The sequence below is a fragment of the Salvia hispanica genome, chromosome 2 (genome assembly GCF_029641045.1).
Source record: "Salvia hispanica isolate PSC_SH4W2 chromosome 2, Shi_PSC_v1, whole genome shotgun sequence".
Classification (NCBI taxonomy): domain Eukaryota; kingdom Viridiplantae; phylum Streptophyta; class Magnoliopsida; order Lamiales; family Lamiaceae; genus Salvia; species Salvia hispanica.
In genome coordinates, this window is record NC_142693.1 from 14,563,887 (window position 1) to 14,678,354 (window position 114,468).

The 114,468-nt window shown below is 34.6% G+C and overlaps 14 protein-coding genes, 1 long non-coding RNA gene and 1 pseudogene across 22 annotated transcripts; 8 read left to right on the plus strand and 8 right to left on the minus strand.

Annotated features, from left to right (window-relative positions):
• Window positions 1–3,714: 3,714 nt before the first annotated feature.
• Window positions 3,715–4,385, minus strand: LOC125202856 (uncharacterized). Its single transcript, XM_048101333.1, has 2 exons — window positions 4,216–4,385; window positions 3,715–4,126 (listed from the first exon to the last, which is right to left on the minus strand). Exons 1-2 carry the CDS (start codon window positions 4,325–4,327, stop codon window positions 3,846–3,848), a joined length of 393 nt encoding a protein of 130 aa, XP_047957290.1. The 5' UTR covers window positions 4,328–4,385; the 3' UTR covers window positions 3,715–3,845.
• A 2,889-nt stretch (window positions 4,386–7,274) lies between these two features.
• Window positions 7,275–9,728, minus strand: LOC125214300 (uncharacterized). Of its 5 annotated transcripts, none has more exons than XM_048115285.2 (8): window positions 9,510–9,728; window positions 8,537–8,775; window positions 8,301–8,372; window positions 8,169–8,236; window positions 7,933–8,083; window positions 7,767–7,847; window positions 7,598–7,687; window positions 7,275–7,434 (listed from the first exon to the last, which is right to left on the minus strand). In XM_048115285.2, exons 2-8 carry the CDS (start codon window positions 8,765–8,767, stop codon window positions 7,393–7,395), a joined length of 735 nt encoding a protein of 244 aa, XP_047971242.1. In that variant the 5' UTR covers window positions 8,768–8,775; window positions 9,510–9,728; the 3' UTR covers window positions 7,275–7,392. The 5 variants fall into 5 exon arrangements, with proteins under 5 accessions (XP_047971242.1, XP_047971260.1, XP_047971251.1 ...); XM_048115303.2 differs by having other exon boundaries at window positions 8,537–8,784; XM_048115294.2 differs by having other exon boundaries at window positions 9,379–9,728.
• A 6,544-nt stretch (window positions 9,729–16,272) lies between these two features.
• Window positions 16,273–18,962, minus strand: LOC125201316 (protein PIN-LIKES 2-like). 2 transcript variants are annotated; one of them, XM_048099376.2, is made up of 2 exons: window positions 17,170–18,962; window positions 16,273–16,693 (listed from the first exon to the last, which is right to left on the minus strand). In XM_048099376.2, exon 1 carries the CDS (start codon window positions 18,527–18,529, stop codon window positions 17,171–17,173), a length of 1,359 nt encoding a protein of 452 aa, XP_047955333.1. In that variant the 5' UTR covers window positions 18,530–18,962; the 3' UTR covers window positions 16,273–16,693; window position 17,170. The 2 variants fall into 2 exon arrangements, with proteins under 2 accessions (XP_047955333.1, XP_047955331.1); XM_048099374.2 differs by having other exon boundaries at window positions 16,273–16,688; window positions 17,170–18,961.
• A 2,721-nt stretch (window positions 18,963–21,683) lies between these two features.
• Window positions 21,684–22,157, minus strand: LOC125187423 (uncharacterized). Its single transcript, XM_048084017.1, has one exon. The coding sequence runs from the start codon at window positions 22,155–22,157 to the stop codon at window positions 21,684–21,686; it is 474 nt and encodes a 157-aa protein (XP_047939974.1).
• A 3,899-nt stretch (window positions 22,158–26,056) lies between these two features.
• On the minus strand, window positions 26,057–29,253 carry CLPP3 (CLP protease proteolytic subunit 3). The gene is made up of 5 exons (XM_048098318.2): window positions 28,879–29,253; window positions 28,467–28,581; window positions 27,526–27,701; window positions 26,607–26,702; window positions 26,057–26,523 (listed from the first exon to the last, which is right to left on the minus strand). Exons 1-5 carry the CDS (start codon window positions 29,188–29,190, stop codon window positions 26,284–26,286), a joined length of 939 nt encoding a protein of 312 aa, XP_047954275.1. The 5' UTR covers window positions 29,191–29,253; the 3' UTR covers window positions 26,057–26,283.
• Window positions 29,254–29,391: 138 nt separating this feature from the next.
• LOC125200631 (uncharacterized) lies at window positions 29,392–31,073 on the plus strand. Its single transcript, XR_016135774.1, has 3 exons — window positions 29,392–29,610; window positions 29,920–30,053; window positions 30,734–31,073. It is a non-coding gene; the product is annotated as an uncharacterized LOC125200631 (long non-coding RNA).
• A 10,321-nt stretch (window positions 31,074–41,394) lies between these two features.
• On the plus strand, window positions 41,395–45,215 carry PDE194 (formyltransferase). 2 transcript variants are annotated; one of them, XM_048100455.2, is made up of 11 exons: window positions 41,395–41,552; window positions 41,633–41,695; window positions 42,035–42,169; window positions 42,793–42,895; window positions 43,351–43,421; window positions 43,499–43,603; window positions 43,699–43,732; window positions 44,114–44,214; window positions 44,333–44,392; window positions 44,452–44,655; window positions 44,877–45,215. In XM_048100455.2, exons 1-11 carry the CDS (start codon window positions 41,454–41,456, stop codon window positions 44,982–44,984), a joined length of 1,083 nt encoding a protein of 360 aa, XP_047956412.2. In that variant the 5' UTR covers window positions 41,395–41,453; the 3' UTR covers window positions 44,985–45,215. The 2 variants fall into 2 exon arrangements, with proteins under 2 accessions (XP_047956412.2, XP_088922178.1); XM_089066052.1 differs by lacking the exon at window positions 44,877–45,215 and having other exon boundaries at window positions 44,468–44,639.
• Window positions 45,216–45,354: 139 nt separating this feature from the next.
• LOC125202111 (heavy metal-associated isoprenylated plant protein 21-like) lies at window positions 45,355–46,966 on the plus strand. Its single transcript, XM_048100456.2, has 3 exons — window positions 45,355–46,330; window positions 46,428–46,503; window positions 46,563–46,966. The coding sequence occupies exons 1-3, from the start codon at window positions 46,259–46,261 to the stop codon at window positions 46,841–46,843; spliced, it is 429 nt and encodes a 142-aa protein (XP_047956413.2). The 5' UTR covers window positions 45,355–46,258; the 3' UTR covers window positions 46,844–46,966.
• Window positions 46,967–47,698: 732 nt separating this feature from the next.
• On the plus strand, window positions 47,699–48,538 carry LOC125207346 (heavy metal-associated isoprenylated plant protein 24-like). Its single transcript, XM_048106644.2, has 3 exons — window positions 47,699–47,749; window positions 47,826–47,901; window positions 48,040–48,538. The coding sequence occupies exons 1-3, from the start codon at window positions 47,699–47,701 to the stop codon at window positions 48,504–48,506; spliced, it is 594 nt and encodes a 197-aa protein (XP_047962601.2). The 3' UTR covers window positions 48,507–48,538.
• A 1,290-nt stretch (window positions 48,539–49,828) lies between these two features.
• Window positions 49,829–56,279, minus strand: LOC125200102 (pyridoxal kinase-like). Of its 2 annotated transcripts, none has more exons than XM_048097925.2 (13): window positions 56,148–56,279; window positions 55,758–55,854; window positions 55,286–55,379; window positions 55,030–55,134; window positions 54,645–54,728; window positions 54,300–54,373; window positions 52,716–52,780; window positions 51,856–51,919; window positions 51,495–51,560; window positions 51,274–51,330; window positions 50,531–50,575; window positions 50,381–50,434; window positions 49,829–50,181 (listed from the first exon to the last, which is right to left on the minus strand). In XM_048097925.2, exons 2-13 carry the CDS (start codon window positions 55,836–55,838, stop codon window positions 50,041–50,043), a joined length of 930 nt encoding a protein of 309 aa, XP_047953882.1. In that variant the 5' UTR covers window positions 55,839–55,854; window positions 56,148–56,279; the 3' UTR covers window positions 49,829–50,040. The 2 variants fall into 2 exon arrangements, with proteins under 2 accessions (XP_047953882.1, XP_047953844.1); XM_048097887.2 differs by having other exon boundaries at window positions 56,083–56,255.
• Window positions 56,280–58,688: 2,409 nt separating this feature from the next.
• On the plus strand, window positions 58,689–60,933 carry LOC125187441 (polygalacturonase-like). The gene is made up of 4 exons (XM_048084039.2): window positions 58,689–59,135; window positions 59,445–59,734; window positions 59,817–60,045; window positions 60,712–60,933. Exons 1-4 carry the CDS (start codon window positions 58,689–58,691, stop codon window positions 60,931–60,933), a joined length of 1,188 nt encoding a protein of 395 aa, XP_047939996.2.
• Window positions 60,934–61,920: 987 nt separating this feature from the next.
• LOC125190902 (uncharacterized) lies at window positions 61,921–63,235 on the plus strand. The gene has a single exon (XM_048088434.2). The coding sequence runs from the start codon at window positions 62,015–62,017 to the stop codon at window positions 63,104–63,106; it is 1,092 nt and encodes a 363-aa protein (XP_047944391.2). The 5' UTR covers window positions 61,921–62,014; the 3' UTR covers window positions 63,107–63,235.
• Window positions 63,236–74,272: 11,037 nt separating this feature from the next.
• Window positions 74,273–75,080, plus strand: LOC125187452 (uncharacterized protein At1g66480 pseudogene; annotated as a pseudogene).
• A 4,849-nt stretch (window positions 75,081–79,929) lies between these two features.
• LOC125202612 (ARM repeat superfamily protein) lies at window positions 79,930–82,667 on the minus strand. Its single transcript, XM_048101052.2, has 2 exons — window positions 82,268–82,667; window positions 79,930–81,138 (listed from the first exon to the last, which is right to left on the minus strand). The coding sequence occupies exons 1-2, from the start codon at window positions 82,558–82,560 to the stop codon at window positions 80,286–80,288; spliced, it is 1,146 nt and encodes a 381-aa protein (XP_047957009.1). The 5' UTR covers window positions 82,561–82,667; the 3' UTR covers window positions 79,930–80,285.
• A 13,963-nt stretch (window positions 82,668–96,630) lies between these two features.
• On the minus strand, window positions 96,631–97,977 carry LOC125202056 (putative transcription factor bHLH086). The gene is made up of 5 exons (XM_048100375.2): window positions 97,449–97,977; window positions 97,264–97,374; window positions 97,105–97,170; window positions 96,958–97,023; window positions 96,631–96,869 (listed from the first exon to the last, which is right to left on the minus strand). The coding sequence occupies exons 1-5, from the start codon at window positions 97,890–97,892 to the stop codon at window positions 96,747–96,749; spliced, it is 810 nt and encodes a 269-aa protein (XP_047956332.1). The 5' UTR covers window positions 97,893–97,977; the 3' UTR covers window positions 96,631–96,746.
• Window positions 97,978–105,050: 7,073 nt separating this feature from the next.
• LOC125187461 (fatty acyl-CoA reductase 2, chloroplastic-like) lies at window positions 105,051–109,273 on the plus strand. The gene is made up of 9 exons (XM_089064365.1): window positions 105,051–105,369; window positions 105,805–105,905; window positions 105,989–106,188; window positions 107,418–107,518; window positions 107,611–107,809; window positions 108,154–108,315; window positions 108,385–108,466; window positions 108,564–108,928; window positions 109,010–109,273. Exons 1-9 carry the CDS (start codon window positions 105,069–105,071, stop codon window positions 109,164–109,166), a joined length of 1,668 nt encoding a protein of 555 aa, XP_088920491.1. The 5' UTR covers window positions 105,051–105,068; the 3' UTR covers window positions 109,167–109,273.
• The last annotated feature ends 5,195 nt before the right edge of the window (window positions 109,274–114,468 follow it).

A 114,468-nucleotide genomic window follows, 5' to 3' on the forward strand; every position in this document is an offset into this window, starting at 1 on the left:
TTTAATTATTTTCAAAATATTTTAAAAATTCTAATTAAAAAGCTTAATTTGTTCAAATTCTAATTAAACAACCTGACCGTTAATTTTAGACGGCGCCGTCCAAAATGGACTGATTCTGGCCCGAGTTTAAATGTTTAGAGTGCAATAATTCAAAACTTAATGTTCAAGACCAAAATCGTAAAAATATCATTTGTTTATGGCCACATTTGATCCTGCCTCTTAATTTAATATAGAGAAATGACGCATTTATATTCATAAGCAAGATATTAAAATCATTTAGAGAATTTCATTATCTTAATTGGATTGTAAGTAGTTAGGACATACTCTAGTTAATTAAGCATTTATTTTAAGAAGTAACCATTTTCCACCTCAAATAAAAAGTAACCATTTTTACTGTAAAGCGGCTTCCTACGATAGACATGCACAAACCGAATCAAACTGACGATTAATCGTTGGTTTGAAATCCAGAACCAGAACTGGCATGGTGGTTCGAACCGCCGGACAGTACGTATCAGATTCAAGAATTTGAGAAACCGAAACTGACGGTTCAACGGTTCAAGTAAGTTTTTCGACTAGGTCCTAGGCCTTTCAGGTGTAGTGTTGCAGAAAAGTGGACTGAAACCGCCGGTTTTCAGTAAAAAATCGGTTGTTTTGGTTCAAAACCGTGGACTGAACCGTCAGTTCCAACGGTAAACCCGCTGAAATTTCAAATTTAATTTTTTTTTTAAATCTGATTTTCCCAATTTTTCTCCTATAAATACAACCTTCTCTAACATTTCAACTCACCTCATTCTTATGTTGACAAAGATTTCTCTTCTTAATTTCTATTTTCTACTTCCATTCTCATAATTCAATTTCAATATGTTTTTTTTTGTGATGAGGACATGCACTCCCCTCCTCCACCAGTACCACAAAACAGTAAAAAGTCTAAATTATCATCAACAATGTCTATATTTGTTAAATATTACAAGAAGGCCTCAATAGTGCTAGTAGTGTTGATCCGCTATTTCAAGAGATGACATTGCAGTTTAATGTATGTTGTAACTATTGCAACAAAATCTACAAATTTAATGATGGTGGGGGATATTGTACTCTCATCCCTCATATGAAGACAATTCATCCGATCGAATATGGTCATACTTCTACCGCCAACTAGGTAAGTCAGGTAAAAGAACTACGTGAATTTTGATTTCTCAATGCAATTGAGCATTAAGGATACATAGGCACCTCAAGTCATTTTTTCTTTATGTTTTTTTTTCATTTGTTTCAACTTTAAAAATATGCAAATACAAATAAATAATTGTATTTGTATATACTCTAGTTGAAGAAGGAGACTTCTCTATATGATTAAATTCGAGGAACTTTCTAACATAATTTTTTATTGTTAGACCAAACTCAACATATAAGGTTGAATTGGTAAATGTGTCCTCAATTTAGTTATTTAGAAACATCTCCTTCGCCGACTAAGAGTATATACTTATAAATTTATTGTTAAAGATTTCAAGTCTATTTTGTAATTTGTCAATAGCTTCGTTGTATTCTGGTTGAAATTTACAAGTCTATTGTTTAAGACTTCAAGTCTTTTGTAAATTGTAGTCGTTTATAAGTTGTAACTTGTAACTTGTGGTCTCGTTGAAATTTATATCAATAAAATTGTAATTTTCATCCTTATAATTTGAATTTTATTAAGCAATTTTATAGATAAATAGAGACTAAAAAGATTTTTTTTAAAAAAAACCGAACCAGCGGTTTTGGGCCGTAAACCAGAACCACCAAATACCTATTCGGGCTGGTTCAGGTTCACTGATTTGATGAACCGTGAATCGCAAGTTTCAAACCGAAATAGACAGTTTTTTAACCGTGTGCACCTTTATAGACTGTATCTTTTTGTCACATAAAAATAGCGGACTAAAATGACGAAAATAGTACTCCCTCCGTCCCCTATTACTTGACACAGTTTGCCATTTTGGTCCGTCTCCCATTACTTGACACACTTCACTTTTTCCATTTTTGGTAGTGGACCTCATATTCCACTAACTGATTCCTACTCACATTTATTATAAAATTAATACTTTAAAAGTAGGACCCACATCCCACCAACTTTTTCAACACACTTTTTATTACATTTCTTAAAACTCGTGCCGGGTCAAACCGTGTCAAGTAATGGGGGACGGAGGGAGTAGTACTTAGTATAGTGCTAGGAGGAGGGTATATATAAAATACTACAGATTAACGCGATGAAATTGATACTACGAGAACTAGAAAACTCAATCATCGGAAATTATATAATAAATTGCATACTGAATGAGATAATATTTCCTATTTAATCGACCATACATATATATACAATACTTGATCCAGTCTCTTTGAATCTTGACCGCCTGCTTCTAATTAAGATTGATATGCATAGTTCTTTCCAATTAAACAAAATACGACAAAGTTCCCTTTTGGTCAAATTAAATTACGTCGTCAAATTATGACAATTTAGGCTCGGCTGCAGAAGTGGTTTGTTTTATAATGATATGATAATAAATTTTATATTCTTAAATTAATATTCAAATTTATCACCTATGTACCTTGTCGTATCAACATAATCATACTACTCCCCACGTCCCAGATAATTCGTCCCAATATTCTATTTCGGTCCGTCCTAAATAATTTGTTCCACTTCACTTTTACCATTTTTGGTAGTGGACCCCATATTCCACTAACTCATTCCTACTCACATTTTATTATAAAACTAATACTTTAAAAGTAGGATCCACATCTCACCAACTTTTTCAACTCACTCTCCATTAGATTTCTTAAAACTCGTGTCGGGTCAAAGTGTCCCAAATTATCTGGGACGGAAGGAGTATTATATATCAGGTCTTTTTTGACAAACAGTACAACATATACACACGAGTACCATGTCACCTCAAAATCTATCCTTTCCAATCCATTTATTTTTATCTCCCTTTAACTTATAAGATGAAAAGTAGTGTTGTGGGCAAGGCATCCTTGTTTAAAATGGAGTACTACTAGTAATAAGAACAAGAAAAGTCAGGGTTGTGTAACCGCACGTACATAACTAAGAGCAGGGGCGGACGTAAAAAACAATTTGATAAGGTCTTTTTTCTAAAATTTATTTCAGATTTTACATATTTAAGATGATTTAATTTAGAGCATTGCAATGTAATATAGACTTTTATATAAAAGAATTTAAATTCAAAGACTAGAGAAAGTTGAGAAATTGCTAAAACCTACTCCATTTCTATCCACATATAAGTTATAACTAAAGAGGCTACTGCTTGGAATTAAAGATTCATGAATGTTAGAATTAGACAAGTACGTTAAGTTAATGCTTATTCATTGGTTGTCATCGAATTCTCACTAAACCCTCCTATGCTAATACTTAATTACGTGGACTAAGAGCTTAATAAGCTTTTATAATTTTATTAGTAACAATTTCGGCCGTCTACGATTCCTAGTTATGCATCGGGTTATTGACCTCTAGCTCCTTCATCAAACATTCTAACAAAAACACTACATAATGATTTATACTATAACTGCTACCAAATGATTAATAAAAAGGGAAATCAGGAAACCCATTAACCAGTGTGAAGCTGTTACAGACCAGATAGGAAAATTCATCCCGAAATACTAGCCTTTAATTAGGAGAGGAAGAGTACATTTGATCTTCAATCTCACAGCCGGTGGGGGACATTAAATCCGTAACAGAAACCCAAAGACAATACAAATAAATAAAATCTTGAATAATAGATGTAGAGGTTCTTCAGTTTTCAAAAGATCAAAAGGGAAAACTAGCTATACATATTCATTGGTTTATTCTACAAGAAGACAAGTCATTGGTTGAAATGAAGCAAAATGGAGAAGAGGCAGATGCATAAGGTGCAACCAGATATTGTGATGCCAAAAGTGGCACCAACCACTCCCAAAAGCTCAACAAATTCTTGATAAAAATGAGTATAATTAGTATCTGTTTTAGTTTTGAAGCTATCATAAGCTGCATAGTTCCATCCTTGCTCAGCCACACAGCATCTCTCTAGCCTCTCCTTGCTCCTCACTTCCTCCACTCTCACCTTCAGTAGGTGTAAATTCGCATCCACAATATTCCCAGATCTCCCTAATAGTAATAAATAAATGTACTATAACTAAATATGCAAATATTTCAAGAAATTGTAAATTTTGTGGAAGAATACAAATGATACATACCTTCATGATCTCTGTGGATTTGGGCTCTGATTTGAAGGGGCTGAAAAAATCTGGTTTTGTTACATTTAAGAAGAGGAGTGTTGCATAGTTTAGGAGAAATCAAGGAAGACATCTTCTCTCTCAACAGTTAGAATCATGTGTGTAGAGTGAAAGCTTAGGAAATAGTCAGGTATATTTTGAGGGTTTGACTTAATTATTCTTTAATTACCCCATCTTCACTATTTATTTTACATTTGGTCTTGGTATAATTGTTTTTACTTTTGAAAGAGGACAACTTTCTTGGTTCAATCAATTTGAATGTCGTCACAAAACTTATCTATATATAGAGACGTATATACAATTAAAGTTGATGGCCTCAATTTTGAATTTTGGAGGTATAACCGTATAATTAAATTCTCCATATCTTATCACAATTTTCGGTTAAAGCTACATTGTTATGTTTGCTTTAACGACAAAAATGAAAATGATACTACTATCTATTTGGAACTTTATTGGCTTAAAATTGGAAGGCAACATTCACGCCAAAGCAATTTAATTAAGTTATCCACGTGGTATAGTGTGTGAATAGTTGTTCATGTTTTTGGATTTAGTCAAATTTATTTGGTACAAGTATTAGTCAATTCATGTGTTATGACTTATGTGTATCTTGTAGTATCTAAAAAAACAAAAAAAGTGAATATAACTGTTATTATAATGTGAACCGTCTTAATACGGACCCCTTAGAATATATATGCACTCGACAAATCACAGCTTTTTCAAAATAATAATTATTTTAATTTTGACAAAAAGCCATTATATTTTCTTTAAAATATTTGTCGATAAAAGACAAGGTTGTTACTTGATTTCTATTCGGCAACTTTATCGTTTTAAAAATAAACATTATCATATTGTAGCTATATACATGAATTCTCCAAATTTGCGTTTATCTAATTAAACTATTAAGATATATAATTACAAGAATCCATTATTCATCTCGACTTTTTACAACACTTGTCTAATAAATTAGAATTTAAGCTTTGATTAAAATTGACCATTCTAATATTTAATTCGACAAGCCAAAATAATAAGCCACGAAAACCCGACCAGCCAATAGCCATACATAATTGGTCAAATATGGCAGAGATCATAACTTATATTCTAATCTTGTCAATCTTATACAACACAAAACAAATAAATTTGTGGGGAAAAATCCATTTGAATAAGAAGTGTTGTCGGACTTGATGGATTAATTCCGCCGTTGCATTATGCAATAAATTTTAACCATTATAAATGTTTTAAAAGTGTGTGTAGAAAGAGTCCAAACATATGTTAAAAGGGATGGGAAAACCTATGTTGTTAAGTGTCATGAAAGAGTCCATTGCTAGCTATTATATTTCCAATTGATGACTAGAGGATAGGACATAGCAAAATAAGAAATAATGTTTGACCTAATTCTTAATTTAGTCATTTAGAGTTAGACATAGCATAGATGTAATCGACTACGTAGGATTATTTTTAGAAAATTAATAAACAGAAAAATATATTGTCGAGTATCGACAGAAATAGAATTAGAAGGATTTGATTTATGCGAAGAAACAATTTTCTACAAATAATTTCATTTAAGCTATATAGTCTTTCTAATTTTTGTTTATACATAATTTGAAGGCTTTCTGTAACTACATCTGGAAATTTTGACTTAGTTCTATGTAGATAGTCTATACTCTATACATGATTTTTTTATAAGATTGAATTTTGAGTTCGAGTAAGAGGTCACCAGCTCCATCAAGTATACTTTTAAATGAATCAAGCATGCTTCTAGCTATGTCTTTTCCAAATGTTTTTTCACAAATAGTGCATCTCTTATATTGAAATAACTAATAAAATTATAAGTTTCTAATTTTATTACTATCATCTCAATCCGTCTAGCGCAATCTAGCAGTAGTTACACAAAATAACACAATCAGAGACAAGAGTAAGGACATAAGAGCGTTCTTTCCAAGATAAGGAACTTGAAGATGAATGCTTTAAGTGCTTTAAGAGTTTTCATGTTTCATAGTAGCTGCACACTTCCTAATGTCGTTCAACTCATCGTGTATGTGTTCACGGCGAGAAGGGAACAATCGGAAACCATTATATTCATTTGTTTATCAAAACATTCAACAATGTGTTCTTCTTAATATCCTAGATCAACCATGTAGAAAATGTTACGTTCAAATATTCTTTTCCATATGTCAGGCCAAGCTTCCCATCCACGACAGTAGACACATTGTTGGATGTTTGGGTAGACATATGGTGATATGAATAGGTTCCACAACAATAATACCAGAGAATGTTGGATGGATAGTTTGTACAACTCCATCCGTCCCTTAAAAATAGATCATATTTATCATTTTGAGATGTCTGTTAAAAATAGACCAATTCTATTTTAGAAAATCTTTTTCTCACTAGCAATACTCTAATCATTTTTTCTTTCTATCTCACTTACGTTACCAATTATGTATTAACATTGTCTATTTTTTAGGAACATGAGGAGTATAAAATAATATTATGCTTAACGATTTTCAATTCTTCCTTGCAAAACATACATTGATTATCATAAACTCCAGTGATCAATTCTCCACAACATGTCTTTTGTATTTAATTTTCCTTAGAGGATAAACCACAATGGGGTCTTCCTTATTCTAGCTATGAGCAACCTCAAGCAAAAATTAAAAACAAAGGTAGCATTCGGTTGTCATGACTAGTATCATGAGACTATCCATCTAGGATTAAGTTGTGGAATTATTTTAATTGAAGAAGGGAGGCTATGACTAATTATCATGAAACTATCCATTTAGGATTAAGTTGTGGGGTCAATCTTATGAACCAAACATAATACATATTTAATTATGAGATTTAGTCTTGCCAACCGAACACCCCCTTGGAGATTGAGTTATCAAATAACCACACCTACGATTCACACATAGAAAGAGTTATTCTACCAATTCCTCTTTTCCAGCCCTCATCTGAAGCTCCATTGCATCATATACTCATTTTTATTGAATTGAACACATTTGATGAAGTTTTGCACAAAATTGGTGTGGGACTGGAATTTTATTATTTTATTTATAAAAATAGAGGATTAATTAGGGTTGAATTTCTATTTACAAGTCCAACATGAAAAGAGAGCAAACTACTCTACGATGAAAGCCTCCACCATCACGGTATTTGGAGGAATTGAGCTTGTGCTTGTTGTGAAGGCTGTTGTCATAAATAATGCTCTTCATTAGATGTAGAAATACAAAAAAATGGAATATCAAATTAATTACCAAATAATTTCCTAAAATTAATATTGTTAGTACAATATGATAAGCAATACAATTTTACCTTAATGTAGCAATGAGGCTAGAATCTGGGAATATACCTGTCGATTTCGTCTGCGTTGTATGGTTGATAATGATTTTACCATAATGTAGATAGGCAAGAAAACTCCGATTGTACGCAACATCAACAACTGCAAGAGAACAACCATGATGTCTACAACTGCTCATACTTATTCTAAGATAAAAACATTAAGCTGAGAAGCTTCTTACCATCGCCACAGAAATCGAATATTCACCCGGACCATAGACGATGAATGGTAAGGTATGCCGTAGCACCACAAGCACAACAAACTGAAATCACACATATTAACAGTTATAGCATAGAGGCGAACGATAAAAAATGAAGACTCTAAAAAGCAATATGAGAGGGAAATACAATGATGGCAATTATACGGCAGTAAAGCACGCTTCTTGGAGTGGGGACTGGGAATTCATCCCCGTCTGAATCCAAAAAGTTGTCACTGGCGGAGTCCGTTGATACAAATTGAAGATTTTGTAGGTCTCTTCTCGATATCTCCCAATTTCCCCTGGGATAGTCGATCAATAAGAAAATAAGTCTACAACATAACATCAACAGCAAAGCAGTATCGAAAATAAAGAATGAAGTGATACCTAAAGTTCATCGGGATCCCACCATAAGTAAAGAGAGGGGGTGGTGCCGTATAACCTGGCTTGAAAACCTGATTCCTTGTGTTAAACTTACATACAATGATGGACATCAATTTGTTTGATAAAGAAGCAAACCTGTTGGCAAATCTCACAGGTAGTATCCCCTTTCTCGTTGCACCATCGCTGCACACACTTACGGTGAGCATACTGCAACGGATGGAAAATTGAATATTAGCTTCAAGTAATACTAATATGTTCATTCTGGCAGCTCCCTAAAACATACATGATGTTGTCCTGCATTTCTAATTTTTAGGCCCAACCCGGCTGCAAATTCAATACTGCTATCATATACTAAAAGACACGAGGCGAACCTTCAAGCTCCCGCGACAGAAGCAGGGCGCCTCCATGTTTGACTCCTCGTCTTCATCGTGACAAATCCTGCACTCCCCCAACATACTTGTTCTGGCATCCATCTTATGGAAAGAAAAGCTAGTTTTCACGGATACAGGAGCGGCCGGTGAGGCTTGCTGCAGCTGGATTCTACTGTCAAGGCTAGATTCAGGGATAAGCTGATCCACAAGCATCACAAAATGATCCCCCATTCTTGAAACTACACAAGCTCCATACGATCATAAATCGTTTAGAATCAGTCAATACATGCCACATTGAAGAAAAATGGCCAAACAGAAAGATCAATCCAATCACTAAAAGAGGGAAATTGATGCAAACTAAAGGAACAATAAATGGATTAATTGGACCTAGGTAACATGGAACTGCAAAAAGAAACAATAATTGGGGAATCAATCTCCTGGTACAAAGAAGAACACCACAAATAATTTTCAAATGAGGCTGAAAATGGGCAAGCAAGGCAATACCTCAAGGCCCACAAATCACAATGGAAAAAGAAGCTATAGACATAAACTGGGAAAGGCAGAGCTGGAAACCATACCAACAAGAATATACAGGTGGAGCAAGAAAATACAAATGCAAAATAACCAATTAAGGAAATACAACTCCACTATTAGCATCAAAGTAATCATATGTAACCCAAGATAGATGTTTTAGCTTAGAATGCTTCAAATATTAACAAATGCATAAAACTCAAACCATGCCCGGAAAATTCTATGCCTGGCCCTCTTCAAGAAACCACAGGAAATAAGCAATGGAATTGTCAAAACATATATACAACAAAAAGAGAGCATAAAAAAGCAACCTTTTCTACAATTCAATGAAAAGATTCCACTTTTAAAAGGTGCAATTTATTAGGAGATCAGAATGAGGGGATTAGTAGAAAAGAAGACAAGAAAGGTGATGAGGTTGCCTAGGGGAGGGGTCAAGAAAAACCTTGAGGAAAAATTTAATTTGTCATTCCTTTCTTCAGTTGTGGGAATGGAGGTGGTGGGTTGAAAAATGAAAATCCATGGCAGCAAGATTCAACCTTTGTTGCACATTTTAAGCTTTTCTCTTCTCCCACTTTCTCCACATCGAAAGTGGAGCGAAGAGAGAGAGAGAGAGAGAGGGTAGCGGCGACGCACGATTGCTTTTTCGCGGTCTATTTTTCAGGTTTTGCCGTCAACAATTTATGCCAATAAATAAAAAGAAATAAAGGAGGATATTATATTCTTATAAATCTAATTCAAATCGATAAACTAAAAATAAATAGAGTATTAGTAGTAATAAATTCTTAATGTAGATTTAAGCTTTTTTTTTTGGGAAAACTGTAAACTGGATTTCGAGAGAACCTTGTTATCTAGAAAACAGAGAAAAATAATAAATAAAGGGATAAATATTAATTCAGATGGACTAAAATACTTTTTAGGTAAAAAAGGTGAAAATCTGATATAATATAATTGAAAAAACAAAAGTGTGATATTACGTGTTTGTATATATCTGGTGATTTTGTTTAAAGAGTGTTATACTATGACCATTGTAAATAAATTACATTTACCAAAAATTTAATAGAAACATCCTACGTCATACATTTCATTATACTTTTACAATTCATTATTTTTTATATTTCTTAAAACTCGTATCTATAATAAAAGTGTATCTTATTAGGACAGTATTATTTTTCACGTAAGTGCTGAAAATCAGTTAATTATTTTGAGAGGAGATAGAGGGTATACTATTTAAAATTATAATTAATGACGTCAACCTATCTAAAGACTAAAATAACTTTTTCTTTGCTTAATTTAGTTGTGTTCAACCACGCGCGTGACTAAATTTTAATTAATCAATCATAAAATTTCTTATGAATCCATTAAGTTCAGTAAATTACAGGCTGTTCACAACCTCAAACCAATACCTATTGATCTTACCACCATATTTTCAAAATTAAAATAAATCTAAACTTTTGAAAATTAAAACTAAAACAAAAACTTACATAATTAAATCAAAAACTATATTATCAGAGTGTACCCAAATTACTTTTATATGATCAAGTTGAGTTGATCGTGAACTCGTTTATTTTTTTATGAACTCATTCTTTTCAAAGCAAAGCGTGTCGATTTTGAAACTCGGAGCTGAAGCAGAGCACCTTGAAAGCATTCACTATGGTTGGCCGATGGGGAGGCCTTCCCAATCGGCCAACCATTGTGACGGAGGGGCCGATGATCGGCCTCCTCACCTCCCCCCCATATGGCCACCGATGGGAAGGGCCTTTGATCGGCCCTCGCGGAGAAAGGGCCGATCATCGGCCCTATCATATACTCTCTCTGTTCCACTACAAGTGAGGCGTTTCTTTTTGGCTATTGTTTTGCGTTAATGATAATAAATAGTTAAAATGGATAGAAAATAAAGTAAGAGAGAGAATAATATAGAAGAGAGTCGTATATGCATTATTATCTTACTTACTTTACTTTCTCTCTACTCTAACTATTTATTATCATTTTTGCAAAACAACGTCCGATTTGGAGCGCCTCACTTGTAGGATGTAGCAGGATGGAGGGAGTATATATATATATTTTTTCAAAACTAATTTTTATTTCTCTATATATACATCCACTTCCCATCATTTTCATTCATCCCTCCAAAATAGAAGTGTTTTTATTTGTTTTTTATTTGTTATTTTCTATTTTTTTTTTAAATGTAGGTTTTTTTAATTTGTTGTATTCTTTTTTCAAATATTTTAATACAACGAAGATTTGCGTATTACTAATATTTTTGCATTTAAATTTATTTAATTTGATGAAATATTAAATATATAAATGCTAAAAAAATAAAATAAAATAGTGATGATGTGAAAATGAAATAAAAATGGATAGGCCCTCTGGGTGTGCCCTTCAGGAGATAAGCCATTTGATAAAATAATGATGTGGAAATAATAATAAAAAGAAGGGTCCTTTGGGAGGGCTCTTCGGTGAAATTAATTGTGTCATTTTTTTCATACTTAGTTATCATTATTTTTTATATATAAACGTATAGGGATTTATTAGAATTTTTCTAAAATTACACTTGATATATTATGTGAAAAATAATTGAAATTAAGGAAGTTTTGTGAAATTTATAATTTTCAATTACTTTTCGGAGAAAGACAATTTGATTTTTATAGTGATGTTGTGATATGGGATGTGATTAATATAAAATGAATTGCCAGCATTGTTTTTATTTAGATTGTCCACGTGTCATTATTTAGATCATCATATTGTTATTTCATAATATGGTTATTAGTTTTTCATTCTTACACCCTTACGTCATATATAAATAAATCATTTAGGATTCACACAAATTTTAATATATAATTAATAAAGTTAGAGAAAATTTATAATATAGTGGATGGGGAGCCCAAAAATAATCAAATAAAAAAGAATGAGATAAAAATAACTATAAATGGATATCAACTATTTTTGTGAGACGGAGGTAAAATAAAATATGGCCTATTTTTATTAGACGGAAAGAGTATTTAAGATGTGATTCTTTAAATTATCATATACACAAATAATCACTTTTTATATAAAAAAATCCTGAAAAGTCTCTAGCATTTGCACAAAGTATATTATGTATGGACTAAATATTCATGTTTTTACGTAAATGCTTCGTCCATAAAAAATAGACTAGTTTTGTCATTTTGAGCCGTTCATTAAATTAGACAAATTCTAAAAATTGGAAAGTTTTAAACTACTAACCTACATAATTCTAAATATGGACCCACGATCCACTAACATTACTTACACCGTATTTTCTCTTTTCTCTCTTATTTTAACAATTGTGAATTAAAATTTGTGTCGTTTACAACTTTGTTTATTTTTCGTGAACAAATAGAATATAAGTGTAGTACTATATGACATTAATATTTTAGAAAATACTCCCTCCGTCCCGCCTAAGATGATACACTTATGAGTAAGCATGAGATTTTAGGAGTTGTTGATTAATCTAGTTAATTGAAGAGGAAAATAGTAGATGTACGTATTAAATTGAGAAAAAAGATAGTTGAATATTTAATCTGAGAGTAAAAGTTACTCTCTCCTTTTCACCATAGTTGAGGCGAAACTTTTCGGCACGGAGTTTTAGAAAGGAATATTGAGTGTGTTAAATAAATAGATAAAAAAGTAAGAGAGAGGAAAATGTAGAGAGAATAAAGTATAAAGTGAATAAAGTAGAGAGAATAAAGTAAGAGAGAGTAAAGTAAGAAAGAGAAAAAGGTTACCATATATAGAAATGACTCAACTATGAAGAAACTTTCCGAAATGGAAAAATGACTCAACTATGAAGAAACGTAGGGAGTACCAAATATAGACACGTGTCATTTCGATTGGAACAATTAAAAAAGAAAAGTATGTCATCTTAGTTGGGACGCCGTGAATAATTATTTAGTCTCATAACGGATCCCAACCCTCTTTCTAGTGTTATATATGGAGTACATTGATTGGTTCCTAAACCCTAGTTAAATAAAAGTAGTTTAAATTAGACCAAACATTGTGAATTATGATGTACTAGTATTTGATTAATTTGCATTTTATAAATTATTATTTTTAGATAAACAAAAGATACATACTTATTTGAGGAGACCCCACGATTATGAAAGTTTTGAGGAGATTTTAGCTAGGTAAAAGAACTGAATCAAGCTAGCATAATTTACTCTTATTAGCTGGTGCATATTGGGTAATATTTGTCATTGTCACCCCCTATATTACTAGATATCAATTGTGTCACCACATACATTTTCTTCTCCAAATGATTATTTTTCCCACACAGTAGGTGATGCCCAGATTAATTACAATTAGTGAATGATTAGATAGTAACCAATGAAATTGTGACAAGCATCCGCTGATCGGCGTGTCATTGTAATGCATGTTTGAGTAGAATTGGCAAAAATAGTAACCTTTCAACGTGTGTACTTACGCATGAAAGATGTGACAAGTCGATCAATATTAATAAATGACAAAAAGTAAGAATAATATTCAATCAATTCCCCCCTCCCCAAAAAAAAATACTCCTTCCGTTCTATAATAATAGAGTCATTTTACTATTTTGGTACATTCCATAGTAATATAGTCATTTCCCTTTTTAGTAAAAATCAACACATTTTTCACACCTACTTTACCTTTCTTAGTTTATTCTCTCTTCTTCTCTCTACCTTTTTCATTTTCCACTTTACTTTCCCTTTATTTAACTTACATAACATAAGTTTTCTTAATCTCCGTATTGAAAAGAACCGTCTCTATTACTATAGAACGGAGGGAGTATACTCCTTCACACCTCCCCTAAAAAATTACTATCGGTTCGCCATATCGTGATTTTCGTAATTTAAAATTTTATTTATTTTTTCATTTTAAGGAAGTGAACCTATTATTCAACTAAGTTATTATATTCACATTCTATTATAAAAATCAACATATAAAAGAAATTTCATATTCTAGTAACTCATTTTCTATTTTTTTTTTCATAAAGTTAAATAATTTTTAAAATCTGTATTGAGTAATTTCACAAAATCAGATGGTAGTGGAGGAATAATCATTTTCTTAGGTTTTTTTGGATAATACGAGATTTTATAGAGTACTCCCTTAAATGAAGAGGAAAGTGAGTTGTAATAGTAAGTGGAATGTAAATCATACCTTTATATATTAGTTTTATAATAAAACATAAGAAAAATAAGTTAGTGGAATATGAGATCTAATTGTCAACTGTAATAAAAATGAAGTGGAATAAAAGGACCTCCCAACACAGAATACTAGGACACATAATATGGAACAGCCACTCTAGTCCACAACCATTTATCCGTTGCCTAATTCATTAACTAACAAACGTTCCAATGCTACTTTGCATTTTTTTGTTTTGCATCATATGATCTAGTCCTTTTCAATCATAGAGGCTGTCACCAATTATAACAGTACAATTATATGCACAAATATTTAACTTCTTTTCATGCTGTGAATGATGATCATTTTTATTTGTGATGTGGTTGCTATACAATCAGAGAAGTGACACAATTTGTATTCTAAATTTATTTACTATTTTGTTTAAAGGTATTTACTTTGAATTTGGTTGACAACAATTGAATTTGCGCTAACATTACACAAAACTTATCTTTTAAAGACACAAAATTTGAGACATAATTATTTGCATTGGAAAGTACTTTTAAAAAGAATAACAATTTAGGATGTAAAAGAAAACATCTCTAAATTAAGGACAAATTATCTTCATATTTTGCTATTTTAAGACACTTTCCTCTAATTTTAGTTGGGACACTAACAATGAACATATTATTTTAAGCGTGGTATATTTAGAAACACAAGTTAGCATTCTTAATCACATTAAAACTGCCCTTAACGTGTTACACGGAGTAATATCTACATATACTTTGACAAACTTCGTGGTTTTCCTCCACGAAGTCTGAAACTCAGTATATCACGCCAATTGTAGATTCATCAAAAGTTAGCTTAAGCAAGGCACGAAGATAGGAATTTTGTCGTTTGAGAAGTCACTCCAAATTAGGGCATATTATTTGAACTAATTCAATACTATGATATACGATGTGGATAATATTGTTGGAAATGAGCGAGAAGATGGGATAGTGGAATTCGGGGGAAAATGAAGAAATTATTAGGGCATCCACAATGGGGCCGAGGATGCAACGTCCTAAGCCCCGTCCTATGCGCTGCCACATCAGCATTTTATCCTCCGCCCCTTCCACCTACAATGGGGCGGACTATAGCTCGCCCTAAGTCTCACCCTAAGTATTTTATTTATTATTTGAATATTAAAAACTACAATATTTATTTTTTATGTTTGCAAACATATCAATTAGCAGGAATAAATATAAAAAAACTATAAATAAAAGGCAAATCCTATTGTCAATATATATTTTTTTTAATTTTTAATTTTCTGTGCTTGCAAAAATGAAAAATTGTCGGAATTCATTATTGAATTTAGAGAGAAATTGAAATGAGGAAGAGAGTGGAGTGAAAGGTGTGAAATGAAGTAAAAAATTTGGTGATATATATAGAAGAAAATACAAAAAAAAAATAAAAAAAATAAAAAATAAAAATGTGTGCATCCTCCGCCCTCTAGTCCGCACCCCCTACAATGGCGGACTAAGGGACGGAGGATAGGCCGGAGGATGCATCCTCTGTGTCATAGTCCGCGGACGATGCATAGGGCGTGGATGATAAAATTTGCATAGTCCGTGGTGCTGCAGTGGCAGACTAAGGGGCGGAGGATGCATCGTTCGTCGCATCCTCTGCCCCCATTGTGGATGCTCTTAGAGATTTGAAAGATAAAATGAGAGGAAATTAAATGAAAAGATGATTTTAGGTGTAAATGAATTGCCAAAGAAGTAGGATATTTATAGGAGATAGATGACGATAAAAAAAAAATAATAAAGTAGCCATTGATTTCAATGATAGAAAGGAGAATAAAATATTAAATTATAAACTATAATCTAGATTCCTATTTTTGGTTGAAAATAATATATATACTACTCCCTAGTGACCTGCTAGTGTGTGCGGCATGCTATTGCCTGCACGAGCGCACCGGGAACGGGAAGACTACCACGCTTGTCTCTGCCGAGCGTGCCTTCCAGAAGGGCATACACGAAAGAGAATCGAATCGTTACTCCAAACATATAGTGACATCAAACTTAACTACGAAACTGTGAAACAACAGAAAGTAGGAACCAAAGCGAAAGATAACAGTTACTGGAACTGGACAAATTACACCAATCTTCAATCATACATTTTCTTATTTAGGCAGCTGTATACACAATTTTGAACACTTAGTACTTTAATGGAGTAAAACAAAACAGTGAGAACCATATAAAAATAAATAGTAATAAAATACGAAAAATGCCGTGTTTCCATCATGGTGTGTGATCAGTGAATGCGTTACCAACTGGAACATGCGTGGAATCTCATGCCAACTCACAACCTTCATTCTCGATAGCTCGCTAGCACTTGGTTGGCTAGGAGTTCATCAAAGATTCACAGCCATACTCAGTGGTATCTAGAAATCAACTTCTTCATTATGTGCAGTGCTCAGTCTATCAGAGCTAACCTCAAAACCATTAAGATAAAATGGGTTTTGCGTCTGCACTAAGAAGTTCATATCGTTAAAACCCGGACAGCTTGGTGTACATAAACTACATAGTGCGGGGGCATTTACTCTGAGTGAGAGAGTTTATTTATGACAGGTATGATTGAATATTTGAAGGATTAGATAACCACACAAGCTCTAATCTAACTAATCCATCAAAGAACTACATACATGCTAGTATAAGTTTAGAACCAATAATAGATTTCGTATATAATACTACGAAAAGAATGGGATTTTTCTAACATGTCTCTGGCATAAACACCAGCAAGCAGAATGTATGATAAGCACACACCAAAAGTCTCACACTATATAGTGTGTTCAGAAATCAGATACTGAAATGCATAATTTAAGATTTGAGAATGAAAGTGTGTCCTCTGTCAAGACACATTTTGGAGGGGTCTTATTGATTTAAGGTAATTTTGCAACAGACGGTTCACAGAATGCAATGAAAGAGAGTCAAGAGGTTAGAACGGACCTCAAACGTAATAGAGCAGAACCTTGAAGTATAGTATGACATAAATTGCCAAAGAGAAGACAGCAAAGATATGTTGCCAAAAGAGGAGAGCCGAAGCTTCACTAACTGCATAACCCCTCAAGCTAGCAACTGCTCCCAACAGAATGGCACTTGGCATTGCATACTGCATCAGAAGCACGAACCGAAACATTTGGTCTCCAGGGATCAGAAAGTTCAACTTATCTGCCATGAAAATAACCCCTATACCAATAAAGGGGAGTATCAACAGTCTTGCAACTATAACGCCAATAGTAGTTCGTAGCCCAAGTTTGGATTCATTAGGCCCCTCAGCAAGCATTCCTCCAAGAACAAGCATCACCGATGGCACCATTGCCCCAGCCATGATTTCCAGACTATCCGTTATGAATGCAAGGGGTGCATCATCGCCATATACAACACTTTTGATCGGAGGCACCATACCAATAAAGAAAGCTAACAGCGTAGCAAACGTTGGTGGCTGAAGGATGTGATAGATAGGAGTCTTCTCAGCAACGATCCTTATTCTCCTCACCACCTGAGGCTCTGCCAGACAACGAAGTGATTTCGGACTTCTCGGCCCAGCCCCACTACCACCCTCCTCCAACGAATCAGGCTCTGGGATAGACTGGTTCGACTCATTAGTGAAAACATTCGCTATTAAGGGTGTCTTGCAATGCTCAGTCTCCCCATCCTGCATCCCGGGCCACTCAGCTTCCACGAGAAGCGGCCTACTGAGATCATTCGAGGCCACTTCTTCCTGAATCTCCGCACCATCGTCAACAACATCATAATACTCCACTGGAGGCTCCATCATGTGATAAACAAGAGTATAAACAAGAAGCACCGCAACCCACTGCGCAAACGACACATAAGCCGTCCCAGTGTTGTGGCATTCGGGGCCAAACGGATTATCCTTACTATGACAAACCGATGCAACAATAGCAAGAGGGAGGTTCCCAGTGTTGCCAAATGCAGTCATGATAACAGTAAACCTAAAGTATTCTTGAGGGGGACGGCATATTTTAGCAACTAACAGCCCTAGAATACAGCCGATGAGAGTGCTGAGAATCACATTAACAGGAATGAACCACCAACTAACGAAATTCTTCACAGTTATAGTCTCTCCTAGATGAGAGAAGATGACGCAAGGTAAGAACAAACCGAAGACAAGCTTGCTGAGAAGCTTGAAGGTGGATTTGGGGACAAGCTTCGTCTCCGGGCGGGCGAGAATCAATCCGATGACGGTGAGAGTTATGAGCTTCAGCAGGGGAATAATCGCGTTGAATAGATCTTCTGCTGTCGAATTGAGATTCGCTCGAGTCTGAATCGAAAGAGACTCCATTGAAAAACCTCCAGTGATTTCTCAGAGACGAACCCTAATAAAAAAATTGGAGCTTGGATATGTAGCTTATTGCAATTTCAACGATTTAAACCGGCTGAGGACGGAATTGGAAGCTGAATTCGATTCAAACTCGAATAACAGCACCAAAATCAGATTTCCGGCAATAAAGAGGAGAGATTGAATATAAAAAGACGTATGAAAAGAAAGATTAACTATTGAATTCCAGCAGATTCTGGAAGTTGAGAGAACATCATCGGTATAGATACACCAATCCAATCTTACCTATGCAAACATTGACTATATACACGGTAAAACAGAGAGATATGAATACAGAAATTACAGTCGAAATGGGATTTGGGAAGAAAGCAGATGTCGAGTTTTAGAGGTGGAAAGTGGAAACAGAATCAATCTGAGGTCTGGATTCAAGAAATAATTCGATAGCGACAAACAAAATAATAGACTCCATGATTAATCATTTGATCTTTTTATAATTAATCTCAAAGCAATATTATATTAACTTCTGAGAAAATATTTATATTGTATCGCTTTCAAAATGGAATCTTAAAATGTTTATTAGACTAATCTTAATTTGTTTTTTGTAGTTTCAAATTTCAAATCTCATGCTTTCACATGGATCTCAAATAGGAGTAGTATTATTCATTATAAATTATCTGTTAGTAAATTTTATAATATGGCAATGTAAATCATGCTTCTAGTAGAAATTTTTTACTTATATCTCATAATTTATAAAGGTTCATGCTAATCATGAGGACCACTAATATATTATTCATATCATAGCAACTTATATCTTTAATACTATCTAGTAAATTAAATTATACAGTAAACTAAGCATTTAGGATCGTGAAGTTTATAAATTACAAACGATCAAAGTGCGACTTGCTTTCTGAATTCAAAATATAAATGAAGTTATTAGATAAACTTTGATCTTTCATAATTAATTTGTAAAATTACGTGAGTAATACTCATCATGCATGGGTGTTCACAAAAATTATGTAGAGACATAATTGTAATTAAATTCGAACAACAATTTAATGCAGAAATAAGATCAATGTTAATCTTAAGATTTGGAAACTACGCCAGTGTGATCAACGATACGCGACAACAGTTTAATAATTATAAGTAATGATAATTTAGTTAATTAATTCAAAATTCATTCCGGAAATGGCATATAACTCCCGTGATATATGATGTTGCGTTATAATGATGGACGACATTCAATTTTAAATTAATGTACATTTATTGATACGTTGATAAATTTACTGTTATGTTTAATCACGCATATTCTTAACACCCATTTTTTCTCTTCTAAAATAGTGCAAAATGTGTTACCTATATGTCTTGATTTAAATTATTTTTTGTCACAATCTATGTATCTGATTAAAAGTAGTTTTAAAAGGATTCTATTAAATTTTAATTGCATATGTTCACATGAAAAAATTGCATAATTTGTCGAATTGTTGATGGTATCAATTATCAAACTATCAATAGCACCTGGCACAATTACCATTAATTATAGTAGGATTAATATATTTATTTTATGTTAAAGTAAATTCAATATCATGCTAATGCAAATTTTGTGTTGAGATACCTTCAATGTTATATCTAAATATATTTTCGAATTTAATTTGTTAATCACGTTAATAATAATTGGAAACTACTACCATGATTATCGTGGGATTAGTATATTTTTTTACAATTTTATATATTTTATTTCAATGAATAAAATTTAATCTTAGTTCTGCATTAAAGGATTTGTTTCCACCCTTGTATTTTTCCCTTATATATTGCATTCTGTTTTGTTTTAGTATTTTTGGCTTAGTTTTCCTTAATAACTTATCTATAATTCGTAGATACAAACGCGTTTTAGAGTGTAATCCACAATAACTTAATGCGCATCAATAAAAGATTAAATTTTCCAAAAAAGCTATTTTTCTTCATAGTTATATATCTCATTATATACTCCATTTATTTTTACTATTTTGAGTAATTAAATAATATCTCAAATTAATTCTACTAACTCATTTTATTGATCATATTTTATTATAAAACTAATAAAATAGAATTTACAATCTAATAATCCTTTTCATCTATTTGAAGCAAGATATATAAGAGTATATTTTAAAGGAAGATAAAAGTTAAGAACATATTTAAAATTTTAAAGGAAGATAAAGTTTTCCAAATAGATTTATATAAAACGTTAAAGACCCCACTAGCTACTTCGCTGTAAGAACCAAGATTAAACCCACCTAACCCAAATTCTCTCATCAACAAGAAACTCAGAATATTTTATAAATTTATATTAAATCTGCTTCTAAGAAAGATATTTTATCAACTTCCTATTTACATTTGTATCTAACTCAAAGTTCATATTTTTAGAGAGTAGATTATAATATACAAAACGACGTTCAATGAAACATGAAATGGTGAGACTAAAACGGTACCAAAGAGCATATGGATCCCATATTTAATTTGTGGCATTTCGACTACTAGAATTGAACTTGTACCACTTATATCAAAAGCGCAGTTGATAACCGAGTGGTTGTGTGTTCGAATCCTCATAAAGGATTAATTTTGTCTGCATGGGTAGAGCGCAGTTGGTTCCGAAGGGGCAGATTTGTATGATTGACCAAAGATCAAATCCCACTACTATCGTATAGTTGCAACACCTCTCAGACACAAGTGCTCAGCCTTGGGAGGTGGGCTTCTGGCTGGCAGTGGGTTAGGCCCTCCCCATTAGCGGGTCACTGCGTACCCTGATTTAACACCCCTTACAATACTGTCGGACCGGGATGTGTGGGACCCTTAGGGTTGGGGTTTCAACCTTTTTGTATGACTTATATCAAAAGCGTTAAACACAATAAATTCAATAAAGAGATGCACAACAAAATTTGGGCAAAACCGAATTCAAATTTCGTAAACCATAAAGGCATTCTAATATGACAAACATATATATCATCCACATTAATAAATACAATATACTCTTAAATACTATATACTTACAATCTCATTTGTGTTGAAAGCAAATCATATTCCAAACTTGAATCAAAATACACACACACTCTATGTACCTATCTATTATAAAATGAATAAATATAAAATCTCAATATTTATATACACACAAATAAAAATTAGTCTAAAAATCAATATCTATACAAACATGGCTTCCGGCGAGCAACCCCTTAGCCACCTTGAGCGCATTAGCGACGACGACAGACGTCGAGAAAGGAACCGTCATCGCAATCAGCGCCAACATCCCTAACGCCACACTCGGTCGCGTATTCATGAGATAAGACTGCAACAATCCCACCGTGTCCAAAACCCCCTCATGGTAGTGCGTGAAAACCCTCTTCTCCCACTCCTTCCATTCCGGCGCCGCCACCACCCCTTCTTCTCCTTCTCCTTCTCCTCCTCCACCAACGCTCTCGATCACCTTCATCTTCTTGATCCTCATTCTCAGCACGATCATGTTCTCGTCAACCGATTTCCCCTCCTCTCCACCTTGCTGCGCCTTGATCACAAACCTTTTTGATACGACACCGTTTCGCATAGTAGAAATTCGCTTTTGGGGTAATTTAGGGTTTGCCGGTAAGAAAGTTGTTGTTGCCATTTTTGAGGAATTATACTGCAAATTAATTTGAGAGGGTTTGAGTTGTTTATGTATATAATATTTATAGATAGAGAGAGAGGTGTGTGCATGAGATAATACATGCCACGTGGCAAACCCTAATTAATTTTTTGAGTAGAAATATGAAACACTAGTTGTAATAGAGGAATATGTGTGTAGACATGAGAAATCTAGAAGATGGCGTATGAGATTTAAGTTATTTTCGAACTGAAATTAAGTATATTGAGTGGGCCATGTGTTAATTTGCTTTCAAGTATTTGTATGAAGTTGCTTTGAAGTGAGATATAGCATAATCACACCCTAATTACAGCAACGAATTCATTTGCGTGAGCAAGTCATAAAATAGTCAATTTTGTCAAAGAATTGAATTTAATTTAATTAATCGTTTGTACCTTTAAAATGAACAACTATCTAATTAAGTTATTTTTCATCAACTTTTAGACTTTCTAGAGTGTTCTTCTTACATTAATGCTGGATTGTTTTAGTTTGAGATGAGTTGGTAAAGTGTTAGAGTAGAACAAGATATGTATAGTACTGATGCTGCGATTCCAACTTATTAATTAATGAAACTGATAAGTATACATTAGAGGTTAATGAATCTTCTTAGTTTTCATGAAAACGACGTCGTATATGTAACAATCTTTTCCCCTAATGTCTATAGTTTTACAAAATGTTAATGCATAGGAGAAATATACATGTTTCAATTAATTTATGAGGTCTACCTTCATAGGGAAGTGTATAAATTAATGATTAGTATCTTCCAGTTAAGTAATTAATGATAATGAATGCCAGCCTCCAAAGAAGTCTTCATAAAAAGCCAAATGTAACTGAAAATGCATGTGGCGTGATGTATGTCGATTGATGAAATGGCATGTATTGTCTTGCTCTACACCTTAAGAAGCAAGCAACTCATCACACATACCATGCATATGTACTCATTGGCAATTGAAACTGAAAAAGTAACATATAATTATCTCATATTGGTGTTAAAAAAAAAAACTAAAACTAGTATATAAATCTTAGGGATCACTCCTCTTATCATCATTTGATTTTAGGATGAAACCCATAGATTTTTATGGTATCAGAGCGGATCACCGATTGCGGGCTAAATATTAACTGACCCAGCAGGATATATGGGCTGAAACCGAAAAGATGACTGAAGGGTTTGAGGGAGTGTTGGCAATTGAAACTAAAAAAGTAACATATAACTATCACACATCGCTCGGTGTCAAGAGAAAACTGAAACTAGTATATAAATCTCATGGGCCACTCCTCCTATAACCAATTAGTTTTAGGATTATTCATCATTAGTTTTAGGATGATTCTATCAGTACTATACAAATTTTGCAAGCTTTTTTTCCACAATAAAGATAATTCATCATATAAAGATCAATATATTATTAGTAATGTTAGATTCATAATTAAGTCACAAAAATTGTTCTCAATTTGATCTATCTCGACAGGATAAGAGGAGGTCCAAATGTGAAAACTAGAGAACCAATTTATCTCTTCGATTGCGAAGATCTAGTGATACATTGCTTGTGTTTGAATCTCATTAGTGACAAAAAGTTTATTTTTATGCAACCCTGATTAATTTTGTGATGAATGACTGAATGTATTAACTTTACATGTTAATCATGGCACGTTCTCATGAAAAATTTAATTCTCACGAGAAACCAAACCTTTATCCCAAACACACATGTATTTATAAACGATATTCAAGATCTAATTGATTAATTAATTAATTAGGGAAGTACTATGTATTTTAGAATTCTGACTGATTTATATTATTTGTTTTACCTTGGGTGTGGCATCATCAGATGTGTGATTAAGTAAATGGATCAATTAGATTTAGATCGAATATGTATTTTGTTCGTTTAATAGAAAATATTGTCTCTTCTTGGACTATGTCACTGTTACGTATAGCAAGTAGGCTATAAATTGTAATTATGGTCGACTGTGAGAGGATAATTACCTAATTAAAAAAGCTTAGTTACGTGCATGGTTTTGATATCAATTATTTTTTCCTCAGGTGCGTTAAATAGGGTTGTTTAAATTGTACCAAAAAATGTTATACACTCTCAATATAGGAAATTGATCTATAATTTGAATATATGCTAAAAATAAGTTTATATATCAATTAATTACCGGACAGGGGGGAGAGTACTAATTATACCTCATTTGTTATTTTCAGAATGTTTTTACCATAAATGATTTTGTTAGTAGTACTATAGGTTCATATTTAGAAAATACATAACTTGAAACAATGGGTTGTGTGGAGCGAGGTGAAGGACACTTGGGAGAAAAGAAAATAGAATCGTGAAGACTTCAACTTGTGTCATAAATCTATAGCGTAAAGCCCACTTTATGCCTCCAAGCAGAATATTTGTTGCCTTCACTTTCTTTCTTCTTCTTGTCAACAACACTAGATTTGGTTAATAGTGCTAATTCAATTTTTTTTATAAGAAGCTACTGTTAGTAACAGATGTAAATGTTGGTAACATGAACGTCACGTCTCAGGTTCGAAATCCACTATTTTTTTTAATTGTTGGAGTCTGTCCTATTTGACTTTTTAATTATAGTTTGCATAATAAACAAGAACCATAATTTTCAAGCTGGTTTTCAAATGTTATTTAGCATTTTGCGAAGTTTGTAGTAGCTTCGTACTATACTAGTATATGCCAATAATTGAGTAAGAAGAGTTTTAGTACTTGGAGCATATAGCATTTGATATCTTACCGCTATTTTATCCAACTCTTATGTAGTTGGAGAATGCATAATTAGCCGATTACGCATTCTAGTAACTATTTAATTATACATTCTCTTAGTCGCGTTTGGTACACAGAATTGGAATTCAAATTTTATGGAATTGAATTGGAATTCAATTCCAAATTCTATGTTTGATAAAATGAAGTAATTGATATGGAATTGAATTTGAAGAATTTATGAACACACACTATCTATACATAAAATATACACTCACACACACTATACACAAAATACACACAATATAAACACACACACACACACAAAATATACATACTACACACATTACACACAAAACACACACCCTACACACATTTTACACAAAATACACACACTACATAAAACACACACATTGCACTCAATATTCACAAACAGAAATTACTAATTTGGTTCAGTTTTTAAATTTTTTGGTTAGTTCAATTTAAACTTTTTGAAAATTTTAATTTTTCAATTTGGTTCGTTTCAGATCGAAAAAATCTAAAAGCAAAAATAAAAAATAAAAAAGTCGAATGCTTAAAATGTGTGAAATGTGTGTAGTGTGTGTTGTGTGTAAAATGCTTGTAGTGTGTGTAGTGCGTGTAGTGTGTGAAGTGTGTGAAGTGTCTGAAGTGTGTTTAGTGGGTGTGAAATGTGTGTAGCGTGTGTTGTAGATATATAGTGAATATATATAATTTTTTGACTATTTGGAATTCCAATTTTATACTTTTGATAAGGAATTCAATTTGTGGAATTGGAAGATTTGGAATTGCAATTCAATTCCAAACCCGAATATTTTTGTGGTACCAAACATTAGATTTGAAATTGAGGTTCCAATTCAAATTCCAATTCCAATTCCACACCTCCAATTTTATGTTCCCAAACACACCATTATTTTATGTTCCCAAACACACCATTATCATAACTCACATTTTGCGTAACCGGCTAGTTATGCATTCTCCAACCACATAACCCATTTTTTAAAGGTAGTAAAAAAAAAACTTGATTTATAGAATTTAGTTGCTAGATTAACCTCATTCTTAGAAATGTGCCAATAAAATCATGCAATGAAATTATGGACACACCAAAAATTGTACATATGGACTGTTAATGAAGATGCAGCAATATAACTAGGCAAATCATCAAAATCCATGGGATCAGATTTGAACATACTGTCTAACTCAGTTTCCATGTTACAATCTTCACCAATTTCTGATAAATTTGTCTAATTACAAACAGTAAAAATGTGATATTTCTATTTGATTCGGCATACGTTGCAATCCATAACATGAGACGAGTACTGACGTGAAGAGCATCTAAACTCTCTTTCAGGCCGTCGATCCTTTATCACTGAATTATTGGTACTTCATTCACCAACAGCGACTCCGTTTTGCAGCAGCCTTTCCTCAGAGGGTAAATTCTTCTTAGCTTTTTTACTGCCTTCGACTTTCCATTGATCCCAAACTCGGGTTTTGGGAGGGGGCGAAGTATCTCCAGTTGGTGCCACAAGGCCAGGCTTGCCATCATCCACGACTTCATCCACCAGCCCGTATTCCTTAGCCTCCCAGGCGCTCATAAAGTTATCACGGTCTGTATCTATCTCAATCTACAAAAGCACACAACCACATGAGCATGGGTAAAAACCATGAAAGAGGCAGGGCTAGGTTTCCTGGGAGCTTAATAGCCAACCTGTGATTCAGGCTTCCCTGTGACTCGTGATAATATCTTGTTCAGCTTCACTTTGTGATAAGACATTTCTCTGATGCGTATGCTCATCTCCGTAGCCTAGAAGGAAGACATGCAACAAGGTATGGTGAGCCTAGATTAAGTATGAATGGAAGACAAGAAACAATATACTGTGAGCCTACAATGATCAGTCCCTCGATAACTGTAGAGCAGTCCTTTAATCCCATTGGAAAGCTACTAAATGCATTATCGCATTAAGTATCTTAGGGACATGACCACCCTGGTATCGATCTGATATGAATGATTCGTGCTTATACATGTAAAAGGGATATGTTTTTTATGCTACAAATAGCAAGTTACTGAGGTGTGTAAGCTTGAACACTGTGTTCTTCTATAGAACAAGTAGATTCTAAGACCTAACTGATACTTCATTTGTTGTGAGTAGAGTCATCCTATGACAAGAAAGGGAAAAGAAGGTTAAGCCATTAAAGCAGAATGTGTCTTGCATGCCCTCTAACAATCTTTTTAGACACATTGCAGTATGAAACTGGCTTCCTACTTCCAAAGCATTTCAATTTCGCAAATACAATTCATATCAATTGCAATATGCCTGCAACTTTCTTTTTTATGGGAGGCTGGGGAATGTCCCTGCTTTATACACATGTTTATTGATGGTAGCAATTTGAGTTTGAATATAGTGTTTGAAACTATTGATTTTTAAACTATTGATTCCTCTAATCATACCAAAACTTCCATAGCTAAGTCATTAAAATAAATAAAGAAATGTTGCCATCAGTCATCTTATAACATTGGCCACAATATCGCCATGTTCCTCTCAACATTATCAGCACTTCATCTCGCTTATTACTGATATAAATAAGATTAGAGACGAGCACAAAAAGGAATAAAGATGTGAACATACTTTTCCACCAGATGTTCCAAGAGGCTGATGGATCATCACTCTAGCATTTGGCATGCAGAACCTCTTTCCTTTAGTACCAGAGGCCAGGAGGAAAGCCCCCATGGATGCGGCAAGACCCATGCAAATGGTAGATACATCTGCCTTGCACAATTTCATGGCATCGTATATACCCATTCCTACACAAAACAATTGAAAAAAGGGACTTCACTAGTTTAAAACATAATTCAAGGAAGTGTTATCATTATACACATTGAAAAGCTAATGGTATGCATTATGCACTTAGAAAGTATGTGAAAATGCATTGCCTAGCACCTTAGTTTAATAAAAATATTCTAATGGGAGTACACAAATGTCCAAGAAGATGAACTCTCTGCAAAAGTTGATTTCTGTTTTCCTGGAAACAACTATAATTGCTTACTTGCATATATTCCTCATTTCAATCCCATCAAAATAGGTCTCATAAGTCATAACAGAATCTTATGCCAAGATATAGATCATATAACATGTATTATGAACAAATAGCACAAGTCTGAATGACAACGATAACATTCCTACCAAAGCATAATCACCAAACGCACTGTATGTCAGACCCACAAAACGATTAGCACATACGAAATTATGATATGTTCAACTGGAAGTGGTTTGTGCTGTTTACAGCTGTTTTCACCAAGTAATATCGAGTGTTAATGACTCATATTGTTTCCCATTCCAAACTCCCAAACCAATCCTAAAAATGCCATACAACAACTCCAGGCAGTCACAGATTGTTAATATTGTTGGCATTCTCAAGTTAAGCTTTGTCAAATATAAGCAAAAACCATAAAATACTATATTCTTCCAAAACCCAATCTTGGGACAAATGTCATTAGTCATCTGAGATTCTGAATTATTCCATTAAAGCATAATCTTCAAGGAAAGACACTCCATATCTGGGAACTCACCAGCAGTAACAGAGCCACCTGGTGAATTAATAAACATTCTGATATCCTTCTTCTGATCTTCGGAATCTAGCAGCAACAGCTGACTTATGACGAAGTCTGCGGTCACATCATCTATCTGTTCGTCGACAAACAGTTTCCAAGGGGAGTATCAGATAAAGTCCATCACAAATCAATTGGAATTACTTAACTAAACCACACAAAACCAAAATCCACCCTTTAGCTTGATTTTGGACAGCATAACAATCTATATTAAACAACCCATTTACTTATCCATATTTCAGCCAAATTATTGAAAATAACAATGTCATTATGCGAAGAAAGAGGTGCAAAGCTCATTTTTTTTGCAAGCATAACACAGAAACCCAATCTCAGAATTTAAATTCACAGCATGGATAGATGAAATAGGGCAAACCTGGGAGCCTAGGAAGATAATTCGCTGGCGCAGGAGCATGTTGGTGGTGTCAAGCTCTTCGAATCGCGGCAGCCATGACGGAGCTGCATAATTAGACACGTCCCACTGGCTCGATATGCTCTGTTTCGACGCTTTGGCGGAGAGATTTCCTCTGCCGCTATCGGTGTTTTGGCTACTGCTACTAACGTTGGCGGCGCTTAGGCGAAGTAAGTGGTGGCATCTATCGTGGGGTTGCAGGAAAGTTGGAGGGTGGCGGCGCAGGAAGGAGGCTGTGGATGAGGCTGCGGCGAATGTTAGACAACCCAGCTCCATATCTCTCTCTCTCTCTGTGGCGTTTTCCGCTCAAATTCTTCGGCAGAGAAAATGAGATTGGGTTTTCTTCTTGCTTGCTTCAATTGAATAGCTGCGACGACGTCGTTACACGGGTTTATGTTAATTCGGAAATGGTCCCTGGGGATTCGAAAATGGCTCTCAAGTCCTTTTAGTATTTTAATCAATTCCATTAATAAGATATGGAACAAATTGGGCTTGAAAATCAGCAAAATGTTATCGTCTTCAGCTACTGCCTCGGCACCGCCACTTCTTCTCACAAGAAGCGCCTCATCTCTCTCTCTCTCTCTGTGACAATGCCCAATTAATTACTAATTAATACCAACTCTCCATTTCCAGGTTTCCGCTTCCGTTCTTGATGCCCTTTTCACTGCCTCCTCCGCACCAGATTCCTTATTTGAGGTGCTTACCTGTTCAACACTTTATTCTCTGCATTTATGTTTTCCTTTTTTGCGCATAAACTAGTTTCTAGTGTTCAATATTTATGTTTTCAATTTTTGCGCATCAATGTATGTTCTAACGCTGACAGTTTGCGCAAATTGAACAAAAGTTACCATCTTTAGTTGAATTAAGTGATAAAAAGCAGCACACACGGAATTGGTATGTGTAGTTGATTTGAGAGAACAATGCTTCTAAAAGGCATTGGTGCTGTGATTTATTGAGCTTACTATGATGAGGAACATTTATTGACTGCATTTTGCTATGATTCAGATTACAGCGATTGTCACCAACCACCATCTGCTAGAGACAGGGGTAGAAAGGTGATGCCTTCTCCAGTTGCACAACATGCTCTCGCCAGAGGTTTCCCGTCTGATTTGATCTTCACTCCGATAAAAGCTGGTGAGGTAAATTATGTAGTACTAATTATTTTCCACTGTGTTTGTGCAAGTTCACTCTAGTTTGAGTTTAAGGCCCTTTTTATTTACCTGCGAGAGGTAGGTGATATGATTTATCACTCTTTAACTTGGTCCGATCATTGCTTGAAAAGTTAATAGCAGTGTGCTGTCACTTCCCCTAATATCTTTGCGGAAACCATTTGCACTTTTGGCCCAAATAAACAAATCTCCTAATGCTCGTCTAAATTCATTACCCTGATTTTAATGGGCATGGAGTTTATTGTAATTGAAAATGAGGTATTGTGCACACTTATACTTCGTAAGGGAGATTGGGGATATATACTGAAGCCACATCATCACCTTCAATAGGTAGTTCTCAGAAAGAAAATTGCTGTGTTAGGAAACAGGAACTAGCGGGTAAACTTCCCGAGAAGGAACCATGAGCATCCCTTTGGAAGAGAGATTTTTTTATTTTGATTCTTGCATCTCTTATGTAACACTGATCACTTGGCTCAGAACTATGGATTGGATACATATATTTGTGTTGAATTATTTTTCAGATAAATAACTTGGCAAAATATAATAATCGAGTTAATACTGCTGGAAGTTCAAAATATATGTACTAGAAACATTAATTCTATTATCTCTACGAAGGAACAAATTTATATGTTAGTAGTGCCTCCGTGCAGGAATCATTTCTTTGCGGCTTTAAGGCTTTGGAACCTGAACTTTGCATCACTGCCGCATATGGCAAAATCTTGCCCACCAAATTCCTTAATATTCCGTCTATGGGTTAGTCTGAAGATTCAAAATATTCTGTTTGTCTTACAGGTTGTTATTCTTCTATTATAATGTGTTATGTACTTATGTTTCTGCACTCGTGATCGTAATATTAACTGAAATGATATGTTTAAGCATAAACCGTAAGGAAGAGATAGGTCTACAGGTTTTCAGAGTCAGTGGATATTATAATTTATAAGGTGTGTGTACATCTAATGCATAAGTTCAAGGTTTTGATTTCTTGATGTATACTCATAGTGAAGACTCTATAATTTTACTCATAGTGAAGACTCTTAGCAGAGACAACATTTTTTTCATGCCATATATAGATTATCTTTCTCTATTATTTTTCCGCTTGCCATCTCCGCGTGAAATTATTGGCTATCATCGCCTTATAATTAATTCAGTTAACGGTTTGCTTTTGTTATGGGATGGACCGGATAATGATCATCATATTCTTTTCATAGTCAATCCAATGACTTGTGAATATGTTGAGCTTCCTCCTCAACCTAGACGTAAGTGCCTATTTGGATTCGGAGTAAGCAAATTAAGCGGCAAATATAAGATTTTATGTGTTGATGAATCTAGCTCTTGCTACCTATACACTCTAGGAGGTGTGTTGTGGAGAAGTATCTCAACAACTACTAGATTGCCTAACAAATCAAGCCGGCCTGAATACATCCAAACTCGACTTTGGTCTGTTTATATTTTATTTTTTAAGGGAAATCTTCACTGGTTTGCAACTGATTACAAGGCTAATTTTGTGATTTGTTGTTTTGATCTTGAAACCGAGGTCTTTACCAGTTTTTCCCCTCCCCCTCGCCAACGTGGATATTTCACTGATACATATGGTTCCCAGCAATTATGTGTTTTGAATGATCAACTAGGCTCATGCGATATAACAGATCATAGAGAGCATATTATTGCTTGGAAGATGAACAACTATCAAGATTCACATTCTTGGGTGATAGAATATACCATTGCCAGAATACGAGTTGATGATAGGACATTATCATACTATATTATTCTTCCGCTCAAAGTTTTCGCCAATAGTGACTTGTTATTTGCTATCAAGGATCAACTACTTATCCACTCCAAAGCCACTAAAGTTATGGTCCCATATGTTACTCTTCAGCGATCTTACTATGAGAATTTACATAGCACATTTCATTATACCCCAAATTTTCTTAAGCTCAAAATCATGGGAATTAGCAATGTCCAGTCAATTAGTTATTTACTAGGAAGAACATAATTTTTTGCAAGTTTAGTACTCCCTCCGTCCCATAAAAGTTGAGACAAAACTTTTGGGCACGGAGATTAAGAATTTATATTAAATAAACAGGAGAGATGAAAAAAGTAAGAAAGATAAGAGAGAGTAAAGTAAATGATAGAATAAAGTAAAAGTGATTAGATGTTTTGTCTTTTGTTAAAAAAGGAAATGACTCAACTTTGTTGGGACGGACTAAAAAGGAATACGACTCAACTTTTATGGGACGGAGGGAGTAATTTATATACTTTTGTAAGTTTAGTAAATTTATAGTACTACTATATTTTTGTAAGTTTGGTAAATTTAAATATTTTTGTACTGCTATTTTTCGCTCACAATATGAACATAACATTTTCGATAGCATGTCAAAAATTGAAGAAAACGTGAAAATAAGATATTGATAATTTTTTCGTAGCATAATAGTTTGGCAGGTTTGTCAAAGTTAATATAGTATTATGAAATAGTGATCAATGTATAACGTGCATAACTATTATTTAATTCCCTTAAATAAGGATTGATTAAAATTAAAAATAAAAGTAAAGAAATCTATAAAAACAAAAATATAGTACAAGAATTCAACGAAATAAATAGCAAAAAGTACAGGACTAATGAATGTATTATGCCTAAAATTATCCCCATGCATAATTCGAATAACACACTAGTAGAATAATATTTTAATCAATTTAATTTAATGAACAAAGTAATTTGTTTAAAACGGAACTAATTAGAGTTGATAAACACACTTAGAGCCAGCTGTACTCTCCATTTTCCCTCCATTTCACATTTCGCACCCACGTTTCGTCGCTCATTCTCTCTGCAACGCTCTGCAATCGTCGCTCGTTTTCTGCAATTCTCTCCAATCGCTCTGCAATCTTCAATCTCCATGGCTGGGTTAGTTCTTTTGATGAATACGTAGTTGAAATTTTTATGTAGATGCATCCGATTGAGAATCAATCACCTGGTTTCTGGTGAATATGAATATGAATGAGTTTTTTTCTGGAATTTCATATCTTGATATTGTAGATGCATCCGATATCATATCAATCACATTTTCTAGTTTCTAGAATATATTGTAGAGTAGTACAATATTCATCATTATGTTTTTCTTTTTTGGAATTTCATCCGATTGAGAATCAATCAAATTTTCTGGTTTCTGGTGAATATGAATGAGTTTTTTTTATGGAATTTCAATATCTTGTAGTTTCTAGAAAATTTTAACTGAACTGATGTCAAAATCTTCTTTAATTTTCATTGAATTTCATTATTGACGAATTGTATCTGGAAATTCAGTTGAATCTGTGTCGATATATTTTTTCTAATTTCATTGTTCACGGCGTTTTCTCCGGCAACATGTAGGAACAATGAGCTTGCGCTGCCCTACGTGGTATCCACTAACTATGTATCATATCCCGGAGTTGGATATGTCCTCGGCGGTGATGAGCTTGAGATCATCCTCGGTGGAAAGCCGATTGAGGACGGTGCCGTGGCCATGATAGGAGACCATAAATATCGCGTCATGTTTGATCTGTTTCCGCCTCCCAGTGAAGAAGTAATTGTTACTCCACAGTGTTACGACGTGCTGGCATATGGACGTATGTGGACAGCGTTCAATGCTTTGATCGAGGGCAAGCGTCAATCGAGGGCCGACCTGTGTTGGGTATCAGCGGTACTCCACGATCGACACACAAACAGAATTTTATTAAACCCGACAACGGTGTACGAAACACCGATACACAACACGATGGTGTACATAACACCAACACAATACTACAACACTTTTGAGGACACACCCCAAAATACACTCTTGGAGGACACACCGAGGACACACCTCGCACTCACAAACACACACATACACTCTTACTACTCCACTCTTGGTGTACTTACTCACACACTTGTGTACACCTTACAAGTAGCACTTCCTATATTTATAGCCACCCTAAGTCGGTTGAGAACCGACATTAACTAGACTAGAGAATTCTAGTAACTAATTCTGTACATTATAATAATAATAAACTCTATTTAACTCTATCCAATCCTATTAACCTTGATTCCTCTAGAAACCACCAATTAAGTCGGTGGAGATATTTTAATACTCTCCCTCGACACCGACTTTCTCTTTCGTATGTTTAATTGCTCTCGTAGCTTTTGTAACTTCGATGTGCTGAGCGCTTCAGGATGCGTACCTTGACACAATTCTTTAATTGAGCCGGCTTCTCTAACTCCTTCTACATCAACTGGTTTCTTCCATATCTTACTTGATCTTTGAGCATGTGATTTCTCTGTCTCTCCTCTGAACTCCAAAACCTTTTCTGGTTGCTTCAACTTTGTTGAATCTTCATCCCCTTCAGCCTCTGTTGTTTTTATTCCTTCGCCTTCTTTTTCTCCTTGCACTTCTTGAAGCTCCACGTCTTGCTTGTCTGTTTCCTCTTCACTATCTAGCAGCTCCAGCTTTGTTCCTCCATTTGTTTCTCTCTAAGTCTCCTCAATAATATTCCCCTCTTCGTCTTCAGTAATCAGCATGGAATTGTCAAATTTCCAATCTTCTTCTTCTATAACAGCGGATCCATGGGATTCCAACTCTCTGTCGCTCAGAACAGCTAATGCTTCCATGTCCCATTCTTCTTCTTCCGATGATGCCCCGCTAGTTATCACCACGTGACTTTCTACAGGCTTATTCTTTGACCGACAGTACCTGGCTATGTGGCTATGTGGCCTCAAGAGAGATGCAAGCACAGTGATATGGGTTGACAACTTAAGTGCAATCGCCCTAGCCTCAAATCCCGTCTTGCATGCTCGGACTAAGCACATTGAGCATCTAAGCACATTGAGCTGGATGCTCACTTCGTTCGAGATAAGGTATTGGCAAAAGAGTTAGAACTAAGGCATGTCCCTTCTTCGGATCAATTGGCTGACATACTGACTAAGCCACTGAGTCATCAATCCTTCGTGCGACTTCGCAGCAAGCTAAGAGTTATAACATGATCTGCACTCGAATTGAGGGGGCGTGTTGAGAATATGCATAGCTCGAGATCATCTGTTGACGAGCATGGCATGATGATTGAAGATGAGAAAGAGATAATTGATTGTGAGAGCAAAGGCATCAAAAATCTCAACATGGATAAGGTGCCAACTCAGGGTGAGGACCAAGTACATGCTCGTAGCTGGAAAGACGTGCTCACAGGAGAAAAGAGAGATGTCCTTTGAGGAATATTATTGTTGTGATTTTGTAGCCTGCGTGGCAGAGTTTTGTTAGTATATTCCTTTAGGTTAAATCAAGATTCTAGATCATTCCTAGCATAGTATAAATAGAGATACTATGTAAAGAGTTCTCGTAGTTTTTGAATATATCTATTTCCGGAAATACAACTATAATGCTTTCTTCTACAAATACGATCTTTACTGTTTTTCTTCATGGTATCATAGCAGGATCTTGATCCTGTCTCTGTTGTTGTTGTTTTTTTTTTAATCTTGTTTTTTAGTTTCCTTAAAAAACGGAGATGAATGCCACTTCTTCCGCTGATAATACATCATCTCCAGCTTCTCTGGTTTTAGCTCAAATACCACCGATTTCCATCAAGCTGAGCGATGGGAATTTTCTGATGTGGAAGCAGCAGATTGAAGCTGCGGTATGGGGGTATGGACTCGAGTCCTACCTCACTGGAGAAGAGCCAGCACCCCCTTCAACGGTGACTGTGCAGAATCAGTCGGTACCCAATCCGGAGTACATCGCTTGGGGCGACTAGATAGGCGCCTCTCGGCGTGGATTTTGTCTTCTCTCTCAGAAAGCACGTTGGTCCTTGTGGTTGGATTAAAATCAGCCAAAGAGATCTAGGATGCTCTTGAGAAGAACTACGCTAACCAATCTAAGGCTAAGATCATGCAATATAAAATGCAGATCCAGACAACGAGAAAGGAATCTCAACCTATGAAAGAGTATTTGTCAAAGATGAAGACATGTTGTGATCTACTTGGATCTGCAGGCTGCCCAATCTCTGAAGAAGATTAAATTCTCCACATTCTAGGAGGCCTAGGATCTTACTACAACCCAGTAATGGTTGCAATCTCGTCTAGGATTGAACCATGGACTGTTCAGGAGGTTTTCTCTCTTTTGCATAGTTTTGAAACAAGGTTAGAAGGAATAAACAGCTCTGGAGGAAGTTTGGAAGGATCTCAGCCCCACCTTAAATGTGGTTCAACAATCTGGGCAGCAGCAGACTCCTCATGGAAAGGATTTTGCACCACAGTCAAATCGTGGAGGTTTTGGTGGAGCAAGTACATGCTCGTAGCTGGAAAGACGTGCTCACAGGAGAAAAGAGAGATTTCCTTTGAGGAATATTATTGTTGTGATTTTGTAGCATGCGTGGCAGAGTTTTGTTGGTATATTCCTTTAGGTTAAATCAAGATTCTAGATCATTCCTAGCATAATATAAATAGAGATACTATGTAAAGAGTTCTCGTAGTTTTTGAATATATCTATTTCCGGAAATACAGCCATAATGCTTTCTTCTACAAATATAATCTTTACTGTTTTTCTTCACTATCTTTCTCTTGATTCCCACTCTTTTTCACCTACTTTATACCTCTGCCACTCCTCTCTCTCGAATCTTTCAACTCATCTTTCTAGTCTTGGGTCATGGTCTCATCCATGGTAGCTCTGAGTTCGACTTTTGAGTGTTGCTATCAAATTTCCGCTCGGGTGAGCCGAGTGAGATACATAGGGCGCGGGGCTATCAGGTCGAGACTAGACTCGCCCCAAGGTGCGTGAGCTGAGCGAGATACGCGGGGCGGTCAGGTCGAGACCGGACCCGCCCGAAGGTGCGTGAGCCGAGCGAGATACGCGGGGCGGAGTCGGGGGGAGCGTGAATTTGTTTCTTTTGTAGAGAGAAGGCTGAATTCCGTTGGCCATTTATAAAGTGTAGGAATAAATGTGTCATTACTTGGTAGTTGAATTTGCACAATGCACGCGGCCTCCATTTATTGTTTCTATCCCTCTTCAATGAGATTGGGTTTTCTTCTTGCTTGCTAGGTACGACGACGTCGTTACAAGGATTTATGTTAATTCGGAAATGGTCCCTGGGGATTCGAAAATGGGTCTCAAGACCTTTTAGTTTACTTTATAGCGATTGGTTTGCCAATTTCTAAACTTTATTGAATTGAGTATCTATCCTAATCTAAAGAGACAGTTTGGTGAAAAGACATTTTTACCCTTTTGGCGGGAAAATATAAAGCTAATTACTTTGCCTTTTTTGTCATTTTGATGAAAGACCGAGGATTGGTTAAATTGATGGCCCAATGACATACCAGCTTCTCAAATATGCTACTGAGAAAAGCTCTATTAAATCAGTATTTCTATACAAGTATACAACCTACAGTTAGAACCAAATCAATCTAAAAAATCAAAGAAGCAACACACTCCTGCGAAGCAAGCCGGAAGGAGAGCCGGCGAGACATGGCGGTGGACGGCGAGGCAGACGGAACCACCGTCCGCGTGGCAGGCTAGACGGACGGGAGCTCCGGCGAGGCAGATGGGGTGGCCGGCGGGGCAAGGCAAAGCGGAAGAAGAAATACAAGTCTTCTTTCGTGGAGGCAGCGGCGAGGTGGTGCTCCCGGGCAGGAAGGGCGCTAGCGTGATGAAGAAGGGTGAAAGGAAACCCGACGCAGAAAGGCGTTGGAGGACGGCGAGGAAGGGCGGTGGGCGTGTCTGTGTGGTAGCGATGCACGGGTCAATTCCGCTGATTGAGAGAGAAAGAGGGAGAGGCAGCTCGGGCGGTAAGTTGTGCATAACAACGACGATAGAGAGCTGCCAGTGATTGGAACCAGTGAAACGCCAGAGTCATGCGAATGCGAGGAGGGGAGACACGTGAGAGAGAAGTGGTGAGAGGAGGCGGCGCACATTTTACCCTGACATTGAAACTATACATTGAGACATTTAGGGTTACAACGAGACATTGCATTTAGGTCCTTTTTAAGAAGAGATTAAAATGTACGTTTGCACAACCAAAATTAAAGGAAGGAGATGAAATATAATTTATTTGCATAAATATGCTCGAATAGTCAAATGTCATTGAATCAAAAAAAGTAAATTCTTTTCTGTATAAATTTTTACAATTAGAGATTATTAGTAACATTTATTTTGTGAAAGAGAAAATTATTGAATTATATTCAAATCAATTGCTTTTAAACGCTAGATAGTAGAATTGAGAATATTATTTATCAAAAAAAAAGATTGAGAATATTAAGAAAATATTGCAAATGTACATATTATACTAGACTTTATTTTTGTTGGATTTTATAATTTAGAAAAGTTTATAATATAGAGTTGTAAATTGGATGCTAAGGCTATATCATTATGTTTTTTTGGACTACTAATTTATTGGACTTTTGTATAGATATCTTTTAAATTAAATTATTCTTTAATTATGTAACTATATTCATATAATTTTGTTTTGCCTTTCATTGGAGTCAAAATTGGAATTGTGTTAGAGAGTTTAATTTGTTTTCTAATTCCAAAACTCCATCAGTACGCTTTAAAGGAGAAGGCCACTTTCCAAACACCCATCATTAATCTTTCTCCAATCGTCACCTTCAATTTATAATTAATTTAGTATTTTCTCAACTATTTTTAAAATTTTATTTTGTCATATTATTATCTGATAAATCTTTTATTTGTCATACTGAAGGTCTTTTGCATTATTGTGTTTTTTTTGGAAACAAGTATGGGAGTACCGCTAATTGAGGGAGAGATGTATTGCAAGGTGACACCGAGCGAGAAATAGACAAAGAACATACTGATGGATTTAGCCGGAGATGGCGCCGAATCGCCGTATGATTTTTAAGGGAATTCAAATTGGGTTCTTCAACTGAAAAATATATAAAGAGAGAGAAAGATTGCTGGTAAAATTCAAGAGAGTATGGTGGAGCAACGGCCGGCTGGCGACGCCATGGACGACCAGGAACACAAGCAGCGAGGGAGGTGGAGTCAAAGGAGGAAGGTAGGCGGAGGTGCTAGGACTGGAAATTGTGGTGAAGTTTTTTTTTTTTTTTCTTTTCTGTTTTTAAATTGTGGTGTCAGAGGAGACGACGGAAATGAGATTTTAATCACCTTGCCCTTTACTTTTATTCTTTTCCTTTTTTTTTTCTTTTTCTTTAACTTGTTGATACGTTCGGATTTTGCACTGTTTTAAGGCCATTATTTGGTCTGTTTTTTATGTCAAAGTCACTCTACACGTCCATCATTTGCATATTTTGTCTATTTTGGTATTTTGACGTGTTTTGTGCGAAATGTGTATAAATGAGCCGAAAAAGGGAGCCAAAACGCCAAGTTTGGGAATCTGGAGTCAGACGGCGACCGGCGACCGCCGTGGATGTGTGCGGCGACCGCCGGCGCCCGGCGGGCAGATCAATGCAGCGGTCCGCCTCGGAAAAATGTGCTTGGAAGAGAAGTCTCGTCCGGCGACCGCCGGAAGATGTGTGGCGGTCCGCCGCCGAGGGAACAGACTCTGGACTCCAACGCTGCGACCGCCGGCCAAGGTGCGGCGGCCCGCCGGAGAAAGGCGGCGAATCCGAGAAGCCCTAGATTTGCGCCCAGTTTTACCATATTTTGGAAAAAAATTTCCTTCTATAACAAGGCATGACTTTTCCCTATAAATAAGGCCTCAAGCTTCATCAAAAAGATAGAACTTCTAATTGCAAAATACTTCATAGAAATCAAGACCTAGAGTACTTCATTGGTGCAAGGAGTTGGAGAAGGATTTCAAGAACATCAAGAACGACAAGGATTCAACCCACAAGTTTTATTTGCTTTAGTTTTATGTTCAAATTGTCTTCCCTTCAATCTATGTTTTTAGCTTATTCAATTATGTGTAACTAAACTCATAGGATTCTAGAGATGTGTTAGTAACGACTTTGGTTATACAAATTCCTTTTTCTATCTAATATCCGTTTTGTTTTTACTTTGTTTCTTCCCTAAGTAGTTTTGATGCTGCATGATTGAGTGACACAATCATGTATGATTTAATATAACTTGCTTCATAACTGTGACAGAGTTCTAGCGAGTTAGATTCACTTAGTAGACACTACAGTTAGCTTCCCTTAAAACGGCACTGTTAATTGAGAGTGAGGACTTTTCAAGGGTCTTAGGAGCTTTTTGGAGTTACGTGTTAGGATTGACAACCCTAATCTTGTAATCAATATTTGTATCGCATGAGCATAAGCTAGGTGACTCGTCCTTTCAAAGTATAAACTGTGTTTGGGTATTGTAGTTGGAATTTTGTATAACCATAACTGTGAACACATATCCCTGGGATTCCCTTATCTCTATCGTCTTTCTCTGTGTTTTATTCACTTTTTAGTTGATCTATGCTTTCTATTGTTTTTAGTTTTTCAAAAGTTTTCAAAACCCAATTGTTTTCCCAGATTGTATTTGAGTCTTAGTAGAGGATAGACACTTTGTGTTCGTCTTCCCTGTGTTCGATATCCGGTACTAACATTTAGCTATACTATATATACTCTGTATACTTGCAGGTTTATCTAGTGCTAATAAAAAGTGCATCACTTGTCTTGGGCCAAGTTCTTTTAATTAGTATTTGAGCCAGCTTGGATAAAAGGATGGAGAAATAAATAATGTTTTGAGCTGGAAATGAAGTAAAGAATTTCTCGTGAGCCCGAATTAATTCACGGAATTGTGGGGACGTGTGCGGCCGGCCAGCGTCGCCCGCGACGTCTTGGGCAGCCGCAATGACTAAAAAGAGGGATAGAAAAGGCAATTAAAAAAAATTAGAAAGAAATATGGATTAACTGAAATGTTTTTTAATTAAATAACTAGATATTCTATGTTTTGTTGATCAAAACTTTGAACTATTTATTTATTTAAGTTATAGTATGATTTTTTCCTATTTGATTCTTAGTCGGCATTTTCCTTTATTTGTATATTTTATTTTAACTAACTCATGTTCTTTGATTCTTAGTCATACATCTCCTCTTTATCATTTACTTTAGTTTATTTTACTCCACTCACATAAAAAATAAAAATAAAAATAAAAAATAAAAAATGTACAAAATCATTTGCCGAATATGAAATGTTTCATTTATAGGATTGAGAGATATACATTTTTCTTTTTGTTATTTTTTATAATATTTTTAATTATTTATATTGTTTTAAATACTTATTGTAATTAACACATATTCTTAATTATAAATATCATTATATTTTCTTTATATATATTTTTTAATCTACTTATTTTATAATTTATCTTTTTAAAAATTTTATGTCCCGTGGGTGATAACACTAGTTTCCATTAGAAAAAAGGTACTACCAAGATATGGGATAAACAAATTGGCATTAAAAATAGAGTTGGAGCAAAATGTTATCGTCTTCTTCGGTGATGCTCCGCCGCTTCTACTGTGTCGGCGCCGCCACTTCTTCTCTCAAGAAGCGCCTCGTCTACTTGGGCTCTCCTCAAGTCTCTCTCTCTGTGACATTGCCCAATTAATTACTAATTCATACACACATTACTAATTAATACCAACTCTCCATTTCCAGGTTTCCGCTTCCGTTCTTGATGCCCTCTTCACTGCCTCCTCCGCACCCGATTCCTTATTTGAGGTGCTTACCTGCTCAACACTCTTTATTCTCTACATTTCTGTTTCCCTTTTTTGCGCATAAACTAGTCTCTATTTATTTTTCTAGTGTTCAATACTATTTCATAGGGTTAGCCATGTAATTTGGATGGGAATATCAATGTATGTTCTACCGCTGACAGTTTGTGCAAACTGAACAAAAGTTACCATCTTTAGTCGAGATAAGTGATAAAAAGCAGCAAACTTGGAATCGGTATATGTAGTTGATTTGAGAGAACAATGCTTGTAAAAGGCATTGGTGCTGTGATGTATTCACTTTACTATGATGAGGAACATTTATTGACTGCATTTTGGTGTAATTCAGATTACGGCGATTGTCACCCAACCACCATCTGCTAGAGACAGGGGTAGAAAGGTGATGCCTTCTCCAGTTGCACAACATGCTCTCGACAGAGGTTTCCCCTCTGAGTTGATCTTCACCCCGATAAAAGCTGGTGAGGTACATTATGTACTCATCCTGTCATATCTTCCACTGTGTTTGTGCATGTTCACTTATAGTCTGAGTTTTCTTGATGGCCCTTTTTATATACTATATATGAATCCGCTTTCTATTAATACCTTTGTGGAAACCATTTTGTACTTTTGGCTCAAATAACTATATATCCTAACGATCATCTGAATTCATTACCCTGATTTTAATTGGCATAGAGTTTATTGTAATTGAAAATGAGGTATTGGGCACACTTATACTTCGTAAGGGAGATTGGGGGACATAGACTGAAGTCACATCATCACTTCAACAGGTAGTTCTCAGAAAGAAAATTGTTGTGTTAGGAATCAGGAACTATCGGGTAAACTTCCCGAGAAGGAACCATGAGCATCCCTTTGGAAGAGAGAATTTTTCTTTTGATTCTTGTATCTCTTATGTAACACAGATTAGTTGGCTCAGAACTATGGATGGGATATATATATTTGTGTAGAATTCTTTTTCCGATAAATAACTTGGCAAAATATAATGATCAAGTTGATACCGCTGGAAGTTCAAAATATGTGTACAAGAACCTTTAATTCTGTTACCTCTATGAAGGAACAGATTTATATATTTATAGCACCTCCTTGCAGGAATCATTTCTTAGCAGCTTTAAGGCTTTGGAACCCGAACTTTGCATCACTGCCGCATATGGGAATATCTTGCCCACCAAATTCCTTAATATTCCGTCTATGGGTTAGTCTGAAGATTCCAAATATTCTGTTTGTCTTACAAGTTACAGGTTGTTATTCTTCTATTATGATGTGTTATGTGCTTATGTTTCTGCCCTCGTATTCACCATATTAACTGGATTGTTATGTTTAAGCATAAACCATAAGGAAGAGATAGGCCTATAGGAATTCAGATTCAGTGGGTATTGTAGTTCTCAAGGTGTGTACATCTAATGCATAAGTTCAAGGTCTTGATTTCTAGATGTATACGCATACCTGACTTATTGCGAGCCCTATATTTTTACTTGTAGTGAAGGCTCTTAGCTGAAATTCCATTTTTTTCATGCCATCTATAGATATCTTCCATCATGATTTGCCATTCTGTTGTGATTAATTGATTTGATGGGCACTGTTACGTTGAATACATTTTGTCTCAAAATCTGACATCTAGTTGTCTCAGATTTGAATGCAATCTTGTAGGGACTGTCAACATACACCCTAGCTTGCTTCCTCTATATCGTGGAGCAGCACCTGTTCAGAGGGCTTTACAGGTCTAAACTGAGTGCTTCCTTTTCTTGATAGACCCATTTTGACTTAACAGCATGATCGAATAAATGAAATTCAACAGGATGGTGTGCGAGAAACAGGGGTTTCATTAGCCTACACTGTGCGCCAATTGGATGCTGGCCCTGTTATTGCTTGTGAAAAAATGGAAATTGATGATAAAATAAAGGTATGCAGAGCATGTCCCCTCATATTTTTGACCAAAAGAAACTGAGTACCCTTTCAATTTACTTTCATAATAAGAGCTCTGAAATATTTTTGCAGGCACCAGAGCTGTTAGAGTTTCTGTTTTCTCAAGGTTTGTCATTATTTTTGTCAGTTAACTTCTCCAGCTTGTATGTATCCGCAAACTTCTCACCTTTGGAGCTTTGTCGAACTTGAGTTATAAATTTGTTTCAAGTGTTTTAGATGTCTTGAAGGCTCCCTGATTCATGAGATAATCGTTTGATAGGAACCCTTCTAGAAGTATGACACCGCATGCATTTCATTGCTAATAATATAGTGCTTCTTCTCTGGGATCTTACGCTCTGCCTATGGTTATATATATCACGAGTCTTTAGACTGTAGTTTAATTTTACTTTCTTCAATTGCTCATTCTTAAAAGCATGCGACAACAAGAAGTTGGCTGTATATAATAATTCCTTATTCTTATTTGGATGCACAACGCACTTGAATGTAGGATCTAAACTTCTGATCAGTGAACTTCCATCAATACTCGATGGTTCTGCAAAAACTAAAGCTACCCCACAAGATGAATCTAAAGCTACATTGGCTCCAAAGGTATTCTATGTTTTGGTTAGCCCTGAAATGTTTCTTTAATGTCAATAAATCTATCAGCATATCATGCTATTATGAGTTGCACAATCCGTAATCAAGACTATTTTATTTTTTCATGCAGATAACTCAAGAAGAATCATATCTATCTTTTGATAAAAAAGCTACAGTCCTTCATAACAAGGTATATTTTGTTTCTCAATTCAATTAATAGACATGGATTTATTGCATGTAAGTTTTTAGGTTCGTGCATTTTCAGGTTGGCCTGGGACTCGAGCCAAAGTTTTGGTGATTGATCCAAAAACTGATCAGCAGAACACCATAGACCTTAAGATCATCACTACAAGAGTTCATGACAATAATGAGATTCGGAATGGTGAAAAAGATGACATCGTCTTTGTAAAAGGCTCATTGATATTCCCATGTGGTGATGGAACAGCACTTGAGGTGAGCTGTCAAAATATTTTGATTCAAAATTTTACTGCCATAGTATTATGCTGTCAATGTTCTATGTACCAACAAAATTGAAGATTGATAGTTCTGCAATCGCTTTAATTACGTATTCCTGCACTATATTCCAGTCTTTTCATGACAAGATAGTGAGTCTACATTCATGGTCACGTTGTGCTGCAAAATTTGTTTCGATAATCTTGTGTAACCACTTGCAGGTGTTGGAGGTTCAGCTGCCTGGTAAGAAAGTCGTAAATGCAGCTGCATTTTGGAATGGTTTGAGAGGTCAAAAACTGAAAAAGCTGCGATCACTGTCAAGCCATTAAAGGTACACCGTGACAAGTCTCTACTTCTCCACATTCTTTCCATCTTCTTTATCCCTTCTGTCCAATTTAGTTGAGGATGCTCATGCTTTTAAGAAGTAGTTTGGAACTGAGTTACAGACACTACTGATTTAGTTTGATCGAACCATCCTTGTTTATCGAGCTTTACATTGTTTGTATGATTAAAAATAAACTAGAATTGCAACTGTTAATCATTTACTGCTCAATTTTGCTCTTGATGGTGTATACTATATACACGGTGTTGTGTACACGAGCGTGTTGCTTTAGTTCTTTCTTTACGCTCTCATTGATAGAACTCCAGGAATCTCGGAAGAATGCTGTCTATATTTTGAGATCATTGCATTTTTACGTTGAGACAATAATTGACATTTATCGTTTTAATAATATTAGGAGAGCTGGGAGTAAATAACTGTTGCATATGCCTTCTACGATCAAGGGCATTTTGGGTAGTTCGGTCTGATTTTGGAGAAAAGAAAATGGGAAATATGAGAAGTTGCTGATATAAATAAGATGAAATTCGTCACCTCTAAATATATGCATACCCAAATCAATCTTCGTTGAAACAAAATCTTCCCAAAAAAGAAAACTTGATTACAAAACAAATGAGATCGATTTGTTATCTTGATTTTGTTGCATGCTATATACTTACAAGACTCCAAAAGCAAACAATTCTGATTTGTTTACTATTTTATAAGCAATAGTGATTAAATAAATGAAGCAAAGGAGCAAAATGGGCCATGATTCATGCATATTTCAGCTGGAAAGAAGTCACATAGTATATGTTTGTACTAAAAGAAAAGAAAAATAAACTCACCACTTTCTATTATAGTCCCTATTTGATATGCCTTTTATCACTCAACTTTCTTCTAACATGATAGAAAAAACAGTATCAAGATCAAAAATGGATACAGTAAAATCAATTATTGCGGCAATTAATCCAATTAAAAATATTGAAAAAGCAGTTGAATGAAAATGAAAGCAAACAGTAAAGCACTTTTAGAACAATTTCATGATTAAACAATCACCTTAAACAAAAGCATTGTTACCTGCTCATCATGATTTCAGGGCATAATCACCCTACTTTCTGCTCATTTTAACCCTCTTAACAAAAGAATAAGTTTACATTTGTACCCTCAATTAAAATCTTAGCTCTTTGGATTCACAATGGTAGAATTGGACATACACAGCTTGTTATACTCAACACTATAAATATCAACAAAATCCATTCTTCTTTGCTTCACAAGCTCAAAAGGAGAATGGGAGCTCTTGATTATCTCTCAAACTTTTGCACTGTCACCACAACAAGAGGCAAAAGGAAACCTATGCAGGTACTAATTGCCTCAACATTTTCTCATACATAGTAGTACTATTTTATTTGCTTAATTAACATTTACTATATAAGGAATTTGTTTGCTGATCATGTAGACAGTTGAGATCAAAGTGAAATTGGACTGTGATGGATGTGAGAGAAGAGTCAAGAATGCTGTCAAAAACATGAAAGGTAATGCATGTTAATTTATATAAATATTTGTTGATGCATATAATGATATAGAAGTGTAGGAGTGAGAAGTGTAGAAGTGAACAGGAAGCAACACCGTGTAACGGTGAGTGGCTTCATCGATGCGAGCAAGGTGCTCAAGAGAGTGAAGAGAACCGGAAAAAGAGCTGAATTGTGGCCTTATGTGCCTCACAATCTGGTTCAGTATCCCTACGCGCCTCAGGCCTACGACAAAAGGGCCCCATCCGGCTTTGTCAGAAACGTCGCTCAAGCAGCGCCTCACGAGGAAGGGATCACGCATCTCTTCAGCGACGATAACCCCCACGCTTGTTCTATTATGTGAAAATTTAATATATGTTTCATTTTAATTTTCAGATTATGTAGTGAGATGAGAGAATTGATTATGTAGCATTCTCCATGCTGACCGAAATGCAACAGTTGGAAAAATATAATCACAAAATGGGAAATTGGGAATATAATATATTTGGAAATAAATGTGGATGTCATGGTCGATTAACGCATGCTACAATAATATAATGGCTAATTTGAAATTGGTGCCTCTTTGTAGAATAGTTTGTACACAAAGCAGTTGCAAAACGCATGGGTAAAAAAGAGAACAATACTTCCAAAAAGTAACAAGGACTAAGCTCTTTTTTTCTTTTTATTTTAGCTTTTATCCCTCTCTGGTTAAATAGGTTAATCAAACAACTTTAAGCGGCGCTGTAGCATAATTTTGTAAATGATTAATGAAAAGTAGATTGTAGTTAATATAAAGCAAGAATGAAGATGCTAATATTTACATTGTTTATTCTTGTCTTATATGTTGATGAGAATGATAATTTTGACCATCAATCCCAATTATCTGCAAATTAAAAATAAGGAAGTAATGTTTATTCGGACCGAAGGCAAATTAAAAATACTAGACAAAGATAAATATATGCTATAAAAATGAAGAATCCTTAAGATTTATGAAGTTTTAAACCAAAGGAATCAAACTGAGTAGTACAGTACTATTGCAACACATTTTTCATGTTCTGTTTTTACAAATATATATAGCTGTCTGTATATACTCTACTAGTCGAAAATATCATGAAAACAGAATAATGTACGAATAATAAAAGTTGTAGAAAATTGGAGAAGCACTGAGAAAGGTATAAGGAAGCACACCTTAATTTTGTAAGGAAGCTACCATCTAAGAATGATGAAAATGTTTGAGGAAGACACCGGCTTCGATTTTGTGAAGATGAAGGTCGGAACGCTTTAATTTTATTTCAGTTACCGTTGAAATCATACATGCATTAAACTTACTATCATGTTTTTTACAGACACATGTTCTTAAGGTCCACATTCATTGTCAAGGTTGCATGCGTAAAGTGAAGAAAGTGCTTCGAAAAATTCAAGGTAAATAGCCGTAAATATATTTATAAATACAAAAGATTGAATGTCGAATGAGATATGGATAATGTTTTACCTCACCAACTACAAACTGTTCAACCTTGCTTTTTTTTTACATTTTATCTGAATGGATTGATGGTGTAGGCGTCTACGAAGTGAATATCGATGCTGATGAAGCACACAAGGTAACAGTGTTGGGAAATGTTGATGGCGAAAAATTGATCAAGAAACTAGTTAAATCTGGTAAACATGCTGAGTTTTGGCCAGTTAGCTCGACTGTGTGGCTAGAACTAGAAGATGAAGCCTATCCAAGCAATGATGTCCCGGGATTAGAGAGTTACATGAACAGCAACAATCAAATGGCAATACCAGACATGTACAATGAGCTTACTGGTTGGAGTGGGGGCAGCATTGATCATGGACTGATGTCCAGAACTGATTTCCCGGGTAGCAATGATAATGATCCCGGAGAATTTTACAGGTCTGGAAACTTGTGTGCAGGGTTACCAGCATACAGTTATCAGTTTCAACGCCCTGCAGCGATGAATATCAGAGGATGGTATGGAAATCCGTATTCCCAATGGTGTGGAAATCTTTATCCCCTGATGTAAAGCAACACCGAGCAGACATGTATTTACCTTGCTTTCGTATCTTAGTTTTCAGAATTTGAGATCAGTTGTTTGACAGTGTGTTTGAAGACTCCTACATGATAGACTGTTACATATAATTACTCGCGTTATGTTAATGATGTCAATTCATCTAGCTATTTGCATACCCTTATAAATGTGCTAACTTGGTATTGAGATGCACATGTTTTCTTGTTTAACAGGTGTTCACTATAAAACATTTAGACATGTAATTATATGAAATGCCATAACAATTAACAAGCATCTTAGAACCCCTCTGCTATTCTCTAAACATACTCTCTCAAACACAATCTAGAGCTCTATAGTAATAGAAAGCTACGCTAAAAGATGGAGAGTAATAGAATTCTATTGTGCTTATCACAAGCAACAATATTGAAGGTGCACGCAAAAGGTGGATCTAACAACCAGTGAGTTATAAGTAGTAGTCTTTTAGCTTAACAACAACATCTATTTTGTCTTACAGTTCTTTCTAGATACTAGCTTGCTCTTTGACTTTAACTTCATCTATGGCGACAACTTGTAGTTTGGATCCCCTCATTTTACGCCTGCCTTGCCTAAGTTCTTCGTCTTCTGGTCCTGAGATGATGTACTAAAAAGCTCCAATGAGAATTTCCAGATCACTCATGACCTCTCACTGCTTGCTTTCGAGGGGATAACTCCTCCTGCTCCTCCTCTTTCAATGCTTGGGAAAGCTTCTCGTCAAACTCAAACAAATCATCAATGCACTGACCACTTCTCTCACTTTTCTAGGCCCACTCCTTCCTGAATTCAGCAGGTTTTGGAACCTTCCTTCCGAAAAGATCATAACTTGGCAACCTGCATTCTCGTTTCTATATACTGTTACTAAATTGAATCACTATAATACACATATGCATGACTATACAATTCCTCACTTTAGTTACAACAAACACGTAACAATCGTAATTAGAGGAAAAAAATGTGCGCGCACCTTCAGTCATGGGATGATAAAGGACAAGAAATAGAGGAATCTGATGGCAGAAACGGGAGTGTGGAGTTGGGGCTTCGTGGCCGTGAAACGAAGCAGCAGAAACAATAGTAATTTTTGTATTTGCCGTTCCTACTTTATAAAGTTTTTGGCAAAAAGAATAGCCATTTTTTTTGTTGGTTCAAACAGATATCTCAAATATTTTTAATGCATCTAACTCATATATTAATAATTTTAAGACAAATCTTCAATTTTAAGACAATAGAGTTTCAAGACTTGATTGCTTAGTAAGCAGTTTTCCTAGGCAGTAAATATTAAAAGTAATTACGGAGTATATTAGTTGATGGAAACTTTTGATGCTCACTAGTCACTACCTTTCGAGTTAATTACACCAATATGAAAAGGGAAAAGGGAAAAGTGAAATTTGGTAGTACAACATAAGATCATTTATTTAACTTTTGAAAGAAACTAAAGTCCTCAATTTCCTCTTTTTCATATTTGCCCCAGCCTAATGTAATGTGGCTGTTTGGTTGTATGGATTTGGTCGACTTCTTAGTTGTACATCTCAGCCCTGTATTTGATTTCAGGGTTTCGGATATCAACTTGACTCTGGATCAAACGAATCTCTAAGCTGCTCGACTGGCAGTCATGCCCAGCCCTCATATAGTCTTCAACTGTCCTAACCAGAAGCGCCTGCAGCAAACTCAAAGTCATGCATACTTACAATGGAGAACATTTACTTTGGGTGATGCATTAGATCAACAATGCATATGATTTTAGGATTACATGATCAAACATACTCGCCCGATAAGAAAAATAAGAAAATTCAAACTTTTGAAGGAAGACAATGACTCTGATATTCAATCAGAATTAACTGAATCAACAGACTTACCTGCACACTTGATACAGAAAGTTCTGCAGCTTTGCCAAGGTTGTCAGGGTATTTCTATATGATAAGAATCAGATAAATGAATAAGAAACGATGCACAATAATATCTATGAGATGGCTCATGAACTTAAAATAAGGTTTATCAATTGTTACATTGCTCCATCCAAGCAAAAGTGCAGTCATAAGATCTCCTGTTCCCTGTAGTAAAAGAAGATGCAATGTTAGAAGTACCAAACTATTAGTACAAGAAAATTGTTTGGTTTTGATAAAAAATATGAGAAGAATGAAGCACTCTACAAATTCTTGTCTCATAATTTCCACAAATTTAATCGTTTTTGGCAGTTTTCTTCCTGTGAGTACATAAAAGAGGCTCTGCAGCTAACTGGCAAGCGTATTTAATGAGCTATAGAAGAATTGGGCAAGTAGAACGCAAACCAATAGAGCATTCTAGACAAACATATAGTCATGACAAATATGAGTCCAATAAGAATCACTCGATTATGTAACTCCACATGCAAAAGCGTAAAGCTGAGAGAGGACTGAAAAAAATGGTTCAGCTACTTTTCATTTTACGTTGGGAAGGGGTGAGTTGGAGAAACTCTAGGGTCTGCTCACTCTTGATTGTATGGAGCAAACACTTAGATAACTTCAAATTTTCTATGTTTCAGGGGAAATGCATATGATAAGTCCTCTAAGAGTGTCGAATGTGGAAAGCATGTCCACTGGTAGAATTGGCCAACACTCCACATAGTTGAAAGCATTTTACTGAACTTTTAAACTTATTCAAGGAAAGTGAGGTGAGAAGAATATATGATGTTCTCAGATCATGAAAACCATTTACGCAATAGGAGATATATCTTGAGAAGGTAACATTCACAAATATAACAGCTTCTTACAGTGAAATAAGCCGGAATTTTGGGAATTGGGATTCGGAACTGCTCAGGTGGTTGCCCCTGTAATAGCCCGAAGTTGCTCAGTAAGAATGTGGATATTAGGGAATAACAAACTTAATTTATAAAGTATACTATTAAGGAAAAAATACACGAGAATCAGTAGAAAATATGCATTTATAGTGGAAATAGCAGACACCCCGTACAAGTATGAGTTATTCAATTACCTTCTCTTTCTGATGACTGCCAATTAGGAGAAGCTCTCCATCTACATTTATGCTTGTTATGACAACCTGACACAAGTTGTAATTCTTGAACAGACATATATAACTTTAATAGCATAACATGATTATTGTAGATAGGATATAATTGTAATAGCATAGTATAATTCTAGGGCATTAAGGGCTATTGCTAGTAGATATCATTCTCAGCAATTTGATGATTTAAGAAAACAATTTCTTTTTATAAGTAATGCCTGTAGATATCATTCTCAGCAATTTGGAACTCATTAGGTTAAAGAGTAAATACAAAAAGAAGCCTACAAGATAATAATTGAGATACTATTAAGAGTGAAGCATTAGAAAACACCTTTGATGGTCCGGCAGCATGAATAATGTTGCATGCCTCCCTGCCATCTTGCTCAGATACAATCCTTAAAAATTGAAGCAATGCGTGGAACGACAAAATCACCAAAAGGAACCAAGGAAAATGATGACAAGAAGGGATACACAATACATAAAAAAGAACTGATGGGGATACAGATTATATTCCAAATGATGCTTGAACCAGAATAAAATGAAGAAAAACTAGAACCAAGAAAGTCCTCAAAGGGATATTTTTCCTATCCTACCATAATGATTGACGACTGCAATCATATTCAAAGACTACCCAATTTGAACTAAGGGCATAGGGATAATCCAAGACTTGACTGGCTGAAAGTTACATAGATAACACTTCAAAAATAAAATAAATAAAATGATAAAAAGATTAAATAACCATAGCAAAAAAACTCAATAGCATGTGGCTGACTACTATTAGAAACAAGTTTTGGCTAAATCCAAGAGTTTATCAGTTGACACACGTGTAGAAATAAATCAAAACTCTATCATTAAAGTCTAAAACTTTTCATCATTGCAATAAGTATTCTAGGTAACTGGATTATGTAAGTAGAAGTTTTTATTGTGAATTTGTCATAACAAACTCTTTCAAGTGCTTTGGCTTTATCCAAAAAAAAAGGAGTTCCCTTTCCCTTGTCTGGTATGAACTCAAAATCAATGGAAATGGACATACTTAATTCGTAAGGGTGACTGAGATTGCACCCACCTCCTCATAAGGTCAACTTTATTAAGTAGTGAATTAGTAAGATTCATAAAATATGATCAGGCTGATATAGATATGCTTTGTCAGCTTTTGGAAGTATTTAATATACAAGTTAAACAGGAAAATACCTGGATTTTGTCAACAATTCAGCCTCAAATTGATTCGGAGTCAACATGGAAGCAACAGGGACAACCTATTCAGAAAAAGTAATAACCAATTTTTCCATCAGAGCGAGTATGATATAAAAGTGCATTTATGTAGTTTGCTCTACAAATCCATCTCTTCCCTATTTCTTTTTCTTTTTCCTTTATTATATACCGTTGTGTATGAAATTATGAATGTTGTCCACTTTGAACAAATGAGGCCAATTCCTTTGCCAACATAAAACAAAAAAAAGACATGTAATATGATGGAGGGATGAAAAATGTAGGACACACTGATAATCTTTGACATTTTACATACAAGCCAATCAACACTTGACAAGTCAAACCAGTAAAATATCTATAAACTAATACTCCCTCCGTCCTAAAAAATAGTGCACACTTTGCCATTTTGGGGTGTCCAACAAATTAATGCACACTTATTTCTTTGCCATTTTGGACATAAATTCCATATCCTTTATCCACACTTTCTCAACTTACAAATTTACCACACAAGGTCCACCATTTCTCCACTCGCTCAAATTATTTACAAAATTATTACACTTGTACCATCATTTCTCTACTCACAACACACTTTACCTAGTAAAGTGGGGCCCTTTCTCCACTCAAACTTCAATCTAACTAACATTTATTAAAGGGTAAGTTGCCGGAAAAACCATGAAGTTTGGTCAAATACAGGCATGTCCGCAACTTTAAAAGTTAGCCATAAAAATCATGAAGTTTGGATTTGTTCCGCAATTATCCCACGACGAAAATATCTGGCCGCACGTGTAATATATTGTTGATGTTTTCAACTAAACGTCGTTTTCTGTATGAATAGTGTAGACGACATCGTTTAACTCATTAGCGGTAATAGTATGATTTTCTGCTACCAGATCAGATACAATTTCACCAAATTTTTTTGTCATGGGATAATTGCAAAAAAATTTAAACTTCATGGTTTTTTCGGGTGATTTTTGAAGTTGTGGGACGGACCAAAATTTAACACTTCATGTTTTTCTATCAATTTGCCCTTTTTAAAAATTTCAAAAATGTGCCACAACCTATTATTCACTATTTGTGGGATGGAGGGAGTATGATATTATTTCATACTATATTCTTTACTAGTACAACTCATGAAAACCTTCTATAAGATCAAGTTATAGAGCTATCAGTTGCCATAATAAAATGCAAAAGCATCACAAGTAAAGCTATAGGCCACCTGCTCTTACAAAATTTCTTGTGGAAAAAATGTACTAATAATTTATGCTCTCTAATTGAATTATAAATTATGAAGTCAAATTTGATATGTGTATATTTATGCGTACACACTCACGCAATAGCAATTTTTAAATGGTTGCTTTGGCTGAACCAGAAAGAAGGCAAAAAGATTGAATAGTTATTTAACTTGACCATTCATAATTAGAATCTACATTTCAGAACATCCAAACTTTAATCTTGGGACCGTGGGTACTGCAACAAACTGAATGAGCACTTGAACTAGTCCCTTAACTACGATAAATATCATAATAATTTTCACTAGAGAAAAACCATATTCAATATTTAATGTACCTTTTCTCGATATACGGATACTAATTCCTCGGCAACATACAGTTTTCCTTCATCACCTAAAACTGGATCACACACTGAAAACAAAGATTCCATAACAAACTATAGCAAGTTAGCAACGGAATAGGAAAACAATATCAAGGCTGCAGTATATTTAACCTATCCAAAAATTAGTTTTAAAGACCCAAGCCTTTACTCAACCAAGATCTTAGACAAATACTATGCACGCTAATTTGTACTTCCAAGTTCCAAGGAAACTACAAGAAGCACATTCTCAATTTAAGAGAGAATATCAGAAGCAAAATTTCTGTGCATATTAAATAGTCAGAGGCTACTGGATCTACTCACCATATGTAAGTCCGGGGTTGACAGACCTAAGCTTGTTCACAACTCGTAGAACAGTATTCAAGAAGGAGACTGAACCAATATAACCTACAATATGTGGCCAGCTGTTAACATGTAGAACGAAAAATATGTCAAGTAACAAATGACAAAAACTATAAAAACTGACACATATCTTATTACCTAATCATTTATGCAACACAGAGCTTAAAAGGAAATGGAAAATAGAAGTCGTCGCAGGCGTCAATACGATTTTACGAAATATAATGAAAGTATAACAAATTTGCAGTGCAGTTGAAAAGGCATAAAAAGCTCAGACTTCAAGAACCATTGAGTTGAATATTAGAAAGTTATTTCCGCAGCAACACTAAACTAGTTGAATCAGTGATACCTGTAAGTAGATGTGTGTAGTACAACAAATTATTAGCTTCAAGGCCCTCGATTAAATCCCAAAGTTGGTCTCCATTCAAGACCTGGCCCTTAAAAGTAGGATATCCTGCAAAATTCATGGTATAGTCATGCTGAGAAATACAACCAATATGTTTATTAAAATACATGCCTGGACATGTAAAGATACTCGGATGTCCTCACACCAGGTTTTAAACCTCAGAAAGAATGAAGACTGTGAAGTCAATTAAGCAGCTTGCCTGTGTGGTTTGAAAACTGAACTGAATTTATTGGATCTACATCATATCCAAGTAATTGTAGAGAAAAGACAGCTGATTTGTTGCCGACGTATCCCTAGAGTAAAAGAGAACTTAACATGAAGCTCAGTATCTATCACTACGAATGGTACGCCACCAACCACAACGAAATGTAACACTAGCAAAACACTTTTTTTACGCAATAAGCAAACTGGCAGAGATTGGTCTATTACTGTAATATGGTACAAGAAAGATTTCATGATATCAAAATCTCACTCAAACCTAAACAGATATTTTCAGCTGCATGTCCTCCCATTCATGGAACAGGATTCTTATTAGTACAAAAACATCCATGGAGGTTGAGAGCTCAATTTTGCAGCAACTATGTCTCTCTCAAACAGTCAGTTTCAGTGAATAAAACATGATGTTACGCAGAAAGAGCAAAATGCTTTTAAATTGAATTGAGGAGAGCTACCTGAACAGTGTGCGACTGAATACTGAGAACCCGACCCGTTTCCGACGGCAGCGCTAGAGCCAGAACCGGTGGAGGCGCCATGACCTAATTCTTTAACCTAAAAATTGGGTTCAAAATCCATGATTTAGTAAACAAATGCAGGTAATTGAGCTCAGTTCCACCTAAACGTAGAAAAGCTTGGATGAAATTGAGGATTGAATGTGCTGCCGATTAATTTAGACGTAAGCATAAAAGAATCAATGGCGTAATCTGATGCATAGTAGGTGATGATTTCTTAAAGAGGAAAATAAATTGTGGGAATCGTAGAAATGTAATTGGGATTTACTTGTTGCGTGATGATTGAGTGGTGATTACTGACTGGAATTGCTGAGTGAAATGCAGAATGCAAACCTAATTATAGAACCATTTGATTCACTCAACCACACCAACAATCTCTACATGCCGTCGCAAATCACTCCTTTGCTTCCAGAATTCCACCAGCGACAAAATGCAGTTGAACAAATTTCTGATTTATAATTAATGCTTTCACTCACTTTCTATTAATTTTGTTTGCTTTATTTTTATCCTATAGTATCTCATTTTATTTATTTTAATTTCATTATACTATTATTTACTTTATTTTCTTGTTATTTAACTTCATAAACACTACTTTCTCAGTCTATAAAAATGATCCAATGGTAAACGGTATGCTTTATAATGCGAAATTAATGAAATAAAAAATTGACGGAGATAAAAATGGATAAAGTAGTAGTGAAAAAATATAATATAATTAAAATGATCATAACTTTACAAGTAAATAAAATGACATCATATTATAATTGACTTCAAATGCACCTTACAGCAGTAGAAAATTTATGTTTTTTTACTGTTTAGAGTAATGAACCAATATTTAGTTTAAGCTTTCAAAACAATAAATAATTTCTAATAGTAGTACTCTAAAATCTAAAAATGATGTAATTAAACTAATACTAGCTTCTATAGTTCTCCAAAATTAATTCTATTTTGGATTTTGAGTAAAATTTAGTACTCCGTGGTACCTATATTTGGGTGTATACTAAACAAATCGAAATCACTTTCTAAAATTTAAAATACAATACCAGTATAAAAGTTTCGCTGATTACCAACATATATCCGCTACTAATAATGTCGAATTCATATCTCCCGCTAAATCTACTAGTAATCGGCGATATTTTTGTAGCGAAGAATTGAATTGGCGAATATTGTGCTTTTAGTGGAACACAAAATGGTGTGAGAATAAAGACATGGGCAAGGCCTAGCAATGGAATTTTAGAAATGTTCATTACGAAGATCTCACTATGGGTTAATGCTATAAATCCTATCATCATTGACCAGAATTATTGCCCCAACAATTAAAACTGTCCCAATCAGGTAGACATATATCATTGATTAAGGTTTTAATTATCGAGAATATTTTCTTATAGTCGAATAAGGAAATTCTAGGCACCGTCCTTTAGTCCATGCTTCTAGCCTTCAAAAAATGAGTCTCTTATCAGTTTCCAGTTCAGTTCCCTCTCTTGAAAGATTACTTTATTTTTGAGCCACCAGATAGACCATGAGATCACATAGAATAACGAACTTCAAATTTTCAAGTCAAATCTCGTAAATGGTGCATCCATCCATGATAGGAAGCAAAACATCAGATCTTTGGAAAGACAAAAGGCAAGATTCCAGCAGTTGCATCTAATTAAATACCACAAGCTACTAGAAAACCTGCAACCAAAGATAATAATGTGATAGAGTGTTTCAGGTTGCTCCCCACACAATGCACAAAGCTCATCCTCAACTCCGGGAAATCGAAATTTGAAAAGTCTCTCCTTGGTATTTAGTCTGACTTATAAGCATCAAATGACAGTTTAAAATAGTAGTACAAGAATTGAGTTCCTGGCATTATCTCGTCTAAAGCTTATGAATACTAGTTACACCATCTTGTTTGAAAATAGATATAACATGACTAAGTTGTTAATATGATCACGAGTGGATGTCAATAGAAACTACTCCTTTATATTTTGAATACCATCTCGTCTATAGTGGAGTATGAAATACTACAATTGAGTTGCGAGAATCATCTCATTCGGAGCTCAAAATATGGAGCTAATGTAGATAGAACTTGTTTAGGTAAAACTAATATTGTATGAGCGATGTATCATCCAAAAATACCATTAATTAGAACTCCTAAACACGATCTAATACGAAGCTTGAAACAATATTATAGAGACCATGAAAGCTTATGTCATCGTTACAATTAAGTTTTTCACTTAATAATAAGAGGGAAAATTTTGTATAGTGAGTATCGATATTTAAATACATGTTTAAATTAACCATTAACAGAAATGCCTAATGTCATTAATTTGGAAAAATGGTAAAATTTGTTATATTAAGAAATGAAAAACTTATTCTAGAGTCGAATAAACGAGTCCAAAGACATATATTTTAATATATTTAACCCAAAAGCACATATTTTAAACCATTATAATAATATTAGATTATCTGAAAATTAAAATAAGTCAATTCAAAATTTCCAAATAAAAATATAATGATCATTGCACTGTGTGGTCTATGTTTATTTGAAATAAAATTTTGATATACAAGAGTATCATTAATAAAATTTAAAAGGAATACAAAAAGTAGTGATGTCTTGCGTAGAATTGATTGCGTTATATCTTATATGGTCTAATATCTACGAAATCGTATTTACTGTATTACCGTATTAGTCTTTTATGTATCATTGACTCATTGTAAGTTGACTTTTTATTAAATGCAGTAAAAGATTACGATATATATCCATAAAATGATCCTTGCACTATTAAAATGGATTTATCACTTTTTCTTAGTCCAATCCTATAAGCTATAAATACCAACAACTGATCCAGTTAAAATCACAAACAAAAAACACACTACACCATAACAAAAATGGCCATTTCAAAAATGTTCCAAATTCTCACTGTCACATTTTTACACTACTTTTCAGCATTAATTCTTGCAGAAAATTCTACCTACAATGTTCTTTCCTACGGTGCAAAAGCCAACGAAGAATCCGATAGCGCCCAAGCCTTTCAAGCGGCTTGGGGCGCCGCTTGTGACTCCTCGTCTCCGGCCACCATATATGTGCCACAAGGAACGTACACTTTGGGAAATGCATATTTTGACGGCAGCACGTGCAAAAATAATGCCATAACCATACAGATTAATGGGACTCTTTCAGCCCCATCCGATTACAATGTTATTGGTAATAGTGACCATTGGTTGAAGTTCAAAAGGGTCACCGGAGTTTCTATTCACGGTGGAACCCTAGATGGTCTAGGCGCCAATTTGTGGGCCTGCAAAGCTTCCGGAAAGGAGTGTCCAAAAGGAGCAACGGTAAAACTCTTGTTGTCAACTTGGTGTATTGAGTTATGATTTCTTAGTGTTTATTATATTGCGGATTCTAATATCCCACATCGATTTTGTTTATGAGAATTTTCTCTCTTAGTAGGCTAGTCACATTCGTCGGTCACTAAATGAAGTGCTTGAGGAGCTTCAAACCCTACTAAGCTTACTTTTTCAAATATAAGAATATATTATTAGTATATAAAAGTGTCTATTGATATGAAGCACAAAAAAAATGGAGTAAAATTTGAAAATATAGTTCTTACCAATCTTCTTTCTTTTGTGTTCTCTTATGACCAGTCACTTGCATTCCTGAATTCGAACAAAATACGCATCAACGGATTAACCTCCATAAACAGCCAAATGTTCCACATCGTCGTCCACGGTTGCAACGACACAAACCTCCAAAACATAAACATCTCTGCGCCCGATGAAAGCCCAAACACCGATGGAATTCACATTGGAGAGTCGTCGGGAGTTTCCGTCACCAACTCCCGTATCGCCACTGGCGACGATTGCATCTCTGTGAGTCCTGGAACCTCCAACTTGTTCGTCCAAAACGTCGCCTGCGGGCCGGGCCATGGCATAAGGTACCATCACCCCAAATTCAATCTCTTGAATCATCAATGTTTGATGGAAAACGTTGTAAATATGAAATTTTATTTTATGCAGCATTGGAAGTCTAGGATGGGTATTGGATGAAGCAGGAGTGGAAAATGTGACGGTGAAATCGTGTGTTTTTAATGGAACACAAAATGGTGTGAGAATAAAGACGTGGGCAAGGCCTAGCAATGGATTTGTTAGAAATGTTCGTTATGAAGATCTCACTATGGTTAATGCTATAAATCCCATCATCATTGACCAATATTATTGCCCCAATGATCAAAATTGTCCCAATCAGGTATACATATATCATTAATTATGGATTTGCCGACCCTAATTTTTTTACAGTCGAATAAGTATTAACATATATATTAAAAACTAATATATTATATTAAGAAACCCCAACAATCTATTTACTACTACTATAAAACTAGTAGTATAGTAGATTAATATAACCTAAAATATATGTTTATGTATTTTGATTTTTCTCTTTCTCAATTTAGCATTTTCTTTTGATTTCTCAAACCATACTTTTGCAGCTATTTTTCTTTATTTTTATTAATATAAGTTTAGTCCCTCCTATTGCAACATGATTGAATACTGAAATTTGCTTTAGTTTAGAAAAATCTTAAAATGATTTCAAACATTTTTAAATATTCTCGACAAATTTAGCAATAGAAATAGCGTAAAAATTGTGTTGTAGCCTGTCACCCTATAATAATGTGTTTGCTCGAATCCAGAGAAAAATATTGGTATTTTATTTGATATATTTTCTCATAAATCAAAAAGCTGGTATGTACTCTATCTCCATTATAGTCGAATTGGTATGTACTAGGAGTATTATTAACTTTTATTATGGAATGGGTATATACATATAGCCTCAGAAGTCATACTAATAACATATATTTTAGTATTTTTGTTTGTTTGTTCTCTATAATTTCAACTCAAATCTTTGATTGTATAGTCGTCGGGTGTAAAGATTAGCGACGTAACATATAAAGATATACACGGAACATCGGCGAGGGAAACTGGAGTGAAGTTGGAGTGCAGTAAATCGGAGCCATGCACCGGAATTACGTTCGATAATGTAGTGCTAAACTACAAAAATAAAGCAGTTACAACTGTTTGTGGAAACACCATTCAAAACATGGATGGAGTAATCAAGCCATTGAAATGCCTTTCTTAAGTAGTAATGCCATGTTTTTTGAGAGATTAGTTAGAGTTATGATATCACAAGTGTTTATGTATTTTTTATTTCATAAACCCCCCCCAAAAAAAAGAAGATAAAGAGTGGTTGACCTCGGTAGGAGTAATATTTAAGCATAGCAGAATAAATAGAGACTATTCACAATAATCGTGTTGCTATAGAGAAAGCTATCACTTGTAATCCTCGTACTTTAAAAATACCATCTTTGAACTCTGAGGTAATATTATTAAAAGAGTTTTGCACATTTTTTCACTTTTTATTAATTGTATAACAAATTTTAAAATAAGCGAGAATTACATTATTTCTTATAGTTTTCCACTTTGTATATTTACTATTCTCACACTTTAAAAATGTCAATCATACTGTTTAAAAGAGTAAATAGTTATAAAATTTCTTTCAATAATATTAAAATTTAAGACTAATATTGATATTTTTAAAATATGAGGATCATATATTTTTTTTAGGTACAAACACTAAGGAATAAAAAGGCTTTAGCTTGACATGGAGCCTCAAAAGCCCAATTGAAAGCCCAATTATGCTATTGAAACTTTGAAAGAGTGGACCAGTGGGGTTATGATTCAAATCAACGTTTCAAGAAAAAATTGTTTTCATTATTTTCGTACATTTCGCATATTATTAAATTACAGATCTTGTCACCAACTTTACTCTCTTTTACTTTATTCTATCTTTATTTTTATATCTTTTTTATTTTCTATTTTATTAATATTTTTTCACTTAATCTACTTAATAAAAAAATTTCTTAAATTGCATGTCGAAAAGAAACATCTCCACTGCTGCAGAACGGAATACAATTTTCATTTCAATTTTTAATACTACTAGTATAATTTTTTGAAAGTATGTATAGTTCATTTTTTAGTCTCAATGATATTAAAAAAATGATTTTATTCTGAATTTATAAATTTTTATGTATAAATATTTAAAACCGAAGAATGGAAGTGTCCAAAAACGAAGAAAAGGAAAGGAAAAAAACAGGAGAAAATAAAACCCAATTATTGGCGGTGTCGGAAGTTGTAAATTTTCCGAGCGGAATCCGTAGAAAATGAAGCGGAAGAAGTGGTCGGAGGTGGAGGAGCAAACGCTGCTCTCGAAATACGCGGAGCTTCTGAACTCGGGGACGCTGGCGAAGCTGAAGACGCGGGAGAAGAAGTTCAAGCCCATCGCCGACCACGTCAACTCCCTCCACCACCACCACGATCCCATCACCTTCCCCTTCAAGTGGTCGTGGCGCGACGTCTCCATCAAGGTCCAGAACATGCGCCACCAGTACCTCGGCGTCAAGCAGAAGATCCGAATCTCCACCAACGAGTTCAATTGGGACGACGGCGAGATCCACTGGGAGAATTTCCTCAAATACAAGGAGGTTTTCGGGGATATTGAGCTGGTCGATAGGAAATTTGGGGAGGAGGGCATTTCCGGCATTTTGGGGGATGATTTAGGGTATGGGATTGAGAGTGAGGATTTGGATGAAAACGAGGAATTGGATGAGGATGATTTGGGGGTGAGTGATGTGGAGAAGGAGGACTATTCTGATTTTGATGGGAGGAAGAAGGGATTGAGAGGTGCTGGTGCTAAATTGTTGGAATTGAGGGATGTGGTTGTGAGGAGGGAGGAGAAGAGGAGGGAGAGGGAGTGGAGGGGAGAGGTGGGAGCAATGGAGGATGAGCTTGAGAGGAAAGAGAGGGATTTGAGGATGAAGAAGCAGTTGCTGGAGAGGGAGGAAGGGGTTTGTGAGAAGGAGATGGAGTTGCTGGAGCTGCAGATGGCTAGGGAGAAGAGGGATTATGAGAAGCGGATTCGGTTGGAGAAGGAGGTTGAGCAGGAGAGGAGGCAGAGGATGAAGATGGAGGAGAAGTGGGAGGAGGAGGAGTTGGAGTGGAGGGAGAGGCTGGTTGAGGTGCAGTTTGAGCATGAGAAGCAGATGATGCAAATGCATGCTGATGCTTGCCAGAACCAGCTCCAGATTCTTGGGGTGCTGGCTCGGCTTGTATGCCAGTTTTTCGGGTCTGCTGGTGATGGTTTGAGCGGCAACATGGGGACTCTCCCCCCTCAGGTTTTGCAGAATTTGCAGCACCCCGGGGGGTTGGGTGATGGCGGCAAGCCTGAGGCTAACTTGCCTTCTGAATTCTTATAGACTGTGCTTGCTCCCTTTTGAACAGATACTGAAATGCAAGGTTAAATAATTTTTGTTCTATCTATCATATTTTTGTATATACTAGTACTACTATTTGACTATGGCTTCTGATGAATTCTCTTTCATAAACCTTCATTCGGCATTCCAGTGGTATTTCTCGCGCTGTTGAAATCTACTATTAGTTTTAGAGGATGTTTGTTCCTGACTGCATTCTGTTTTTGTTTTTGCTTATGGAAGAGGAAGAAATGTCGTTTCGAATGGGTTAAGCAACTTTCCTACATAATATCACAATTCACAACAATATATGCTTTATAGTTCCAACTCGATACATGTATTTGAAGAGGTTTAACTGATGGACACTGCAAGTATGTTACAGATTACTGGAATATAGGGTTGTTGTTAGAGCTTCACAGGCCGTGTCTCGTGTAGGAAGACGATTGAGTTATAATATTATGATGTACCAGTACTACTATATTGGTATGCAGGAAATTTGGTGGGATGGTATCAGCATGACTGTGGATGAGGAGGTATCTGTGACTGACTTCTTTATTTTTGTCATTCTATATACCCAAGCAATTTTGTTCAGTTCGTTGCTGTTTTTCACGTATATTGTTGACAAAAATGACTCCTGGAGTGTGTGTAGGCTGTTTATTGTTAGTGCTGAAGTTTAATCAATCTGTTAAAGGGCTGAATTAGTATAGTCTATGAGATTGTCATCTCTATGCATCTCTTATTTTGTTTTATTATGATCTTGAATTTAGTGAAAGTAATTGTAGTGGTATATGACTATAATGTGTTAATGATGTGGAATGAATGTATGGTAGGGTGTTTCTTCATATATTTGCTACTCATTTGATGTACTTTGTTTTACATAATTCTTCCTGCAGTTTTCAAATGAGAATTGAACGTGTTGAATTCTTCCTGCAATCATCAAAGCCTCTAGATATATGCATTCAAGAAAAACAACCTGTTTGTTCATGACTACTCTTCTCTTGCAACAAGTGCTTTGTTACTTTGCTAAACTTTGCTCATGATCCCCTGTTGAATCTAATGCTTAGCGTACTAGTAATTGTTGGAGAGCTTGTTGGCATTGGCAATTTGCAAATTTAGTTGGCATTAACTAGATACCCAAATCTTTCATTTTTTTTCTATTCATAGGTTTTGGCCATTATATGATTTATTTTACTTACAAGCTCACTATACATACTATTTTCTGTTTGAATTTTGTCGTAGGCAATTGTTTCAATAATAATCCCTTTCTAGGCACATAGAAGGTTGAAATAACTGGCCCAGAAATTTAAGAAACCTCAAGGATCAAACATGCGAGCTTCAGTTAGATCAAGTTGATTTTGTAACTAAATTCGGTTTCTGTTTTTTGCAAAACAGAGCATGATAAATCAAGTTACCATTTCACTACAATTTCCATAGTTTCTCTATATCGAAATTGCCCAAATTTTGTTCCTCCCATTCAACTCTAAACTCAGTTGGTGGTAAATTTGTTGACAATTCTGACAGCCATTTATAAAATTGATTTTACCGTAGTAGTAATTGATTCGACCAGTGATCGCATATAAGATGGAGTAACAAATAGGGGTGTTAATCCCTAAAATCACAAACTTTGTACAAAATTTGGTACTGTATTTCTTACGAAGATCTTAGGCCACAAAATTTAGTATTTTTCATGAGTTGACAAAAAATTGTTTTCTTGAAAAATTCACTATAAAGCATAAGCTCATTTATGCGACCAACTTTAAAGTTCGTGGAAATATACCAAATTAAGGTCAAAGTCTGTGATTTTAGAATTTAACTAGTGTTACATCTGTGCAATGCACGATCCAATTGATTTTCTATCTGCACTAATTCAAAACTGTTAATTCACATGTATAAAATGAGAAACAATATCATTGTATCAAATTCTAAAATTATGAATACATACAATTAATAATTTATTATACCGATAAAAAATTATAAGTATAATCAAATGAGTTTCGAAACTAAATATTGCATACAAATCACAATTAAAGCACTTTTCTCTCTAATATAAAAGAATCAACCACAAACGCATGTACATTTTTTGTATAAATATGAATTGAACGATACCAAAAAAATTTAAAAATCATCAACAACAACAAATACAGTAACATAATAATTAAAAAAAAATTAAAAAATGCATAAAGTGATGGACAATTTGAGGTGAAGAGTGGATTTAGGATATCAAAAACACATACTAAAGGAACACTATAGTGTTAAAAAATACTCAATAATCTAAATACTTATCCCCCACATGTTTACTGTAATTCTTGGTTTTCACGGATATGCTTGATAGGGCTTGCACAAGCTCTATGTTACTACCTCCATCTCAGATAATTTGTCTCAGTTTTTTTTTCACACTCGTTTGCAAAAATAATAATAAATATGTAAAGTTGAGAGAAAGTAAAATAAGATAAAGAATAATGTAAGACAGACTATTTTCTACATTATTCTCTCTTTTACTTTACTTTATCTCCACTTTAACTACTATTACTTTATTATTTTTGCAAAATGCGTGCGAAAAAGGAAGCAAGACAAATTATCTGGGACGGAGGGAGTACATTAGAATATTTCTTGGTAACTTCGTTTTCTTTTGATTATTTATACACGATGCACCATAATACCCAGGGACGAAACCAGAAATGTAAACAAGTTGGTCTTAATGTTGAATCACAAATGCAATGAGCTACATATATTTTATTTGTGAGTTTAAACTAATCATGCCGCCCAAACATGAACGACTAGTCTTCTCTAGTAGGAGTAGTATAAATGGTGTGAATTGACGCATCCAAGATTTTCAATTAAGAATTTAAAAAAAATATTAATAGTATATTTTTATATTAGTACAAATATGATATGAGATAGCTTAATAGATTTCCAAATAAGCAGTTAACATCGTAATATAAATAGACATGATAATTAACCATAAATCCAAAGAATTAATACAACATATTATTATACATATAAATAACAGAAATTTGATAAAGTAGTTGGCATTTTGTATTGTTGGAAAAATTTTAAAATAGAAGAATGATTAATATAATTTTCCATATATTTTAATACTATGTAATTAGCATAATTATATTCTTCCAAACTTATTTAAATAGACGAAATAGAAAACAAGAGACAAGTAAACTAATTCCCAAAAATAAATTGGATTATTTATAATGCCTACTATCCTGTACGGCCAAACTCAGTACACATAAAACGAAATATTAGTTAAAAGGTTATCACCACTTCCAATAAAGTTAAATTATTAATTATATTGTCCCTCCTATCTCTTCTCTCATCGTTCCCAAACTAACTGCTCTTTCGTCTGTCAATACTCCATTTATTTCATTAGAAATGAAACGTTTTTCTTTTTAGTTTATTCTATTAAAAACGAAACATTTTCTCAAATGTAAACATCTCTATCTCTACTTTTTCATCTCTCTTACTTTATTCTCTCTTCATTAATTCTCTCTTCATTAATTCACAAAACAACACTACATAAAAACTCGTATCGATTCCCAAATATTGTATATTTAATGAGACGGAGGGAGTATATCACAAAACACTTGCACAAGGTAAATGTGGCGGTTGACACCCGGTGGCTTGGCCTGTGCTATCTCCGTCCCTGATAATACCCACGGATATTCTAGTCAGACACCCGTAACAAGCATTTTTATATTTATTCTAAACTAAATTTGAGTACAAGATATAGTACCATACACATCATCGTGCATTTTTTAGAAAAGGTGGGGTGTACACAAGATTACAAAGTACAACTTTCTCGTGTTACATAAATTTGATCAATATTTCTGATTTATGTAGTCTTGATTGGGGATATATTCCTCGATCCTCCCAAATCTATTAAATTTGATAAATAGGAAGTCGAATTTAAAGTGGATAAGTCGCTCATATATACTGTATATGTCAACGTTCTCTATTGCAAGTGATTTTGACACATGGCTTTCTTGGCACGTTTTCGGCGATCGTCGCGATGGCTTTGATTCCATAACTATTTCTTAACTCGATTTCCAAGCACCGTACGAATATCGAGTCATTCTGACAAATGCGGTTTTTGGCGATAATCGCGATGACTTTGATTCCTCAGATCGATTCGCAAGCACCGTGCAAATTTCAAGTCATTTTAACACATGAGGTTTCTGGCAGGCGGTCGTCGCAATGATTTTGATTTCTAAGCACGATTCGCAAGCACCGTGCGAATTTCAAGTCATTCTGACACAAGAGTTTTTGGCACGTTTTCGGCAATCGTCACAATGACTTTGATTCCTCAGTTCAATTCGCAAACACCGTGCGAATTTCTAATCATTCTTACACGAGAGGAGGAGAATAGATTATAAGGAGGAGAATGATTTCAGTTTTTGATTTTGAGGCATGGCAATTTCAGTAACTTTCCCAGCTTCTTCAACGCCTTCCCGACGTTTCTTCCGCTCATCAGGTGATAGGGCCCTCGATCTAGCAAATCTCGCCAAAGATCATCCTCAATATTCCTTTCTTAATTTTAGCATATCTCTTATTTTAGTTAGTTATCTTTAGATATTTTGCATATCTTTTGTAATCTTTTATTTTAATTATGTTTCTTGATTAGCAAGACACATGTTAGGGTTTAGAATTCCATATAATAGAATTCTATCGTATTTTCATTCATTGAGAATTAAGAAATAAAATACTTCTTTTCTCATTCTTGTTCCAAAATCCTAGAACTTCAACTAGGAAATTATCGATTTCTTTCCGTTCAATCTTCGCGTGCTCTATAAATTTCTCGATAGGGAACTTAAACCGTGCTTTCTTGATTTACTCTTCTCCCACCACATATTCTCTCTACAACATCAGTCATGAACATCTATTTTGCCAACCATGACGATAAGTTCTTGACACACGGGCTCGAGCAGGAGGCCTTCGCACGACAACATGATGCGCTGAATCGAAGGCTCGATGAAACCTTAGCCAAACTTGCGGTTGCCGGCTTTATGGCGACAAAGGAGCCGCCTGACCCTCCACCTGGAGCGACCGTGGAACGGGGATGGCAGCTACCGCCATCGCTTACGCAGGCACCGCCTGGCGTAGCACCAGCAGCCTTGCTGCGCCTACGAGTCGATCCTCCTCGTTTCGACGGACAGAATGCAGCCGAGTGGATTTGTCATATGCAGTATTATTACAACTACTACTATACACCTCTATCCGATCGGTTGTACCTTACTCAATACTTGTTTGATCATCCGACGTCAGAATGGATGGCACGCTGGATGGATAATTATGCCGGAAAAGGTTGGGACGATTTTCTATTGGCAGTCTACCACCGCTTTGCTCCAGAATTAACCAAGGACGAGGTTTCACATGTTGTTGATGATGATCAGTGGGTTGATCAGCCTTCAATTATGGAATCACCCAAAAACATTATTTCTAATGGAAATGGTTTTGATACAATCAATTGCTATGAGAATTCGGAAACTATTACCGAGGAGGTATTTGCTTCGGCATTCTTTGAGGAGGCAGGTTCTTGTGTAATGCAGCAACGCGACACCTCCCAATCGACAATCCCAATGTCACTACTGTCCGAGATCAGGCAGCCGTATCGTGAGTTTCCAGTTGATCGAGCCTCGGCTACACAAGATGTTGAAGTCGCACACTCGAAGCAGGTGATCAACGAGTCGATGGCCGAAGACATTGGGGCGAGCCCAATTCTTTCTCTCATCAATGTTTGAAAAGCCAGATATCTCCTATTGTGTGTGAGTATATTCAAAAATAGAGAATAACAGGTTCCCTAGATCCAGCAAATCCACTAGATCACGTGGTCTAGGAACTCGTTGAACACGAGGAATCCCGGTCGTCGGACACACAAAGTACTGTTTTTAAAAACCCTCAACCACTTTACTAAACCTAGTATAGGGAAGTAGGGATCGATCCCACAGAGAAGGATGCGTAATACTCATGTTCAAGGATTTGAGTGTGTTTTTGGTGTTGGCTGCTGCCACACATTTTCATGGGTTGAGGAAAATCAAAATTAACTTGACTTGGGAACTTTTAGAAATTCTTAAGCTAACAGCTAGACCTAGGCAAAAATCATGAAAGAGCGAAGTAAAGGAAATTAACTGTTCGACACTTGATCTAAGAAAACTACTATTTCACTACTAGACCTAGGAAATAAACCTACTGTGGGGACCATGTCTGAAAAAAGCAAGGTACGAATGAAAAGTTGGCAGAATAACTAACTCTCGTACTAACTAACAGCGACATCGTCTTCTACAACCAAATTGCGAAAAACTTCTTAAGGAATGCAACATAAGCAAAATTAAAACAGAGCAACTGACTTGAAATCAAATTAATGCATAACAAACGAAGAATTAAACAGATCTGCATACTCTAGACGAAGTAAAATAGAAATCAAGAAGAAAACAGAATCTATCGAACAACTATCTTTCCACACGTCGAATCCAACCTCAGACGCTAAATCCACTCCGGATCCAAGCGTCCGACATGAACTCCAAGCAACAGAAACCCTCCATCACGTCAGATTTAAACCAGGAACTCCAAATACTCAAACAACCACAGATCTGTCACCAAATTTCATATCAAACACCACAACATCAAAATTAACAGAGATCGACATAACATTTGAAGAAATAAACTAATGGCAGAGAGATCTATGCAAATTGACTTGAAATTTAACTGCTAAACGCAAATCAACAAACAGAAAGACAAATAAGCATCATCAACATCAAGGTCGACTCCCAAAAGTGAAGTTCGACGGTAAAGAAAAGTAAAACAATAGAAATTAGAGGTAATTGTATCTTCGCCCTCACTCGGACGGTGTTGCCAACCATGAAATTTCTAAGAAAGTAACCTTCCGTTCCCGACTACCCCAGATCCATTCCCAAGTGTGTGTAATGTGTGTGAGCTAAGAAGAGTGAAAAGTGATGATGATTCTTGCGTTGCATGCTCTTCTGTATATAGGCGTTTGAGTGGGGCCCAGCGAGGTATAGATAAGACTTTGATGCCCTCAGCTATTGACTCCTCTGTCACGCCAGTTTCCTTGTAATTCCTGCTCACTTCGCTCCTTTCCTTCGCTAGACTATCTCCTTCAGTACTTCCTTGATCTAGCGATTTTCTTCACACACCTGGCTTAGGAAAAGTGTTAAACCCAGCAAATTATAACATTTTTCGCACATTGCCGATGCATGAAATTAGCCTTATCAATGTTCCCAGCAACGACGTCGTTCTTAATGATGATGTTACTCTTGATATTTCGAGAAACGTTGTCATTCTTCATCCGAGATCAGTGATGCAAGTGTTCGTCCCTCCAGATCACCTAAACCCTAAACCCTCCAGATCATCACATGGCGTCACACCCACTGCCCGAGGATCAACCTAATCCCTCATCCGAGTTCGGTGATGTTATTGAAGCTAAAGTGGGAGGTATAGTGTTCTCTATTTTATTTGACTCTGGGCAGCCTGCACAAATAGATGCTTTTCTTGCTGTCAAATCTGCTCAAATGGATCCACATTATGTAGCAAACTCTACACCATCTTATGGTGATTATTATATGGAGTCACATCTGTAGAAGCAAGCTTTGCTTTGTGTTGCTGATCGAGATTTGTTCAGATTTAAACAACCACTCACCTCTGATGGTCGTTCGATCCCACCGCGCAATGTTGTGACATGTTTGGACAACAGCTGTAGTATTCTCTTATATTTGATGGGTTCCTATCATGGGGATAGCGAATGGAGTTGTGATACTCTTCGATTTGGTGGAGACGACTGAGCTCGCATATTTGACCCAGGAGTTTTCAAGGGGGTTGAAACCATTGTTACATATAGTGCTGTCGAATCTGGGGTGGATGCTTCTCATTGAGGTGTCACGGTGCTTGATGCGACTGAGATGGTTGCTATGTTCCGGATATTATTGTACACCATGGTTGAGAATCAATCGTTTGTCAAGATAAGAGTGTTTGACTTTGCTAAATTTGGTGAGGCATTTGCGGCTGTTGAGATGTTCAAGAAGTTGGCTTATAAGCAAGATGATGAAATGGTGGCAATTGTGCTTATCACAAAGGATGGATCAGAGTGGGCAGCTTTCACAACCCCTGCCACACACTCCGGCATTGCTATGAATATCCAAATCACGCCATTCATGTTCCTAATTCATGATCCACCTTGAAGGCAAGGTGGTTTTCAACGGCGGAGAGTTGATAGGGCCCTCGATCTAGCAAATCTCGCCAAAGATCATCCTCAATATTCCTTTCTTGATTTTAGCATATCTCTTATTTTAGTTATTTATCTTTAGATATTTTGCATGTCTTTTGTAATCTTTTATTTTAATTATGTTTCTTGATTAGCAAGACACATGTTAGGGTTTAGAATTCTATACAATAGAATTCTCTCGTATTTTCATTCATTGAGAATTAAGAAATAAAATACTTCTTTTCTCATTCTTGTTCCAAAACCCTAGAACTTCAACTAGGGAATTATCGATTTCTTTCCGTTCAATCTTCGCGTGCTCTATAAATCTCTCGATAGAGAACTTAAACCCTATCATCAGGCTTCATGGCCTTCTCTTCCCGGATCCTTTCCGTCTTGGCATCACGCCTCTTGAAGCGCCTCTTCAGTAGCCAGAGCTTGGTGGCTTGCTTCTCGGGCAAGAAATTAGTGGAGTCGGTGAACGGAGAGATGAGCGACCGATTGCTGCCGTTGTAGACAAGCGATGGCATTGAGCCGGTGGAGCGAGTCTACATTGCTTGCTGGAGATTGATATTTTTCAGAGTCGTAACTTTTACAAAACAATCTACTTCAGCTCATATAGATCACAAATTTGCTATTTCCTTTTACCTAACAATAATAAACTGCACAACAATATTAAGCCATTTCAAGAAACATAAAACAAAAGGGGCGAAATAAAATTTATCGGAAACTAATAGAGGGGGGAGGGGCGACGTCGGAAGCTATCGGAGGGGGCGTTTATTAAAAATTTACGTCCGGATCCATGGTAGTGGGTCGCCCCCTCGTCTGTGAATGTGTTTACACTGCCCTCCATCCAAATTAACACTATAATCGTTTGCAGATGAGGAGTGTTTACCAAATCCATTAATTTGTAACCGAGACGGAGGGAGTATAATATTGTACAGTAAAAAGATGATTCCTTATTAGTTGAGATACTTCTTTTCGGCACGAAAACTAAGAATAGTGTATGGTGAATAAAGTAAAAGAAAATAAAGTAAGCGAGATGAAGAGATAATAAGTAAGAGAGATTGCTACTTTTTGCTAAAAATATACTACCTCCATCCCTCAAAATTTGTCCCACTTTGACCTGACACAGATTTTAAAAATGTAATGGAAAGTGAGTTGAAAAAGTGAGTGGATCGTGGATCCTACTTTTATATATTAGTTTTATAATAAAATTGAGTAGGAATGAGTTAGTGGAATATGAGGTCCACTACCAAATATGGTAAAAGTGAAATGAGACAAATTTTAGGGGACATACGAAAATAAAAAAAATGGGACAAATTTTCAGGGATGGAGATAGTAACTGACAAAATTATATTGGAACTTTTCAAAATAGAAAAATGACTCAATAAACATGGAATGAAAAGAGTAATTTTCAGCATCATGGTGTGAAGTGGTGGACTATGGATTGTAATGGTTCAAAGTTAATAGGTTAGTGGGTGGCTTATTATATACTCCTCCCGTCCACGAAAAATAGGTTCATTTTGCTGTTTTGGGTTATCCACAAAAAATAGTCTCATTTGAAAAATGAAAACGTTCTTTCATATTTTTACCCAATGTTTCTCATTCTCTTGATTACTTTTTCTCCGCTCTCTATTACTTACTCCGTCCCCAATTAATTGTCACTCCTTGACCGGAAACGGGTTTTAAGAAATGTAAAGAAAAGTTGGTTGAAAAAATTAGTGGAATGTGAGACCCACTTTTTTATATTAGTTTATTAATAAAATGTGAGTGAAGTGAGTTAGTGGAATGTGGAACCTACTTACCGTTTATTAAAAATGAAGTGCGAAAATTATTGAGGGATGGACCAAAATGAAAAAAAGTAACAATTAATCGGCAACAAAGGGAGTACTTTTTCTCTTTCACTCTTATACTATATCAATCTTTTATCCATTTTCTCTTAATTTACTAAGTTTTCATTAAAATTCATGCCATCTATAAATGATACTAGTACTATTTTTCCATGGATAGCGAGAGTCAATGGCAATTAATGTCATTAATATTACCTTATGTTATTTTATTTAGTGGACAATTAATTATGTAAGAAATGAAGAGTCATAATAATATTTTCTTTGTTGTATTATTTGATACCTATAATTTATAATATTAGAAATTCTTGCTATAATATTTATAATGGCGTTTATGTTGTTCTCCAAAACTTTCCATTTATATATTTATAGATGGATAAAAAAAGTTGTGGTCTACAATAATTAAAATCACCAAACAATCTGATTCATTCCGGAATTTTGCAACCATCAGCGAGTTCACATCAACAAGGAAATCAACATGGCATGAAATGACGAACTAGTATTAAATTTTACGGCATGCATTTTATAGTTTATTTCGCTAAATTAACTGAATATAAAATAATATTCCTTTTGTTCCATTTTAAGTGATTGACTGCTTTTCGGTACATGTTTGAGAAAAATTATACTCCCTCCATCCGGCATTTGGAGTCTCGGTTGACCATTTTCATCCGTCTAACATTAGAAGTCCCGGTTAGACATTTCCATAAAAAGTGAAATAAAAATATTAGTATAAAATAAAACAATAAAAAAAACACAAGTAAAAATACATCCAAAAAATAAAACAAATAATAATATAAATGAGTCTCACATTCCGTTATCACACGCTCTATATACTATCTCTTACTTTACTTTCTTTCTACTTTAACTATTTATTATCGTTTTTGGAAAAGAACGCCAAAAAGAAATCAATCACTTGAGCTGGGACGGGAGAATAATAATAATAATAATAATAATAATAATAATAATAATAATAATAATAATAATAATAATTTTTAATTAAAATTCAGATAAACTTAGTATCATATGAGAAAGAATAAAATAGAAGTAATTGGTATGAGGTGGCAACAATATTGATATTATCCAATGCTAAATTGGAATTCGATTCTGCACGAAACGTGACAAAATATTAATGCCATCATCCCACTTTCGAATCCTACAAATTGTATTCACTCATCTTAATTTTTCCTACTTTCTTAATAATCCAACTCCACACTTTCTCTCTCATCGATCGACATGGGAAACGGCATAGCAGGATTGAAGAAGAAACGGGCCGAGGTTATGACAATCGACGGCCAAACATTCAAGGTGAAGCCGCCGGCGACGGCGGCCGACGTGCTCCGAGATTACTCGGCGGCCCACGTCTTGCTGGAGTCGGAACAAGTGAAGAGGCACGGAATTCGGGCCCAGCACCTTCGGCCCGAACAGGGCCTCAAGCCCGGGAAGATTTATTTCCTTGTGGAAATGCCTAAGTTTCCCGAGGCCCGGACTACTAGACGGGCCAAGTCTCTGCCGCATAAAAGCAGTGCTATAGAAAGGCTTGAGGGCATGATGCTTAGACAGAAATCAGCTGTTCATGTGGGCTCGGGCTCGGGCTCGGGGCCCGTGAGGGTCAAAATGACGCTTCCGCGGGCCGAGATTGAGAAATTGATGAGAGAGAGTAAGGATGAAGCGGAGGTGGGGCAGAGGATTCTTGATTTTTGTTTGCAAAATAAGCCCGTTTGAGGGCCCATCATTAAAGGTATGAATAATTGAATACACCTACATTTTTTTGTGATTAAATGTTTTTTTAATTGTTATTTAAATAGTTATTGGTATAGGTAGCTCTGAAAATTGTACAGGAATTTGTAGAGTAGTTTCCATTTCACAATCTATGAGATGGGAGAAAAGGATTTGTGTGCGTTTGTTGAAACTGTATTTGGTTTGTGGATATTTGTATTTATGTCATTTGCATGATACGACAAATAGAGCATTTAAGCAACCGTGTAGTGTGTATAATTAATCTTTAAAAAAAATCGTGTCGTAATAATTATATCACGAAATTTTCCAATATATTAATCTATTAGAAATTGTAAAATAGTTGACACAAAAATGTTAAATTATATTCTTTTTAGGGATATTCTCTTTTCTTACTTTTTACTTTTACTTTTTCATCTATTTTACAGAGTATTTTATTCTCTCTACTTAATTAATAAAACTCTATTTTCTTCAAACTCATGCCGAAAATAATGTCTCATTTAGCGATGGATGGAGGAATTACTACTTTGGTTTGCCAACTCAAAGTTGTATGTTGTACGTAGGTAGGTAAGGTGGTTGGGAATCTTGAGATATATGTAGTCTTCGTCTCACGAAATAGCAAAGAGATAAATATAGTATTTCATTATTATTTGAAATAGGGTTGAGTAAATTCGAGTCATGAATAGAATCACCAAAAATAACTAAGTAAATAAAACATGTCGCTGACAAGAATGCGTAATAAATAATTTTGGGCTTCTCTCTCAAACTCTTTTTTATTCTAATAGTATGAACAGAATAAAATTAAATGGAAAAAATAAACCCGAAATAAAGAGAATCCCTTTTGGAATTCAAGGAACAGGCTTAGACTTTGAACTATTAAAAATTCAAAATGCAGAATTCTTTACGTTTTTTTTGGATTTTGGTTGCAATTTCTTACGAGAAAAATAATTTCCATCAATGAGAGAATTCACGATGTAGAAAAGAACACAAAAATTTAGAATGTGTTTGTTGGGAATTCCGAAATTCCTAAGTGTGGCTCAGTTGTGAACATGGAATTTTATACTCCATGCACAATACTCTCTTTCTTTATTTTGGTCTATTCAATAAAATTAATTCATTTTTATTTTTGGTATAGCATATCACTTTTTCTTCTCGTTGGTCTATTAATCTACTTCCAACTATGAACTAACAATATATACACTCTAATCTTGTTTTCTCTCATAATTTACATTTATGTTGTCTACGAACAAGACTATTGATGTTAATAGACGGAGGGAATGCATTTTTTTAGAAAGGAATAATTGTCTTTTAAATCGTAAAATTTGATCAAATTATGATTAGTCATGAAATTTAAAAGGTTACTATCCATCTACAAATTGGCAGCAAAATTTGGTTCGTACTGTGATACATATATGTTCACATGACCACGATTTGATTTAACAATATGTGAATATAAAATAACAACTCTCTTAAAAAGAAAAGAAAATGTTACATTACTCCGGCAATAGCTTACCATCGGAATCATACAAAATCCTGCCGGAAAAATCTAACGGTCCACATTTCTCGCCTTTGATAATCCTCTTCTTCCAAACGGCGTCGTCTTCATCGTCATCACTTTCTCCTTCGTCATGCACCTTATAACACATGACCATCTTCGCCATCATCTTCGCCTTTAAGCGCAACGCCTTGCTTTTTTTACCGCCCATACTAACCGTCTTCTGCTCTTTACTGCATAGAAAAGTTACCACAGAGAAAACCGACAAAACCACGGCCACAACTATGAGGAAAGCGAATGATGAGGGTAAAAAATGGGGTTTTAGAATGGGAAGAACCCTAGCCATGGATGAAAATGAATGAGTTATGGAAAAGAGAAGAGAAGAGAATGTTTGTGAGTATAAGCGGGAACAAACATTTTTATTTAGAATTGGAATGAATATGTCAAATAATTCACAACTTCACATTTATATATGATATTTTCTATAGTACTACTATATATTTTCTTTTTCCAATTGACGCGTTGAATATTGAAGCTTTGAACCGACTTGTTACTTATGGAGTACGTTGCTAAAGGGTTTGAATTTGTTAAAAAGACAGAAAATAATAATTTTTTTACAAATAAAATTATAAATAGCTTATAAGATCTCCATCATTATAAGTTATCAAATGCATGAATGTAATTAAAAATTGAATTTATTTGTTCGTAATATAACAAACAACGATAGTTTATCAAAGTAGTAATGTCGTATTTTTATAAATTTTTTTTTAATATATACTCTTCCCTTTTGATGTCTTAAAATTATTTTTCTTTTTATAAGTACGATTTTCTCTTTCTAACTCTGAATTATAGGAAATACTAATTTATACTACAAGTACCTACACTTTTCAATTGGGCTGGCCAACCCAGCACAAACCTAGCTCGACTTTGAATCGGTCCAAGCCCATGAGTAAAGTGTGTTAGATTGTTATAATAAATTAAGGCTCGGGACCCGTATGATAAATGGGCCTGGTTGGCCAGAAAATATATCTTTTAATACTCCCTCCGTCCCAAATTTGTAATAACATTTTGCCATAAAAGTCCGTCCCATATTTGGAGTAACATTTAGAATTTACCATATTTGCACATAAAATGTTACCCCATTATTCACTAAAATTACACCCAAATGCCATTATCTATATTAAAATAAATCAAAACAAAAATAAAAAACCAAAAAGTCAAAGAGGGACCCACCTTCAACCAACTCACTTCATTTATTACACACTCCATCATCTCACTCCACCATCTCATTTCATTTATTACGCACTCCACATCTCACTTCATTAATTACACACTCCACCAATTCCTTAAAACCTGTGCCATACTAAATGTTACTACAAATGTGGGACGGAGGGAGTACATTTTAAAAAATTTATGTATGATTAATTTAATTATATATTAAGTACTCCTCCGTCCCAAGAAATATGACCCCTTCCTTGGACGCACAGAATTTTATACAACTTCATTTTATATGTTAAGTGCAGAAAAATAAAATAAGAGAGAGGGAATAAAGTAGAGATAAAAGTATTTTTTAGTAATGAGTTACTCCCTCCGTCCACCATTTAAAGAGCGATTTTGACTCGATACGAGTTTTAAGAAATTGCTTGACTTTGTGAAGAATAGTACATGAAGAAAGTGAGTAGAATGTGAGACTCATTTAAAGAATTACTCCATCCGTCCCACAAAAGATATCACACTTGTGGGACGACACAAGATTTTAGGAGGTTTTATTTTATGTGTTAAGAGGAAAGAGAAAATATAATATATATATATATATATATATATATATATATATATATTAATGTGAGAGAAAATATTTTCTAAAAATGGAAATGTAACTTCTTTAATGAGACAAACTAAAAAGGAAAGTGGAACATCTTTTATGGGACGGAGGGAGTAGTTTATATTGGATTGTGAGTGTAAAAATTGGTGGAATATATGGGTCCGTATACTGAAAGTAGAATAAAAGAAATGGTTCTTTAAATCTAAAATGGTAAAATAATTCTTTAAATAATAGACGAAGGAAGTATTTTAGTTGGAATAAATCAGAAAAGAAAATAGATCATTTCCAATAAGTCGAGGACAATACATTATAAGAAAATGGATAGTAAGGAATAAGACTAATTATGTTTATTCATTAAAAAATGTGATAACTGGTGGTGAAGACCCGACTAGTAGATGCAAGCCATATGATCTGCATTCGCAAAGAAAAGTACTATACTACTATGTCTTTAAAACTAGTATTTCATCCATATGCCAATACGCATGTTGAGTTTTCATATACGTGAGTTTTAAGAAATTGTTTAAGTTTATGAAAAGAAATGAAAAAAAAATTAGTGGAAAGTAGGTCACACTTTCAATTTACTAAAGACGACTTTATGACTTCCGGTTAGTCCACTAAATATAATTATGAGAATTGAATGAAATGTCTAATCATTGTTTTCATCATAAGCTGAGTATTTGGCCCACAATTCATTAGTAGGGCAATAGTTTCATGATTCAAATATCATGGAAAAAATCTGATGATTTTTTTATTTTTGCAACCCTAATATACTTTTCATTAGTGATTTTTGCAATCCTAATTGTTTAACTATTTTTTTCAATAGTTAAGCCCGTGATTACAGTTTCAAATTTCGAGCAGAACCAATAAAAAATTAATTTGCAAATTCTGATTTAACTTTAGAAAAATGATACCAGATTCCTAAATTGGAACCACCAGTTCGATTCGCAACTAAACCGGCGATCCAAGTGTAGCCATGCTCTCTCACTACACTATTATATAAACTAGAATTAAGCCAATATTGGAGATAGGTTTCATCTTTTAAAATTTTTGTTAAGATAGAGTTTTAGGTGAGTTAGAAATTCGTCGGTGGCTTTTAGAAATAATAATTATACATTATACTTTAATCTAATATATACTTTTCAATTGATCAATTCATACGTTATGTGGGGGCCGGAATTCTCCACTAACTACTCTAACCGTTTGTCTCCACCCGCCAACTTTTTTTGTTTGTAAATATTTCCACACACCAATATATGTTTGTATGAAATCTATACCCACTAGTACCCAAAAACCTTTTGTCGGGTTATTTTACTAATCAAAATTTGCAAGACAAATTAAGATTTTATTTAATATTTTTACAATTTTAAAATACAAAGCTTTCATAATGCACTAGTATTTCTGAAAAGCAAATCTTTATTCGTAAAGGGCTTGTGGAGATGACGAAATAAAACAAGAGGTGAAAAGTTAGTTGTCCCAGAAATAAATGCAACTTTCTTGAAAGTGTAACTATCCCATGACTAAGACCACAAATATCTACAAAAAATTATTGGATACAAAAAGGTTAACAAACTAACATGAAGAGATCTCATGTCGCATGATTGCCTCTCAATTTTCACCTCAACACTTTTATCCAAACTTTTTATCTCAAATCGAAACTGCATCTGAATTAGTATAATGTAAACTAATTTCCCAAGAACATCAAGCAGCTTGTGCAAAACCAATCATTTATGTACTTTCCAGTAAAAAGTTTACTGTAATGTAAAAAACTATGTACCAACTGTATAGTTTTCAACACACTGTTTTACAAAGAGAAAAATAAAAACAAAAATAAACATAGACAAGTTTTCTCACAACTATAACTAAAATCAGTTTATTAACACTTACCAATCACCAAGTACCCAAACAGAAGGCCTGGACTGGCATTCGTGCATCCTTTCCTTTTCTTCTCCTCTTTATTTGCTCGCATTTATTCATCCTTTGTTCCTGTGCAACCGAGAGTATGGTGGTACAAACACCAACAATCGTAATGGAGCTTTTGAGAGTGAAGTACACACATCCGTCGATCATTTAGTTGGAACTTCAGAACCGCAGCTGTTAATAGGTAGATCAGCTGGGGTGCATATGAGCGCCCTCTTCTGCAAGTGTCGTAAACTCTGCTCCATGCTGACTTGTACCATCTCAGCGAGCATTTGTTTTGCTTTTCCTAATTGATCCTCCCCTTCAATCTGAGATATTATGTTGCACATGATGTTCTCCAGCGTGTCGGGTTGAAGCTCAGACCTCGGATATGGAGTGTCCCTCAGCAGACATAAGAGCATTTGAGCTTTCGGTTGGGACTTTGGCGTTCCTTGAACAGTTAGCTCAAGAAGCCCGGGGATTACTCCTTCTCTAAGTATTGGTTCTCTATACTTTGCACGGTTGCTCTGGCACATGGTCAAAAGAGCTCCAACTGTGTGTTCCCGACTTTGCAGTGACCCACTCTCGAGGACCTCTACAACGGCAAGTATGCCCCCCTCTTCAGATGTGAGGGCTGCTCTTCCTTCCTCAAAACCCATCAAAGAATCTATCAAAGCAGTGCACTTTTCCACGGTTTTGGAAGACTTTTTACAGGACTTAAGCAAATTAACCAATGGAGGAATTGGATCCATTTGAAGGATCTCGTTGAGTGTGTCTGGATGAGTAGATAGGTTGTAAAGAGCCAATACGGCATCATATTTAGCTTGTGAACTCCCATGTGCCAAAATGTCTACAAGCAGCGGAATTGCACCAGAAGCACTAATGATCGGCTTGTTGATAGGATATGCAGACAGAGTGATCAAGGCTGCAGCTGCGTGCTCTTGTAGAGTAACGTGCTCAGACTGAAGGAAGTCAATTATTGGTTCTAGTGCACCAGCTTCCATTATTTTCACTTTGTTTCTGAAAATATATACACAAAGGTCAATCTCTATGTTCAACACAAGTGAAACACTGAGCCGATAAATCACAAAACTGAGCGCAATGACCTCTTGATTCAAAAAATTATGTTAACCAATGTTCATCACAATAGTTCAACCAAAGGGAAATACAAAGGGACCATATAATAATGTTACACTTCTAAAGCTAAAGAGTGGAAATACAAAGGGACCCTATAATAATGTTACACTTCTAAAGCTAAAGAGTGGAAATACAAAGGGACCCTATGTAATTTTTAAAAAACCAAATCTTTTGAGTTTGAGTATAGACTAAAATAACAAGTCCACATTGGTAACAGATTATGAAACGAATCAAGCTAGCAGTTACAAATAGAAAATGATTAGTTTATAGGGAAGAACCTAATCCATAAGATAGCTTAAAGAGGAAGACTAAAGAAAAAGGATTAGACTACACCACCAACAAAGTTATGGATTTTAAGAGGAAAAGGATTGGACGGGAGAGAAAAAGTAGTAGAAAGCAACACACAGCAACAAAGAAAAAGAAAATAAAAGAGGAAAAAAGATGTTGCACCTAATAATTTATCTATTATTTGAACATAGAATATGCTTCCAGCGGCTGAGTAATGTTTCAAAATCATTAATTAAGCTCTCTGCGCTTTTGCAATTACAGGAATATTATTCGATTAAAATTATTCTTCTCAATCGAAAGTATAACAACAGAGCATCTTCGAGAAAGATGAATCGTCAAAAGAAAGTATACATATTCTTCACAATAATGCGAAACAACCGAAATCTGCAGGTATAAATATTTTAAAATTTCATAAAAAAAAAACAATTCCTGGTTTGTAATCCAATTACAGAATCCAAGGAAAATGATAAGAAAACCGAAAAGTAGCGACCTCAGAATAACAATAGTAACGAATAGGCAGCAAGGAATCAAACTTTTCACTTTCCGTTGATTATATTACTCCTACTATATAATTATAGATTTGAAAAGTAAAATTCGCCTAAAACCTAAGCGTTCAGCATCTGAAATCCGCATATTCCAGTAATCCAAAATTCAGTAACCGCACAGATTAATTAAGAGACTAGGATTAACAAAAACGATTTCAATTGAGCTCGGTTTCACTCACAAATCGTCCTTGACGGCGAGATTGAGCAGCGCGGCAAGCGCGGCGACGTTGGCGTCGGCGGATTGGGAGCGGAGCATTTGGACGAGCGGCGCGATGGAGACGGAGAAGTGGCGGCGGTAGCGCTGCGAGGTCTTGGTGAGGCGGCGAATCTCCCTGGCCGCGTCCATCCTGGCGTGGAGATCGTCGGAGTGGAGGAGGAGGAGCGTGTGGCTGACGGTGGAGGAAGGGCTCGAAGCAGCAGCGGCAGTATCGGCGTCGGTGAGGTGGCAGTGGCTGCTATCTTCGAGCGCCATCTTCACTCTCGATTTTGGAGAGAGAGAAAGAAAAGATTTGCAGCGGTTGTTGTGGTTGTTAGAGATAAAGAGATGATAGAGAAAGTATTTGGGAGTTCAAAGTAATTATGATAATTTGGATTGGCGTTAAGCAACCGTTACTTACTACTACCACTCTTCACCAGTAATATTGTAAACTTTAATCCAAATAAATTACACAATATAGTATCTATTCATAAAAAATAAGGTCATTTAATTCAAATTATGAACAATATTTATCATATACAAATTGTAATTTTCGTTGTTGATTTCAAAATGGGAAATAGGATCTACACAAATTTCTGAAATTTGAATTCTACGACTTCTATGGAATATGCGTTACTAATATAGTAATGTGCATCTATTATTGTTTATGTGGAACACACAAGGTACAGCTACAGCGCCTATTGATTTTCCTATCCATTTAAAATATTGTACTCTCTCCGTCTTAAATTAATTGCTACGTTACATTGACATAATACTGCAATTTAAGAAAATTATTTTTAGAAATAATAGAAAATAAATTAGATATTTATTTTTTATAAAGAAATATAATTTTAATTGATTTTGAATAATCTAAAATAGAATAGCCCAATTAACTTGGAACCATAAAATATTATTACAAGTAAAAAAAATTAAACTGAATTACTACCATGTGCGCATTAGTTACTTTATCTTTCCCTTCAAATAAGATGTTTCCCTATCCAACTCGAGTTATTATTATCGTAGATATGAATGGAGGATTATTATTTCTTTTATTAAAAACTGACTAACTTATTAAATATGTAAATTGAAATAAATCAGCTTGAAAAATTTTCTCTTTTTTATCCTTTGACCAATTTGAGATCCAAATATTATGAACTCTAAGTCTACTACTTTATCAAAGAACAGTCATTTCGAATTATTTGAATATCACTTCTAAGACTAAAATAATACTATCGAAAATTGAAAAAAAAAAAAAAACTATACTAATATTTGGTACTCTCTCCGTCCGCGAATAAGAGTCCCGTTTTTCCATTTTAGTCCGTCCGCGAATAATAGTCCCGGTTCACTGTTACCATAAATGGTAATAGGGTCTCTCTCACCTTCCACTAACTCATTCCACTCACATTTCATTTAAAATTAATATATACAAGTGGGACCCCTATTCTACTAACTTTTTTCCACTCACTTTTCTTAATATTTCTTAAAACCTGTGCCGCCCATGAATGAGACTCCTAATAGCGGACGAAGAGGATAGTAACCAAAACCGAATCTAGCAATCGAATGTAGCAATCGAATGGTGTGATAGTAAAAGCACCCCTATATTTACATTTCTTGCATCTAGAAATAAATTAAAGAGTGATTTTGTGGATGCAAATGCACTAAGAAAAGAAATCGTGTTGAATCTTCTAAAACACATCTTAACTATGGTAGATCCACCTTATAATTCCCATCTTAATTTTGCTGAATACACTCAAAGAGTACTAGGTATAGTATGTGTAAATTTGCCATAATATTCAAATTTTATCCAATTGTTTGTATTTATGTATTAAAGTAAAGCTTTCTCAAGAAATGGAGAATGAGACAAGTTTAAAAGACTACCTAATTGAGACTGTGAATCACGCGCGCCCAAATTAATTATTTTGGTCCATGATAAATAGCTAAGTGCAGCCATTCAAATGGAACATTAATTGTTTGAAAAAAAGTATCCTACAACAATTAATGCCTACTTTTTTAGTTTGTATTTTCTTTTTGTTCATTTCTTAATTAGTCAACACAAGCATAATTATTTTTTAAATCCGTTTTCTTGTTGACGGTATTACTTTGGATTAGGATTCCATTTGATATTTGCATGAAACAAAAACAAATAAGCAAATAAATATGACGTGTCTAATACAATCACGAATGATTGATTATTTGATTACTTAGATAGTATTAATTTAATAAAAATCTGAATCCAATTGACAAATATACGTGTGTGGTAACGAGAGTTATCCATGCATTCGGCCACGTATTCTTTGTCCAATATACCATTTCCCCAATATATAAGCAATCACATTAAAATATTACTAAAATTGAGCATTGGATTTATTTTTATTAGTTGTGTCCATTTATCACTTTACTTCGTCACCATAATATATTACTCTTTCCGTCTCATTTTAGGAATCTCAATTTACTACTTTTGAATATTCCACTTTAGAAGTCTCGATTGGAATATTCTATAATTGGTAATAGGCTCCACATTCCACTCACCTTTTTCACTCATATTTTATTATAAAACTAATATATAAAAATATGACTCACATTCCATTATTTCTTTTCTCCAATTTTCCTTTGTATTTTTTTAAAACCCGTGCTAAATTCAACCGGAACTCCTAAAGTGGAACCGGGGGAGTATTTTATACCGTATATTTAATGATTATACGAAATCTGATAAAAGTTACAAAATTTACGAACTCTGAACTTCCACGTAGGTTCTAATTACTTGTCACGAATTAGTGGTTCAAAATAGAAAAATTAAAGAATGCCAAATGTTAGGCGAAGGACCCTCTACACTTAGTCTGCTTAAATTTATTATTCTAAATTATATAAGTATAATTGTTATCCAATTCTAAATGCTTGGTTAAAATGTGAATAATAATTTTGTAATTTAATATAAAATGTTTTGAAGCTGGCATGCATCAAACAGAATTTGACTGGCATAGTGCGTGTTCTGATATAATTGCAGATTATAAATGAATATAAAATTAACATAAACTTTCAAATGAAATTCGTTATTGGGCCAACTATTACGCCTAATTTTTCATATTCTGAAAGAGGATGCATGCATGTTATACTACCTTCGTCCCGCATTAACTGTCATATTTATTTTTTTCACTGACTTTTATAAAAATAATAATAAATAATTAAAGTAAAAAAATAGTAAAATAAGAGAAAGAATAAAGTAATAGTATAATTTAATTGTCTAATTATCCTAATTGGTTAGTTTCGTATTGGCATAGTAATCCGTCAGTTAATTACTTTCATACTGGCTTAATTATTAAACCGACAATTCACTGATAATTACTTTTAATTTGAAAATGACCGATAAATTCTCTGCTAATTAAAATTTTGTCGTATATATTATGCATCGGAAAGTTTGCATAAAGGAATATAGCTAGAATTATAATATATTTTTCGAGCTATATATAAAAGTATTTTCATAGGATATCTGACCATGTGTGATAATGTGAATATTCTTGATGGTCCCATTAATTTTGACTGATTTTTGCAGCCCCAGAAATATTCACAAAATGTATAATTCATAGTATTGAATTATTGAAACGTTTTTCATTGAATATTTGGCACAAAAAGAATGACTTGTATGCTTAACTCAAGCAATGACTTATATAATTGGAGCATTATCTATGACATATCATATCAATTACTACTAATATATAGTATAAATATTACGCTTGGTACATCACTAAAATGAAAAAAATGACTGAAGCAACGTGTGTGTAAAAATATTTGTGTGAGAGAGAGACATAACTGGGCCTTTTGCTTTCATTTAAAACTTTCATAATAAGGCAACATAATTGGGCCTTTTTCAGCCCTAAATATTGGAACAATAATTTAAGGAAGTACTTCCATTCACAAAATAATGTCGTATTTTATCATTCTGAGACATCCTTAATTTAAAATCTCATCTTATTTTAATTGAAGTTATGCTAAATTATTATATTTATATTTTATTATAAAATTAATTTATACATAAATTTATGATCCATGCACGTTCCAATAACTTTTGATAAATTTAACTCCTACTATTACTTAGATACAGTACATACGGGTCCTATTCTAATGCTTATAGCACCCTAATCCAAAATTGAGACTAAATCTCCATCCTTGGATTTTAAAATGAGTGGATGAGATTAAAGCTCACAAATCTCAATAAATAGTAGACAAAATATCAACAAAAGGGTAATATCGTCATTATATTATCATATGATAATTTTCGTGGGTGTTTTTTTATATCAACATTGTGTATTACAAATATCAACAATATGACATTAGAATATCAATACAAGGACAAGAAAATATCAACACATTTTTATTGAGATTGGACATGCATAATATTGAGATTTTGCCTACAATATATTGAGATTTTTTGTTGCATTTGTTGATAAAAGCTGCTTATCAACATGTACGAAAATTGAAATATAATTTATCAAATTTCATCACCCAAACATCGTCGGAATATATGTAATTGAAATCTCGTTGGAATCCTTATTAATTTATCTTTAATTGGATATATTTTTTGCGAAAAAATAATTTAAATTGAGAGAGTTACGTAAATTTAAAGATTTGAGATGATTTTGAGGAGAGAGAAAGTAGTTAGTTATAATTACTACACATAGGATTTGACATTAATACCCTTTTAATTTAATTAATAATTATTTAAATTTAAAATATATTACACTTGGCATTATATCAAGATCTCCTAATCTAATGGTTAAAAATTTGTCTCAATTTTGGATTGATAATTAGTTAGCAATTAATCACCACCCCAGTACATAAATATTATAGGCCAACATCTTATTTTCATAAATGAATTGAAAATACTCTCTTCGTGCCAAAAAAAAAAATCATTTTTATCATTTTAATTCTATCCTATAAAATTAGTTTATTTTTATTTTTAGTAGTAACATTTTCTTTCGAATGAGGTGGATCCTACTCACCTTTAACATAATATAATGGAGTACTGACATTTTCTTTTACTTTTTAAATTTTATTAATTTTGTATTAAAATTCATATTTCCTCCATCTGAAAAATATTGTCCATATTTGACTTGGCGTGAGTTTTAAGAAATGTGAAGAAAAATAAGTAGAATATAGACCCTACATTTATATATTAATTTTATAATAGAATGTGAGTGTAATGAATTACTCCCTCCGTCCCAGATAATTCGGGTCACTTTGACTGGGCACGGGTTTTAAGAATTGTAATGAAAAGTAGGTTGAAAAAGTTAGTGGAATGTGGGTCACATCTTTATATATTAGTTTTATAATAAAATGTGAGTAGAAATGAGTTAGTAGAATACGGGGTCTACTACCAAAAATGGTAAAAGTGAAATGAGACAAATTATGTGGGACGGACCGAAATGAAAAACTGGGACGAATTATGCGGGACGGAGGGAGTAGTTGAAAGTATGTGGTTCATTTACCAAAGATAGAAAAAAGCAAAATGGACAATTTACGGACATACTAAAATGACAAACTGGACAACATTTCATGAACGGAGGAAGTATTATTTCCAAACTTCCTTTTTTTTGGGACAGAAGGAATGCAAGACATGGTCATAAAATTAAGAACTCGACATCATGGACGAACTCAACTTAAGACAGAAGCATCACCTTTTGATTATAGAACTATTGTTTAAGGTAATCATCACAATTCACAACACATGGATATATACCAAGTTATGGGTAAGATGGTTTTCCACACCACTCTGTTTCCCATGTTCCAAACTTAGAAGTACTATTTTTTTTTTACTATTTTCTTCATTCTCTAAGACAGTCTACTCTGCACGTGCATTGCTGACTTCCTATATAAATTCTGATAATCTTATGCAAATTCAAATACACTGTAGCATTACTACTTAAATTACTGTATTAACAATAATATAAAGTAGAGCAGATCTCGCTGTCTAAACCCACATGGAATTCCGGAATAAAATTTATTCAACAATTTCGATTCAATCATACATACAAATTAGTTGTGCTACACCACCAATCTCGAGGTTGATTTTTCTTATAGTAAATGTATAATTGACATACAGATAATGACATCACGTCTGGCCAGTCCTCTTTCTTTTACATAGCATTGAGAATTATTTTTTCCATCCCAGGAGTCATTTTTATTATGGACACGAATTTTAAAAAATATACTCCTTCCGTCTATAAAAATTCATCCCGGTTTGATTGGGCACGGGTTTTAAAAAATGTAATGGAAAGTGAGTTGAAAAAGTTAGTGGATTGTGGGTCCTACTTTTGTATATTAGTTTTATAATAAAATGTGAGTAGGAATGAGTTAGTGGAATATGGGGTCCACTACCAAAAATGGTAAAAGTGAAATGGGACAAATTTTGGGGGACGGACGGAAATGGAAAAATGGGACAAATTTTGGTGGACGGAGGGAGTAAAGAATAGTGAATTGAAAAAGTTTGTGAAATATAAGATCCACTTTTCTATATTTATTTTATAATAAAATATCAATGAAGTGAGTTGGTGGAATATATGCCTACTTACCATTTATGGTAAAAATGAAATGTGATCTTGATTATGGGACGACCCAAAATGGTAAAGTGTAACTCTTATTGTATGACGGAGGGAATATTTTTTTTAGTTTCACATTACAATTGAGTTATTTTTTTTTTCTAAAACTTATTAGTATATCTTACTTTATTTTTTTCATGCATTATTTTTTCCCCTACTTTATTATTTAATTATTTTTTTAATTTCTATTTCTTATTTTACTTCATTCCATTTAATACTAAATATTTATTCTTAAAATTATTTTGCAAAAAATGCATTACCACTAATGAAAGGAGGAAGTAATAGACATCCCACCAAATAGTGTAAATTGAATTAAATCACTCATCGGTACCACTGTCATAAAGCATGTTACTGTCATAAAGCATGTAACATACTATGATTGAAAAGACATGATACATGATTGATTTGCGTAATACCCCCCTCCCCCCTTCTCATAAAAATGATGCATGATATGACATGAAAATTAAGACAAAATGGATAGAGTAAGACGGAGGAGGAGAAGAAAGTGTTAGGTGATAGTGAAACCCATATTATTATTATTGTTTTGATGGTGATATAAGTTGTAAATAACTTGATATATAAGAGTAATATATTGTGATAACTTTCCATAAACTAAATGCCCTTAATTTTATGGGACATACAAAAATGAAAAGTGCAAATATTTTATAGGACAGAATGAGTAGTAAAATTAATGAAAATAGCCCAAATTAATAATTTAAAAGAATAAAATAGTCACAAAATAGTGCAAAATTCTAGAGATATTATTATCAATAATAGACATTTCATGCTATTTTTTTTATTACGGGGACGTCAAAAGTACAAATAGCAAAATATTCGCTCGTGCAATTTTCATTATAAATCGTAAATTGGGGATTTGTTTTTTAGTATATTTAAATTAGTATTTTAATTATAATAAAAGATGACTTAATAAAAGACATTTAAGTAACTAATATACTAATTAAATAATTTAATTCTTAATAACATAATATAAAGGATTTGAGACGAGTAGAAATAAAAAAAAGTGCTAATATGAGATAGAGAAACTATATGTCAGTTATTTCTCTAATATCTATACATAAAGCAAATTAGTCATTTTCTGACCCAGAAGATATTGGTTTGCTAGTACAGATAAGTTGAGGTATAGTTTATTTCAGTTTCAGTGTACTTGATATGATGGAATTACACATGTGTACATGTTTGTATATATCGAAGCAACACAATCTTTATCGAGATTCGTAACTCATGCAATAAGATTTGACTTGTTGCAATAAGAGAACGCATATCACTTAATAAATGTACTCATTCCCTCCCAAAAAATTTATCATCTGTTTTTTTTTTCTCTCTTTAAAAATTTATCCCCTTTTATTTTTGCTATTTTTAATAGTGGATCCTACATTCCACTAACTTATTCATACTTACATTTTATTATAAAACTACTTAAGATTGTCCTAAGTTATTTAAGTCATTTCTATTTTTTACTAAAAAACAAAATATCTAATCTCACTTACTTAATTCTTTCTTTTACTTTACTCTCTCTTCTTTAATTCTCTCATCTACTTTTTTTAATTCACTAAACAAAATTTTTTTAAATCTCGTGCCAAAAAGAAATGCATCAAGTAACGTGGACGAAGGAAGTATATAAAAGTAGTGGACTCACATACCACCAACTTTTTCAACCCACTTACTATTACATTTTTTAAAACTCGTGTCGGATCAAATAGTGACGAATTATTAAGGACGGAGGGAGTATATTTTTTTAATTTATTTAATAAAGAATATCATAGTATTTTTTTTGAAAAAAGTTCTTTATTACATTAATTTAAATATTTATTTCGTTCTTGAAAATTTATCATGAAATTTATCACTTATTTTCATTTCCTTCCGTCCCTAAGAGCATCGACAGTAACCAGCGCTAGCCAGGTCGCTAGCCGAACTATTGCAACCGGCGAGCGCGGAATCGGCGGGAATTTCGGCGAGCGCTCGCCAGTTCTCGGGCGCTGGCCGATGCGCTCGCCGAACCGCTCACCGCCATTGTAGGCTGGCGATCGGTGAGCGATCGGCCAACGCAATTTTTTTATTTTTTATTTTTTTAAATTTACGAAACACTGTATAAACGCGATTTTCACGTCATTTTCATTCACACCACTTGTTTTGACGAGTTTTCTCTCTCTCTTAATTTCTGTACAAGAACAACAACGCGAAATGAGTTACGCGCGTGGTAGTAGTGGTAGTGATGAGGAGTACGAACGACAAATGAACGAAGCATTGGAAGCCTATACGAAGGGTGAGATAGACCGGATGCTACAAGGGGATATGCAGCCGGCGGTACCTCGACCTCCACCTGTTGTCCACCGCCGAGCAGTGACTCCCCGGGATCACGCCGCTGCACATCAGCGGCTATATGACGACTACTTCGCAGAGCGACCGCGGTTAACGCCAACATGTTCAGGCGGCATTTTAGGATGCTGATAAGGCTAATTTCATGCATCAGTAATGTGCGAAAAATGTGATAATATGCTGGGTCTAACACGTTTCCTAAGCCAGGTGTGCGAAGAAAATCGCTAGATCAAGGAAGTACTGAAGGAGATGGTCTAGCGAAGGAAAGGAACAAAGTGAGCAGAATTTACAAGGGGAATTGGCGTGACAGAGGAGTCAGTAGCTGAGGGCAACAAAGTCTTATCTATACCTCGCTGGGCCCCACTCAAACGCCTATATATAGAAGAGCATGCAACTCAAGGAGGGGATTACTTTTTTACTCTTCTTAGCTCACACACTTTACACACACTTGGGAATGGATCTGGGGTAGTCGGGAACGGAAGGTTATTTTCTTAGAAATTTCGTGGTTGGCAACACCGTCCGAGTGTGGGCGAAGATACAATTACTTTTAATTTCAGTTGTTTTGCTGGTCTTTACCGTCGAACTTCACTTTTGGGAGTCGACCTTGCTGTGGATGATACTTATTTGTCTTTCTGTTTGTTGATCTGCATTTAGCAGCCAAATTTCAAGTCAATTTGCATAGATCTCTCTGCTGTTAGTTTATTTCTTCAAGTGTTATGTCGATCTCTGTTTATTTTGATGTTATGGTGTTTGATATGGAATTTGGTGATAGATCTGTGGTTATTTGAGTATTCGGAGTTCCTAGTTTAAATCTAACGTGATGAAGAGTTTCTGTTGGTTGGAGTTCATGTCGGACGCTTGGATCCGGAGTGGATTTAGCGTCTGAGGTTGGATTCGACGTGTGGAAAGATAGTTGTTTATGGATTCTGTTTTTTTTCTTCTTGTTTTCTGTTTCGCTTCGTCTAGAGCATGCAAATCTATTAGGTTCTTCGTTGTTTATGCATTAATTTGATTTAAAAGTCAGTTGCTCTGTTTTAATTTCGCTTATGTTGAATTTCTTAAGAAGTTTTACGCAATTTGGTTGTAGAAGACGATGTCGCTGTTAGTTAGTACGAGAGTTAGTTATTCTGCCAACTTTTCGTTCGTACTTTGCTTTTTCAGTCATGGTCCCCATAGTAGGTTTATTTCCTAGGTCTAGTAGAGAAGTAGTTTTCTTAGATCAAGTGTCGAATAGTTAATTTCCTTTACCACGTTTTTTCATGATTTTTGCCTAGGTCTAGCTGTTAGCTTAAGAATTTTTAAAGTTTCCCAAGTCAAGTTAATTTTGTTTTTCCTCAACCCAAGAAAATGTGTGGCAGCAGCCAACACCAAAAACACACCCAAATCCTTGAACATGAGTATTACGCATCCTTCTCTGTGGGATCGATCCCTACTTCCCTATACTAGGTTTAGTAAAGTGGTTGAGGGTTTTTGAAAGAAGTGCTCTGTGTGTCCGACGACCGGGATACCTTGCGATCAACGAGTTCCTAGACCACGTGATCTAGTGGATTTGCTAGATCTGGGAACCTGTTATTCCCTATTTGAATACACGCGCACACAGAACCAAAGGGCTTTTCAGATGCACATGGAGCTGTTTATGCGTATCGTTGACGCTTTGGAGCGTCGATATATGTGCTTCCGCTTCAGGCACGATGCGGCTTGCTGATCCGGCCACACCCCTATTCAAAAGTGCACTGCAGAAATCAGGCAGTTGGCCTACGAAGGCGCGACAGACATGTGGGACAAGTACCTCCCCATCGGTGAGTCGTCTGCCCCGAAGTATCTGAAGCAGTTCTGTGAGGGCGTCGTTGAAATATTCCAGGAACAATATCTTCGAAAACCTACCCGCGGAGACTGTTAGGATCTGATGCAGATGGACGGGGAGAAGCATGGGTTCCTGGGGATGTTAGGCAACATAGATTGTATGCATTGGGAGTGGAAGAACTGTCCCGCTGCCTGGAAGGGGTTCTACACCACCGGCTACAAGGGAAAGAATCCCACGATGATCCTCGAGGCCGTAGCTGATATGAGCTACTACTTGGCGGATGGGATAATCCTAGGTGGCCCGTCTTTGTGAAGATGATCAGATGCGCAAATGAGGACAGAAAGGCCTACTTTGCGGAACGCCAGGAGTCGGCGCGCAAGGACGTGGAACGCGCATTTGGTGTGCTCCAGGCTCGATGGGCTGCAATTAGGGGTCCAACGCGTTTGTGGCATATCGACTGCATTGCTTCTATAATGTACGCCTGTATTATCATGCACAACATGATAGTCGAAGATGAAGGTGTACAACTGACTAATTGGACCAACGACGATGAAGCCGGTCCAAGCCACGACGTGGCCACCCCCAACGTATGAAGGGGTGTACCTCACGATGAAGAGTTGTGGGCGCGGAGGACTGCACGTCGATAGTTTTTTTTTTGTTTTATGTAATTTTTTTTAAGTAATGTAATTTCTTTTATTATGTAATTTGTTTTTAATTCCGCATTTTGTGTTTAATTCCGTAAATTTAATAGTTGTTTTTTTAATAGTGTTGATGATGTGGTTATCATGTGGCTAGCCTATTGCTTGTCCAGTTGCTTCAGAAATTTTAGTGCTGGACGATGTGGCAGGAAGAGAAACAGGCTAGCCTATACCATTGCAGATGCTCTAAAAATTTGTCAACTTTCACTTTTACTGTTTTTGGGAGTGAATCATATTAACTCATTATCACTCACAATTTATTATAAAATTAATATATAAAAGTAAGACTCAAATGCCACTAACTTTTTCAACTCAGTTTCTATTACATTTATTAATATCCACGCCGAATCAAATGATGGGAAATTTTTTAGGGACAGAGAAAGTATAATATTGTCTTTCCACTTAACACACAAATTAGAGTGTAACACACAAATTAATATTCTCGTATCATTACCAAAAATATGTCTATTATATATAGGACTGAAGTATTTTTCAACCGCAACTTGGACCAAGTGTTACCTCTAAATTCAAATAGATTTACTTTTGAGAATTTAGGACACAAGGTTAAACTATATAATTCATGTGAGTGTATAGTTATCATAATTACACATACTCCATCCGTCCCACATAATTTAATCCAAGTATTTCATTTTGGGCCGTCCCACATAATTTGACACACTTCACTTTTACATTTTTTATAGTGGACCTCATATTCCACTAACTCATTCATACTCACATTTTATTTACTTTAAAAGTAGGACCACATCTCACCAACTTTTTCAACTCACTTTCCACTAGATTTCTTAAAACTCGTGCCGGGTCAAAATGTCTCAAATTATGTGGGACGGAGGGAGTATAAATTTACAGCTAAAATATTTCAAAATTTAGCTCAACACTAATAGACACTCGAAAATTTGCTATTAGTCCAATATAAAATGGTGAAAATGGCTATTATTTTATTAATTATATTGTGTTTACTTAAATTTATGCAGTATATTTGACAAACAAAAAACGAGTACTCTTTTCGTTGAACGCGACAAATTTTTCTTCAACTCAAAATTTTTAATATTCCCAAATATTATTTGTATACAGACAGAAGTACAGTAGTACAACCTCACAGCTTAAATAAGTTGTAATGGTACAACTAAGATTTGTGTTGTATTTGCAATTAAATAATGATTAAGAGAATTTCTAAATACTTCCAGCATGGAACAAGGCATGTGATCGCCCATGTGACACTTAATTAATTAATCCTCATGTAGGTATAGCCCCGTTTCAATATTAGTACTATTAGATATAATCATATCTAGAGATTATTATCGAAACGATATCATAAATTAAGAAAACAAAACATCAACAATACAAATGTGACATATTTTTTTGTCACAAGATATTCCCAAACAAATCCAAATTTAATAATTTTTGTAGCTAATGTTAAAAATTGTGGAACAGATAATTACAATTAAACCAATTTTATCACTAACTTTTTCTACAATTTACTAGTTAAAATATGTACTTCTATTTATTTTGGATTCACTACTCTTTCACGATAGTTAATTACCATAATGGAAAACATATTGACAAACATAACAACTCATGTAATCATTAGTTGTGTTATAGAGTATTTATGGTAATTGATGGTGATGAATATTATATAATTGCTGCAATGAAAACGAGAATGCCAGCAGTTCATGAGCTGAGAATGGTTTCCTTGTCGCACGGGCGTCTCTAATGTGCATTAATTCCTTCCAATAATAAATGCAAATTATATTCGTCCACCAACGAAAATGACAATTTTGTCGTATGATCAAATTCTATAATGTTAATTTAAATTTAAACAAAGTATCATATTGATGTACATTTTATTTATTTTCAGAATGAGTCTGTCATTAGATTAAGAATAATAATATAAAATTCCCTCACAAAAACAATTACGCTATGATTAATTTATAACATATGATATTTTTTAATGTACTTATATGGAGTATAAAATAAAATTTTAGTACTCTAGTCAAAATGGGAACTTGTGAGTTGTGAGTTGTGAGCTTCCCCAGTTAGAAAAGGCGAAGCATTTATTTAATAAATTTAACTTGTCAAATCAAATAAATTCACTTTTTGAGAGAGAATCTTATTTCAACATTATAGCTTTATTTAATAAATTTAAAATTTTCAAGCAATTTTTTTTAAGAACTACTCCAATTACAGTTCAGAAGAAAATAAAAATGAAGAAGTTAACAAATAGAATCGTCAAGTTAAGAAGAAGTTTACAAATTAAGTAGTTTTAATTTTCAAAACTTTAGCACTGACTTGTTTTAAATTTTGGTCCCGTCGCAGTCGCTGATCTCATATATCGGAGTACTGTATTTAATTAATTCTCAATATGAAGAAATGAAGAAAATGTGTAGAATAATTTCTGACATAATATAGCCTTTTCCCTACTGCATCTTTAGTCCGAAACTTGGTTCTGATCATTTCACCTTATATCAATCAAGATTAATTTAACTCAAAATAATACTGTAGTTGCATAATTTGCAAATCCCTATATATGACAAGAAGGAAATTATCAAGATCGAGATATTATTGCAAATCCCTAGCTATATATTTTGCGGCAACAGACAACTAACATCATCTTAATTCTTAAATACAGTAAAATTTAGCAAACACTTAAATCATAGTACTATTAATTAAGCTTCAGATATTAAACGCGTGTTAAGGAGAAAAATTCAGTTTAATCACTAGGATTGAACTTTATTTAGTATGATACGTTGCTATATTAATCGGTCAAATTAGAATTAAAAAGTGATAGTACTATATTTTGGTGTCATCAAATTTCTTGTCACATTCAAAGAAGAAAAGGCAAGAACAAATTAAGTACTACTAATAAGACCTCCATATATAAAGAAACCATTCATCATGTTCAAGATTAATTGCATTCAAAACTTGTTATTTCATAGAGTGGAGACCACATTTCAGGCTCCACTCAATATAATACTACATGCTTAAAGAGAAGGAAATTTCGCTGGTGATGTCTCATTTGGAAGCGGATTTCCGGTCTCTTTGTGATGCAAGAATTGCATCAATAGCTTCCCGAACTTGTGACAGGTCCGGTGCTTTCCCCCCTTGCGCCGGCCAAAATTCATCAGTAGCCAATACCTGCTCGTTCAAATTCCAAATCAATTCTCGAACCATTATCAATCTCTGGTCAATTTAGGGTTCATGATCGATAACATAATAATCGTACCTTCACTTGCAGCTGAAGAAACTTGACATAGCTGGTTGCCTTTTCTAGCATCGTAACAAGATCAACCTGCACGTAAAATTATAGGGTTAGAGCTGAAAATTTACTAAACGAAAAAAAAACCCTAGAGATATTTTTGTCTGAATTTACCTTGGAACCGTTAGGAACGAGTTCTTGAAGTATCTTTAGGCGTTCGCTGATCCGTTCCCTTCGATTCTGCACCATCAATATCAATTGTTAATTAGCTAGTTAACTAAAACCTAAAAGCGTTACTCGAATTTCTTGATTATTATTATGAAATAGTGAAACCTTAGCTGCAACACTTTGCGGATCTTTGGATTCCGAAGCAGCCTTGGTGGGTTTGGCCTTCTTTGCAGCAACAACGCATTGTTTCTTCTTCGCGCCTTGCAGATTCTCTCCCTGCATCAACCAATTAACCTACCAAATTCAGCCCGTGATCACCAGCTATTTCAATTATCTCAAATTTGCATTACCGTAGAAGGGCGTTTGTTGCTGGCTGGTTCAATCTCCACACCACCATTCGTAACCCCGCTAGCCTCATGATCGTTGAGCCACTCCCCCGCCCCGTGATTATTCGAGCTAAGGTAATGCATCATTTCATGATCACCTTCCCACATGGGGGGATAGTGATCTTGCTCTTCGTCCCCCATCAATAATTTCCTTGGCATCACTCGGTCGAAGCTGAGGAACGATCCCGCGTTGGCATGGATGAAGTTGGGCTTGAAGGTGATGACGGAGTTTGAGTTGGTGCTGCTGGGGCTCGAGACCGTGGAGGAGTTGCTCATCTTGGCTGCCTTCTCGGGGCTCTCGGGCTCGTACGAGTTTGATGGAGCGTGGAGCAAGGACGGGCCACCGAAGTCTTGGTCGTAGAAGGCGCTGGCTTGGATTATGGCCATGGCTGACTCGTTCTGAGCCATCTTAATTTGATGAATATAAGGAGAGAAAGTAGGTTGCAAAATGTTGATGTGTGATGAAAGTTTGTGGATGGTTAGGTGTATTAATAGTAGGGTTTGAAATTGGGGGAAAAATAAGTGGATATTTATTGGGATTGTGATGTTAGCTGGCAATTGGGAGTGGGAAATGAAGAGAGTGAGATTGGAAGGGTAAATTAAATAACTAATTAATATGAGCAGCAGAAGTAACGGCGCTTGTATCGGCATGCGCACGTCGATGAGATTCCCATATAAGTGAGATTAATTCATTTCTAATTGAATGGGAATCTCTGAAACTTCTTTTCCTACACATTTTGATATTGTTTCTTACATTCCCTTTGGATTAGTCATGACTCATGGCTTTTGCAATTTCTTAAACATTCCATGTAGGATTACAGCCTAATTTTGTCAATTGCAATGCATTTTGGAGTTATCTCTGATCATCATTTACAACTCAGTACGTATGAGATCGAAGAAGGCATAAAAAAATTGGCCAATTAATTAATATTCCCTCCGTCATGCAATAGGAGTCCTATTTGGATATGACATGAGTTTTAAGAAACGCAAAGAATAGTGAGTTGAATAAGTTAGTGAAATATATGCTTCACTTATATATATTAGTTTTATATTTTTAATAAAATGTGATTAAAAGAAGTTGGTGAAATGTGGGACATATTTACCTGTTACTCCATCCATCCCATTATAGATGTCACACTTTCATTTTTTAGTTTGTCCCACAAAAAATGTCACATTTTCATTTTTAGAAAAAGTTTCATCTCACATTAATATAAAAATTATATATATTCTCTCTCCATTTAGCATACAATACAAAACCTCCTAAAATCTCATGCCGTTTCACAAGTGTGACATCTTCTATGGGACGGAGGGAGTACCATTTATAATCAAAATGAAATATAACTCTTATTAGTTATGGGATAGACTAAAATGACAAAACGACTCTTATGGTGGGACGAAGTGAGTGCATGAATTAAACATGCTACTTATATACTACTATAGTAATAGATTAAAAAATTTTAGTTATTGCTTGTATTAAACAATTCTAACTGATTACTAATACTATAATTTGAGGTATGCTGAATTTTTCTTAAAAATATTCACGCTTTAAACTATTTCCAAAAATTAAGATAATCTGTTTTATGGAATCAACTTAAATAAATGCCTATACAGCATCTCATTTGTTAATTATAGCTTGTTATTTATAAAAATAATCCTACTCCCTCCGTCCCCAAAAAATATGCACTTTGGGTTTGACACGAGTTTTAATACAAAATTAGTAGAGTAAGAAAGAGGTAGAGAAAAAAGTAATTAAACTACTGTTAGTGAAAAATATGTCCCACCTCATTAGAGAGATAATAGTTTTCAAAATTAGAAAGTGCATATTCTTGTGAGACGGACTAAAAAGGAAAGTGTGCATATTCTTGTGGGACGGAGGGAGTATACTTTAATAATAAATTTAATATTTGATGGCAAAAATCTTGAACTCATTTTTTAGTGAATTTTCACGAATTCGGTTCTCTCCAAAATTGAAATCAAATTGGTTGAAATTTTACTATTAAGACCTAAGTTCATTATTATTGCAACCAAATGTTAAGTTCGTAGAAAATAATACTGGAGTACTAAATTGTGTGATTTTATAAATCAATATCTTGGGATTTCGGTACGCAAGATTATATCCCGGATTAAATATGTATTAGTGTGTTTGGTTCATGAGATTCAATCTCACAATTCAATCTTAGATGGATAATCCTGGGATAATTAATCATAGCTAACCCCCCATGACTAAAATAAATAATTTCACAATCTTATCCTAGATTGTATCTTGGTATTATTTTATCTAGAAAATCGAACACCACCCTAAGGTAATATTAATGGTTGATTTTATAAATCAATACCGGAGGAGTATTTTTTTTTTGGTCATAGATTTTGAAAGTATTTTTACAAAATTTTTAAAAATGGAGATATTTATGTATTTCTTTCCATGCATACAAATATTTGATGAATCTCATTCGAATTGTGAGAAGATTTGTATCGAATGGAAGACCCAATTTCTCAATTGGTGATATTATTGTATTGTGAATTAACCTTATCGAATTTTCTATTTGAAATACTCCCTCCGCTCCGCATAATTTATCATCATTTGATCCGGCACAGATTTTAAGAAATGTAGTAGAAAGTGAGTTGAAAAGTTAGTGGCATCTGAGTCTTATTTTTATAATTAGTTTTATAATAAAATGTGAGTGAAAATGAGTTAGCGGAATATGAGGTCCACTACCAAAAATGGTAAAAGTGAAAGGTAACAATTTTTAGGGACGGACGTAAATGGAAATAAGTGACAAATTTTCAGGGATGGAGGAGTATTTGTTACACATTAAGATAGTTGGCAAGTAATAATAATTAGATGAGCTAGGAACCACGGCACAACTCTTCACCAAGATCGCCGGAGCTTAATCGGCCAAACCACCGCTGCCGCCGCGGTGTCAATCCTTTTTCTACCGGAGAGATAAATTGTTGTCATTACTTGTATCAGTTTTCAGCTGGGCCGTTATCTTCAACAAAAATGGGCCGTTAAGTTTTCCACTACATTCAAAAGCCCATTATTACGGTTTTGTTAGTTTTGTAGGCCAATTATTTTCATTGAATGTAAAGTATTAGTCCTTCCGTCCATAATAGATGAAAATTTTAGAAGGTATTATTTTGTATGCTAAGCTCTCATAGAAAATAAATATATTTATATTAATAAGAGAGGATTTTTTTTTTTTAAAATGAAATGTGTCATCTTTTGTGAGACAAACTAAAAAAGGAAAGTGTGATAGAGACAAACTAAAAAAGGAAAGTGTGATAGTTATTATGAGACGAATGGAGTAATACAATTGATTTTTTCTATGATTTACGCACCTGTAACATTAATTAGGATAATTGGTATATGAAATGAAATACGCGAGAGTAATAGAACTTACGAAAATGGAATGGTAACGACCAAGGAAGCCTTGAAGTAAATTTAGTTCTAAATCATTTCAAATTTGGAATTAAGATAATTGTTAATTTAATCGATACTCCTTTCATTTCAAATCAGGAGTCACGGTTGAGTTTGAGATGACTTTTATGAATTAATAATGATAGTAGGTGGAAAAAGAAAGTGGATTGTGGATCTTATTATTATATACTCCATCTGTCCCATAAGAATAAGGGTATTTTCCATTATGGGATGTCCCACAAAAAATTATAAATATTAATGCTACAAAATTTTAAATTTTTGTACATCCCAAAATTTTATACTCCCTTCGTCCCTAAAATTTTGATACCATTAAACTCGGCACGAGTTTTAAGAAATGTAATAGAAAGTGAGTTGAAAAAGTTAATAGCATGTGGGTCCTACTTTTATATATTAGTTTTAAAATAAAATGTGAGTGAGAATGAGTTAGTGGAATGTGAGGTCTACTACCAAAAATGGTAAAAGTGAAAGGTGACAAATTTTTAGGGGGATGGAAAAGGAAATAAGTCACAAATTTTCACGAAAAGCGATTAAGGCGCTACTTGGTATGATGGAATGAAATGGTGGAATGGAATGTGATTCCTACTTCCATTCTATTCATTTGCTTGGTGTGATGGAATGAATGAGTGAATGGATCAAAATGCAAAGGAAATCCAAGGAAATTGATATTTCATTCCTATCTTCATTCCATTCCATCCTCATTCCATTCCATCATACCAAGCATGACCTTAAGAAATTTTGTTGAAAAGTGGGAGAGAGGAATAAAATAGGAAAGATATGAAAGATAAAGAGAGAGTAAAGTAGATAGTGGAATAAAGTAAAAGCGTTTAGATGTTTTATTTTTTGTTAAAAAGAGAAAATGACTGAACTTACTTGGGACATCCCACAAAGGAATACCACTCAACTTAGTTGGGACGGAGGGAGTACTATATACTCGTTATTACTCTAATATAATGTGGATCTCATTATTATAAACTCCCTTGTTGTTGTAGATGCCACAAAAAATTTTCTAATCAGGTCGAAATGATGGCGAAGCATCTTCATATTGCGCAAGGGCGTTCCTCGGTTTCGCCTTGTTGTATTCTTCGGTCACCCTGTCCCAAAATCCTTCCGACATTGTTGGATTCTGACTATCAAATCCTCCAAAGTGGAGATCCAAACTTCGAACAATGTACCCGGCTCTGCAAAAGTGTAGGGATGACAAACATTGACCTCCTATTTGTCGTCGGCCCCTGAAGGTTCTAGCGGATTTTATTCCTCCTCCGGCTGTGTTTCCCTAATTTGGGATTACCCTTGACTCAACCCGTAGCCCATGAAGGAGCGCTGATAGACGACCTCTATGGGAGGATGCAATGTTTGGTAGATGGGCTTCGAAGAGCCTTGGGTATTCGGTGACAACACGTAGTTGTTGCCGAGCACGATCATTATCAATGGCAGAACTACATACGATGGGCTTAAGCCCCTAATGGATTGAATATTTTAATATTTTTCTATTATCTATTCTAAATATTTATCTAAATTTTATTCAAATTATTATACAAAAGCCCTTATTAATAATTTAAATGACTCAAAAATAAACTTCTACAGAAAATATTAAAAATATAGCCCCTACTAATATCATTTTCTGCGCCCGTCACTGGTCATTATCATGGGGCCCCAATCGTATGGTCCTAAGCCTTCTCCTTGGCTGTGGCCTTGACTTCATTCATCGGACATATGTGATAAAATGAGTTATTTATAGGTAGATTGAATACAAATCTTTTGAAAAAAGGCCAAAAACAACTTATCTGGAATTTTTTCCGAATATTTCAAATTAAAAGAAAATTAAACGATTTGATTTTGATGCCCACTCGAGGGCTAGTGAATGGGTGTCACTACCCAATGCCAACTTGCCACGTGGGTAGGGGGCGCATGGCATGCTGGCACTCCATCGGCTTGTCCTGCCGGGATGAGTTGCGTTGCGGCTGTCCTTATACTATTCAAACTAAGAACACCAATTTTGTTTAACAAAGTGATGAATTTATTGTAAATATATCTTCGTGATCGAATGATTAAAATGATCAATAATTTATTTTAAACTGATTTTTATTTTGTTCATTATATATATAACATAGTTCATGCACTTCTTTTAACTAGAAATCAATCTAACATACAATTGTATGTCCAAAATGAATTCTACATCAATTTACAGCAAGTTGGTTCAGCCGCTGTCATTAGGGAAAGACTTTTTTATGACATTTAACTTATGCCAGAGGGTGTCAATTTTTTTTCCCTAATTTGTCTAGTTGGGACATCCCCTATAAGTAAGGGATGCTATTTGAATATTTTAATGACATTAACAGTAAAATTTAGACTTTTGCATAAGCCTACGATTGTCAACTTTAATTGAAATTAGTTATATAACGTTATTAATGTTAGTTCAAGTGAAATTATTGGAGGATAAATATATATAGGTTCTTTAATTTTGTTTGTGTTATAAAATATAAGAAATTAAAACTAAATAGAAGAATCCACAGTTCGTTCTTAGAGTTTTTTTTTTTTTTTTTTTTTTTTTTGAATAAAAAAAACTGTTAGAACAAATCAAAGAGAGGATTTAGTGTAACTTCAATCGGTTATGCACATTTATGATACCGGAAGATGTCAAATTACATAATTAGTATTTTTCGTCGACACTAGTAGATATATATATAGGGATGTCGTCAATTTCACTCAAAAGGTCCCCCACGTCTCACACGAATCCTTTTCACTTGCTATAAACGTGTGTACATTATTAATGTAACACCCCGTGTATTAGTAGAAATTTAACTGAAAATTAGTTTGCGTGGTGATTAATAATCACTTCATATAAAATAAATGAAAGCACATAGACATAGTCATTAACTATTGGGCTAATTAAGCACAACTTGCATGAATATTTCATTTCAACAATAGTTTAGTAGTACTCCACTATCTTTTGACCCAAGTTAATTGATGCACTTTTTAGGACATAAGAATTTATAAATGGTGTTTAATGAGTTAAGTGGAGAATTTATAAAATGGTGTTTAATGAGTTAAGTGGAAACAGTATAAAGTTTAAAGAAAATATAGAGAGATAAAATAGAAATGATTAAAAAAATATATTTTTAATATGTGCCGCGGCTGCTGCTTACACGCATAATTAGCAATACAATAAATATTTCGAGGCTCAAACAAGGAAATATTACTATATGTAAATTCAATTTGCACTTTTATAGGATCTGGAAAATAAACTATCTAGCTAAGCTATGTGATGATGAAGACCAAATATTGAGCATTAATTCAACTTGAACAAGTTGTGTGATTGCTTTCAGAAATAAGGCCTATATATCTAGGACACTGTAGAACTTAATACTTTCCTCGTTCCACAGAAGATGACTCATTTTCTTTTTCGGTTTATTTCAATTAAGATGACTCATACTAAAAACGCACACTTTTACTTCTACTTTATTCAATCATTCTTATTTTATATTCTTCACTTAACATGCGATGCAATATAAAATTGCTTAAAATTCCGTGCCGCCCAAGAAATAGGTCATTTTCTTTGGGACGAAAGGAGTACTACCATTTTAAATCCAATTTGGTGATAATTAACGAGGAATAGATAAAAATATCTCAAATCGACCTACTAGTATAATTCTATTTTCTTTCTCTCATTTCTTCGGATTACGTCTTTTATTCCCACTATTTTATTCTTTTTGAATTTCATTTTTTGAAGCCAAATTTTTTATAGTATGTATTATGTTGAAATATAATTAATGTTACACTTAACCATGCATATATTTCTGTAATTTATGGAAGTAATTTTTAAATAATTCTAGTCTTAAAATCTGATAGTTAGTAAAAGAACACAAATAAACTAATAATATTCTGAATGCTTTAAAAATTTATTAAATTGATCTTAATGTTGTCTTAAATGAATAAATTATTTAATATAAAAAATTTGCAGCCATTTAGAATCTAGATACATATCATCATATAACATAATATCTCCTTAGTTACCTAGCTTAGATTTTTCATGCATTAATTCGATCACCATATCTCCCTACTTCAGTTGTGTCTATAAATACACCAATTCTCTTCCCTAACAAAATCACACTTCTCAAACACACACACACACACACACACTAAGAATGTTTCTAAGCAATATCAAGTTTCCTTTGGCAAAGTTCCCCAAAACTAGTAACTATGTCTATAATCACTTCCCCTTTTCCAATATCAATGGGGTTGGAAATAAGAAGCTTTTGTCAAGTGGGAAAATGAAAGTTCTATATGATGGATACACCTACTTCAACTCTCCTTCTCACCCTCTTGAGGCAGAGTTGCATCATCAAGATTACAATGCACCATCATTAGAGACTGGGATTGGGATCCTTCCTTTTTTCCATGGGAAGAACATTCTTCTCACGGGTGCCACTGGCCTTCTTGGAAAAGGTTTACGTATTTTCTTAGTGATATTGTGCGTGATATACTGATATATGTTGATATATTAACTATTTTCAAAATATATGAACGCACATAAAATAATACATTATCAAATTTCTTTATCCAAACATATGCAATTAGGATGTCGTTAGAATCATTTCACTTGATATATATTTTTGTGATTTTTTTTTAACAAAAAGTATGTAGAATTCAAAGTTTTGAGATTTTTTTGGAGAGAAAAAAATGTTTGAAAAACAGACCAGTAAATGAACCAGTGAAGATATCAGTACATGGTTCAACAGGTCGAGCCAAAATACTGTAGCACTATAGTATATAACCTAATATATATGTTATACAAAAATATTAAAGGTTATTATTTGATATTTATGTTATATATACACACACAACACATATTTTATATACATACATGTTTTATTCAATCAGTTCTGGTGGAGAAGATATTAAGATCAATGTGCGTGGGCAAAATCTACCTACTGATCAAGGCAAAGGACAAGGAGGCTGCATTAACCAGATTAACAAATGAAGTGAGTTCTTAGTTCTTACCAATTTCAAAATGCATGTAATAGTACTAATCAAGCTTTGCCATAATACCTATGAATTTGTTTAGATAACAAACTCGGACTTATTCAAAAGTCTGAAGGAAGAGTTGGGGGATACCTACGAAACCATGGTAAGGGAGAAGCTGATACCTATTGCCGGAAATATCTGTGAACCGAATCTTGGAATGGATTCTGAATCTATTGCTCAAGTTAGGAAAGATGTCGATGTTATAATCCAATCCGCAGCTTCCACAATCTTGAACGACAGGTTTGTTATTTGGTTCATTTCTGGTTTCTTGTCCGAGGGATCATCACCACAAACACGAACAATATTCCATATAATCCCTCCTTCCGTTCATAACTAATAATATTTTTTTTTTAGCCCTTCCACAAAACTTAGTCCCTTTATTTTGTTCATAGAATTCTCTCTCTGGATGAGTTATCTACCCTACCAAACATGCACTTACAGTTATGGCAATATAGGCATAGCCCATCACATTTTTTCTCTATAAAGGTAAATCTTGAACGATAGGTGTGTTAATTTGGTTTATGTATGAGTTTCATTTTAGGGTTAGGGTACAGATTTAATTCGGTCTATGGGAACAATAAGTATAGCATTGTTTTACACAATTACACTGTATTACTTTTTCTTATTCACCTCAAATTAAATACACCACTATTCATTATGACAGTGAATAAAAAAATATTGAATATTTATTTTCGTATTTAATTGAATAAAAAAAATAAGTATTAATTGTACTTATTTTAAAAAATGTTGTGTATAACCAAAAATATAAAAGGCTTTCCAAAGTGGGAGGTTGTAATTTCTTAACAGCCGCAGTTTATATTTGGAAGGTTGTAATTTCTTAACGGCCGTAGTTTCTACTCCTGCTAATAGTTTAGCACATTCTTTATTGTTACTGTGGGGTCCTGAAGCACAAGGAGATTTTACTCGTTGGTGTCAATTAGGTGGTCTGTGGACTTTTGATGCTCTGCATGGCGCTTTCGGACTAATAGGTTTCATGTTACGTCAATTTGAGCTTGCTCGATCAGTTCAATTGCGACCTTATAATGCAATCGCATTCTCTGGTCCAATTGCTGTTTTTGTTTCTGTATTCCTGATTTATCCACTAGGGCAGTCTGGTTGGTTCTTTGCACCCAGTTTTGGTGTAGCAACTATATTTCGATTCATCCTCTTTTTTCAAGGATTTCATAATTGGACGCTGAATCCATTTCATATGATGGGAGTTGCCAGTGTATTGGGGGCTATTATTACAGGATTCATTTTCATCTTTTTGTTTAAATTTTCAAAGTTGATATATATTTACTTAATCATCTATATATGGATTACATGTAGAAATCAATAATGGTATGTATCTATGATGCGTATACGTAGAAACTACGCCTATTGCTTTAAAAGATGAAGAAAAAAGTACACATCTTTTAGGGAATGAAATAAACATGTCTACTTATTTTAGAGTAATATTTTGATAATAGGTATGACTTGTTGGTGGATGCGAACATGAGTGCCCCCAAACGATTGATGAGGTTTGCCAAGACATGCAATAATCTCACTATCTTTGCCCATATTTCTACCGGTACGCAATTTTCTCTCGTGATAGACTAGTCTTCGAGGTTAAATTCTCTTATTTTGTCTATAACAAAAGGTTAATTTAAATTGAACTAACAGCGTATGTTAGCGGAAAAAGAGAAGGATTGATAATGGAAAAACCATTTATAATGGGAGGGAATGGAAGAAAGGAGGAACATTATGATGAATCAGCCCTACTTGACATAGTTGAGGAGAATAACTTGATTCTCAAATCATCATCTTCTTCCTCTACCCAACATGATCTCACCAAAAATCTCAAAAGGCTTGCACAAGACAGGTATATATTTTATTATTCTTATATATTGCACATATAAACATGTCATAAGAATGATTGAACTGATTAATAAAACACAGAAATCTAAATTTCTTGAATTAAAAATTTATTATTAATAATAAAACAGTAATTGCAAAACACCGAAACCCACTATTTATACATCATGGCATAGCAATGACTTTGATTCCTAAGCCAGTTTCGCAAGTCCACTGCGAATTTCAGGTCATTTCAGCACGGTTAACGTTTTCAGTATCGTCCACTGAAACTGCATCATATACGCAATAAATCTCGATAAACTTCATGTATTTCTGATCATTGAGATATATTTGGATATGATATTGTAACAGAGCAACAGTATTTGGATGGCATAATTCATATCACATGACTAAAGCTATGGGAGAAATGGCTCTTGGTGAAATTAGAGGAGATGCGCCTTTGCTTATTATAAGGCCTACTGTTATTGAGAGCACCTATAAAGAACCTTTCCCTGGATGGATACAAGGAAATAGGTATTTATCAAGCTACCTATTTAAATTTACAATATTTATTTTTCATTATTTTTAATGGTTTGAATTTAGGATGTTCGATCCTGTCATTATAGCTTATGGGAAAGGACAACTTCCAGGGTTTTTTGGAGACTCTCAAGTGATCATGGATATTGTAAGTTCAAGTGGTTATTAAATGGAATTAAGAAATGGTTTTGTTGGTCAATAATTTCATTAAGACTTACTTACTTTTTTTAAAAAATCCTAATCAGATACCAGTAGATATGGTAGCAAATACAACTATTGCAGCTATTGCCAATGAAGGAAACATGCATAGGCCACATCCACAACCTAGGGTTTACCATGTTGCATCTAGTGCTACAAATCCACTATTATATTCTGATTTTTTTGAATACCTTTTCCACTACTTCAACTCACATCCTCTTATCCCATCTCAAGAAATTTCAAGAATTAAATATTTTGACAATTTCCAAGATTTCTCTGAATACACAAGAAATGCAATCAATGGAGATGAGGAGAAGATGACTCTAAAATCCCAAAATCAAGCTAAAGCCAAAGCTGCATATGCTGACAAACTTTGCAAGCTCTATGAGTTCATTGGGTTTTTCAATGCAAGGTACAAATATTTCATAGCATGCCCAATATCTCTTGATTAATTTAGATCTGAATTTCTTGATTAAAATATATTATTGTTCAGGTTTGACACGTGGAACACACAGAAATTAATTGAAGCAATGTCAAAAGAAGAAAGAGTTAGCTTTGAAGTGGATGCAAGAAATATAGAGTGGAAGAAGTATTTTGAGGAAATTCATATTCCTGGTCTGATAAAACATATACTCAATGGCACTATGTAATAAAGCATTAATTTGTATGTAATTTATTTATACTATACTTATATGTATGAATGCCTTTGGTGTTTCTCAAATTATGGTAATAAGTATCACTATGTTTGAGGAATTAATGTTTTGAAATGGACCTTAAATTTGGAATTACCCAACTGATTAAACTCTTGCAATTGGTGTTTCTATATATAGCCCATATTATTACAAATATTTCAAATTTCCAAAGGTCCATTTGGTCTTGTCGATTTCTACGTCGATAAATTGCACTCGAAAACCCAAGTATGACATGCTCGGACGTATAGAGTTTATCGGATCCAAATATAAGACATTGGTCTTTGAAATTTATACATTGAGTCATAGACTTTAATTTGGTAATTCCACCACAACAAAATATTTCTGGTCATTCTAAAACAAAATATCTAGTCATTCTATAACAAAATTCAATAATTTCTAGTCATTCTATTCCAAAACTCTATCGATTGAAGTATAGACTTTGTGTCGGGCCTGTCGGCTACATATGTCAATACGTGGATAATTTCTTGACATTTGACTATAATTAAACTTTTATCAGTGCTCAAAGTTACACCTTCGTCCTATACTAGACGTCGCATTTTTATTTTTAGTTTATTCAATAAAAGGTGTCATATTTTATTTTGTAAGAAGAAATTATCTCTCATATTAATAAAAATATATTATTTTCAATCTCCGCTTAACACACAAAACTACATCTCCTAAGATGTAACATTATCCAAGTGTATCATATATTATAAGATGGAGGTAGTATAAAAAATTAAATCAAAGTATAGGTCCTAATGGAAACTTTATAATGAAAATTCAAGAAATGAGGTATGCTGAAACTTTACTTAAAATTATCTATATTAAGAGCATCCGCAGCGGTACTCAAACCGCTGCTCGTCCGTCCGTGCCGCTGAGCACTCGCTCGTCCGTCCGCCGATGGAGCTTGTCCGTCCGTGCCAGCGGCACGGCGCTGCTCTTAGCCGTTGGCAATTTCGTTTTTTTATTTTTTATTTTTAAAAAATTCGAAATTTATTTTAAAAAATGTTTTTAAATAAAAAAAAATTCCCACTCCCAAAAAAATATATCCGTTTTCTACCCACTTTTAATTTATTTTTCAATTTTTTTTCCCCAAAATTCATATTTTCATCTATAAATACCCCCACTCAAACACAAAAAAAATCACATTCTCATCTATTATCTATACTATCATCATCAACATTCTCTCATCTTTTTTCCTCATACTCTATCATCTAAATTCCCACCACACTACACAATGCCCGGCTCCGGCGATCACCCCTCCGGCAATCGCGGTTGGAACCACGATTGGTTCGACTCCGAGGCCGGATATAGTCCGGAAACCCAATTTACGGCCCCTCCTCATACCCAAGGTTCGCAAGCTCCGGGTGGCTACCGTCCTTACCCGGTGCACGACCTAAACGCCCCCGGGTTCGGGTGGGCACCCGAACCCGGATCGGGAGGGAGCAGCAGCTCTACTCCTACTCCTCCTGTTCGTGGCACCCGCACCCCGTACACTCCGGGTGAGATGATGGCGATGTTCAAAGCCTACTTGGCAGTCTCCGAAGATCCGGACGTTGGCACGAACCAAACAGGGGAAACTTATGGTGGCGCATCAATCGCCTCTACAATGAAACCCGGCCAGAGGGAACCATATATCGCAATGATAGTATGGTTCGCAATTGCATGTTCAGATGCAACGAGGCAATCGGGAAGTTCCAGGGGATTTACCTCCAGGAAGAGCGGTCGGCGGCGAGCGGCACGAACGAGCTCGACATCATCAGTGCCGCCTTGGCGACCTACCAACGGGAGGAGTTCAAACCGTTCAAGTACCTCGATTGTTGGCAGGAGGGGCGCCTACATCCGAAGTATAGGGGCGGCATAGTAGCATCCTCCTCCAGCTCCTCTAGCAAACGGTCGAGGTCGGTAGCTCTATCCCTCTCCGATGATGTGGCTACCCAGCTTGCCGGAACTAACTTGGGTAGCCCCGACACTGGCCCGAGCGGTTCCCGCCGGCCGGTCGGAAGGAAGAAGGCGACGACCACCCGCCGCCGCCGCCCCCGCTCCCTTTGTGCCTCCTCCACCCCCGAACAACACGTTGTGGGCCATCTTGAGTCAACTCTATATGAACGATACGTCTCGGATGACTCCGGAACAACTTGCAACACATGAGCAAATGATCCGGAGTCTCAAGAGGCAATTGGGGTTAGAGGACTAGTCTTCCACGTGTGTAATTTTTAATTTGTAGGATTTTAATTATGTATTTTTTATTTTCTAGGATTTTAATTATGTATTTTTATTTTTTAGTATTTTAATTATGTAATTTGTATTTTTTAGGATTTTAATTATGTAATATTTATTTTTTAATGTATTTTTATAATGTAGAAATGTTTTAGTAATTGGAGTATTCAAATTGAATAATAGAATGGTGGGACCCTTGAGCTTGTCCTTAGCTAAGAGCACGGATGTGGGTGTTGTGCTCTTAGCTAAGGACAAGGAGTAAAAGTGGGTCCGGGCCCACCTCCGTGCTCTTAGCTAAGAGCACGGATGGGGATCCTCTAAAAAAATTCAAATTATGGATTATACGAAGACACCGTAATAAAGTTTCATACACATTTTTATTTGTATCATTAATCTCTTGTATATATGTATATTCCATATAAAATCAAACGTTATTTTTTTGTTTAGTTATTTATAGATAATAGTTGCACATAAGTCCACAATCCACCGAACCAGCTTATCAGGTTCCTGGTAGGTTTGCAGTGGAAAAGGTTTATTCAGATAGCTTGTATTATTCACATTTAAACATGCATATAATGATTTCATGCTCGAACAACAAATTTATAAACACATAATCATGCATTTAATCGAATTTATGACAATCAATTAAATAAATGTAAAGTAGGAATTCAAAGAATTGAATTCAATATCTCAACCACTAATCTTTTGATCTGATCCCTTAACTCGGAATTAACCTCTGTGTAGGCAAGCTCGTCAACACCTCAAAGACTAGAAAAGAATTAAGGACAAAAGAACCTTAGGGATGAAAACCCTAATTTTAAAAAATCTCAATCTATAGAGAGTGAGAGACCGATTTTTCCGAGTCATGAAAAACGGTGATTTCTATCTTCTGTCTTTCTTCTTGGCTTGTGAGTTATATTTTGCGCCATATCAGGGATCTATGGAGGATTGAATTTGAGCCACAGTTCAAGCTATCAATTAAATTAAAATTAGTTTAATTCAAACCCAAAATTAAATATTATTTCAACCACTATATATATAATATTGACTACCTGTCTAAACTAAAATCACGAGTAATTTAGGATTTCCTCTTTAATTAAGTCATTTCACGTGTTAAAGATATAAATATCCATAAATTAATATAAAATCTGCTATCTGACTTTTATTAATTAATTAATTTATTTTTGCAAGAGTAGTCTAGTTTAGAAACTTTATTAATATTCTTATATTCATGGAATAAATTCACTGATCTGTTTTATGAACGTAAACTTCTTTCCAAACACATCTTACTTTGGAGCATATATATTAAAAAATATTTTTTCGAATTAGATAATTGCTTTGTATATTGCAAAACTCTATTTCCTAAGGTAAGGAAATTTTCAGATTGACGTCGCAAATTTTCACGATAGGTAGTCAAAGTCTACCTAGGTCGTGAATTTGTTTTTATTCAAAAAGAACTAACTTAGTTACCTAGGTTGTGAATTTTTTCGCAAAAAATATATCAAATTAAAGATAATTTAATATGGATTCCAACGAGATCTCAATTGCATATGTTCCAACGATGTTCGGGTGATGAAATTTGATAATTTATACTATTTCAATTTTCGTACATGTTGATAATAAGCAGATTTTATCAACAAATGCAAAAAAGAAATCTCAATATAGTGTATGTAAAATATCAATAAAACTGTGTTGATATTTTCTTGTACTTGTGTTGATATCCTCATGCCATATTGTTGATATTTGTAATACACTATGTTGATAAAAATCCATGAAAATTATCATATGATAACATAATGACGATATTACTCTTTTGTTGATATTTTGTCTACTATTTATTGAAATTTATGAGATTTAATCTCATCTACTCATTTTAAAATCTAAGGGTGTAGATTTAGTCTTATTTTTGGATTATGTTGTTATAAACATTATAAAAGTACCTAATATATACCATATTTTATTTCTTAATTGAATAATTAATTAAAGAAAAATTGATTCAGAATCTATTATTATAAATATATTAAATTGATTGGATCTAGAATTTTAATCCTATCGATCAAACACTTTGTTAAAATTATCTTAGATATTATCGAATCAACCAAACAACAATATAAAGTTCATGCTAATTTAAACTTAAAGAAAACCCATCTTGAATGAACCCATATGATACACTAATTAGTGTATCCTAACAAATTTAATTAGTAGTGTAATACTTTTTAATTAATTCTAATTAGTTGGCCCCTTTGTTTAATTAAGAACTTAAGAAATTAATTAAATAAATTTGATTAAGATGAATTTATTTTTTTAATTTATTTTTTTAATTTACTAAATTATGTTATTTGGTTAAAATTATCTTATTATTTTATAGACCAATTGATTATACTTACTTACCCTCTCTTTGCATCAAGGTTCAATAATGACGAATATAGGTAGCCGTTCATACCATGTTCTCTATTTTTTTTTACTAAATAATATATTTTTGTACATTTTTTACATTTCAAAAGTTATTTTTCATTTTTATTTTTTATAATGATATTGTTTATCACTTTATTATAAAATAAAATAGAGCGTGCAGGACAAAAGAGAAGTGGAATGAAAGGAAATTGATATACTATTTGTTTAGTGGGTTTTAAATTGACCTTAATAATTGGGCTTGCTTAATAATTTGGTTTAGAAAACATCATACGAAATATTTGTTGAAATTATTGACCGTATTATACGTAATAAGAAAACGAAATACAACAAAGATTAGTAATGACTCATTCGCAATTTCTTAAAGTATTCTGTGCACGACCCCAGCCTAATCTTTTTTTTACCTTCTTGACGATGGGTTACGAGTTAGACAGATCCTCAACCCGTTTAAAAAAAAAAAAAAAAAAAAAAAAAAAAAAAAAACAACTCTGTTACAAATCCGTCCCTGAAAGTGGCAAAAAACAAGTGAGGGCGCGAATTGTAATTTATTTTGGAGTCTAGGTTTTATACAAATTACATTTGGCATAAGACAATAAAACGTCTTGCATTTTAAAATTTCAAGATTTTT

What these genes read in the sequence shown, in the direction of transcription:
- LOC125202856 (XM_048101333.1), bottom strand. Translation starts at nt 4,327, where the DNA reads ATGTCTTCCTTGATTTCTCCTAAACTATGCAACACTCCTCTTCTTAAA. An exon ending in AATCCACAGAGATCATGAAG is followed by an intron (nt 4,127 to 4,215) that starts GTATGTATCATT and finishes TATTACTATTAG; the next exon opens with GGAGATCTGGGAATATTGTG.
- LOC125214300 (XM_048115285.2), bottom strand. Translation starts at nt 8,767, where the DNA reads ATGGGGGATCATTTTGTGATGCTTGTGGATCAGCTTATCCCTGAATCT. An exon ending in TCTGTCGCGGGAGCTTGAAG is followed by an intron (nt 8,373 to 8,536) that starts GTTCGCCTCGTG and finishes CATCCGTTGCAG; the next exon opens with TATGCTCACCGTAAGTGTGT. An exon ending in CCTGTGAGATTTGCCAACAG is followed by an intron (nt 8,237 to 8,300) that starts GTTTGCTTCTTT and finishes ACAAGGAATCAG; the next exon opens with GTTTTCAAGCCAGGTTATAC.
- LOC125201316 (XM_048099376.2), bottom strand. Translation starts at nt 18,529, where the DNA reads ATGGAGTCTCTTTCGATTCAGACTCGAGCGAATCTCAATTCGACAGCA.
- LOC125187423 (XM_048084017.1), bottom strand. Translation starts at nt 22,157, where the DNA reads ATGGCAACAACAACTTTCTTACCGGCAAACCCTAAATTACCCCAAAAG.
- CLPP3 (XM_048098318.2), bottom strand. Translation starts at nt 29,190, where the DNA reads ATGGAGCTGGGTTGTCTAACATTCGCCGCAGCCTCATCCACAGCCTCC. An exon ending in TTATCTTCCTAGGCTCCCAG is followed by an intron (nt 28,582 to 28,878) that starts GTTTGCCCTATT and finishes GTCGACGAACAG; the next exon opens with ATAGATGATGTGACCGCAGA. An exon ending in TTGGAACATCTGGTGGAAAA is followed by an intron (nt 26,703 to 27,525) that starts GTATGTTCACAT and finishes TCTTCCTTCTAG; the next exon opens with GCTACGGAGATGAGCATACG.
- PDE194 (XM_048100455.2), top strand. Translation starts at nt 41,454, where the DNA reads ATGTTATCGTCTTCTTCGGTGATGCTCCGCCGCTTCTACTGTGTCGGC. An exon ending in CTGTTCAGAGGGCTTTACAG is followed by an intron (nt 43,422 to 43,498) that starts GTCTAAACTGAG and finishes GAAATTCAACAG; the next exon opens with GATGGTGTGCGAGAAACAGG. An exon ending in AAGCTACATTGGCTCCAAAG is followed by an intron (nt 44,215 to 44,332) that starts GTATTCTATGTT and finishes TTTTTCATGCAG; the next exon opens with ATAACTCAAGAAGAATCATA.
- LOC125202111 (XM_048100456.2), top strand. Translation starts at nt 46,259, where the DNA reads ATGGGAGCTCTTGATTATCTCTCAAACTTTTGCACTGTCACCACAACA. An exon ending in GCAAAAGGAAACCTATGCAG is followed by an intron (nt 46,331 to 46,427) that starts GTACTAATTGCC and finishes CTGATCATGTAG; the next exon opens with ACAGTTGAGATCAAAGTGAA. An exon ending in TGCTGTCAAAAACATGAAAG is followed by an intron (nt 46,504 to 46,562) that starts GTAATGCATGTT and finishes ATAGAAGTGTAG; the next exon opens with GAGTGAGAAGTGTAGAAGTG.
- LOC125207346 (XM_048106644.2), top strand. Translation starts at nt 47,699, where the DNA reads ATGATGAAAATGTTTGAGGAAGACACCGGCTTCGATTTTGTGAAGATG. An exon ending in TCGATTTTGTGAAGATGAAG is followed by an intron (nt 47,750 to 47,825) that starts GTCGGAACGCTT and finishes TGTTTTTTACAG; the next exon opens with ACACATGTTCTTAAGGTCCA. An exon ending in AGTGCTTCGAAAAATTCAAG is followed by an intron (nt 47,902 to 48,039) that starts GTAAATAGCCGT and finishes TTGATGGTGTAG; the next exon opens with GCGTCTACGAAGTGAATATC.
- LOC125200102 (XM_048097925.2), bottom strand. Translation starts at nt 55,838, where the DNA reads ATGGCGCCTCCACCGGTTCTGGCTCTAGCGCTGCCGTCGGAAACGGGT. An exon ending in TCAGTTTTCAAACCACACAG is followed by an intron (nt 55,135 to 55,285) that starts GCAAGCTGCTTA and finishes TGAATTTTGCAG; the next exon opens with GATATCCTACTTTTAAGGGC. An exon ending in ATGCTGCCGGACCATCAAAG is followed by an intron (nt 51,561 to 51,855) that starts GTGTTTTCTAAT and finishes AACTTGTGTCAG; the next exon opens with GTTGTCATAACAAGCATAAA.
- LOC125187441 (XM_048084039.2), top strand. Translation starts at nt 58,689, where the DNA reads ATGGCCATTTCAAAAATGTTCCAAATTCTCACTGTCACATTTTTACAC. An exon ending in AGTGTCCAAAAGGAGCAACG is followed by an intron (nt 59,136 to 59,444) that starts GTAAAACTCTTG and finishes TCTTATGACCAG; the next exon opens with TCACTTGCATTCCTGAATTC. An exon ending in GGGCCGGGCCATGGCATAAG is followed by an intron (nt 59,735 to 59,816) that starts GTACCATCACCC and finishes TATTTTATGCAG; the next exon opens with CATTGGAAGTCTAGGATGGG.
- LOC125190902 (XM_048088434.2), top strand. Translation starts at nt 62,015, where the DNA reads ATGAAGCGGAAGAAGTGGTCGGAGGTGGAGGAGCAAACGCTGCTCTCG.
- LOC125202612 (XM_048101052.2), bottom strand. Translation starts at nt 82,560, where the DNA reads ATGGCGCTCGAAGATAGCAGCCACTGCCACCTCACCGACGCCGATACT. An exon ending in CTCGCCGTCAAGGACGATTT is followed by an intron (nt 81,139 to 82,267) that starts GTGAGTGAAACC and finishes ATATATTTTCAG; the next exon opens with AAACAAAGTGAAAATAATGG.
- LOC125202056 (XM_048100375.2), bottom strand. Translation starts at nt 97,892, where the DNA reads ATGGCTCAGAACGAGTCAGCCATGGCCATAATCCAAGCCAGCGCCTTC. An exon ending in GCAACAAACGCCCTTCTACG is followed by an intron (nt 97,375 to 97,448) that starts GTAATGCAAATT and finishes TGGTTGATGCAG; the next exon opens with GGAGAGAATCTGCAAGGCGC. An exon ending in TTCTTCAGCTGCAAGTGAAG is followed by an intron (nt 96,870 to 96,957) that starts GTACGATTATTA and finishes TTGAACGAGCAG; the next exon opens with GTATTGGCTACTGATGAATT.
- LOC125187461 (XM_089064365.1), top strand. Translation starts at nt 105,069, where the DNA reads ATGTTTCTAAGCAATATCAAGTTTCCTTTGGCAAAGTTCCCCAAAACT. An exon ending in CTCAAGTGATCATGGATATT is followed by an intron (nt 108,467 to 108,563) that starts GTAAGTTCAAGT and finishes AATCCTAATCAG; the next exon opens with ATACCAGTAGATATGGTAGC. An exon ending in ATTGGGTTTTTCAATGCAAG is followed by an intron (nt 108,929 to 109,009) that starts GTACAAATATTT and finishes ATTATTGTTCAG; the next exon opens with GTTTGACACGTGGAACACAC.